Below are 144,179 nucleotides of genomic sequence, written 5' to 3'. Positions count from 1 at the left end.
TGCTGTTTGTGGGACCTTGCTGTGGGCAAATTGGCTGCCACATTTCCTGCATTACAGCAGTAACTACACTTCAAAAGTACTTCATTGGCTGTAAAGCACTTTGATGCATCCTGAGGTCATGAAAGGCGCTATATAAATGCGAGTTTTTTCTTTACCCCTACTTCTGGACCCTGGCTCACTGTGCCCACACATCAGTTGACAGCGGACTTCATGGCACCAATGAGATCTGTGGAATCTTTGGTGATGCTTTTCTCCACCTGATCTGCCAGTATCTGGAAACCACAGGAGAAGCACGTTTAATAGTGCCCTTGGGACCACAGCTGCAGATGTCTCTGGAGTTGCCACATGCTTCACAGTGGATTGCAGTGGCTGAATGCTTCCTTCATCGCTCTACATGTGTGGCTTGCAGATTCTTCTGCAGTGGCCTTCATCTGTTACCTCTTTGACCAAATACCTCACCTGACCTAATACCTCATGTGGCTCGGTGTCAAATTCTGTTTGATATCACACCTTGGGACGTTTTACTACATTGAAGGTGCTATATAAATGCACGTTATAGTTGTTGTTACAGGTTAATGGGAACAGTGTCCACTGACTGTACCGTGCTCTGTTCTCAGAAAGCATCCTCCTTTTAAAAGGAGGCCCTGTGAGGTTTGCATCCATTGGGCTGCTCAGCTGGGGGAGGATGGAAGCTGGACCTTTGGTCAGCATGTTCCTGCTCGTCCTCCTACCTCCATTACCACCACCTCCTGCTCACCTGTGCTTTAAGTCATCCAGTGCACCCCCACCATTATCACTAAAGAGATCCTCCCGGGTGGACGTATCCGAGACCATGTTTGGGCGGTTAGGACTGAGTAACATTTCCTGCTGTGAGGTGCTTGGGCAATCCGAGGCAGTGGTCTGGTGAAATTGCTCCTGTTCTACACCTTGAGAAAGGAAAGATGATGCCCCGGAATTTCCTGGAAACTTGCGCCAAAGCAATGGCTTAAGTACAGCAAAAGATCAAGAAAATTTGGACTTAAGTGACTTGCACCGGTTTTTCACTACACACAAGTTTCATCAAACTTTTGGCACCAATTCTGCAAAGTGTCAATCGAAACCCTCTGCCACTCATAAACACAGCGCTGCCCTCTCCGCCAGGCTGGATTGGTGCCTAGAGGCAGGGCTGGCATGGCATTTTCTATTGAGGTGAAGGTGACCACTGCTCTGAGATTTCCTTGCCTCTTCCTTATAATCTTGGCCCTGGATCTCTGAGGTGTGTTCCTTGAATGTATTCAGATCAACTGTAGCGTCAGGACCCACTCCAGTCGCACTTCTCTCTTTTCTTTTGCAGCCTTTTCATGCAAGACAAGAGGACAATCCAGTCAAGGTTAGAATGTGCTTCGACTCTCTGTTCCCATATGTGACTGTGCAGTCTGTAGGGATAGTGAAGGCAGAAAGGTACGGTATGCAGGTGGAGGTCAGAGATACATTGTGTTCAGGTTGTCTCGGTCTCCTTGTGCAGAAGGATGTAAGAGTGGGCAAGGGAGGTGTTGGCAAGTGAGTGGTGCAGCTTCATGTGAAGTAATGCATTGGTCCAGAGATAGGCAGGAATAGACTAGTGAGATGATGTTCGTTCCAATTGGTGTATAGCAGGAAAATATAGAAGTTACAATATGGAAACAGACCAGCTGGTGTTGACATTCACCTTTCACATGAGAAAATAGTCCTAACATCATTTACCCACCCTGTTCCCATATTCTTTCATCCACCTATCCAATCTAATCTTGATGTTGACAGTTTCTGTCTAACCACTTAACCTGGAAGTGAATTCCGCAGCCTCACAACTCTCTTTGTAAAGAAGTTTCTCTTTCACTCTTCTCTTATACTTAATCTTATATCTATGGCCCGTCATTCTTCATCGCTCAACTACGGAAACAGTCTGCTTCCATGTACCCTGTCCCATCCTTTCACAGACCCAGGCAGCATCTTAGTTAATCTATGATGTACCTTCTCTAAAGCCTTAATATCCTTCCTATCGTGTGGAGCCGAACATAGCACTCTAATTGAGGTCTTATTAAGGTTTTATGCAGGCCCATCATCACCTCTTGGCTTTTATATTCTATAGAGGGAAATTATAACTGCTGGGCGGTAGGCTGGTGGAACTCATGGGCTGACGGCCAAGGACGTGCAGCAGGAGGCCCGGTCCATTTTGATAGCCAGGCCTCATTTAAATGAATCTGGCAGGCTGCCTGCCCCAAACGGGCATCCAGAGGTCGCTCACCCAGTTTTGGCTGGTGCAATATTGGGCAGCCAGAGGCCGCCCAGCTAGCAGCAAGGTAAGTCGTTGGGGGGTTGGGGTTCGGGAATGCGGAAGAGAGGCAGCCTGGAGCGCCAGTGGCCCAAACAATTTTTGTCAGGTTCAGAGGCACACTCCTGCTTCCAGCATTGCTGCCAACTATTGTAGAGCTTGACAAATTCCCACCAAACCTCCTACAGCTGCACCTAGAATTCCTCTCCCTCAGTGGGTGTGCACCCAACCATTCTACAATTTTTTCCCACCAAGATTTTACTGTGCAGAGTGAATGCGTAGTCAACTTTTGCTTCATATCTTTTTTCAGAACTACAGGTGCTCAATATTCACATTTCTACAGGTATAATGGGCCAGTCTTTTTGTCATCTTACTTAGTAAAAACATTAACATAAATAATTTATATGTGCAGATATATGAACTTCAAAGTAATGGATGTGTGTATTGCAAATAAGTCAAGAAATAGATGTAATTTACATTTTTGAAATTATGATGTACTTTTTTGAATTTTTTTCAAAAGTCTCACCACCCGAGAAGGTTTCTAAGGCAGATCCTAAATTTGTATATTTGTATATTTTGAATATTTGTAATAAGGTTATTTTTGAATTTTTTTTATTTAAAAAGAACTATTTTAAATGTGTGAAATTTCTACAAAGGATGGGCAATTTTATTACATGTAAAGATATATATATAAAAAAATTCACATTTAAAATGTGTTAGCAAATTTTTCACAGTTTAAAAACTAAGGATCACGAAATCAGCAAAAAAACAGTGAAACACACAAGGAAACGGTGGAGACCAGGCTTCCAGGAGTTTCCGCATTGACTTACATAAGGCAGAATTTTAATATGCCCCCTACAAGGCAAATGGTAGAGTCAGGGCGGGGCCAGGGTTGAGGACTCTCTCAACCGGAGGTTCGTACGCCTGGCCTGGAAGGGTACCTGGTGCTGTGAAGTGTACCAGCCTCCACTAGGGTACATGTGAGCCCCTATGAATGAGATCCAGGCTAAGCAAACATTATTGAACTCTGAAGAACCTGAATTTTTTTTTAAAACTTCCTGGATTTCCCCCTCCCCACTGGGAGCAGTGCCAGGGTCGGTGGAGGCCTGGACAATACCTCCCCAGGGTAGAACAAAGCCAGAGCTTCTCGCAACATGAGGCAGGCTGGCACCAGAGCTGCATCCAAAGTGGTGCTTGTGCCCGGCCGCCCCACGCTAATGAAGTGACACACGACAACGCAAAATCGTCGAGCAGAAATTGATAGCCAAGTTCCGCACCCATGAGGACGGCCTCAACCGGGATCTTGGGTTCATGTCACGCTACACGTTACCCCACCAGCGAACAAATGTTATCTGTTTTTAATATAACGGGTCAGTTGCTGTCTTTTCTATGTTTCTACCTCTCTATCTCTGTTTTTTTGTTTGTTGTTTTTTTTTGGTGATTTGTATATTCTGTGAGACCTGGCAGGTAACACCTGTCTGTCTGCACACTGATTGCCTTGGCAACGGGCAGTTGAAAAAACTGTCTGTACTCACCAAACATTGTTCTGTGAATTATAAATGCGATTTCATTTCGAGGATTTCATTTTCACATCGTTCACCTGACGAAGGAGGAAGCCTCCGAATGCTTGTGAATTTAAAATAAAATTGCTGGACTATAACTTGGTGTTGTAAAATTGTTTACAATTGCCAACAAACTCTGGCAGGGCAGTGCTGGCAAGTGCTGTCTGGTGCAATTCCGGCATAACTGCTGGGATTGTGACCCGAGAAAGTTTGGGGCCTCAATCGCCTGTTTCTTTCAAAGTTTTTTTTTAAAAACAGAAGTTCTCAAATCCTTACACAATCAGGGGACACACTCTTCTATCCTTCAATTTCTTTGATGCACAGCTGGCAGTACGGAAAATTCTGCAAACTGCACATGCTCAGGATGCATAGATAGATAGATCAAAAGCTCTCTGTTAACTAGTGTGGTAAAAATATTCAATCGAATCTTCCACTTTTGAGACAGGCTGAGGCCTTTAAATTAAAACTTTAATGAAGATATCAAAAGATAATTGAATGGATTAGTTGAATCACGGTATTGTGAAATGTGCTTTTTATTTCGCTTAAACCTTGCACTCCACCTTCTCTTTCAGCCATCTCTCCCGTCTCTCTATATGAGCCTAATACATTTTCTGAAGTTTGTAGAACACAAAACAAACTCTACATAGGTGTGTAATTAGTACACTGTCATGCAGACATACATTAACATAGCCTCTTTTAAAAACTTTCAATATAAATTTTACTTCAATTAAGCTTTTTATATTTGTTCTCTTGCTTTTCAAAATTATTTGTAGAAAAGCTACTGCACCAAAAGCTGAAGGAAAATATTGCATTAGTACAGCTGACTGAACACTTCTGATGCATCCTGAGACATTGCATAAGCTCAGATTGCACAATCCAAATTTAGCTCAGAGTCACATCTTTGGGCAAAAATATCAACTCAACTTTTGGGAGAGGCTGAAGCTTTCAAGTGAAAACATTAACGAAGGCATAAAAAGAGAATTCAATGGATAAATGTAATCATGTTATTAAAAAATATGTAAGATTTGAAATTTTTATTGTTTAAACCCTTATTTTGGACATTAGAAATATTCAGTTACTGAGGGAAAAAACATTGGGTGAAAAAAAAATTCAAAGCATTTCAAGAGAATTATGGGAACCCAGTGGGCACAGTGCACAATCACTCGGTGATATATTCTCATTATAAAATAGCTACTACGATTGTGTGTCACAGTGTGACACGTTTAACCTGTCACAGAACTATCTACAGGGGTAACAGGTATTGCAGGTACTTAGTGACTTTTCAATGAAATATATGCCTCATGTACTGAATTTAATATATCTAAATCGATAGATTTGCCTTATACACATTAATTACATCATGAGGAGGCCTATCTGGTTGGGATGCTGAGCCCATCATTTTTACAGACCTAAATTAACACCAATGAGTACAGTCTTAAATCCAGGGCATCTTAATGATCTTGTTGATGTAACTCATACTAGCCTTAATAACTCATCCCAAGCTGTTCTCCCAATTATGCCATCAGTAATCACTGTTCAAACAAAACCACTGAACATAAATCAAAGCAAATTAAAATCAAAGACATTTTTAAATGAATCCTAATTCTCTGTGATGGTGAATTTATCTTTAAATACTGTCTTATTAAAATTGATGACCAATTATTTTATGGAGCAAAATAATTCAGCTGGGCTGTGGTAACTTAAATATAGGCTGGTTTTCTCTCACAATAGGTGTCAGCCTTGACTCTGTGGTAGCACTCTTGCCTTTGCATCAGTAAGTGATGGGTTCAGGCCCCACTCCAGAAACTTGAGCACATGATCTCAGCTGACACTCCAGTGCAGTATTGTTGGAGGTGCTGTCTTTTGGATGAGATGTTAAACTGAGGTGCTGCGTGCTCTCTCAAGGTGGATGTAAAAGATCCCATCAAAGAAGAGAAGGGGAGTCATCCTGGTGGCTTGGCCAATATTTATTGCTCAACCAACAACATTAAAACACTTTAATTGGTCATTTATCTAGTTGCTGTTTATAGGACTTAGCTGTGCACAAATTGGCTTCTGTGTTTCCCTACATTACAGCAGTGGCTACACTTCAAAAGTAATTATTTAGCTGTGAAGGGCTTTGGGATATCCTGAGTTTATGAAAAGCGCTATATAAATGCAAGTTCTGGAAGGTGGGGGGGGGGCATTAAACAGGCCTACCTTGAAGTCTTTGATCTGTTCGCAGACCCTCCAGTAGGCAGGGGTTCAGGGGCAGGCCACAGCACTTTTCTGGGCGCACCTATGCTGGGGCGACCAGCAGGCATTGGAAAATGAGGTGGAAAAGTGAGAGCGCCCCCACACTTCATTCACATGGCTCCAACGGGTCTACGCCAACTACAGTTCCAACTCTCTCCCTCTTTCTCCGGCCCCGCAGTAAAGCCCAAGAAATCTGAGAGCAACATAAAAGGGGCAAGGCCTTTCAAACCAGCGAGCTGCCTCTTTTTCCTGACATTTGTGCTTGAGTAAATGGCTGTTTCTTGGGATGTTTTCAGAAAGCTTGCATTCAATGTTTCTTATGAAATTCTCATTACATTTTTTCACTTGCTTTTGTTGTCTTTATAACTTACCCTACCTCCCAGCCTGCTAGATTCCTTGTATATTTTGAATGCCAGCTGCTTATCCCTAATGCTATTCTTTACATCCTTACTTAACTACATTGGCCTCTGTTGCCGCCTCCTTCTGTTTTGATTTGGCCAGAATAAATTTTGATTGTATCATCACCAGGATTTCATCAAATACTTTGCACTTTCCCACTGCTGGGCCAGGATTTTAACCCGGAGCTGGGAAGGGGGCGGGGAGGTTGAATCATGAACAGGAAACCCAGAAGTATGGGTTTCCCGGACGTCCTTAATATTTTGACGTAAAGACGTCTTTTATTTTTTTGTCGGTTTCCCGTCTGACAGGCCGGCTTGATTGACAGGCTGGTCTCAGTCGGACGGGAGCAGAGCAAGGAAGAGGATATCTTCAGGTAAGTGTTCAGGTAAGTCTTAGATTGTATGGATTGGGGGGGCACGAGGGCATGGTGGGCACAGGGGCATGGAAGCATCAGTGGGCATGGGGTCACCGGGGGAGGGTCAGTCATCGGTGGGAGGGAGGTGGGGAGTCAGCATGGGTGTCCGCCATCATTGTTAGGGGGGGGGGGGTCGTGATCATTGAGGGGGGCATCAGTGATCATTGGGGAGTTGCTGCAGGTAGGCTTGTTGGGCTGAGGGAAGTACTCCTGCTCCTCCAGGCCCACAAGCTGTGCTATAAAGGCACCTATCTGCAGTTTCAGGCCTTATCGCCTCCTCTCATATGTCATGAAGGAGAAGGCCTGGGAATCCTGGCCCCCAGAGGTGGAAATCGCAAAGTCTGTATAAAAAGTGGAGGCCTGCAGCCTCCTTGAAAGGTTTTAGTGATGGGTTGGTTACCCTTCCCTCGTCCCGCCCCGCTGAAAACCAGAAATGGGCGGGTTGGGAGTGGGCCTGAAATTGTTGCAATTTTCAATGCCCCCCTGCCCCCAACCCACCTATTTTTCCCTTTTAAAATCCTGCCCTAGATCTCCAACCATTACCATGTTGTAGTTAACCCTTTTAATTCATTTTGTATTCCCTCGAAGTCTGTTCTTTTTAAATGTTCAATTTCTTCCACAAGCACACTGACTTCAGTTCTAATGTGATGATTGCTTATTGTAGGCACTCCACAAGTTTGAATTTATGTGCCATACATGAATCATTACTTACTATTCGATGAAGAATAGCCTGACCACAGTGACTGTTTGTTTGATAAACCTCTAGAAAATACACTCCTCTTTAGATTTTCCTCACCTGTTTTTTCAGTTAATATCCCAGCAATTGAAATCATTCACAACAGATGTGTGGTCTATTTACAGACTTCCCTGGTCTAATTTTTTTTTTAAAACAGGGGTTTGATGTTTTACTTATGCCGTAATGACCTGAACTGAATGCAGATGCAAGGTACAGCCTGACAAGAGCACAATGCACCTTCAGCATGCTGGCCTCAGACTTGAACTCTTATTGATTTTGCAATATAGCTCAGCGTTCTGCTTGCTTTGTTAATTGCTGCTCTGTAATGACTGGACATGTTCGGTTGTGAGTCTTTTATCATTCCTTTCATCTTCTCCCTAGCTAATTTAATAGTATTTGTTAAGTAAATATGTCCCCTATTTTTTTCTGCCAGGATTTAAAACCTTGAACTTATCTGCATTGAAATTCTGCCCGCGTCAAATATTGTCCAAATCCTTCCATAATTCCTTGACTGTCATCAGATTTCACTGCCTCTCTTAGTTTATTAACATCTGCAAATTTGACCAGCTTGCATTGTGTTTCTGAATCCAAACCATTTATATAGATCGGAGATAGAAGGGTCCCAATCACCAATCCTGGGTCATTCCTCTTAGTGTATCTAAGAATGTATTGCAATGTGCAGAGTGTGGGGAATAAACCGAGGGAACACTAAGCAATTATTTTACAAGAAGATCTACACTTAATAGCATTAACAGAAACACGGCTACAAACTTGACAAGAATGGAAAATAAACATAATCAGGATATAATATATTTAGAAGGAATAGAAAAGATAAGAAAGGAGGCAGAGTATTGTTAATAGAGGGAATACATGGTGTAGACAAGGATGGGGTATAGACAGAGTCAATATGGCTGGAAAAAGATTTTTAAAAAGGGCTTGTTACATTAGTAGGAGTGTATTACTGACCTCCAAATTGTGAGAAGTAAATGGGGAAGAGGAAATCTGTAGTCAGATTAGTGAAATGAGTAGGATTAACACATTTATTGTTCTGTGAGATTTTAATTATCCACTTATTGATTGGGACAGAGAGAAGTAAATGGAAAAAAGGGAATGGAATTCCTTCCTCAAGTTGTAAGGCTGTGGATTCACTTCCACAGTTAATGGTTGGGATCAGGAGCTATGTCAACATCCAAGATTAGATTGGATAAGTGATGAAGGAAAAGGGGATGAAGTGATATGGGAACAGGGTGGGTAAATGTGATTAGGACTATTTGCTCACGTGGAGGGTAAATGCCTACACAGACTGGTTGGGCCAAATGGCCTGTTTCTACATTGTAACTTATGTATTTTTATGTATATCCCCAAACTTACAACAATAACAACTTGCATTTATATAGCGCCTTTAATGTAGGAAAACGTCCCAAGGTGCTGTCAGAATGGACAGGTCAAGGAAGATTCAAGCAAGAGCCCATGAAGATATGGTGTACGTAGAATTTTAATTACGCTGCCTGGCAATGAAACAGTTAAAACTAAAATGCTGAAATAACCTGTGCTTAGGCTAGCTACAGTAGCTCTAGGTAATGTCTTTAAAAGAACTTAGTAAGAATGCTTTGTTGAGATAAGCTGTTCATGGTCGACCAGCCTTACCTTAGTAACTGTAGCTCTGGACAATGTCCTGTCTCTTAAAGAATTTAGCCTGTTGAGATAAGCCGCTCATGGATGATGTTTGTCTTCCTCCAGTCTAAACTCATCAAGCTGACAATAACCAATCAAACTTATCTTCCCTGACTTGTTATGTTGGAAAAAAAACTTCACATTTCTACCGATTACAAGACCAGTATAAGTACTGGTGATCGTAAGAGGTCAGTAGTTGAGGTAAAGCTACAGAGGAGAAGAGAATACTGGTCGGGTTACGACTCTACTCAAGAAGAGTAATGAGGTAATATCATTCTGTTCTTATAACTATCGCTCAAGCATTGTAATTGTCTTAATTTGTGCTTGTTTTGATCACCACAATAAAGAACCTCATCACCATCCAAAAGGTGTCAGGGTCAGATTTATTAGAGCGCTTCACATGAGTGTAATCAGACAAAAGATAAAACTGAGCCAAAGAAGGTGATATTAGGATGGGTGACTGAAAGTTTGGTTTTAAGGGTGGTCTTCAAGGAGGAGAGAGAGGTGGAGAAGCAGAGGTTTAGGGAGGGAATTCCAGAGTTTAGGGTCTTTACTGCTGAAGGCACGACACCAATGGTGGGACGAAGGGAGTGGGGAATGCACAAGAGGCCGGAGTTGGAGGAATGCGGAGTTCTTGACGGGTTGTAGATCTGGAGGAGGTTAGAGATAGAGAGGGGAGAGGCCATGGAGGGATTTGAACACGAGGATGAGAATTTTAAAATCAAGGCGTTGGTGGACCGGGAGCCAATGTAGGTGAGTGAGAATAACTCCCCTAAGCAGTATCTGCTGCTTCCTTTCCTTCAGCCAATTCCTATCCATCTCCAAGTTTTACTTGGGTTGCTCACTGCCTTAAGCTTGTATCACAGCCTATCTCGATGTACTATATCATAGGGCTTTCCAACATCACTTGGGAGTTACTTCCTCCTGTGTGAATGTTGAGTCTTGACCATCTGCAACCTGTCACTGGACTCTCCAATATACTGTCAATTAGTGGAAGCGTCATATCCTCTGTGCTAGTAAGTGCTCATATATTGGTGCTTCACTAACATCTCTGTATTGGTATTGATGTCTGGTATAGTTGCAGTGGATGTATATGTAGGTTATAATGTAGTGCAATGGCCTTCTGTCCTCTCAATGGTCTAGGTTATTGTTCAAATATAGGAACAAAGGAATGTACAGGACTTGAAAGACCACTGTTTTCCCCTCTGGCCCGTCCCAGTGTCAAAGAAATATCATATTCCAAATGAACTGTCAAACTCCTCTATTAATTTTTTCTCTCTCCCAGCTACTTAACCCACTCAATTCTTGAATTTGCTGATACAATCAGCCCCCTTTCTGGTCCATTCCATACATTTGCCAACCTCTGTACAAGGTAGTTAAATCTATTGTTTCATCCACCCTCTTCTATGTTTACAGCTATATCCTCATATTGTAGAATCTGTGACTACATTCAACATATTAATGGTTACTTTATCTATATCCTTTAATATCTTGAATGGTTCTATAAGATCATCCTTGAGCCTGCTCTGCTTCAGATTACACATCCCCGCTTCTGCAGACTCTCATCATAACTCAAATGCTTAATCCCAACTATCAATTTAGTTGGGATTAAGCGGCATCTCCACATCATCAATTTAGTTGTCCTTCACTGCACCCTCTCCAATGCCTGAATGTTTTTCTCATAACATGGTGACCATAATTGTATACAATGATCCAGGTGGGGCTGGACAAACACTCTATACCAACTCAAAATCACTTGCTGAGATTTGTGCTCTATTCCTCTGTTTATATAGTAAGAGATTTGATTTGCTGTCTGCTACCACATACTGTGCTAATCAGCATCTATCCACTAGTACACTCATTCCTTTCCTGTGTCTTGCCCTGTAGAATAATACCATTTACTTTATATCGGCATTGTTTATTATGCTTCCCAACTTCATAACTTTACATTTGCCCATATTAAATGTCTTCTGCTAATCATCAGCACAGCTCTCCAAACTATCCAGGTCCATCTGTATTTGATCAGCCTAATCCCTGTTGTTTGTAATCCTTCCCAGTTTGGTATCATATGCAAACTTGGGAGAGTTTTATTTCTGCCCCCATTTCCAAGTCAGTTATGTACATTATAAACATCAACTGCCCCAACGCTGACCCCTGAGGCACCCTACTATTTACCACCTTCCATGCTGATCCAGCTCTATGAAGAACCACCCTTTGCTTCCACTGTTTAGGTAGTGAAAGGGAGATAATTGTGTGGAAAGTCCTCTGCGTCACAATTAGCCCATGGGCATATCATTTTGGGTATATGCCCATGGGATAAATGTAATACGTGGAGCAATTTCTAGCCAGATATTGTTGTTTGTGAGGTAAGCAATCCTAGATAATAGCGTGTTTTCAATTAGCATTGTATAATAGCATGGAAATTATTGTCAATGGTATTACTGTATCAGAACTTAATGTATGTTTATCAAATTCCCCTCAATGCTATTTTAATGGGGCATTAATTAATTTATTTTAAGCAGGTTAATGTCTCTGTTTAAATAAATTTAGATATTATAGCATTCTAGTATTAAAATGCTGAAATATAAGGGGTAATTTCTTGACTGCGCTCCCAGTGAGGAGCCTCTCCCACCAGGAACACATGGTGGAAATTCAGCACATGCATTGCATGTTTTTCTGTGTACCTAAATTCTCAACGTGTGCTTTCAGTGGGCGAGGCTTCTCGTCAAAAGCACAACATTTTCAGATTAGCCTTATATATAGTTAGCATTTTTGTACACCTCCACAAATTTCTAATCTCTATAGTGACTATTGAAAATAAGGGCAACTTGTCTCTCATGAATGATTAAAATCATGACATCATATCAGGAAGAGAGTCAGATCACTGATCAGTAAACCAGGGAAATACTTTTGTGGCTAAGGCATGAGAACACTGGCTGTAATAAAGTCCACCTGTTTAAAGCGCTGCTTAACTTAAGTTTCAACCACAACAGTGATATGACGTTAATACCAGGAATGGCAGAGCAGGGCTATTAAAGAGACCTGTTTTCAGCAGCTCAGCAGCATTTAAGCTTCTATTACTAAATTAACTTGTGAAAGGCTACAACCACTGCTTCACTCCTCGTCTTCTAAATAAAGTGATATTTAGATTTAAACTTGTATTAATTTACAATCTGTCAAGATTACCAGTCTAAACTTCAGACATTATGGGCCCGATTTTAGCACCCGGTCCCGGGTGCGTTCTCGGCGGGGGGGCCTCTAAAATCCTGATTTCGAGGAGCGGGACCGGATCGCGCCTCGTTCCCGCCCACTTCCGGGTTCCGCGCTGACGTGCGGGGGTGCGTGCATAGCCCCCGCTGGTGGGAATCCCGCAGGCAATTAAAGCCAGCGGGGTTCCACTTGAGTGTATTTATCTAGGTATTTCAGGTCATTAAATGACCTGATTGAGCTGTTTATTTAACAGGTGTGGGATTTTACAGTGAAATGAGACTGTTTCCCATACTGGGGGAAACACTCACACACTCAACGGACGTGTTGCAGCCAGCAGCCTGTGGCAGCTGCCAAGGTGCATTCCACAGGTGGGGGGGGGGGGAGAGCCTGCACCAACGCAGGAGGACACTCCGTAACATTGGGCAACGCCTGCCCTCCACCACCCTCCTCCAAGCAAGAAGATTCACCGGCGTGGAAGTGCAACCCCTGTGCGAGGACACACTTTTCTAGCGTGCACAACCCCGCAAACCTACACCTGCCAGATGGGTGCTGCGTTGACATCCTCGGAGGACAAACAGCATGACCAGCCTCAGCAGCCTCGCAGTCCACGCCGTCCGCCTCAGAGACGTGCATCCCCACAACACGGTGCTGTGGCACATCCACCTGCACAGCAGGAGGGAGGGCATCCGCAGAGAGAGATGCGTCGCAGGAGGCACTACCCTCCGCACAGGGTCTACAGACCGAGGCTCAGCTTCATGGACCTCTCTGAGCAGCAGTGCATACGTAGGCTCAGAGTCACTCGCCAGGTAGTCGCCGACATCTGCAGCCTCCTCAATGACGAGCTGCTCCCGGATGGACCAAGCAGCATCTTCTTACCCGTCGCCGTCAAAGTCACCACTACCCTCAACTTCTTCGCCTCCGGATCCTTCCAGGGTGCCACGGGGGACATCACCCGGGTCTGTCAGTCGTCTGCACACAAGTGCATAAGGCAGGTCACCGATGGGTTGTTCCGCAGGGCCTCGACCTACATCAACTTTGCCATGGATGAGCGCAGCCAGACGGAGAGGGCGGTTGGATTCCATGCTGTGGCTGGCTTCCCACGGGTGCAGGGTGTAATCGATTGCACCCACATAGCAATACGGGCACCTCCACATGAGCCAGGGCTGTTCATCAATAGGAAAGGGTATCACTCCATGAACGCCCAGCTCATTTGTGACCACCGCCAGAGATTCCTACACGTGTGCGCCAGATACCCTGGCAGCTGCCACGATGCCTTCGGCCTCAGGGAGTCCACCGTCCCGCCCCTCTTCCACGCACCCAACACCGGCAACGGCTGGCTCCTCGGCGACAAGGGATATCCCCTGCACACGTGGCTTATGACACCTCTGAGGAACCCCATTACTGAGCCGCAGCGTCGATATAATGACAGCCACATTGCTACCAGGTCTACAATTGAGCAGGCTATAGGGCTGCTCAAGATGCACTTCAGGTGCCTTGATCGTTCCGGGGGAGCACTTCAATACACGCCATTCAGAGTGGGACGAATTATAGTTGTCTGCTGTGCCCTGCATAACATGGCACTACAGAGAGGGGTGCCGCTGGAGGAGGCCCCATGCACACCCGCCACCCACATTGAGGACGACAATGAGGAGGAGGAGGAGGAAGAGCGAGAGGAGGAGGAACGACCCATGGCCCGAACACCAGCTCACCTGCGTGCTCGTCAGGCCAGGGAGGCACTCATATGCCAACGGTTCTCCTAACATCACACTGTGTGTCGCGTTCACATGTCATAACGTGCACAGACGAGGGTCCATACAGGCTCCCGCCACAGAAGAGTGGTGCCTGTACACCTGCACCCACTGTATTATGCCCAATGGGTGGGACGGGGTGGTCGTCGTCATGATGAGGCGCACGGAAGGGACATATTGCACAAGCCGCAGAATTATGGACAAGAGGTGGCTGCATTGGTGAGAAAAAGTGAGTTTATTTTGTGGTGACATTCAAAGAGTGGAAATTAAAAAAAAAACAAATAGACAAACACCCTGGTGCAATCCCTGTGTGCTCACGGAACTTTAGGCTTTCGTTTTCGGGACCCCCTACGTGGTGCTACCCCTGTGGCTCCAGCAGAGGTGGTGGCAGGTTGCTCCTGTTTGTGCCCTGACCGGGTAGATGCTTTGGGCCGACGCCCCCTGGGTTTCGGTGCCCGTGAGGGCACCTCCACAGACTGCTCCTCCTGCACCTGTGCAGGGGCAGACTCGGCCACCTGGAGAGGATGGACTATTGCAGACACTGGTTGAGGGGGGCAACGGGTGAGACGTGGGGGCGCCTTGAGTAGCGTCCACACTTCCATTTCCCCGTTCACCATCTTCCCTCTCATGGCCAAGGCCCACATCACCCCTTCCACCCTGCTGGACGGCAGTTTGGATGACGTGGGTGAGACCTTGCAAGGCCACCTCCAATGTATCTGTCAACCTGTTGATGGCGTCAGAATGTTGCTCACCCTGAATCCGAACAGCCGTTGTGAGGGCCTGGATGGACTCATTGGTGAGCTGTGCGTGACGCTCGAGGGAGGCTAGCCTGTCCTCCACTGCAGACGTTCCCACACCTACCCGTGACACTATCTCAGAGATGCCTTCACGTCCCTGCGACACTATCTCGGCGATACCCTCCTGCACCTGTGCCACCATTCCCCTCATGCAGGAGTTGGACTCCTCCATCCTCCGTGCGATTGTGGAGAGTGCGCGTGGCACCTCTCCCAGTACCTCAGCAATGTTCTGGTGCCCCTCGACGACTCTCCTTTTGACAGGTGGCCCCCTGGGTTCAGCATCTGGGTCCGGCTGAGCAAAGCCTGGAGAAGAGTGCTCCCACCGACACGGACCCTCCGCGGCTGACCCTGCCACCAGGGTCTGCTCATGCTCATGTGTGCGCGGTGACTCACCATGTGCAATCCCAACTAACTGAGGGGGGGGACCCACCGAGGTGTGTGTATCTGCGCTGGTGGATGCAAGGCTCATGTGTGACGATGCACCCTCAGAGACGGGCATGTCCTCTGAGGAATCGCCCTCAACCGAAACGTCGATCGCAGACGGTCCTGCAAGAGAACAGAGGGAAATATCAAGCATGTGACCAAATGTGGCGGTGCGGCATATGCCATGTGATGCTAAGATCATTCGCGCTCATGAGTCATGAGTGCCAGCTTTCCCTTACCGGCCGTTTCACCAGAAACAGACTCTCCATCCGCCACCGACAGGCAATGCAGCGTGCGGCTGATCTCCAGTGCCTCGACCTCGGCGTCTGTCAAGGCCACCTCGTGTGGCGGGCCCCCTCCGGTGCGTGCCCTATCGCGTGCGTTCCTGGCCCTCTTCTCCTGTGAGGGCAAAACACAAAAACGTTATTGAGTGATGATTACAATGTGAGACGCTTCAAGCATTGGTGTGAGTGGGTTGAGCGTGTGCCAGATGGATGGGAGCATGCGTGTGCCACATGGCCATCCCATTGTATGGGCATTGGGGTGTGTGGTAGTGGTCGAGTGGGGACAGGGACGGTGGGTACGTGCAAGCACCGTGAGGATGATAGTTGGGTGGCTGTGAGGATTGGTGCGGGAGCGCTGTGCTGTCAGTGGAGATGGGGTTGTGAGGTGTTTGAGGTGATGTGGAAGACGGAGTGACGCAGAGTGCGTTAGTGTACTCACTTTCCCGGACCTGGTGAGGTCATTGAATCTCTTGCGGCACTGAATCCAAGTGCGGGTGGTGTTTCCCCTGCTTGTGACCTCAGCGGCCACCTCCTCCCATGCCCTCTTGGTGGCGCTGGCAGGGCACCTCCTTCCATCTGTGGGGAATAGCGTCTCCCTCCTCATGCGGACCCCGTCCAGCAGCACCTGGAGGGCGTGGTCCGTGAAACGGGGAGCAGCCTTACCCCTGTGCTCCTCCATCCTTCATGGAGTATAGTTTGTGGCTGGAGGGGCTTTGGTGGACTGCCCCTTTAAATAGAGCGCCACCATCGCTCAGACGTCAATGCGCATGCGCAGGCCGCCGGCACGCAGCTGAGAAGCGCGGAATCCGTAACTGCCGGCTAATTACATCAATCATCCCGCGATCGCGCGCGCAACGCACTCAATTTGGACGGCACATTTTCCTCGAGCCCGACTGACCACCCGCTGCCAACCCGCACCCCTGGTAAAATCGGGCCCCATGTATTTCACTGCAATAGATAGTTATAGAAGTTTTAAAAAGCCTATCCCACAAGTGTGCAAGGATTTCTACCACAATGAAGACCAGTAACTAATTACAAAAGGGCGTACTAATTTTTATTTAATGAAATTAGCTTTTGATTTCATGACTTTGCCATTCTATGGACTAGCTTGAATTAACTATCATTTAAGGGATAACTGAAGTTAAGTAATTTGATCTGGAAATGTTAAAACACATAAAACGTTTTTACTCCAAACGGTGTCTGAGTTATTTTGGCCCCTAGTAGAAAGTAATCTGTCTCTTAAAATGACTAAATATTGACAACTGTTTGCAGTTTATGTATGCTTAATATCGAAAAACTATCAAATGGGAGTGCAGCATGTCACTGTTCCACCTTATGATGGATAAACTGAATATAGGCTCTACAGATGATCATTTCAATAGTTTATATTTGACGACAATACCTTTAAGCTTGAGCAGATTCCTAACTTGGTGATTAGTACATAAATCTACTTAAAGTGATGCTTAGTCTTTCTGTATCAGCTGTTACAAATACAAATAGGCAATTAAATACACTACACAAAATGGGTTATGTGATTGTTATAACATAGTGCACAAGGGTCAGTCAAATTGTATGAGACAAATAATGACACCGTTAACCAGACGGGTAGATTTTCCAGTCAACTGATTTGCTTTTACCATCGTAGAATGGTGTGTGAGGGCCAGGATAATCAGGTGGGTAACCCTTTCACCAGATCCTTGCTCGATTCATACTTTAGGCTAGTCCAAGTGCCCGCTGACAAAAGTACAGGGCTTTCATTATAGCTTCAATTCTTATGCAAATGAAGAGAATTTACCTTTAAAATCATCTAGTCGGGAATGTGCTATAGAAATTATGGATGGATATCTTTTGTTGGATAGGATGAAAGATATTTTCTAACTATCTAAGGTTACATTTATCAGACTTTAGATTTAGACGTTGAGATTATGATAATTACACTACTACTGGGGGAGAAAAACAGAATATAACGAGGAAGCAGATTATAATGACCAACCATGTCTGTGCTAATATGTGTAACAACATTTTTTATTTTTATATTTCTTGTTTAAGTCAATAGAGTTATTCAGCTATCCTGGTAATACATTTTCACATATTGCAATTGATTTGAAGACATTGATGAGAATTTCTGATTGACAGAAGTGCCGCTGTAAATAACATCATAAGCCACAAAAATCCACAATGTGCAAACCTGAACCAGTTAGATCTAGAATTGTGCTCTTCAACACCAACCCCGCCAGACTTTGCGAGATCAGAGGGAGGGCACCTCATTTGCATGGGGTTAGATGGGTGCTCACACTTCTGCTGATGTATCTCCAGTGCCTGCCAGCCCCATGCAACTGGAAAATATGGGGCCTGCCCAAAATTGCGGGTGGGAGTGGATTGCTGAGCATCCCCGCCCCCCCACCTCCCAGACCCCAGCCATGTTCATTCTAACCCCCATCTGCAGGCCGGTATGCCTCATTTCACATGGTGTGTCAGCCTCCTGTACTATGCCAGGTGAATGAGTCTGGGAAGTGGGAACGCCCAGAATAGGGATTCCCCACTCCCATTGACAGTCACCTTGTAATGAGGAGGGTGGAAATTTTGTTCCTTACAAGCCCGGCTGGAAAATCCTGGAAACTGGAAAAACCTAGACCTAGCACAGCCAGGTTTTCCAGTGGGTACTGCGAGTCTCCTGCCGGAGTAATGTGGGAGTCTGGCAGAACACATAAGGAGATTCAGGACTACAGAATTTTATTGCACAGAGGTAGGACATTTGGCCCATCGTGCCTATGCCAGCTCTCTGAATGAGTTACCCACTTAGTCCCTTTCCCTTACTCTTTTCCCATAACCTTTTAATATATTTATCTAGTTCCCTTTTAAGAACTTGTAAGTACTAATTAACATATTAATAGCTCAATCCAGCCTACAAGTAAGGTGCCAAAAGAGCATGTTTAAACAGTTCCTAGTATTGAACAGCAAAACTGAAGTAAATTAAATCCAAGTGAAAATGTCAGTACCCATGCCTCACTCACTCCTGCTGAGGCTCAACTCTACACTCTTTTGGCGTTTTCCAATCCACTGGACCCTTTTGGCTCAAAACTAATCTTTCTCCACCTATTTAGGATTGGCAATAGTTATCTCGACCCATTTCTCAGGGAAGATTTTCCAGTTACTAATGGCGCAAAATTGGTGGTTATGTTGGAAGAGCAGAAAATCTGCCTTTTCTTGTTTTATTCTGGCAGCTTCTGTAAAGTGTGCCTTCTTCTGTTGCATCTGTTCCCAGGTCCTGCAGGAACTGTACATAGCTGTTACTTTCTGCCAAGCATGCTACACTGCTGTCATCTGAGGGGTCGGGCGGGGGGGGGTGCCTTGGAGTGATCCTCAAACCCACCTCCTATAATAGCACCTTCACATCACCAGCTTTCAAACAGTGGGTTCAGCTGTTGCACCACTCCATCAGTTGCCTGCAGACTCCTTTTCCTGCCTCCATATTTATTTTGCTAGCCACTGGTTTTTGCCAGCTGCTTTTTTGTAAAGGCTGAAATATACTTTAAAAGGGGTTGATTTTGACCCTAGCTGCACAGCTAGGCAGTTAAACTTGCAGGTTACTCACCCACTCGTGTAACTCAAACTTTTCTCGTGGTCTCCAATATTAACCTGCAGTTAATGTAGGTTCTGCAAGTAGATGAAACAGCCACCTAAAGCAGTCAGGAGCCTTAGACGTTTTGCTACGTTAAAGGTGCTATATTAATGCAAGTTGCTGTTATGAACTTATGCAAATTGGGGTCCTGTTACATCACTAGGACCCTGATGGCATTTTAACCAGGCCCTGGGCGGGAAGTCGCCGCAGCGTTCAGTCGGGCTGAAACAGGTAGGCAGCTGGTAGGAAGGATGAAAAAGCCCCCAGCTAAGTCCAGAAAATCGCTGTGGCCTCCTGCTGCCTCTGGCAAGCGAGTAATTAGCTCGCTGGAAACCAGCTCCAAGTTAAGATTCACCCCTTTTAAAATATTTACTGTAACAATCTTTTCCCTCATCTGTGGCCACTTGGCCATGTATGTCTTTACATTTTAGAAGCAACCCTTTAAGAAGAAATATACCGTCACATACCCTTTACCTTCTCTCAAGTCTTGCTTCTTCTTTGTTTAGCCACCTTGGTAGTGATTTCACTAATTCCTTTCTTTTGAGGGAGAGTAGGAGAGGATGTCTTAAGCACCTGAGTGCTTAAACCTTCTCCTCCATTGGACCAGAAGTAAATTAACATATTAAAATTAGATTCATTTTATGTTACATTGCAGGCTATTACATAGATTTTGTTAAAAAGATCATGCACAAAGTTTTTAATACTATGTAGAATGTTTTGATGACCAACTGGAGGCTCATCCAAGGTTCGGCATCACCATTAGACTTTAGGTTAATCTATGAATTAATTTAAATTTCTTGACACTAAGGCGGCTTGAAAAAATACATTATGTAACTCCTTTGGGGTAGAAATTCCAATTCTGCACTCACCAATCCGTGATTTTCTGCCCATTCAGTATATTAGGCAAGCTGGAATGTTCAATTTTTGCCGCCTAAAGAAGAGGTTAAATATACATTGGGTTTTTGCAGGATAATCTGTATCCAGAACCCTTTAAACAAGCTCAAAAACTAGGAAACAATGAGACGTCTGTTTATGCTTTTTATTCATACTACATAACCCACTACATACAGCGGCCAAGAGATTACTGGCGGCACAACAACAACAACAACAACAACAACAACAACATGCATTTATATAGCACCTTTAACATAGTAAAACGTGCCAAGACGCTTCACAGGAGCCTCTTAAGGAGATATTAGGACAGGTGACCAAAAGCTTGGTCAAAGAGGTAGGTTTTGAGGAGCATCTTAAAGGAGAAGAGAGAGATGGAGAGGTTTAGGGAGGGAATTCCAGAGCTTAGGGCCCAGGCAACTGAAGGTACGGCTGCCAATTAAAATTGGGAATGCACAAGAGGCAAGAATTGGAGGAGCTCAGAGATCTGAGGGTTGTAGGGCTGGAGGAGGTTACAGAGATCGGGAGGGTGAGGTCATGGAGGGATTTGAAAACAAGGATGAAAATTTTAAAATTGAGGCGTTCCCGGACCAGGAGCCAATTTGGGTCAGCGAACACAGGGGTGATGGGTGAACGGGACTTGGTGCGAATTAGGATATGAGCAGCAGAGTTTTGGATGAGCTCAAGTTTATGGAAGGTGGAAGATGGGAGGCCGGCCAGGAGAACATTTGAATAATCAAGTCCAGAGGTAACAAAGGCATGGATGAGGGTTTCAGCAGCAGATGAGCTGAGGCAGGGGCGAAGATGGCTGATGTTATGGAGGTGGAAATAGGCTCTTGGTGATGGGAATTCCAGAGCTTACGGTCTAGGCAGCTGAAGACACGGCTGCCAATGGTGGAGCGATTAAAATCGAGGATGCACAAGAGGCAAGAATTGGAGGAGGGCAGAGATCTCAGAGAGTTGTAGGGCTGGAGGAGATTACAGATATAGGGAGGGGCGAGGCCATCAAAAGATTTGAAAACAAGGATGAGAAATGTGATAGACAATTACTCACATGAGGACTCATCAGGAAATGTTGTAAGCGTGTAGTTCTAATCTGTTTACACTGGTTGAAGCTAGAAGTTCAATTCCCACTGAACTTTTTTGTGTTGTACCTTTTTATAGTTTTAATAACATCTTGGTAACATGATGACATGTCAACATGTTCTGGTTATTTTTAATGAATACATAACACGTTAACCCATTAAGTCATCTTGTTAATTATGCAATTCTCTTTGGTGAGTCTGTGCGACACTGTCAGTTGTTTTTCTCACAGTTTGTACCTTGCTGCCTCATCTTATCTGATACTCTTAAAAATGTTCTTTGTATTGAGTTCATCTCCTGACCGTGTGGCTCAGTGCCTAGAACATATCATGTCTGTCCTTGCATATTATTAGTCCATTAATGTTTGTTCACAGGTTCCAATCTTGTCCTGAATATGACTTCTTAGAACCAGCTTATATAAGTGTTGTTAATATTGAGAAATGTTTAATAAAGTTATCAGAATTGGCAAGCTGGAATTTATATTCCTTTTTTATATTCGCATTTTATGATCAATATAAAATTTTACCAGTATAAATGTTGATTTAATTTCTTAGCAGAAAGCATAAATCTTTTATAATCATAAAGAAACTAGGAAGAAATTACTACCTTCGTTTAGTTTCAGCATCTCTCCTGTACAATAGTACTGATTCTAATGATTTTTCTTTTTTGTCTTTTTCAGACATTCTGAACGACGCTGTCTTTGATGAGGACCACGATGAAGTAGTTATTGTGAAAGATATCGATATGTTTTCACTTTGTGAGCATCATTTAGTTCCATTTTTTGGCAAGGTTAGTATATTTTATAAAACATCTATGTATAAAGTAGTACCTAGAATCATACTGTTTAACAGCACAGAAGGAAGCCATTCGACCCATTGCACCAGTGTTGGCTCTCTGAAAGTGATATCCATTTAGACTCATTTCCCGCCTTGCCCCGCACCCTTTTAAATTTTCTTTTTCAAATATTTTTGCACTTTCCTAACAAAACCTATTATAGATTCTGATTCCACCACTGTTTCTGGTAGGGTATTCAATGTCCAAATAATTTTCCGCATATTAAAATAATTCTTCTAACATTTCCTAATTTTACGTCCGCTAGTTATTGACTCACTGATCAGCCAGTGGAAATAGTTTTTCCTTATTTCCCTTATCAAAGCCCTTCATAATTTTGAACATGTCTGTCAATCTCCTCTTAACCTTCTCTGTCCTAATGAAAAGAGTTACAATTTTTATAGTGTCTCCTCATAACCAAAGCTTCTCACCCTTGGTACATTCTAGTGAACCTGTACTGTACCTCATCTATGGGCTTGACTTCCTTCCTGAAGTAGGGTGACCACAACTAGCAACAATATTCTAATTGCAGCCTGGTGCATAGCAATAGATTACAAAATATAAACTACTGCATGATGTTGGAGGACAGAATCTGTAAACATTACAAGCATAAGTGATTATATGACCTGGTATTTCAAGTGTTTTCATTTTCATAATTGAGGATTGTTCTATTCAACAGTTCATTATACATTGTACATTCACCATTTGATCTGAATGTTTTAAAAAATATGTTCCAGAGGTACCCATAAACTATCAACTTGTGTTTTTTTTCCATGTTACATAAAAACCTAGGAAAATGCATTGTGGCAAAGAATATCATTGGTGCAAAGGAGAAAGTTCAGCAAGTCACCTGTGGTCTAAAATACTCCTATGCAATAAAGGCCCATATCCATTGAATAGTGGATGGCGGCCTTTATTATATTCTCAGCTGTATACATGGTAGGTTCTGATAAAAGGTCATCGACCTGAAATGTTAACCCTACCTTCCTCTCTCAACAGATGCTGCCTGACCTGCTGAGCATTTTCTGTTTTTATTTCAGATTTCCAACATCTGGAAATATACATTTTGTATATGTGTGTATAAAAATTACAATAATTGCACAAATATATATGGAGCTCATTAGGTCCAGAGGTGCAAAATATGAAGGGCAAAAGTGAGCAGAAAATAAGACGAGCATTTTTGGGAGCATCTGACAATCAAAGATTGTAGCTCCTGACTTACGGCACACGGTGATTGCTATAGCAACATGAGTACCTGCACTTCAAAAGCAACTCTTCACCAGCTATACCAGCACTGTTGTATTTTGCATTCAATAGTAGTTTCTTCATTTCATGTCACCCCACAAACCCAACGTAAAAGCTTTTCCGGGCATAATTCTATCACTAGCACATCAGAAATGTGTTTTAGGTCACATGGACTAAGTGGCTAAGTAACATGGAGCTGTTTATTAATTGTTACCATATTTATTTCTCACTTGCAGGTACACATAGGTTACTTGCCAAATAAAAGGGTAGTTGGACTAAGCAAACTAGCAAGGTAGGTGGAGTGTAAAACAGATTTTTCACATTTGATAAGAAGTTTAGGCTTTTTATAACATGTATTCCTCTGTATTAAGTTAGTTAAGTTATGGTTATCAATGTGCATAAATAAATAAATGTAAGCTGACGCAAATTGCAACAGGAAGTGTGAAATATTTATACTGTGAAGGATCCTATTTTAATTTAAAATGGAAGACCAAGTTACACACTGAAGAACAGCAACATCATAATTGTAATCGGCAGGAGCTGAGTGGGACAACGCCAGTGGATTTCACCCAATCACAACTACATGATAAAACATGATGAAGGATGTCCAGCATGAAAGGTGGCAAGAAAAAAGAATTTGGCGTAATTTCTTGGCAAACTAAAGGGGTTATTAAAAAAGCTAATGAAATACTTTAGGGGCCCAATTTTAATTCTGCTGGGTGGGTTAGAAACCCACCCACTGCAACAGGAAATAGGCCCGGGATATTTTAATGCCTAGGCCTCATTAACAAGTCGCCGGTCCAACACCTGCCCTGAATGTGGGCGGAAAGCAGCTACTGGCCTCCAGAAAATCAAGCAGTCATTGCCCACCCACTGACAGTAAGGTAGCTAAGTGTGGGGAAGGGAGTTTCAGGAGAGTCTCACAGGAAGGAAGCGGGGGAGAACAGAGCAGAGGAAGCCGCGATTTTTGTGACTGGCTTGAGGGTCACTCTTCAACCCACCATAATGCTACTCCATGGACTTATTTTCAAAATATCTTGGATAATATATATTTTTGAAGAGGTGCAACAAAAATTCAAACAAATAAAATCATCATTTAGTCCATTCAAGTATTCTTTAGGTTGTTAATTTTAGAGAACGAACTCTCACACAGCTAAGTGGACATAAATATACAAATGACCTTTCTGGCTGCTTTTGTGAGAAATAAATGGGTAGAGTCTTTGATAAAGTAAATTGTACATGGTCTGTGAGGAGGTTTGAAGGATAAAATGGTTTTATAGATCCATGTTTTCTTACATTCTTTTCTGATTATTTAAAAACAAAAGCCTAGAAATTCAGAAGTGCAGTGGAATGGAACATCCACTTACTACTTTGTCGGAAGCTGCTGTGTGACTGAGGAAGTGATAGAAACCAATACACTCACTACTTATACAAAACCAAACATACTTAAAATAATTCTTCCAATGGTACTCCCAGCTGCAATACGTACCTGACTCTGTAGCTGTGCTGCAGGATGGAACTGTCCACCTCACACTGCAAGTAGGTATTCTTGGACTCTTGATAGTTTTTGCCTGATCAGGAATTTTCACCTGTGGTATATGCACAGGTCCATTCCTGGAGCAAAGCAGCAGTGTTGGGGCTGTGACTAGCAGTCAGAAGAGGAGCGAGAAAGCGAGAGCGAGAGAGACTGACTCTCCATGAATTATTGGGGTGGGGGGGTAGCTAGAGAGGGAAAACTACCTCTGTGAATTGGAGGGGCATGCTTCTAAGAAGAAGGGAGAATAACTGTTCTTGCAGGTTTTGGGGTAGTGATGAATTGGTTGATCCATTGAATGTGAACGAACCCTTATGTCACTTTTATATTAACTTTTTTAGATTGAAAATCCATTAAGTTAAGTGTTTAAGAATGGTGCATTCTGACAGATTCCATAATGTAAAAATTCAAAATTTTCCAAGAAAAGAGTCCACTTGAAATGTAGACTGCCTCTATGAAGGAGCAGATGACTTTTGTGAAGGAAGAAGAGGGTCTCTGGGGAGAGGAGTACTTCTAAGAAGAGGGAGAGAATGACTGTTCATATCGTTTTTGACAAGGTGATTCCTTCCACATCCCCATAGAAATGTGCATGCCAGTGAGTGTAGGGGAGGGGGCAGCTTTGAAAATGTATGATTCAAAATTTGTTACCTACACCCATGCTTGGCACAAGTGCTGTTGCTCTTTTCTGTACCCTTCCTGATGAGAGTATATACTGTTTTGCATTGTGGTGGAACCTGCAAACCCAATCTGCAGCACATATTTTGTGAAGAAAATTACTAGATTTATGCAAACTTACTTTGTAGGCTTTGGTCTCTGCAGAGGCCTACTGTCCTGCAGATCTTCAGGGTGCTTCTGCCCTTTAAACTGCTCTGTTTGCATGCTGCAGCGATGGTCCCACTGCATCACTCCCAGGATCTTGCAACAGGCACTGGCGACTCCCTCTTGGTGGCAGGAATCCTGCTGGGAGCCCATCTTGTATATCAGATGACCCATGACCCAGGAAACCGCAGGTAGAATTTCCACAGAGTTCCCCCAACCTCCCACAAGAACTTCAGCAGAAAGCCTACAGAAACGGTATAAATGGCCATTTACACCGTTTCTTCAGGGTTTTCTGGTGATCTCCCGGCAGTGTTACAGCGGGCGCTTGGGAGAGCCCCAGCAGAAATTTCATGCTGTGAAGATGAAAAATTACCCCATAATCTTATTGGGGCAGAAATCGCTCGCAAAATAATGGTGAGCAATCAGAGAAATCATTGTAAAAGTGCAAACTTGCTTATCTTTCCAGCTGGAAAGTAACTAATTACACCACAAAACAGGTACGCTTAAAAATACCAGGTCTAAACTAAGTTTTAAATTCGCGGTAAGTCTTAATGACTGTCAAGCAACTAAAAATTAATTTTTAAAAATGTGGAGCCTCATTACTCCTTATTTTAACAATTTTTGGCCATTTAAAAAAAAAACATTTACTTTTCCCTTCTGTCTGTTTTATCTAATTCAATTATTTCTTACCCTCTTTTTTCGATGTCTATAACTGTTTTACATTGACTTTAATGTTGTATCTTTCACTTCCTGGTTTAACGTTCCAAGCCTGCAGAGATAGTTAACGCAGCTTGTCAATAATGCTGCGATCTGATTGGTCGAGGGGAGAGTGTGATCTTCTCTCCTCGCAGCGTCTTAGCTTCGCTTCGACTGATGCTGGGCTTTTCTTCGCTTCCTATTCAAGGAAGTGCCCCAAGAAAAGACCACAATACGTTAGTGGGTTAGTATAAATCTATGGAGCAGTGTTGGTTCGCCACTCCGAACAATTTCTACCCCATTAGGTTTCTCGAGGGTCTTGTTACCCTGTAATTTTTGTTGCCTTGTTTTTCTTTCTGCTCATGCACCTTCCTGAATATTAAAAGAGTGGCCAAGGTGCCTGAACCCAACTCTTCAGTGATGCCAGTCCAATTTCTAGGAGGCACATGAGAACGGTCAGGTGTTAATTCTCCTTCTGGACTTTCCTTTCATCCCAGTGGGGAGGCCTTGGCCTCTGCTTACTATCTGCCCACAGTGAAATAGCTGGGATCAGCAACTGAGCAGAGGGATCACACCTCCCTCCTATCACACTAGCACAACCAATTGGTGGTCCAACAAGCTGTATTTTTTTTTATTCATTCATGGGATGTGGGCATCACTGGCAAGGCCAGCATTTATTGTCCATCCCTAATTGCCCTTGAGAAGGTGGTGGTGAGCCGCCATCTTAAACTGCTGCAGTCCATGTGGTGAAGGTTCTCCCACAGTGCTGTTAGGTAGGGAGTTCCAGGATTTTGACCCAGCGACAATAAAGGAATGACGATATATTTCCAAGTTGGGATAGTGTGTGACTTGGAGGGGAACATGCAGGTGGTGGAGTTCCCATGTGCCTGCTGCCCTTGTCCTTTTAAGTGGTAGAGGCCACGGGTTTGGGAGGTGCTGTCGAAGAAGCCTTGGTAAGTTGCTGCAGTGCATCTTGTAGATGGTACACAGTGCAGCCACGGTGTGCCAGTAATGGAGGAAGTGAATGTTTAAGATGGTAGATGGGGTGCTAATCAAGCGGGCTGCTTTGTCCTGGATGGTGTCGAGCTTCTTGAGTGTTGTTGGAGTTGCACTCTTCCAGGCAAGTGGAGAATACTCCATCACACTCCTGACTTGTGCCGTGTAGATGGTGGAACGGTTTTGGGGAGTCAGGGGTTGAGTCACTCGCCGCAGAATACCCAGCCTCTGACCTGCTCTTGTAGCCTCAGTATTTATGTGGCTGGTCCAGTTAAGTTTCTGGTCAATGGTGACCCCCCCCCCCACCCCCCCCCGCCCCCCAGGATGTTAATGGTGGAGGATTTGGCGATGGTAATGCTGTTGAATGTCAAGGGGAGGTGGTTAGACTCTCTCTTGTTGGAGTTGGTCATTGCCTGGCACTTGTCTGGCGTGAATGTTACTTGCCACTTATCAGCCCAAGCCTGGATGTTGTCCAGATCTTGCTGCATGCGGCCACGGACTGCTTCATTATCTGAGGGGTTGCGAACGGAACTGAGCACTGTGCAATCATCAGCAAACATCCCCATTTCTGACCTTATAGAATCATAGAATCATAGAAGTTACAACATGGAAACAGGCCCTTCGGCCCAACATGTCCATGTCGCCCAGTTTATACCACTAAGCTAGTCCCAATTTCCTGCACTTGGCCCATATCCCTCTATACCCATCTTACCCATGTAACTGTCCAAATGCTTTTTAAAAGACAAAATTGTACCCGCCTCTACTACTGCCTCTGGCAGCTCGTTCCAGACACTCACCACCCTTTGAGTGAAAAAAATTGCCCATCTGGACCCTTTTGTATCTCTCCCCTCTCACCTTAAATCTATGATGGAGGGAAGGTCATTGATGAAGCAGCTGAAGATGGTTAGACCTAAGACACTGCCCTGAGGAACTCCTGCAGCAATGTCCTGGGGCTGAGATGATTGGCCTCCAACAACCACTACCATCTTCCTTTGTGCTAGGTATGACTCCAGCCGCTAGAGAGTTTTCCCCCTGATTCCCATGGGCTTCAGTTTTACTAGGGCTCCTTCATGCCACACTCGGTCAAATGCTGCCTTGATGTCAAGGGCAGTTGCTCTCACTTCACCTCTGGAATTTAGCTCTTTTGTCCATGTTTGGACCAAGGCTGTAATGAAGTCTGGAGCCGAGTGGTCCTGGCGGAACCCAAACTGAGCATCGGTGAGCAGGTTATTGATGAGTAAGTGCCGCTTGATAGCACTGTCGTCGACACCTTCCATCACTTTGCTGATGATTGTGAGTAGACTGATGGGGCAGGAATTGACCGGATTGGATTTGTTCTGCTTTTTGTGGACAGAACATACCTGAGCAATTTTCCACTTTGTCGGGTAGATGCCAGTGTTGTAGCTGTATTGGAACACCTTGGCTAGAGGCATGGCTACTTCTGGAGCACAGTTCTTCAGTGCTACAGCCGGGATGTTGTCGGAGCCCATAGCCTTTGCTGTATCCAGTACGCTCAGCCGTTTCTTAATATCATGTGGAGTGAATCGAATTGGCTGAAGACTGGCTTCTGTTATGATGGGATCTCGGGAGGAGGCCGAGATGGATCATCCACTCGGCACTTCTGGCTGTAGATGGTTGCAAATGCTTTAACCTTGTCTTTTGCACTCACGTGCTGGACTCTGCCATCATTGAGGATAGGGATGTTCATGGAGCCTCCTCCTCCCATTAGTTGTTTAATTGTCCACCACCATTCACAACTGGGTGTGGCAGGACTGCAGAGCTTTGATTTGATCCGTTGATTGTGGGATCGGTTAGCTCTGTCTATACCATATTGCTTCCACTGTTTAGCATGCATGTAGTCCTGTGTTGTAGCTTCACCAGGTTGGCACCTCATTATTATCAAGCCATAAAATAAAATAATACTAATTGGTGTATGATAATACTTCTATTTTCTAAACTGTTGCAAAGCAAGCTACAGATCTAGTTGGTGCATGTTACACAATGCAGCAAAAAACCACAAGCCAAACAGATTTTTGCCCAGTCAACAAACATGTTAAGGTCATTAAACTTCAGAAATGTAAAAAATCAGGGTCAGTTAGTACATAGTTTAACTGTAAACTTTACGAGTTGATATTCCAGTCCTGCCGCTGAACTGCTTACTGAAGTCAACCTGCTGGATTTTGTACGGCCGGCTTTATTAAGCATGCCTAGTGACCACCTGGTCCAGATTGGGTCGGTAAGAATTTATTGTCAGTGGTGGGTGGGAAATAGCTGAAGCTGCTATTTGAAGCAATTCTTTAATTCTTACTGTACACCAATCTCAAATGACTGGTTAAGAATGCGGAGCAACACCATTTTCAGATGTTGCTTTGGAAGTGCTTGTGCAAGATGTGCAACATAGGAGGGTTGCCCTGTCTGGGAGTCAGGACACCCTTCCCACGGGAGCTCCATCCACTCTCCTTGGCATGAGGTGGCAGGCAGACAGAGCCTATGATGTGTCCACAAACTGAAGAATGTGAGAATAGATGTGGAAAAGGGTTAACAGCCTGTTAAAATCTGCCACGATAAGATAAGCCAGTATTTTACAATACCAAGGAGTTGGGTATATTATGCATACCACAAAGAGTTTGCTCTCACCCTCTTAAACATGACTGAGCCCTCACAAAACAGCTCTTTCCATGCTTCACTCACATTCACATATTGCAGCAGGACACACTTTATTGCTGCCAATTAAAACTGGAATTGATATAATGTTACCATTTTGAAAGGTGAGCACACAAAGCAACCTTACAACACAACCTAACTGCATGATGCATGTTCATTCACTCACACACAACCAACTTGCTGGGTAGATGCTTGGGTTTCACTCTTAATGTGCTCTTCAAACTTCCAATGTCTCAACATTACTTCTCTGTTTGCAGGACAAGGTGGTGCATAAAAGGGAACGATCCTAAATAAAGGAGAGTCCTATCACCTTACACCTTTGAATCTATTTGAACAAGCTGCACTTGAGAACCTGGGACATTAGAATGTAGTGGGAGAGGGTCATGATGAAGTTGGAGGCCTCCCTGACACTAAGGACTAGAACTATCTTTTTTGCTGTTAATATTCATCATCTTACTTAAACATATTCAAGGCTAAATTGGGCCACATAGCGCCCATTGTGTAGGCGCTACACAGACTCCTAAGGACCCAAAATGGTGTACGCGATGTGCGCCATCGTGGTAAAGGCGTTTGCACATGCGCACTTAACGAACGCCGGCAGCATGTAAAGTAGGGAGATTAGGCGGTAGATCAGTGTGCAACGCTGATTTAAAGGGACAGATGCAATTTTGTAACGCCATGCTCCAGCCAACACAGTGCCTTAACCTCGCACAGCTGAACAGGTCTTAAACCGCATGGAGGACTCCCACCAGCATTATATAATGGAATCATGCAGGAGTTACAAGTTGCTGGATTATTGCTTCTGGCTGCTGATGCATTTGTACCTGTTTTTGGAGGTCTCCTACACTTGAATACTAGGACGAGAGGATATAGCTTAAAAATTAGAGCCAGGACTTTCAGGAGTGAAGTTAGGAAACACTTCTACACGCAAAGGGTGGTAGAAGTTTGGAACTCTCTTCCGCAAATGGCAGTTGATGCTAGCACAATTGTTAATTTTAAATCTAAGATCGATAGATTTTTGTTAACCAAAAGTACTAAGGGAAATGGGGCTAAGGAGGGTATATGCAGTTAGGTCATGGATCAGCCATGATCTCATTGAATGGTAGAGCAGGCTCCAGGGGCTAAATGGCCTACTCCTGTTCCTATGTTCCTATAATTAAGTTTCAATACTGTACAGGGAATGGGCTAGCTAGCTGACAGGCAACAGTAAGGGCACTAGCAGAATGGCAGGAGTGGGACAGGAATGCTGTCATCCTGAGAGAGGACAGCAGGTTCGTGTTCCATGGAGCCACTGCCACTTGCTGCCTCCTGTTGTGCGCCACCTTCGCCTGCTAGAAAGTAGCAAGTGTGTTGCTGAGTGTCCTGCAAGATGTTTGGGTGATGTGGCTGTCGTGGTTGAATAGCTGCCGGTGAGTGTGACCTGTGAGTTGTGGGTGTGCGGCTTGCAACAGTGGTAATGTGTGAAGGTGAGAGGAAGCATCTGATTGGAAGAGCTGCGTACTGATTGAAAGAGTTTGTTGGTAGATGGATGATGGGGAGTATAGTACTGAGCAACCTTTATTCAATGTTTTAAAGCAACTCGACAGTTTGTAAACATAAGGATGGGTCCTGCATCTGTGTGCGGTTTCTGATCTCCGTTCAGACTCCATTCAGACCCATATCTTATATTTTGAAAATATCAGAGTCCCACAAACTTTGAGCAGCCAAGATGTTGCTCATTAAAAATTCCAGAGGTCCCATCATCACAATGCTTCACTATATTGCAGCATGGATTCGCTTCACAATTGACTTCCACCATTTCCTGCAGCCACAGTGCACCTTCCCTTTAAGAGGTGCAGGCTGCCTTTAAGTGGTGCTAGCCACTCACAATATCTGGGCCCCCTGCTGGTGAGCAACCACTCAACAGCGCAGTCATGTAAAACAGAAGGCAGCACGAATGTTAGGTGCTGCCTGCATCTCAATGACTGGGCGCGGGTTAATTGTGCACTGTGATCCTCGCGCCTGTTTTGGGGGTTAACCAATTTAACCCCTGTACTTTCCAGCAGCCACCATGACGTGTAATTTTAGCTATATAAGTTTTTTTTGAAGGGATGCCTTGCAGCTAGCATTTTAACATACTTTTGTGTCTACGGAAAAATCCCAAGAATCACCAACTCTTCCACCGATCCAATCACCAACTATACTCCCAAGCTGATCACCCCCCTCCCCCCCACCCCGGTCTTTTCCGCGCAACCCCCCCCCACCCCCCGGTCTGTCAATCAGGCTGGCGGCTGAGTGTGAAACCCGGAAGTAAAGTTTTAACCTTCAATTAAGTTGCAATCGCAGATTCCGACCCGCCAACTTTACTTCTGCGTTTCGAGTCCGATTACCTTCCCCCCCCCCCATCATTCTCTTCCTGGCTCCATGTAAAAGTCATGCCATGGTTTCTTGTTAACTTCAGAAAAAGGATTAAACAAACGATTATTTAAAATGTTCAGGGCTATACCAAAGTCGAAAAAAGAGTACATTATGTAAGGTCAGATTTTAAGTAAGTATTTAGGGACTTTTATATAATAGCAACTCTGAGAAACATGAGGATGAATTCAACTATCCTGCACTCGAAGGGAGCGTGGGTTGGTAAATGTTTCCCGATGTCTGACCCGCCCTCCCTTTGAACATGGCAATGTGAATTTATTCTACAAACCCAAACCAAATGCCAAATGCTATAATATTAAGCTTTCATTGCTACGATTTCAACTGGACAGGATATAAATTCATCATCAACCGATTTCGGGCGCGAAGGCCACAAAGCACTCCCGAACCATGAGGCTCAGGCCAGCCTGAAATTAGGCTTTGGGCCTCCGGCCTCATCAATATTAATTGGGTGAGCTGCTGGTGTCTGTTGCACCTCCACAGGCAGCTTGCCCATTTGAAGAAATCAATATCGGCCCGCTTGCCTTGCTAGCAGCAGCCCAAAGACAAGTGCTTTATCTGGGTGAGGGTGGGGAGGGGGCGGTAGGGTTGGAACAGCAATGGAGGGGGTGCGATCGGCATAGTGTGGAGTCGGCCAAACATTTCTGCTCCTCCTAGATCCACAGCAACAATTTTAAAAAGATATTTACAAACTTTCCTTTTGGTGCAGGTCCTGCTCTGCTCTGTGATATCCAATTTAGCAAATGGGGGCCTCATTTACATATGTAAGGGCAATGTGACTTACACCCAACCTCAGATTCAAAAGATGAGGCTATAAATACTGACATTGTTTTTAATAACTGTAGTGTTCATACTTTATTCAGAAATGCATTATTCGGATTAGTGACGTCATCGGTACAGCATAATCTTGCCACTGATTCACAGTAGAAAGATTATGAAAATAATTTCACCTGGGGGTTAGAAATGACACTGTAAATCATGGGAGGGGATGAGTTGGACAGGCAAGAGGAGATTAGTTTCCCGACGAGTTAAGCAGGTAGTGGGCCTGCTGTGCTCAGTTTCACCTGGCATGGCTGCAACTTAGGACCCAGCACGCCAACGAAAAGGTGAGTGTTAGTAATTTTTTTAAACCCATGTAGAGCTGGGAGGAGCAGGAGTGGTCCTCCCAGCTCACAGCACTCCTTACGGCCACTGCTGGACGCAATCGTCCCACTCCTGCTGTCCTCTCCCGCCCCTACCCCCCCATACTTACCCAAGACCCCTGACGGTGAGCTGGATGGCCCGAAATTCGTTTGTGCGGAAGGGCGAGCTGCCTGTGGAGGCATGACAGGCACCAGCAGCTCACCGAGATCATTTAAATGAGGCCCAATTTCAGGCTGTCCCTCGGGCCTCCTGGTTCAGGCGCTCGTGCCCCCCTTGTGCCCGAAACCAGTCGTCGATGAATTTCTACACTTAGCAGTTTAGATTAGGAAGATTTCTATGATATAAGTGACCAACTGAGGGCAGTGACTCACAAAATGTTCTGATATGTGGATGAGCTATCCCTGTGTTTACTGGACCTCTCCTCATAAGCTCCTGCTCTCCTATTGGGTATTGATTGATTTGGAATGCATCCTAATTCTGAAGATCAATGGGTTAAGTCTTGGAAACAGATCACAGAATAAAGTATCACCCAGTTCTCTTCTCTGTTGGCAGATACCGGTGAGGTAGGGATGAGGTGAAATAATTTTTTGTTACATTTGATACCAAAATTAATGTACCTTAATGTGAACCTTCACTCAATCAAATGGAGATGGATTCACAGTGATGGTAGTTTCCTGTCTCTCTCTGTCATTAGGACTACATAGTAATTTGTAAAATTAACATGCTTCCTGAATTGAATTACTTGCACACAATGCTGATCTTGAAGGTAGAGGTCCCATCTTTAAGCTGAAACAGGTGGCAAAAAGCCTTCTGTGGGCAGGCTTGGAACTCTCCTGCATATATGCAAGATGATCATTTTCTTGGACTACCCAATATAAGACTATTATTGTGCAGCCCATTTGCTGGTGGCTGATCTCAGGTCAGCTTGGAGCCCCTCCCTGCCCGAAGGGAGTTGCATTTGGTATTCATCTGCGGTTTAGTTTCTCTTCTTTGCATCTAAAATTCAAAGTGGCCAGAGGCTATCCAGCCTCTGCAGGCCTTAGTCTGTTTATTACCTTCTGGACCTCCCATTGGTCCCTTAAACTTGATTAAGAATTCAGGAAGCTGTTCTTTTCAGATCAATGGGTGTCTGTTGGATTGGGGGAGCTGGCAGCCTACAGGTTTGCAAATAATTAGTAATTTTCCTGCAAGAACAAATTAGCACCATTTAAATGTATGAAAAAGAACTCAATCTTGTTTCAGCCTTTTTTTCACCTTTGCAGCTCAGATCTATATTGTGGCATGTCTGAGTTATCAACTAAAATAAATTTTACCCTTGAATTCTAGAGGCTCAATTAAGGATGCCAAGTTTGCATTCAAATGTTACAAAGGATCTAACTGAAATGGCTTCCCAGGGCAACAGTACTGTTTGGGAATTGGCTTAGGCCTGTGATTTTCACATTCAAGATGGCAAAGTATTTGTAAATTGCCCAAATGGATTTCAGTATAAAATGTTTTAACTGGTGATTGAATGATCAATAAGTTAGTATCTTGCACATTAAGGGATGTTATAATGAAAAAGTAAATTAAATTATTAAACGTGTGGGTGTTTACATCAATAGCAAAAAAGTGTTTTTAATGATGGAGGTGAAAAGTATCAACTTTGCATTGTGTTTGGGTCATTTTGAGCTTGACATACTAACAGCTGATGTTATTCAGTTACAATGATGAATGAAGAAGAATCCCCAATACATACTTTAATACCACAAAATTCCCATTAATTAATTTGTTCCAACTTATTTTTCCACTTCTGGCAATAACTTAATAAAATTATTGCCTCTTAACCTTTTGAAATCCTTATGAGAACACATGTTTAATGTTTTGACACACTTTGAGGGTCATGTGATATTCAAGCATTGGAAAGGGTCACATTTTTACATTTTAATTTTAAAATTATTAATATTTTACTGAAAGTTAAACTTACAATGCCAGACTGCAACAAGAAGGTGATTTTAATTTTTTCTTTTCTTACAGGATTGTTGAAATCTACAGTAGAAGACTTCAAGGTACTGTTAATTCAAAAATAATTTATATTTCTATTTCCTCATAAAATGTGCTATAGGCAATTCCTATAGATAACTGCCCATTGATTGTCTTTTTCTCAAAACTATAATCTAATTTATCAATATATTGGCCTAAATTTAAGCTTGTCTAATCCAAACCTTCTTTGCGACACATAGGGGATCACTTTCACTTCCGGCACAGGCAGAAAACTTATGGTTGCGGATCGGATGCCCGTTATACACAGGCTCAATTTTCCTTTCCATTGACTTCATGGTTAGCACCTTGTAAGACCATTGTATTTTTTTCATGTGACCCCCTTCATAGAAGGCATCAAAACCCTGTTTCTGGGGGATAAGGATGGGGGGACCCAACGTTGCCCTCAGCCAGTCCACCTCCGCCAAACTTTCCAGCTTGGATACAATGGCATGTGTCCTAGATGCATACCTAGTTGCATGGGTGCCCGCCAATGTCAGGCAAATGAAGGATCCTCTCGCTAAACCAGCAAACTATTTCAGATTCAGTAGCAGAGATCCAGGCAGACACATCTCAGCACTTACATAGAGATGCACCTCCCCTGTGGATTTCAGGGCCAGTATATTTGAATTTGCTCTCTTTCTATCTGGCAAATTCTGTTTTCCTTATTTATTGCCAAGAAACACCAGAGGGACATTTCCAAAGTTTTATTATCAAATTTTGTTCTTACTCGAGAACCTGTTCTTACAGTGGTTCACCCAGTTGCTGAACTGTCTCCTGAAAACAGCTTTTTTAGTAGTCTTAGTTTCTGCAACGAGAGGTAGAAAACTCCAGGTAGCAGTTGTCAAATAGTCTCATTTGATTTTGCATAAGGATAGGGCAGTTAACAGGGCTCGCTATTCTGCTTGAAGTGGCATGAGAGTTTCAGCTCCAAACAAGAAGTTATCATTCCATCCTTCTGTCTGCTGTTTCGTAACTTAGAACTTGAACATTGCTTTCTTTACGTCAATGCAAAGACAACTTATTTATTATGTCAGGAGAACAAAGATATTCATAAAGGACATCAACTGTTTGTTTTCTATAGACATTCCTTAACTTGTTATAAGATATTAAGGAGAAGAGATAGGGTGGATAGAGAGAAACTATTTCCGCTGGTTGGGGATTCTAGGAGTAGGGGCACAGTCTAAAAATTAGAGCCAGACCTTTCAGGAGCGAGATTAGAAAACATTTCTACACACAAAGGGTGGTAGAAGTTTGGAACTCTCTTCCGCAAACGGCAATTGATACTAGCTCAATTGCTAAATTTAAATCTGAGATAGATAGCTTTTTGGCAACCAAAGGTATTAAGGGATATGGGCCAAAGGCAGGTATATGGAGCTAGATCACAAATCAGCCATGATCTTATCAAATGGCGGAGCGGGCACGAGGGGCTGAATGGCCTACTCCTGTTCCTATGTTCCTATATTGGCCATATCAAATCAGAGACTTACAAAGTAGTTGGTAAAATGCATTGTAACTATATAGCAGGTAAGAAACCTTGTAATAAAATTAGGGGCCTTTTCATCAGGTCAACTGCAACGTCCTGGGCCAGTCTTTGAAAAGTCGATTGTTGATAGGATTTGTATGGTGGCCAATCCTCACACATTTGTCAAAGAGCACATCCAAGATGATTTGGGCTTTAGTAGATCAAGTTTTTGTGCTGGAGTATTTTCTGGACCAAGAGGCACACCCTCTTCCTCCTCATTATAAGCACCACTGGACCAGTCTCCCGCACTATAAAGGGTGCTGTAAAGAAAGAAGAAAGCTAGTTTACCTACCTTGTAGGGTCATGTGAATTCTTCAAATGAAAGTATTTTCTACATGCGCACATAACGCCAACCAACTGCAGCATCCCTCTCTACATTTATCTATCCCGTTTTCCCTCTATATATCTGTTTATCCCTTCTTATATGTTCAGGTTTCATCTCATTTTGGAAACAAATTAAAACATCTCCTTAAGGGAGACAGCTTCTATACAGTATGGGATAAGATGATTATAAGGAAGGCACCCACATAGTCAAAACATTTTAAAGGGCAACATTCCAATGAGTTTCCCCATTAGTGACCTGGGCTTATTCCTACAGTTTGTGGAGGATGCTTCTGTTTGAAGAATGAAGAAGACCCCTGGTTCTACAAATCGAAGCATCCTCCACATAGTGTAGGTGTAAGCACATGGGGAATCTAACTTTATGGTGTCATAGATAGCTAATTGATCCCATTCCTGTGAGGTTCCTCTAATCCTGAAGTACCAGCAACAAATATGCATGGACTTAAACTAAGCTCAGTACTTGTCCATGTGGCAGCAATAGTAGTTTTCCACCTTGAATTATGGAATAGTACCTTGGAGAACTTCCTGGTTCATAACTCAGCAGATCTCAGATTCAGAAAATTATTCAAAGCAGGTAATCATTGGTCCCAGCGTGGGTCTTAAACCTGCATTTTTGTAAAATCACATCCGCACCATTTAAGTCATTGTATATGTGCAACCTAAAGTCCTAACTTGGAAAAGAACCTCATGGCTCTAGTCAACACAAGGTTCAGCAAACTCCAAGGCCTCACTGCAGATATTAGTGAAGCCATGACCTAAACGCCTGCTCAAAATAGTGGCAAGTTCCATCCCTACTTGTCATTCATTCTTTTTGAAACCATCTTTGAAAAACAGCCATATCTTTACATGCCTCATTTGCAAGGAAAATTTACATATTACATAAAATCTACAGCACAGAAATAGGCCACATGACTCTTCTCCCACTCTAATTACCTCTTCCTATGCTACCCCTTTATCTCCCTATTCTCCACTCCCTCATGTATGCATCAAGCCTCCCCTTAAATACAGCTTTTACAATTTTGCAATAAAAGATCTTCCTGTTGTGGTTAGCATATCATTAACACAAAGTGACCAGAGGAAATCATCCCCTTGGTCTCTAACCCTCTACATAGTTCAAACATAATCTGAAGGGTTCTTGTATTTTTCTTCATGTGTATTACAATTTATTTTTCTGACACCTTCTTTGGTCTCTTACTTCTGATGTAATTCTCATTTGTCTTTTATATTCAACCGTAATATCTTCTTTGCTTAATCCTTTGTACTGTTTAAAACTCCTTGGCTTACCCCTTAGCTACTGGACATGTATTAACATATTTGTAAATAGCAACAAATTTCAATCGTCATTTGTTGGAGGTGGGTACTAAAATTTTTCCTACGTTTATCCACTATAGTTCAAGAACGGCTGACCAAGCAAATTGCAGTGGCCATTACAGAGGCTATGAAACCAGCTGGAGTAGCAGTTGTCATAGAAGCAACGTAAGCATATTCTTATTTCATTTAAGCGTACATGTTTTTGTTCTATTTATCAGTACTAGTCATCTTGTAATTTGGGGGCAAGGTTTTACACCATATAAAAAATTTAACCTAAATAATTTTTATGTTGGTATATTTTTAAAATACAGTGGATGAAGAATAGTTGTAAATATTTAACCATTAAAAGGCAAGTGCACTCTACTGAATGGTTACATAATTGAAAATGTTATAAATACTTATCGGGGTCTCTCAGTTATAACTCTTACTATGTTTTGGGCTTCAACATTGCTGGTTAAGGGCAGCGATTACATGGAAATGGGACAATGGGTAGTACTTTAGTCAGTACTGTACTTTCAATTCATTATGGCATGTAAATTAAACTACCAATATTTCTGTCCCATATGCAGCCATTTACCTTTAAGTTACCATATCCCTTTAATTTTACTCATCACCCCTTATAAACAGTTCTTTAAGATGACCTGCTGACCTGCAAGGACTCTTGAGTGCTATCCCCGTTCCGGCTTGTTCTCTTGCATTGTGTCATCATGCTGTAAGTTGAAGGTGTACATGGAATGACCTCAGAAGAGCACCCTTTACTGCACCAGTGTGGCATTTTTTTCCATTTCCCATGCCAACCATCCTGTGGCCTCTCTAAGTGAGATTGCCAATAAAGAAGCATGCTAGAAACTTTCTTTATCACTCGAGGCTGGGTTGTGCCCCCTGCCCCTGAAAATGACAGAGACCTGGTTGTGCTGAGCTGCTGCCATTTCTGGGAGTTTCTTGCTTGTCTTACAAGGGGTGGAACCTCTGTAACGTTACATGCCAAAGTACGATCTGCTGCCCGATAAATTGGCATATCAGTTTTTGCACAGTTTTTCCATACTCACATCATTGGGTGGCTCCGTAACAATTACTGTAAACTCTAACCAGAAAGGGTGAGTGTGTATGTTTTCTAAGAGAATTGTCGTCTTAAAATAGTTATTGTTAGCTGTTTATGCGGCTGCACTCCGCTACATAAAGTGGAAAAATTCTGTAATGGTAGATTTTTGAGAGTGCCTCTAGTACTGTGCCCGAGCCAGCTCAACCCTGATCTTTTCATGTAGCAAGTAATGGAGGATGGTTCTAGCTTTCTTTTCCATTATCCATCCAGTGACTGCACATAAAACCCAGCACTAATCTGCATTCTTTTAAACCCTCGCCCGCTTATCATCTTTCCCCTCACCCCACTGTGTCTGATTCCCACTGCCTCCCTGAGTATGTTTCCCAACACCCTACCACCACCCCCACCCCTGCTGCAGAGCAAATTTTCCACCACCACTGAGCATGTTTCCCAACTGTCCCCGCTAAGCAGATGTCCTTTCCCTCACCCCTCCTCCCCTACGCATGATTCCTTTCAACCCCTCCTCTGTTCCTCTCTCTGCTCCATCCACCTTCCCAATCCACATCCCCTATCCCTGATCCCCTCTCCTGCTCTCCTGCCGCATCCCTGTTCCCCTTCTCCATGCCCCTCCTCTGTCCCCTTCCCTTCTCTCTTCCAATTCTCTTTCCCTCCTCCCCCTGCTCCTTCCCCTTCTGTGCCCTCCCACATGCCTCCTCATCCTTCTTTCCCTGGCTTGTTGATCATTAAGAAAGAGATACTGACATATTACCTGTAGATTTAAAGTGATTTGATTATTGCTTTGTAATAATCTGAGGATTCCTATTCTCCACAAATGGGCATTGGTGAAAACTTGGAAAATAGATGATTTTTCTTGTTAGGGGCCTTGTTAAGGTCACTCATTTACCCTCTCAGGTGGATATATAAGATCCCGTGGCACAATTTTAAAAAGAGCAGGGAAGTTCTCCCAGTGTCCAAGCCAACATTTATCCCTCAGCCAACACCATTAAAAACAGGTTAAATTGTCATTTCTCTCATTACTGTATGTGGAACCTTACTGTGCGCAAATTGCATAGACTAGGCTTGTATTCCCTTGAGTATAGAAGATTAAGGGATGATCTAATTGATTTGTTTAAGATGATTAATGGAGTCGATAGCGTAGATAGAGAAACTATTTCCTCAGGTGGGGGAGTCCAGAACAAGGCGGCATAACCATAGAATTACATATTACATAGAATGTGCAACACAGAAACGGGCCTTTCGGCCCAACAGGTCAATGCCAGTGCTTATGCTCCAAATAAACCTCCTCCCTCCCTACTTCATCTAACCCTATCGACATGTCCTTCTATTCCTTTCTCCTTAAATGCATCTATGCTAATCGCCTCAACTACTCCTTGTGTTAGCGAGTCCACATTCTAACCACTCTCTGGATAAAGAAGTTTCTCCTGAATTCCCTATTGGATTGTTAGTGACTATCTTATATTTACGGCCTCTAGTTCTGGTCTCCCCAACAAGTGGAAACATCTTCTCTGCGTCCACCCTATCAAACGCTTTCATAATATTAAAGACCTCTATCAGGTCACCCCTCACTCTGCTCTTTTCTAGAGAAAAGAGCCCCAGCCTGCTCAATCTTTCCTTGAAAGGTATAACCTCTCAGTTCTGGTATCATCCTAATAAATCTTTTTTGCACCTTCTCCAGTGCCTCTATATCCTTTTTATAATATGGAGACCAGAACTGTTCACAGTACTCCAAGTATGGTCTAACCAAGGTTCTACACAAGTTTAACGTAGCTTCTCTGCCTTTCAATTCTGTCCCTCTAGAAATGAACCCCAGTGCTTGGTTTGCTTTTTTTATGGCCTTATTAACCTGCGTCGCTACGTTTAGTGATTTGTGTAAATGTACCCCAGATTGCTCCTCTACCCCATTTAGACTCTTATTATCCAAGCAGTATGTGACCCCCTTATTCTTCCTACCAAAATGTAATACCTCACACTTAACGAAATTGAAATTCATTTGCCAATTACACGCCCATTCTGCAAATTTATTAATATCTTCCTGTATTTTGTCACAGTCCTTCTCGGTATTAACTGTACCCCCCCCCCCCCCCCAATTTGGTGTCATCCACAAATTTTTTAATTGTACTTCTGATTCCTGAGTCTAAATCGTTTATGTGAATGGTGAACAATAGTGGACCCAGCACCGATCCTTGTGGAACTCCACTTCCCACCTTTTGCCAGTCTAAGGAACTACCTTTGACCCCTGCTCTCTGTTTTCTGTTTTGTAGCCAGCTTGCTATCCATTCTGCTACTTGTCGCCTGACTCCACATGCTCGGACCTTAGTCATGAGTCTACTATGCGGTACTTTATCAAAGGCCTTTTGAAAATCCAAATATATTACATCTACTACATTACCCTTGTCTACCCTTTCTGTTACTTCTTCAAAGAATTAGAGCTAGGCCGTTCAGGGGTGAAAATGGTATGCACTTTTGCACACAAAGGGTAGTGGAAATCTGGAACTCTCCCAAAAAACTGTTGCGGCTAGGTCAATTGAAAATTTCAAAACTGAGATTGATAAATTTTTGTTAGGTAAGGATATTAAGGGTTATGGAACCAAGGTGGGTAGATGGAGTTAAGGTACAGATCAATCATGATCTAATTGAATAGCGGAACAGGCTCAAGGGGCTGAATGGCCTACTCCTGTTCCTATGTTCTTTAAATTGATTACCTCATTGGCTGTTAAGCGCTTTGGGATGTCCTGAGATGTAAAAGGCACAAAATAAATGCAAGTTCATATTATTTTTAATGTAACGTCTACTGAAAATAAAATACTTATCACAATATTACGTACAACAGGTATCACCCACCCAGTGATCTTAATATAATAATAAATTTGTGTTTACACTGCAAGTAATGATGGCATTATTGGAGAAAGTGGCTTGGAGCCCTAGAATTAACATCAGTAAAGATATTGGGAGGATTATTTTAGCTACAGATCTTACCACTTGCCAAAATAATCTTTGCCTCAACTTTTTTCTGGTCTGGGTGAAGTGTTCAATTTAAATATGAAAATTTATCACTGGACCTTTCAGATTTAGCTCACACATGAAGAATGACCACTTGCTCACAGTACCCAAAATCTGCCATCTCCTATAAATTAGTACCCTAGCAGGAGTCAGCTCCTTCAGGAATGGAGGGGAGAAAAGAGGAGAAAGCTAAAGTGGGGAGGGAAAATATGATATTAAATTCAATGACAACTTTTTCTAACTTTGATTTTTGAAAAAGAGTCCTGATGGTGAAAGTGGGTCTTTAAAATCACAGTTGTTGATCGGAACTGGATAGTACGGGCCTTTCACCTCTGGGACCCAAGTTCAATTCCAGCCCTGACTGATGAGATGAAAGTCTCCTCTGTCTGCTGAAATGAAAGGAGTTTGGAAAGTCTTAATGCAGTTCCAAGCAAGAATAGGCCAACAGCACAAAACTGTCCCTAATTTGACATTAATTACCAATCTCACTTAGAGAAGCAACAGGAAGTGGAAAGATATATCGCAGTAGAGGGTGCTGCTCTGAGATTGGGAGGCATGTTGTTGGGTGTAATATCTCTGGCTTGGGATTGGTTGATCTGAAAATGGGTGAATGAAATGGGAAGTGTTCCATTCCCAAGCAATAACGCTCCTCACCTTTAACTTTTTTATTCATTCGTGGGATGTGGGCGTCACTGACAAGGCCGGCATTTATTGCCCATCCCTAGTTGCCCTTGGGAAGGTGGTGATGGGTCTTCTTCTTGAACCGCTGCAGTCAGCGTGGTGAAGGTATACCCACAGTTCTGTTAGGTAATGAGTTTCAGGATTTTAACCCAGCGACGATGATATATGTCCAAGTCAGGATGGCGTGTGACTCGGAGGGGAACTTGGAGGGACGATATTCCTATACACCTGCTGCCCTTGTCCATCTAAGTGGTGGAGGTCGTGGGGGTTTGTGAGGTGCTGCCGAACGGCACAAAAGTCACAGTACGAGGATGAGGTGGAAGATTTGACATCAAGTGTACATATAACCAATTTACTTCTATGCATTTATTTTATATTCTGACACATTAACTGAAAGATGTGTGTTGCTTCTTACCTATAAAATCTTTCTAACATTGCAATTATATTATTCTTCATGTGTCAATCTGGACAGTGAGTATTGATAGGCTATTTGATTGTGGAAGTCACCACAACCAAGTTCAATTCTGTCCTCATTAACTTTCCAGCTGGGGTCAACCAGAAGCAGAAAACCTGGCTGACCTTTCCCCTCCCTGGCTTAGGATTACTGAGGACAGTTGTAGAACAACTACAAGCACCCAGCGGAAATCAGATGACTCAGCACAGAATAGCAAACAAACTTGGGGCCTTGGGGTCGGATGACTTAGTAACTCACCACACAGAGTTACCAGCTAAGCAGTAAATGTGTTAATCTGAAAAAGCCACTGCACAACTGTGAAATGAAGCAGAAATCAAAAAGAGACAGTAAATCTTTTCAAATATAATTGGAAAAGATATTTTAACAGTTACACACAGTTAACTAGTCTGTTTATATAGTTAAATACTCTAAATGTGATTATTATATAATGTGGCCTTAACCCATAGGTGAACTATAAAACCATTTCATAATAAAGACAGGGGTCAACATGTGAACCAGATAAATGGTGGCAAGGTAAGAGAAAAGGGCAACGTCACAGCAACTTGTATCTTGTTAACATAAAAAAGATAACTGCTTTAATTGTTTTCATGTATCTTTAGAACTGATTAGTAACTAACTTAAAATGTTGTTTACAGGCACATGTGCATGGTGATGCGAGGTGTTCAGAAAATGAATAGCAAGACAGTGACTAGCACTATGCTCGGAGTTTTCCGTGAGGACCAAAAGACACGGGAAGAATTCCTCACGCTGACAAAGGAGTAGGAGAATCATTCTCAGTCTATCTCTTGTTGAATTTTAGGAAAATTTGCTGACCTGCCATGAAAAGAGGATTACGTTGAAGCAATAACTTCTGTTTGTCTGAAGATTAAAAGACAATGTTGACTCCTGTACTGATTAAATGCTGAATATTCCAAACAACCCATTTAATTCAAGCAGTGGACCAATATATCGCCAGGATACTATAGAGAAACAATGTTTTGGTGTTGCTATGCTATATTTGAGTAGGATAATATGCATCATTTTTAGTGTGAAATGGTAGTTTTCTAAGTACAGTGGAACCTGTAAATTAGGGACAACTAAAGGACTTGCATCAGTTGTCCTTTATTTGCAGGTGTCCTTATTTTCAAAATGTCATTGTATGTACAGTAAACTGGACGAGCCAAATATCTCGGGATTGACTGTATCTCCTGCAGCGTTCCTTTCTTTCGCCCTCACCTGGGATCATGCCTAATTCTGGAGCCCTGCCAGCAGGATGTGATTTCTGTTCATTTTCTGTTTGTTGGGTTTCCCAGTTCATTGCCATCCCAGGGTCCTTTTCCATTGATGGGGGGATGTCCTGATCCTTCAATCTGCAAAATTGGCAGGCTGCACAGGGCGAGGTGGCTGCTGTAGGGCCAGAGTACCTTGGAGATCCCAGACAAATTGGGGGGGATTGATGTACTGCAGACCCCTATCCAGGACCCCCTCCCTCCATGTGCTGCAGCTGCTAATGTTTGAAGAGCTTGGGGGTGGGCAGGGGGCTGTTAGTAGCTCATCAGTACTTGATGTACTGGTGGAGGGAGATGTGATGTTGCCTGATGCAGTTCCCGGCTTTTGTGGAATGGGGAGTTCTTTACCCAGCATCCGTAGCGGCAGAGAAATCGCTCTATCCCTGGACAGAGCCGTGCAAGCATTCAATCCCAGAGATACAGCAGTTTCTCAGCCGCTATGGATGCTGGGTAAAGAGCTCACCATTCCACAAAAGCTGTTCCTTCCACCCGCTGCCGACTCGCGCTTAGCTGCGTGTCCGGTGTTTTAAGTTGCAAATGGACTTGGTGCATTGAAGGCTGTCCGTAATTCGTAATTTGCGAGTGTCCGTGGTTTCAAGGTGCAGCTTGTATCTATTACAATGTAGGTTATTTGGGACTTTTTTTTATTCGTTCATGGGATGTGGGGGTCGCTGGTGAGGCCAGTATTTATTGCCCGTCCCTAATTGCCCTTGAGAAGGTGGTGGTGAGCCGCCTTCTTGAACTGCTGCAGTCCATGTGGTGAAGGTTCTCCCACAGTGCTGTTAGGAAGGGAGTTCCATGATTTTGACCAAGCGACGATGAAGGAACGGCGATATATTTCCAAGACGGGATGGTGTGTGACTTGGAGGGGAACGTGCAGGTGGTGGTATTCCCATGTGCCTGCTGCTCTTCTCCTTCCAGGTGGTAGAGGCCGCGGGTTTGGGAGGTGCTCCAGAAGAAGCCTTGGCAAGTTGTTGCAGTGCATCCTGTGGATGGTACACACTGCAGCCACAGTGCGCCGGTGGTGAAGGAAGTGAATGTTTAGGGTGGTGGATGGGGTGCCAATCAAGCGGGCTGCTTTGTCCTGGATCGTGTCGAGCTTCTTGAGTGTTGATGGAGCTGCACTCATCCAGACAAGTGGAGAGTATTCCATCGCACTCCTGACTTGTGCCTTGTAGATGGTGGAAAGGCTTTGGGGAGTCAGGAGGTGAGTCACTCGCCGCAGAATACCCAGCCTCTGACCTGCTCTTGTAGCCACAGTATTTATATGGCTGGTCCAGTTAAGTTTCTGGTCAATGGTGTCCCCCAGGATGTTGATGGTGGGGGATTCGGCAATGGTAATGCTGTTGAATGTCAAGGGGAGATGGTTAGAATCTCTCTTGTTGGAGATGGTCATTGCCTGGCACTTGTCTGGCGTGAATGTTACTTGCCACTTATCAGCCCAAGCCTGGAGGTTGACCAGGTCTTGCCGCATGCGGGTATGGACTGCTTCATTATCTGAGGGCTTGTGAATGCAACTGAACACTATGCAATCATCAGCGAACATCCCCATTTCTGACCTTATGACCTTATGATGGAGGGAAGGTCATTGATGAAGCAGCTGAAGATGGTTGGGTCTAGGACACTGCCCTGAGGAACTCCTGTAGCAATGTCCTGGGGCTGAGATGATTGGCCTCCACAACCACTACCATCTTCCTGTATGCTAGGTATGACTCCAGCCACTGGAGAGTTTTCCCCCTGATTCCCATTGACTTCAATGTTACTAGGGCTCCTTGGTGCCACATTTGGTCAAATGCTGCATTGATGTCAAGGGCAGTCACTCTCACCTCACCTCTGGAATTCAGCTCTTTTGTCCACGTTTGGTCCAAGGCTGTAATGAGGTCTGGAACCGAGTGGTCCTGGCAGAACCCAAACTGAGCATCAGTAAGCAGGTTATTGGTGAGTAAGTGCTGCTTGATAGCACTGTCGACAACACCTTCCATCACTTTGCTGATGATTGAGAGTAGGCTGATGGGGTGGTAATTGGCCTGATTGGATCTGTCCTGCTTTTTTTGGACAGGACATACCTGGGCAATTTTCCACATTGTCGGGTAGATGCCAGTGTTGTAACTGTACTGGAACAGTTTGGCTAGGGGCACGGCTAGTTCTGGAGCACAAGTCTTCAGCACTACAGCTGGGATGCATGTCGGGGCCCATAGCCTTTGCTGTATCCAGTACACTCAGCCGTTTCTTAATATCACGTGGAGTGAATCGCATTGGCTGAAGACTGGGTTCTGTGATGGTGGGGATATTGGGAGGAGGCCAAGATGGATCATCCACTCAGCATTTCTGGCTGAAGATGGTTTCAAACACTTCAGCCTTGTCTTTTGCACTCACATGCTGGACTCCACTATCATTGAGGATGGGGATGTTTACAGAGCCTCCTCCTCCCGTTGGTTGTTTAATTATCCACACCATTCATGACAGAGCTTTGATCTGATCCGTTGGTATTTGAATCGCTTAGCTCTGTCTATAGCACGTTGCTTCTGCTGTTTAGCATGCATGTAGTCCTGAGTTGTAGCTTCACCAGATTGGCACCTCATTTTTTGGTACGCCTGGTATGCTCTTCTGCACCCCTCATTGAGCCAGGGTTGATCCCCTGGCATGTTGGTAATGGTAGAGTGAGGAATATGCCAGGCCATGAGGTTACAGATTGTGCTGGAATACAATTCTGCTGCTGCCCCACAGCACCTCATGGATGCCTAGTTTTGAGCTGCAAGTTCTGTTCTGAATCTATCCCATTTAGCACAGCGATAGCGCCACTCAACAGGTTGGATGGTGTCCTCGGTGCGAAGATGGGACTTCGTCTCCACGAGGACTGTGCGGTGGTCACTCCTACCAATACTGTCATGGACAGATGCATCTGCGACAGGTAGATTGGTGAGGACGGATTAGGAAGGTTTTTTCCCTCACCACCTATGTCCTTCAGGAATCAGCCAGCAGTGGTGTTACTGAGCCACTCTTGGTGATGGACATTGAAGTCCCCCACCCAGAGTACATTCTGTGCCCTTGCTAGCCTCAGTGCTTCTCAACATGGAGGAGGATTGATATCATCAGCTGAGGGAGGACGGTAGTTGGTAATCAGCAGGCGGTTTCCTTGCCCATGTTAGACCTGATGCCATGAGATCCAGAGTCAATGTTGAGGACTCCCAGGGCCACTCCCTCCTGACTGTATATCACTGTACCACCACCTCTGGTCGGTCTGTCCTGCCAGTGGAGACAGGACATACCCAGGGATGGTGATGGAAGAGTCTGGAACGTTGGCTGAAAGGTATGATTCTGTCAGGCTGTTGCTTGACCAGTCTGTGAGTGACAGCTCTCCCAATTTTGGCACTAAGTCCCCAGATGCTTGTGAGGAGAACGTTGCAGGGTCAACTGGGCTTAGTTTGCTTTATGTCATGTCCAGTGCCTAGTGGCTAGTGGTCCATCCGGTTTTATTTTTATTATGACTTTTTTTAAGCAAGATTTTACAACTGAGTGGCTTACTAGGCCATTAAGACCAGTAGGTTTCCTCCCCTAAAGGGCATTAGTGAACCAGATGTGTTTTTACAACAATCCAGTAGTATCATGGCAGCCACCATTACTGTGTTTTTTTAATTCCAGATTTTTATTTAATTAATTACATTTAAAGTCCCCCAGCTGCTGTGGTGGGATTTGAACTCATGACTCCAGATTATTAGTCTAGGCCTCCGGATTACTAGGCTAGTAACATAACCACTATGCTACCATACCCTTACTATGTCAATAAGTGTCTGTTTTTTGCAGGTGTTCGTTTGTACAGGTTTCACTTTAACTGCCTACATACTTAAAGCGACTAAATGTATAATTCTACAATTTCATTTAACATTCAAAAAAAAATTCAGACTTCCTGAAGGCTAATTTTTAATAATACAAAAATGCTTAAACCAATATAGTGGCAGGTCTAACGTTGACTGGCAGCTGATTTGATTAATTATCGGGCAGGGAAAAGTGATTGACAGCAAGTTTAGACAATTATAAAATGGGAAATGTACAACCAACTCAACAAGGCATTATACAACAATCTAATCATATTTTTCAAAAACCAAAACTAGGTTGGGCATTGGCCATTCACTTCTGGAACCTCGGTTCAAAATTCAGCCCAGATTGATGAGTCGGACAACTCCTCTGTCTGCTGAGTTTAAGGATCTTAATGTGAACTGAGCCATTAATTTTGCACTAGCTGACAACCTCCGGCCACAGGATATTGTTGGGCCAGAGTAGAGGGAGCTTCTAGCTGACTGGAAGTGCTTGACTCTGGGCACATAAAATGGACAGTTTTCCAAACCCCGGCGTTAACATCCCGTATTTTGTAAATAAAACCAAAATTACTCAATGGCTATCTCTTTTGCAAGCTTTTTTTAAAATTATGTTTGAAAAGTTTTACTGACCCTTTTTTGTTTTCTGCTTCATTTTGAAGTTGTGATGTGGCTTTTTCAGATTAATAAATGATTTACCAGCTACCTAATACTATGTGTGATGAGTTACTAAGCCCATCAGAACCCAAGACCCCAAGTTTGATTGCCAGTCTGTGCTGAGATAGCTGATCTCTGCCAGGCAGTAATTGGGTCACCACAACTGTCCTCAGCAATCCTGAGCTAGAGAAGGGAGAAGTCAGCCATTTTTTCTGCTTCTATCGCTATCCATTGATCCCAGCTGAAGACAGTGAGGACAGAATTAGCCTTGTTTGTGGTGCCCTCCACAGTTGAATAGCCTACCAATACTCTCTGTCTAGTTTAGCACATAAAGAATGGCTGCTTGAACGAGGTATTGGAGGATAGCTGTTACCTCTGGGACTGTAGCTCAGCAAGAATTAGTGCCTTCAGGAGAGGAAAGGAGAGAAAAGTGGAAAGGGAAAAAAACTTTTGTTTCAGATGCTCATATAGTCAACACTACATCTAGTTACATTTGTAATTTGTCTGCAATGGAACACATTTTAAAGCATCCATGTGGTAGAAATTACAGCTGGTGATGTTATCGTACGAGCACTTAATGGGGGAGGAATTTGCCTTGGGCGGTAATGCAAAACAGACAATAGTGAATCAGCAGCCTGTTTTACACCCTGCCAATATTTTCATATTAAAGTCAAAGGAAAAGAAAATCGGGCGGTGTAAAACGGGCTGTCGGGCGGTGTAAAACGGGCTGTCGGGCGGTGTAAAACGAGCTGTCGGGTGGTGTAAAACGGGCTGTCGGGTGCTATTACCTGTTTTGTGCTATTGTCCAAAATGAATTTCACCCCCATTGTGTTCTTAACTAGTCCACTATTTTAACGGAGATGTTAATCTGCTTATTTAAAATACGTTAATACCGCCATTAAAATAGCAGATAGAAGACTTTGATATGAGCATGCTAATTATTTGTAAAAACACATTATCAACAGTAATTTCTACCGTTGTATTCTTTGCCTCTCTGGTCTTAACGTTACATAATACAACACTAAAAAAATGAGATCAAAAAAATATAATGATCAACTTCTTTAATTGTATAAGTCCTGTACTAACACAACATCTATCATTTTGAGTTAATCCATGCCCTGCTGAGTGAATGGAAACTCCATAACTAACACAACAAATACTGAGACCATTTATAGAAAGAAAGAACTTGCATTTATACAGCGCCTTTCACGACCTCAGGACATCCCAAAGCATTTTACAGCCAATGAAGTACTTTTGAATTGTAGTCACTGTTGTAATGTAGGAAACAAGACAGCCAATTTGTGCACAGCAAGGGCCGACAAACAGAAAATAGATAAATGACCAGATAATCTATTTTAGGTATTGGTTGAGGGATGAATATTGGCCAAGACACCAGGAGAACTCCCCTGCTCTTTTAGTGCCCTGGATTCTTCACATTGTACTGAGGGGGATCTGAAAGACGGCACCTCCGACAGTGCAGCACTCCTTCAGTATTAGCCTAGATTATATGCTCAAGTCTCCAAAGTGGGGCCTGAACCCATAACCTTCTGACTCAGAAGTGAGAGTGCTACCACTGGGCCAAGGGTGACACCTACTGTAAAAAATAAAACATTTTTAAAGGATATTGCCAAATTGGTGCTTTGCAATCCTATGTCGTACTTCAGAATAACACTATACTATGTGGCCTTAATGAGTATTACTTGTTTTATGTAAGATGACTTTTGAAATATAGAGATAAAATAGACATTTTAATGTTCTGTCAGGTACAATCAATTAAATGTTCTGTATTTCTTTTCATTGTCCTATTCGTTGTGCTAAGAGACAAACATTTTATATTGTTGTTAAAGTATTTTTTAAAGGGTCTGCAGTGTTTCCGCTGCAAATGTGTGATTCTAAATGTCATTATGTGCTGCGGAACTACACCATTTGTATTGTAGTCCTGTCACCATAAAATTAAAAAGCATTAGATGTTTTAAAAACACAGTATTTGTATACTTGTGGAAATGCGTTGTGCCTTTTCATATTGTACAAATTAAAAAGGTTAGAAATTGGGGGTGCAGTGATTTATCAACATTTGTGAAAATGTTTAATACAGAACTCTTGATTTTTTTGCTCATTGTTTAACTGTAAACAATATTAAAGTATAAATACCAATTGTATAAATGTATCAAAATATATGTTGCACCTATTTACAAAAAGTTTTTTTCTTTGATTAATACAATTAGGGTAACACTGTTTATGTCCTTCTCAGTTATATAGGTTCATTACAACTCACTGATAAGTTTTGCTTTATATTTCATAATGGGTGAAGCCTTGAAATTATAATATGAGACATTATCATAAGGACACTAGAGGATATTTGATCAAATTCCTCTGCTATTTTAACCAGAGGCATTAACCCATTTAAACAACTCTGTGAAAAAGTGAGCAGAGGAATTTATTACAAATGTGTTAAGTGTTTATACAATAATATCGCACAGCCTACTTTCCAGGATTGTGTAATTTTGACCGTGATTGAAACTACAAAACTCAAGTGCAGCAAAATAGTCTCTATAGCAGAGGCTATATTCCTAGAATCAATTAAGAACCATTGGGTACTCTGATTTGGGGACTATGTGGATGGACAAGCTAGGATGGGCCGAATTACTTCTCATCCATATCTATCTTGTGATCCAGTTGCTGGTAGGTGCACAAGAGTGCTCTGTAGTGACCTAACCAGCTCTATCTGTGTAAGTGTAGTCTGAATCCAGAGCCGGGGCCTAATCTGCGACTGGAGTGGAATGAAGCGACATGCTCTGGAGGAGGGAGTTTCACTCCGCTTCACTTCATAATCAGTTTGAGACTTAACACCCAATTCACATTACACAGGTTCAGCATCCCTGCAAAACCGAAACTGCTACACACTGGCACTAAACTTGTAGTACCTTAAGAAGCTCTTTTAGTAAATATTTTAAACCAACTGTCCATGGACATGCATCAGTGACTTGCACCCATGCAGTTGTCTTGAAAACATGCAGGTTCCCATAATTTTTCAGATACCAGTGAAATTCTGCACTGGTGAATGATGCTGAACCTACTGCACCAGTGAGAATGTAGTGGCCATGTACTTTGCCTCCACTTGCATTTAATACACAGGGAGAAGTGACACTGCCTTCAGATGCATAAGTGAAAACCACTAACTTAATTAGTGCTCGCTGCCACTGAATCCAGATACAACAGTGAACATCTGTTGCAAACTTAAGCTAGGCTGTCAAAAATAAAACATCTTCCTGTGAGATCTCACGCAACAATCCTGTAAGATTTCATGTGACATTATATTGAATGAAATAACGGAAATTATTGCATCCCATCAAATTGGCATAAGAAACCTTAAGCCATCTTATTTGGCTTCTGCCAAAATCTCTATACCTTTTTCTCTGACTCTCTCCCCTTCTCTGCTGCATGCTCAAGCTAAGTCTAATGGTTCACAACCTCAGTATCCTGTTCGGCCCTGAGCTAAACATCAAACCCCATGTTCTATCCATCACCAGCATTGCCTGGCTCCACCTCAAATTTTCCAACAAACTCCTCACCAACCTTCTGAGCTGCATCCTACACAAAGTCCAACTCATCCAAAACTCTGCTGCCCACATCCTGTCCGGTACCAAGCCTCGCCCTTGTTGTTGAGTACAATAGAAATAAATGATTGTCAGCAAAACAATCACAGCAAGGAAATTTTAAGAGTTTTCTAATTATGTTAGTTAGGAAGAGATTAGTCAAAAGGATTTTGGGTCAGCTGAACAACAAAACACATTCAACATTAAAATTGGAAACCAATGTAAACTGAAGATAAATACATATTACATAGAATTTTACAGCACAGAAACAGGCCATTTGGCCCAACAGGTCTATGCTGGTGTTTATGTTCCACACGAGCCTTCTCCCACCTTACTTCATCTCACCCTATCAACATATTATTCTATTCCTTTCTCCCTCATGTACTTATCTAGCTTAAATGCATCTATGCTATTCACCTCAACCACTCCATGTGGTAGTGAATTCCACATTTTCACCACTCTCCGATTAAAGAAGATTCTCCTGAATTCCTTGCTGGATTTATTAGTGACTATCTTATATTCATGGCCCTAGTTTTGGACTCCCCTACAAGTGGAAACATGTCTATGTCTACCTTATTGAACCCCTTCATAATTTTAAAGATCTCTATCAGGTCACCTCTCAGTCTTCTCTTTTCTAGAGAAAAGAGCCCCAACCCACTGCATCACCTTGTCCCCCATAATGGCTGTAGTTTCTAAAGCAGTGCGATACAGGGCCTGAAAATCCATGGGGCCACTTACATCAGCATTTCTGCCAAATGATCCTCTCCAGTGCTGACCCTGCTTTGGATTATGGGGTCGATTCATTTGCATGCCCCCTTGCATTTGCAGAGCGCAACTTTTTTTTTTATTCGTTCATGGGATGTGGGCATTGCTGACAAGGCCATCATTTATTGCCCATCCCTAATTGCCCTTGAGAAAGTGGTGGTGAGCCGCCTCCTTGAACCGCTGCAGTCCATGCGGTGAAGGTACTCCTACAGTGCCTTTAGGTAGGGAGTTCCAGGATTTTGACCCAGCGACAATGAAGGAATGGCGATATATTCGCACCCCAATATGCCAACATTTTCATGCACAAGTTCGAGCAGGACTTCTTCACTGCACAGGACCTCCAACCAACGCTATACACCAGATACATCGATGACATTTCCTTCCTATGGACCCACGGCGAAGAATCACTGAAGAGACTGCACGATAACATCAACAAGTTCCATCCCACCATCAAACTCACCATGGACTACTCCTCAGAATCGGTTTCTTTCTTAGACACACAAATCTCCATCAAAGACGGGCACCTCAGCACCTCACTCTACCGCAAGCCCACGGACAACCTCACAATGCTCCACTTTTCCAGCTTCCACCCTAACCACGTCAAAGAGGCCATCCCCTATGGACAGGCCCTGCGAATACACAGGATCTGCTCAGACGAGGAGGAACGCGATGGACACCTACAGACGCTGAAAGACGCCCTCGTAAGAACGGGATATGACGCTCGACTTGTCGATCGACAGTTCCGACGGGCCACAGCGAAGAATCGCATAGACCTCCTCAGAAGACAAACACGGGACGCAACCAACAGAGTACCCTTCGTCGTCCAGTACTTCCCCGGAGTGGAGAAACTATGCCATGTTCTCCGCAGCCTTCAACATGTCATCGATGACGACGAACACCTCGCTAAGGTCATCCCCACGCTTCCACTACTCGCCTTTAAACAGCCACCCAACCTCAGACCATCGTTTGCAGCAAATTACCCAGCTTTCAGGAGAACAGCGTCCACGACACCACACAACCCTGCCACAGCAACCTCTGCAAGACATGCCAGATCATCGACACAGATACCACCATCACACGAGAGGACACCACCCACCAGGTACATGGTTCATACTCCTGTGACTCGGCCAACGTTGTCTACCTCATACGTTGCAGGAAAGGATGCCCCGGAGCATGGTACATTGGCGAGACCATGCAGACACTGCGACAACGGATGAACGGACACCGCGCAACAATTGCCAGACAGGAGGGTTCCCTCCCAGTCGGGGAACACTTTAGCAGTCAAGGACATTCAGCCACCGATCTTCGAGTAAGCGTTCTCCAAGGCGGCCTTCGAGACACATGACAACGCAAAATCGTCGAGCAGAAATTGATAGCCAAGTTCCGCACCCATGAGGACGGCCTCAACCGGGATCTTGGGTTCATGTCACGCTACACATAACCCCACCAGCAGGAAAAAAAGTTATCTGTTTTTAATACAACTGGACATTCTCTCTCTCTGCCTTTCGGGTCTCTTTCTCTCTCTGGCTTTGTAATCTGACCCATTGTGTATTCAATATACTGGGATGTACTGTTTTCCGTGGCTAACCTGTCTGAACACCGACACATTTGATTGGTGTGATCGTGTCCCAGCCTAATATAAGATATGCGATTTGAGAACCTTTCACTCACTCACCTGACAAAGGAGATAATCTCCGAAAGCTTGTGACTTTCAAATAAAACTGTTGGACTATAACCTGGTGTTGTAAGGTTCCTTACATTTGTCCACCCCAGTCCATCACCGGCATCTCCACATCACAGATATATTTCCAAGTCGGGATGGTGTGTGACTTGGAGGGGAACGTGCACGTGGTGTTGTTCCCATGTGCCTGCTGCCCTTGTCCTTCTAGGTGGTAGAGGTCGCGGGTTTGGGAGGTGCTGTCGAAGAAGCCTGGGCGAGTTGCTGCAGTGCATCCTGTGGATGGTACACACTACAGCCTTGGTGTGCCGGTGGTGAAGGGAGTACTGCTCTGGAAGGAATGGGAATTGCAGGTATATACTTTTAAAATGCCTGGACTGGCTTATAATTGCAATAGCAGGCTTTAGGAGCAGTAAGTAAGCAGTGAACATTTTGCAAGACTGAGGTAACTGTCAGCAATGTGCAATTTATGGATCATGTGACACTTTGTGGCACTTTTAAAACACGTCTTCAGGTGGAGGACCCAGGAGAGGCACCTAAGAAGGAAGCAGGGCATTGGAATGAGACAGAAAGGAAGAGCACAAAATTTTAATGAGACTGACCTGCAGACTCTCCTGGATGAAATGCAGCAAAGGAGAGAAAGAGACTGTCGGGTATCCATGGGTGGAAGCTGCATCAAAGTGCCTTACATGCCATGTGGAGGAAGGTGGCAGTAGCAGACCAGTGCTGGAAAAAGTTTGATGACCTGACAAGATAGGCAAGGTCTTTTCTTCCTTAGGCACCATAGACACCAACAACTGTTCACCCTATAAAATTAATAGCTGCAGAAGTAATCCTTCACATGTACTGTGGTTAAAGGAGTCACCAACTCGGGATCTTACATTCTGTGCTTTCATCTCCCCTAACAACTACTTGCATGCAGAACTTTAAAAATTGTTCAGCAAAAAGCAAAATACTGCTGATGCTGCAAATCTGGCAACAGGTACGCCTGATTTATATTCTTCTAACTTACCCCGGTCCATTATGAGAATTACTTCTGGGATTTTGAAGCATCAATGGCAGGCCACTTTATTTATATATATATTTAACGTGGCTGCCTGAAGAATTGGCAGGTAGATCCAAGGAGGCCATATTTAATGGCCATGTATACCTTCTGTACCACTATTACTACTCTCTAAAGTTAGAATCCTTCCATGCTGGTGCATTTTAACTACAGTGTGACTAACTGGAGTTTCTGGCATTACCATACATTTATGAAAAATGTATGTGGTTTACTAGATTATCAGTGACTGATAAATCAAGGCAGTATGTTCACTAGCACCAAGCCACATAATCAAGAAAACTGCAGCACCAAAATCTGGACTTTGTTCTGGTTGCAGTAAAAAGGAAAAAAAAACAATTGAAATGTTATCCTCAATTAAACTTTGTTTTTTATTATAACACTTATGAGATCCTACATTACAAATCCAATATCAATAAATTCCTACCTCACTATCAATTTAACCAACTGTGGTCAATCTAATGACATATGCACATAAAAAACTTTGGAACAAGAAAGGGCCATTTGATTTGTGACAAAGGACAACCAGTAGTACATGACTTTTAACCTATTTACATGATTCTTTCATCTCAGGATCATTAGTTTGAATGTAACACGTTTTAAAGGCTGCATTTATTGCCCATCCCTAGTTGCCTTGGAAAGGTGGTGATGGGCTGTTTCTTGAACCACAGCAGTCTTTGTGATGATAGTGCTCCCACAATGGTGTTAGGTAAGGAATTCCAGAATATCGACCCAGCAATGGTGAAGAAACAGCAATATATGTCCAAGCCAGGATGGTGTGAATTGGAACTGGGAATGACAACATTGCTTCTCTTGTCCTTCCTGGTGATAAAGGTTGCAGGGAAAGGAGGTGCTGTCGAAGCAACTTTGGTTGTTGCAGTGCATCCTGTACATACTGCAGCCACGGTACTCCAGTGATGAAGGGGGTTGATATTGATCCTGGTGACAGGGATGCCAAACAATGGAACTGTTCTGACCTGGATGATGTTGAGTTTCTCGTATGTTGTTGTATGTACACCCATCCAGACAAGTGGTGGATCAGGAGGTGAGCCACCTATTGCAGGTTATTGGTTAATATTAGGTGTTGCTTTAAGGCACTATTGATGACTCTTTCCATCAATTTACTAAGGATTGGGAGGAGGCTAATAGGGTGGTAATTGACCAAGTTAGTTTGTCCTGTTTTTTTGTGGAAAGGGCATACCTGGGCAATCTTCCATATTGTTGGGCAGGTGCCAGTGTCATAGCTGTACTGGAACAGCTTGGCTATGGAGCAGCTAGCTCTGATTCACAGGTCTTCAGCACCACAGCCATGTTGTTGTCAGAGCTCATTGGCTTTTTTGTGTCCAGTGCACTCAGCTGTTTCTTAGTCTTACACAAAGTGATTTGAATTGAACGGACACTGACATCTATGATGGTGGGGACCTCAGGAGGAGGCCAAGTAGGATCATCAACTCGACACTTTTGGCTGAAGACACTTGCAAACACTTCAGCCTGGTCTTTTGCTGGGATTCACCATGGTTGAGGATGAGGATGTTCATAAACCTTCCTCCGTCTGTTGGTTACTTGATTATCCACCACCATTCTCGACTGGATGTGGCAAGGCTACAGAACTTTGCTCTTATCCATTGGTTGTAGGACTGCTTTTGGTGGTTTGCGAGAAGGTAGCTCTGTGTGGTAGCTTCACTAGGTAGATACCTCATTCTAAGGTATTCCTGGTGCTGCTCCTGACATGCCCGTCCACAATCCACATTAAACTAGGGTTGGCCTCATGGCTTGATTGTGATCAAAGGGTGAGAGATATGCCAGGCCACGAGTTTACATACAGTGGTGGTATACAATTCTGCTGATGATGATCACCCACAGTGCCTCATGGATGCCCAGTTTTTGGGCTACTAGATATATCTCAAGTAGCACGATGATAATGCCACACTATATGATGGAGGATGTCATCACAGTGGAAATGAGACTTTGTCTTCACAAGGACTATAAGGTGGTCACTTTGACCATGTCTGCAGCAGGTGGGTTTCTGAAGACAAGGTCAATTAGGTTTCTTCCTTGTGTTGGCTTCCTCGCCATATGAGGCAGGCCCAGTCTGGCAGCTTGGACAGTGATGGTACTAACAAGCCACTCTTGGTGATGGACATTGAAGTCTCCCACCCAAAATATATCCTGTGCCCCTACTTCCCTCAGAGCTTCCTCCAAATGATGCTGAATACCAATTTGCCAGTTGAGGGGTGGGCAGTGATCAAGCGGTTTGACCAGAAGCCATGAGATTTAAGGACTCCAAGGGCCAGTACCATTGGGTCTATCCTGCCAGTGGGACAAAACATACCCAGAGATAGTAATGAAGGTCTCTGGAAGTTAGTTGATAGATATATAATGTCAGGCCATTGCTTGACTAGTCTGTGAAATAGCTCTCCTAACTTAGATACCATCCGGATATTAGTGAGGAGGACTTTGCAGGGCTGAGATTGCCTTAGCTCTGCAACGTCCCTGCCCCTTCTTATGCCCATCTGACTTTCTGCTGGCAACTTTCATTCCATCCACCTTTATATGGGTGGACATATTGAAATCAGAGTCAAATGATGGAAACACACCATCTCATGGAGTTTCTGTCATTTTCACCATAGCAATGCTACACACGAGGAATGCATGTTGGTCCCTGTTCCAGTGCTATGGGTGGTGCAGGGACCATTTACAATTTAAATGGCCCTATGCTAAGCAATCAATTGCATAAGCTTAGGTGCCAAACTCCCACAAAAATGTTTAAAATTTCAACTTACACTGCCACTACTGAGACTGCCAACAACACTATTATGACAGGCCTTCTGGATCTCCTGCAAACAATCTCCACCCCACTTCCAGTGGACTCCCCCATGGAGATCACCAACATTATGCAAATGACTCTGAGGACAAAGAAATCAGCCTGGGTTAAGAAGGTATTTTTGTGGTCAGCAGAAATTTCACCGCACTGAAGATGCATCCCAATTCTGCTAAAGTGAAAAATCTACGTTTGTGTCTTCTTCCTATCCTGATAGAATTGATTCTACAATACCATGCAGCAGTAGAGCACAAACTGCATGTAGCATGAACTATGTGCTAAGATGAATACATTAAGTCATTATTCAAATGGACAGATTGCCATCTTGTGGTCATTTTGAATATTATTCTCTACAAATTCAGCAGCTACAGGAAACAATGTTGCCAGGAAGTTTACCTGGTGTCCAGTTAGTTAACTTAGGTGATGAGTGTGCAAAAAGTGGCCTCAGTACCCTATCTAGGAAAGGGGGGGGGGGGGGGGGGGAGGGGAGAAAGTGAGCCAGAATGCTTCCTTACGATCACTATCCAGTGAACACTATTGGAAAGTGTACATGTGCAAAATGTTTGTGAAGGACAGGATCTGGCTTAGTTGTGATGATCTTCATGGTTGAGATGATCTTCATGGTTGAGATGATCTTCATGGTTGAATAGGCTGATGACACTCATTAACCTAGGCTTACTCACAAACAATGAACAATTGGGTGAAGTACTACATGACAGTTCCATGGAAATATACCTGTGCCCTCAGGAGAGGGGGCAGAAATATGTTCTTAATGCTCCCTAAATAAAATAGAGCAACAGCAAACTGTAATGAGTAGATACATTTTTCACTTTACAGAGATACTTATTGTATAAAACCAATTCATTGTATAATCTTGAAAATTAAAATAGCAAACCTACAACTATTTGTTTTGCTACTTAGCCTGACAATCTAAAAGCACAAATGGCCAGATCAATTGATGATCAGATTATTATAGGCCAAACTTTTAGCATTTCACTTTGTAAAATTGCAACAATTTCCTTATTTCTGATCGTGGCATTACTGTAATTATTGATTTAAACAAATAAAAAAAGCTTATAGACATCACACTAGTGCTCTCTTAAATGGGACTGAAGATTCTGATAATTTTCTCCAGTCCCATAATATGTTTCAGGACAGTTAGTGATTTCACCATTTTCAGTTTCACATGGCCTTTGTTGTCAATAGGCTAGCCATTTGAGAACATTGACAGTACCTCATGATTTAACACTCAATATTTGATTAATTTTAACTTTTTAAATTGAGAAACAAAGGTGAAGGGCTATAGTTCAGGGCACCACCAAAATCGAAGAGAAAAAATGAAGTCTATCAGGCTGTAGTAATTAAGTGATACCGAGCTTGGATTTTAAAAGCCTGAAAATGGTTGCAGGAAAACAGCCTGAAAATTGTAGAAGACTGAGTGAAGTGTTGAGGTACTGGGAAAGAATGAGTTAAAATAGATTATGCAATGAAATATGATTGCAGTTTTATTTACATGAGGGTCCTGAAAGCACATGGCCCCATTTATGGATAGTACCCTTGAGGTGCTGCTGCATGCAGTAAGGGGAATGGGTTTCCCTGATTGGCACTCAAAGGTACCCTTCCCAGAAAAGTCATCTGAAACTCCTGGCAGGAGATAGCTGACAGGGTGATTGCTCTCAGCAACACCCAGAGGACCTGGCAGCAAATATGGAAGATGGCAAACTTGAGGAAAGATGCCAAGGTAATGCTCCCCAGCAGCTACTTATAATTAGTATCTGCCCCAAATATTCATAGCACAAAATATGTCCTCAAAACCCTTATGTTGCTTATCCCACCAAAGCTGCCAGTCAACCTTAACATCAAGTTCCAGATTGCAATTAATATGGATTATGCATCTTCAAAGATGCCCTCATGCATTTTGTGCGACAACAAAGCTGAAAACAGGATGGTATGTGTTATAAGCAGGAGCCCAACCAGATCGATAAGTCCCAATTTTCTGTCCCTACTCGCCCATTTGTCAGAACAGTTCCCACCAATTGGAAATTTTACTTCTGTATCTTTGAATAATTGAAACAGACAAAATTCACGTGCTCATTGAAGGACATGAAGGAGATCTGCAAGAGGACTTGAGTCTGTGAACAGAGAAAAAAAGCGATCTGAAGGAAGTTTGGTGAATTTTGAATAGAATCATCACAACTAGTTAATGGAGCAATGCATTGACATGGAGGAAAAACAGGAGAGGACAGAAACCTGGAGAATCCCTGAGTTCACAGAAAAAAAAGCTAAAAGAAAGTGTCACAAACTAGATGACAAAGGAATGAGAGGAAAGATAGCAATGAACATAACTTTGCCAGAAGCCATATGATGGTAACTTATTTAGAAGCATATAGTGCCAGACACTATTGTCAAAGGTTCAAAACAATGGCAGATGATTAGTCAAAGTTTTTCTTTGACTAATAAAGAACACATAACATGACCATCAGTGCAACAGCTACGCTTTAAACCATCCTGGTGATCTTGGATCACGCCAGAATTTTTAAAGGTGATAATTTGAATTATCAACAGTTGATACAGGAGGTCACCTTCAATGAAAGAACAACAATAATAACAATCAGAGCAAGTCTGAGTGACAATCTCTCATTCAAAATAAAAATTTGGATCCACTAATCCAAACAGGTTATAACCAAAAAAGTCTGTTACATAACATTTTAATAAAAATTAAACAGATTACAAAATCACTCAGCAATTCTTTAATTGAACTCAATATTAATGTCAAGTTTTCGGTAGTTAAAAAAGCACAAATTACAGAACCCTTGTTGAATATTCTCACTTCCCAATCTAGAACAGAGTGAAGTCAAGATAGTAAACCAGCAATACAGGATTCTACGATGCAGTTTCCAAATTTAGTTTGTCATTGCTATTACACTGTAACTAGTTTGAAAATAAAAAAATTTCCGCCACTTGTGCCTGTATAAATCTCCAATTATTTTCTGTAGCACCTCCAGTTTCAGAGCGTTCGCTGCCACAGGAACATTTTCATCTACTGCACACAGGCAATGGAAGGAACTTGTGTGTCATCATCCACTCCAGGCTTCGCTGCTGGCACATCTTGCCAGTACAAAGCTCAGGTAATTATGTCTCCACAACTTCATCATATGTTACCACCCATCATGTCATACATAGCGACAACATTGTATTTTTTAATATATATATCTATTTCAAAATTAAAAATGTACACATTGATAGACCCTAAGCAAATACATTTAGTTCAGATGTTTTGCTTACTTGACATTTTTCTGCTTTAGAAATATGCATGTATTTCATCTCATTCAGGTACATGAGAGTTAGTTATTAAGGTGTTCACGGCACACATTGGTCAGAAGTTTCATTGACAGCTAATACACCATATCTTTAAAATTAAATTATACAGATGTCTGCTTGTAGTTTTTAGTATCCAAGATTTTTTTGCCACACATTGCACAGATACCTGTAACAAAAACAAATGTTTAATGTTCAATCATTTGATAATTCAGTTCACCAAGATAATAAAATTGATCAAAAAGCAAAATACTGCAGATGTTGGAAATATGAAAAAATGTGTTGTTAGAACAGACAAGTTGACATTTTGGGATGGACCCTTCATCAGAACTGGAAGACTGTACAGATAAACAGCATTTAAATGAACAGAATAACCACATGCACAAGAAATAGAATAGGAGCATTGAAACAGGAGTAGGCTATGCAGCCCCTCGAGCCTGTTCCACCATTCAATTAGATCAGGGCTGATCTGTACCTCAACCCTTAACTGATGCTGCTCCATATCCCTTAATACCCTAACCTAACAAAAATCTATCAATCTGTTATGAATTTTTTTAATTGATATAGCCTCAACAGCTTTTTGAGGGAAGAGTTCCAGATTTCCACTATCCTTTGAATGAAGAAGTGCTTCCTGATATCACCCCTGAACAGCCTTGCTCTAATTTTAAGAGGAAATAGTTTCTCTCTCTATCTACCCTATCAAATCCTTTAATCATCTTAAACACCTCAATTAGATTGCCCCTTAATCTTCAATACTCAAGAGAATACAAGCGTAGTCAATGTAACCTGTCCTCATAATTTAACCCTTTTAGCCCCAGTAATATTCTGGTGAATCTACACTGCACCCAGTACAAGGTCAATATATCCTTCTTGGGGGTACCTAGAACTGAACGCAGTACTCTAGTGCAGTCTAACCAGAGCTTTATACAACTGTAGCATAACTTCTACCCTTTTGTATTCCAGTCCCTTGAGGTAAGGACTAACATTCCATTAGCCTTTTAAATTATTTTTTATACCTGTCTACTTTGTGATTTCTGCACATGGACCCTAAATCTCTGCTCCTCCACAGTTCCTAGCTTCAAACCATTTTAGAAAATACTCTGATCTATCATTCTTAGGTCCAAAGTGAATGACCTCAAACTTCCCACATTGAACTCCATCTGCTGCAGTTTTGCCGACTCAATCAATGTCTCTTTGCAACTTTCTGCTCCCACCTACGCTACTTGCTGTGCCACCTAACTTAGTAGCAGAATGATCCGTAAAATGCTCAAGTAGAGAACAGGAGATGGCTAAACGGTAGAAGTGACATTAGCATGAGACAATAGGCATAATTAAAAGAAATAAAAGACATGTATGAGACAGTGTGTGAATAGCTAAAGGGGCAGAGGACAGGCAGGTAGAAAGGGAAGCATGAAAAACTAGTAAACCTACCTATCGATCATTACATATGCCATTTTGTTTGATGCTTTTTGACAGTAATTCAACTGACTGGTTTAAATGACAAAACATTTATGTACATGATTTTTGAAGTTTGCCTTTTTAAGTAGGAATGAACATGAATGAATTAACTGGGAAACATTGCTTACAGGAGGCAAAGTGAGAGAGAAATGTTTCACTAAAAACAGCAGCAAACTAGAAATTGTCTACCACATACTTATGGAAGCAAAGAATTCTGACTAAACACAAACTATTCTAAAATTACTGCAAATATCATTTTCAGCTACACTGACAGTATTCCAAACATTTTCAACACAATCTTATGACAAAATTAACAGTCACTTGGACAAGTGCAGATTAATTAAGGAAAGCCAGCACAAATTTGTTAAAGGCAAATCGTGTTTAACCAACTTGATTGAGTTTTTGATGAGGGCAATGCAGTTGGTGTGGTGTATATGGACTTCCAAAAGGCATTTAAAAAAGTGCCAAATAGGCTTGTCAGCAAAGTTGAAGCCCGTGGAATAAAAGGGACAGTGACAGCATGAATACGAAATTGGCTAAGAGACAGGAAACAAAGTAGTGGTGAACTGTTGTTTTTCAGACTGGAGGAAGGTATATTGAAGTGTTCCCCAGGGGTCGGTACTAGGGCCACTGCTTTTCTTGCTATATATTAATGACTTGGACTTGGGTGTACAGGGCACAATTTCAAAATTTGCAGATGACAAAACTTGAAAGTGTAGTGAACAGTGAAGAGGATAGTGGTAGATTTCAAGAGGACATAGACAGGCTGGTGGAATGGGCAGACACGTAGCAGATGAAATTTAATGCAAAGAAGTGCGAAGTGATACATTTTGGTAGGGTGAACAAGAAGAGGCAATATAAATTAAAGGGTACAATTCTAAAGGGGGTGCAGGAACAGAGAGACCTAGGGGTATATATGCACTGGTCATTGAAAGTGGCAGGGCAGTTTGAGAAAGCGGTTAAAAAAACACAGGATCCTGGGCTTTATAAATACAGGCAGAGTCCAAAAGCAAGGAGGTTATGATGAACCTTTATAAAACACTGGTTCAGCCACAACTGGAGTATTGTGTCCAATTCTGGGCACCAAACTTTAGGAAGGATGTAAAGGCCTTGGAGAGGATGCAGAAAAGATTTACTAGAATGGTGCCAGGGATGAGGGACTTCAGTTACGTGGATAGACTGGAGAAGCGGGGGTTCTTCTCCTTAGAGCAGAGAAGGTTGAGAGGAGATTTGATAGGGGTGTACAAAATCATGAGGGGTCTAGACAGAGTAGGTAGAGAGAAACTCTTCCCATTGAGGGAAGGGTCGAGAACTAGAGGACACAGATTTAAAGTGATTGGCAAAAGAACCAAAGGCGACATGAGGAAAAACTTTTTTATTCAGTGAGTGGCTATGATCTGGAATGCGCTGCCTGAAAGGGTGGTGGAGGCAGATTCAATTATGCTTTCAAATGAGAATTGGATAAGTACTTGAAGGGAAAAAATTTACAGGGCCACGGGGAAAGGCGGGGAATTGAGACTAACTGGGTTGCTCTTGCAGAGAGCTGGCACAGATTCGACGGCCGAATAACCGCCTCCTGTTCTGTAATCTTCTATGAATGATAAATACCAGTTTAAATTTTTTCTAGTAGATGAGTATAGTGTTATCCCAAAATGATTAAAACAAAATCAAAATGACCAACACATACCTTTTTTGTATGCACAGCCTTGACAATAATTAGAACCAGCCTGATGAACTGCACTTTTACAGATACGACATATTGAAAATCTGCTCTTTCCATAAGGATCAAACCTAAAGGAAAATGAAAAAAAAAAGTTTTCATTTAACTATTTCTGAATACAAGATTTTAGAAAGACAAATTTTGAGGGAACAAGAAGTGAGTTCAGGAAACTGGACAGGACAGTACTATTAGAGGGAAAAGACAAGGAAGAAAAGTGGCTTAGAAGTTTACTAATACTATACACAGAGTACAGAACAGACACATACCACTAGGGGAGAAGAGTAACAGAGGGAAAGAACTTATGTGGGGAACAGTGGAAGCTATATGGGGTACAAGAGCAAAAGGAGATTGTTCCTAAAGGATAAAGTTATGGTGAAGCAAAACAAATATAAACAGGTAAAGAAATTAAGAAGCTAGACAGAAAAGCTAAAAATCAAGTGAGGTTAGGAAAGCAGGCAACATTAAATATTAAGAAATGTCAAACATTTCTTTATTCACAGCAAATAGGGGGGCAGTGAGAGATCAAAAGGTTGCATATCAAAGCACAGCAAACACACTTTCTTTTGTGACTTCACTGAAGTTAAGTTTCCAGAGGGAACAAAGAATGTACTGAAGAAAATAGAAATTTCAAATAAGGCAGACAGGCCTTATGATAGGTCAGTAAGTTAAAGGAAGGCAAGACACCAGGCCTGGATGGACTTCATACAAGGGAACTTAAAGAATTGGCCAGTGAAATTAGTCACATCTTTCCCATTATCTTTAGGGAATTATTAGAAATGAGAGTCATGTCCAATAATTGAAAAATAGATTAAAAGACCAATCTTTAAAGAAAGGGGTATAGGGTCAAAGTGGGAAACTACAGGCCAGTGAGCCTAATATCCGTTATGTGTGCAGTATTAGAAAGATGGGATCATGAAACAGCGATAGGTACCGCGTGGCAAGAGGGAGTCAGCATTTATTTGTGGGAGGAAGGTCTTGCCTAATAATTTTGCTACAGTTCTTCGAGGAAATTACGATTTTGTTGATGCAAATTTCTATGGATGCGATATATTTTGACTGCAGTGAAGCTTTTAATACTGTATTTAATCATTAAGGTAGATTTTGGACCCTGCCAAAATAACTGCAGTCTTTTCTGGTCCTGTACTTTCCTATGTAAGACACCGTTTTTGGGAAATTGACCTTTTTAAAAAGAAAAAAGTGGCATACTAGTTTAAAAATATAGCTGGCTTATATTATGTGCTCAAGATTGAAACAAAAATCTGTATTTATATAGCACCTTTAACGTAAAAATAAGTCCCAAGGTGTTTTACAGAAATGCAATTAGATAAAAATTGACATCGAACCAAAGGAGATTATTAGGAGGGGAGGCTAAATGCTTGGTCAAAATGGTTTTGAGGGTCTTAAAAGGAGGTAGGGTGATGAGAGATTTAGGAAGGGAATTCCACTGCATAGGGCCTAGATGGCTGATAGCACCACTGTTAATGGCAGGAATAGGGGATACGCGAGGCCAGGAGTTGGAAGAATGCAGAGTTCTCAGATGTTTGTAGAGTTGAAGGAAATTATAGAGATAGGGAGGAACGAAGCCTTGAGGGGATTTCAACACAAGGATGAGAATTTTAAATGAGAGGCGTTTGGGGACTGGGAGCCGACGTAGGTCAGCGAACACAGGGGTGACGGGCAAGCGGGATTTGTGCAGGTTAGGATACGGAAAATTTTTTGAATGAGCTCAGATTCATGGAGAGTGGAGGATGAGAGGCCGGTCAGATGATAATTGCAATAGTTGAGATTGGAGGCGACAAAAGCATGGATGAGAATTTCAGCAGCAGATGGGCTGCGGCAGGGGTGGAAACAGGCGATGTTAGAGGTGGAAGTAGGGTAGGCAGTCTTTGTGATGGAGAGGATATGCTGTCAGACCCTCAGCTCTGTCATATAGGATGCCGAGGTTGCATTCAGTCTGAGGCAGTGACTGGGGAGGGGGATGGAATCGATGATGAGGGAACAGAGTTTGTCGAGGTTGGGGGTGGCATAGACAATGGCTTTACTCCTCAATGTTTAACTGAAGGAAATTGCAGCTCATCTAGGATATCAGATAAGCAGGTTGACAACACGGAGACAGTGCAAGGGGCAAGAGGGGTGGTGGTGACGTAGAGATGGGTGTCGTCAGCATACATGTGGAACTTGACGCCATGTCTTTGGATAATGTCGCCAAGGGACAGCATGTGGACGATGAATAAGAGATGCATTAAAAATCACAAGAGTGAAACGCAAACAATTTAGTAATGTGAATCCCTCAAGTCTGCTGCTTTTCTTAGGGAACTTATTATTCACTGCTACATACAAATTACGTAAATCAAAACTAGATTAAAGTTAAAAAGCCTTTCAGCAGTGTCACAAGGCACAACTTTCTATGAATTATACAACTAGGATATAATGTGCAAAATATTTCTCAAAAACATAATAAAACAAACAAATGAATCCTATTTAAACATAGTACAAAGCATATAGATCAAAAGGTCCCAGGTACAATTCCCGGTCTGGGCTGTTAGCTGATCTCAGTCAGAGGAGCAGTTGGAGCACTACTGTTAATCCCCAATGCCCCTAGGTTGGGGGAAAGAGGATGACAAAAATCAGCTAGGGTTCCCACTCTCGATATTTACCCAGCAAATCCTGCTGAAAAATTACATCTATACAATGAGGACTGCTTGGCTGTGATGCTTTCCACAACTGAATAGTCAGAAACATGCATTGTCCAAACTCATACATTAAGAACGACCACTTGAGCAGAGTACTGGAGGGTTGTAGGGCTGGAAGTGGTTACATTCGGATACAAGTTTATCTTTGAAAATGTAGCTTTATACCAACCTTGCTTTTTTGGAAGTCAAAGCCTTGTTTTCATTGATCTTGCGGCCACCACTTTCTGTATAAAATTACAACTTAAGTTAAAAAGACATATTCTCTCAGAATATATTAAAAGTATTTAAATTCATATACAGCCATGCAGCAATTGAATTTAGTTTGTACCCATTGTGTTCCTTGATCCATCTTTCCAAGTATCTGGAGTAATAACTCTTCCCAGCTTCTTTTCACCTATGAGAATATAGCAATGCATAAAACAATAAAACAAATAGGATCGGCAATAAAGGGGAAACATTGGGAATTTTATTTATATTCATTGACTGAGACACACTTTGGGAATCTCGAGCACATGAATGGCGCTATTTAAATACAAGTTCTTTCTTATGATTAAAAGATATGAGATGACACAGACATCACCTACCCCCAACCTCCCCCCCACCCCATTCCCATTCAAATGCATGGAACTGAGGTACATCAAAACAGGCCACCGTTAAACCAAATGAGGCAGACCAGACGGTGAGCAACCAGAGTTCTTTTAGGCAAGAGAGAAGTCAACAATAACAACTTGCATTTATATAGCACCTTTAACGTAGTAAAACGTCCGAAGGCATTTCACAAGAGCGTAGTCGGGCAAAAAAAAGACATTAGGACAGGTGACCAAAAGCTTGGTCAAAGAGGTACGTTTTAAGGAGCATCTTAAAAGGAGGAGGTAGAGAGATTTAGAGAAGGAATTCCAGAGCTTAGGGCCTAGACAGCTGATGGCATGGCCGTCAAAAGTTGGGCGCAGGAAGTCGGGGATACACAAGAGGCTGCAATTGGAGGAAAGCTGAGTTCTTGGAGGGTTGTAGGGCTGGAAGTGGTTACAGAGATAGGGAGGGGTGAGGCCATGGAGGAATTTGAACATGAGGATTAGAATTTTAAAATTAAGGCATTCGGCAACCAAGAACCAACGAAGGTCAGCGAGCACAGGGGTGGTGGGTGAACGGAACTTGGTGCGAGTTAGTTTACGTGCAGCAGAGTTTTGGATGAGCTCAAATTTATGGAGTGTGGATGACGGGAGGGAGGCCGGCCAGCAGAGCATTGGAATTGTCAAGTCTGAAGGTAACAAAAGCAGAGATGATGGTTTCAGCAGCAGATGAGCTGAGGGGGGTGGGGGGAAAGACAGGTAATATTACGGCAGTGGAAGTAGGCAGTCTTAGTGATGGAGAGGATATGGGGTCGGAAGCTCACCTCAATAGGCTGCTAACAGTCTGGTTCAGCCTGAGACAGTGACCAGGGAGGATGATGGAATCAGTGGCAAGGGAACAGAGTTTGTGGTGGGGACCGAAGACAATGGCTTCCCAATGTTTAATTGGAGGAGATTTCCGCTCATCCAGTACTGAATGTCAGGCAAGCAGCTGACAACACAGAGGTAATGGAGGGGTCGAGAAAGATGGTGGTGCGATTGAGCTGGGTGTCGTCAGTGTATGTGTGGAACCAAATGTGTTTTCTGACGATTTCACCGAGGGGCAGTATATAAATGAGAAAAAGGAGGGAAAAAGGATAGATCCTTGAGGTAACAGTGCTGGAGTGGGAAGATAACCCATTGCAGGAGATTCTCTGGCTATGAATAGAAAAGAGGGGAACCAGGTGAGGGCAGTCCCACTCAGCTGGACAATGGAGAAGGGGAATTGGAGGAGGATGGTGTGGTCAAACGTGTCAAAGACTGCAGACAGGTCGAGAAGGATACCAAGAGATGGTGCACCACGGTCACAGTAGATGTCATTTGATAAGGGCCGTTCAAGTGCTGTGGCAGGAGCAGAAACCAGATTGGAGGGGTTCAAAACATGGAGTTGCAGGAAAGACAAGCACAGATTTGAGAGGCGACAACACATTCACGGACTTTGGAGACAAAAGGGAAGTTGGAGATGGGGCGGTAGTTTGCAAGGATAGGGGGTCAAGGGTGGGTTTTTTGAAAGGGAGGGGGGACAATACCAGAGGAGAGGGAACCATTAATATCAGCTAACACAGGGATCAGGAAGGGAAGTTGGGTGGTCAGCAGTTCAGTGGGAATGAGGTCGAGGGAGCAGGAGGTGGGTCTCATGGACAAGATGAGCTCGCACAGAGCATCTGGGGAGATAGGAGAGAAACTGGAGAAAGATGTGGGTTCAGGGCTGGGGGCAGGGGCGAAACTTTGGCTTGGTGGGCTAGGAGAAGGGAGGACTGCGGCAGAGACAACTGCCCCCAAATCGACACTTGTACACTGTAGGCTAATGTGAGTAGCAGCTACGGACCAATTACACTGCAGAGCGCACAGGCAGAGAACTGGAGCCGCCAGCCGATGGACCTAAAAATCACAGGGCTCAAGCCGCCTGTTAAAAAAGGGACAGACACAAGCGGCAATCGCTGCGGCAGCGTCTCAACGCACAGACAGCGAGTCAGTTAGAGACAAAACACCGGCGCCCCCATCCTCAATTCCCGGGACAGGAGCGGGTTAAAGCCCCACTAGGCACCCCCTCGATTCCTCGGGCCCGGAGCCCAGCTCCCTTCGATTCCCCGGAGCCCGGTCCGGTCCAATCCGGTCCGGCTCGGCCCCCTCCCCCCCCCTCGATTCGCTGGGCCCGGAGCCCAGCCCTGCCCCTCCTCGATTCCTCGGGCCCGAAGCCCGCCCCCAGCCCTCGATTCCCCGGAGCCCGGCCTGGCCCACTCTCCCCTCCTCGATTCCCCGGAGTCCGGCCTGGCCCGCTCTCCCCTCCTCGGGCCCGAAGCCCGCCCCCAGCCCTCTATTCCCCGGAGCCCGGCCCAGCCCGGCCCTCCCCCTCGATTCCCCGGAGCCCGGCCCGCTCTCCCCTCCTCGATTCCTCGGGCCCGAAGCCCGCCCCCAGCCCTCGATTCCTCGGGCCCGAAGCCTGGCCACCCAAGGCCGCACTCACATTTCTCACAAACCATTATGGCCGCCTCTCCGATCGCTCATTTCCGGCAACAAACCCTCGTAGTTCCGCTTGGGAAGCGGCCTCCTCATTGGCTTAAAAAACCACAAAGGGAAGTTGCCCCCTGGGTCTTAGTGCGAGTCGCCGCGGACCTTTTGTTGTTATTAATGGTTTAATTAATCAGCAGCTTGTTCGGCACCTGCTTCCATTCATATATACGTGTTGCTGAAAATTAATATAAAACATTCAAAATTATTAGTCTTGCAGACTTTTTTTTAAAACAGACCTGTCAAGTGTCACTGCTAGGAGTAACATGCTATCCGGATATACGACCTACATGTTAATGTTTCACAAGAGGAAATATGTTTTTCTCACTGGGATTAGCGGTTGTCCATGTAAACCAAACAGTCAGAAGGCACTGACTGTCAGAACCGATCAGATTGGTTGGAAGGAGAACTGAAGTTTGACAGATTATTTTTGCCCAGATGTTGGTTGCATATAAACATGAATCAAGGGTTTTAAGACGAGCTAATGGTTTCTGAGAACCACAGTTACAGGTGTGTTTACTTAGTGCTTGTCCTCAAAGAAGTTGGATGTAATTGTGCTCTTACTTTCTTCTAGGCTAGTTGCAGCTGTTTTTTTGAGATAGGGAACATGTTCTTTGATGTGAATGTGTTACATCGAAACTACAGCACAGAAACAGGCCATTCAGCCCAACTGGTCTATGCCGGCGTTTATGCTCCACACGAGCCTCCTCCCTCCCTACTTCAACTATCAACAAAACCTTCTATTCCTTTCTCCCTCATGTGCTTATCTAGCTTCTCCTTAAATGCGTCTATGCTATTTGACTCAACTATCCCTTGTGTTAACTGGTGTTATTGAGCATTCTTGTCACTACATTGGGAAATTGTCACAGTTTGGAAGTGAAGACACCAGGGGTGCAGACCACGCAGTGCTTCTGGGAATGATGGAGATTGTGGGGTGGCTCATGGGCTGGGGATGCCCAATTGGTACATTGCCACACTGACACTGGATAATGCCTGAATTTATGCAGAAGAGAACTGCCAATTTACATTACTTTCAATGTGTTACACCTCCTTTGCTATAGTCACATCCATAACTGTAGGTGCCATTTACAGGTAAAGTGATTTTTTTTTCTCCTGTACTAGTTTCAATTTAAAATTCTTTGCCTTTTTCAATTTTAAATTACCCTAATAGTTTAACTTATTCACCCTCACTAGTCTGAATGCTGGGTGCTGACAATCCTAACATAGTTTTTAAATGACAGTGCTGCCACCAACACCCCTTCCCCAGGTACACCTGCCCAGAGCCTGAAAACGCTGTTCGGGACGTGAAGTTACATTCCAAACGTTCGACGCCTATCCACAGGTCCAGGTTGAGACGTGGCCCGTGGGGGGCGGTCGCTCCGACTGTCTGCTTCTCTTCCGCAGAATTCTCCGCGCCCGGGTGGCCCTGGAGAGGGAGCACGCGGTGTCTGCAGGTACGCTTGAGGCTTTCCGCGACTGGTGGGCACTGCAGGGACTGGAGTCCATCCTGGACCGAGATAATAAAATTTTAATTTGACACTTATTTTGGTTTTTTTTGGTTTTTCTGCACATAAACACACCATAAACCCCCCTTCTTATAAAAGGGGGGCCTAAAATCACAAAAAAAAAGGTGCTGGTTGGTGGGTAAAGTGATAGTTGAGTTGTTTGGTATCATTAAAAAAAAGAAAAGAAAAATAATAAAAAAGATTTTTAAAAAAGAACAAAAAAAAAGAAAAAAAAAGAAAAAGAAAAAGAAAAAAACAACAAAAAAAACACACCCTAAACCCCCCTTCTTATAAAAGGGGAGCCAAAAAACACAAAAAAACAAGACATTATTTTTTAAATTTGACACTTATTTTGGGTTTATTGGTTCTCTGCACAAAAATAAACGTTCGACGCCAGAGATCCCGCCCTCTCTCGAAACGATTGGCCCAGAAGCGCCCAATGACCGGGCAGCAGGTGGCGGATCCCACGGCTCTGATTGGACGATCCTTTTGCCAATCACCAAGGGCTGAGCCGGGCGCTTCCGCTAGATCGAGGCAGGTGGTGCTTGGAGCTTGATGGTGGAAGTGGGAGGGATGTCGGAGACTGGCCTGTAACCCTGAGGAAGAGAAACGAAGAATCCCGATGGACCAACGCCACACAATAACATTTCATTAAAAAGCTAGCGGCAGAAGCGGGTTTTGTTGGTCGTTGGCGGTAAATTTACTGCTGTAACATTTTGCACAGACGCGTTGGTGACCGATCAAAGGGGGACAAATATGAAGGATGTCGAGTTGAGAGGCATGTTCTCTGCGCACATTATTCTCATCCTCTCTGTCGTGTTCGCTACGTTTGTTCCCCCTTTATTTTTGGATGACTTTTCTGTAATTGGAACCCACCTGCAGTGGTTGTGTGTTTGCTCTGCCACTGTTGCTGCTGTTACCATTATTTTGTATTCATTGCTGGAAACGAACACTACCTCTAGCAAAAAGAATTCCTTCAGTAATAAGGTGAGTTTGTGATGTATGTTTCACACATTTTGGATGCTGTGCATTTTGTTTTAAAACGTTAAATGATCTGTATTTACTCTATGTCTTTTCTTCAGGTCACTAAGATCTTCAGGTCCTGTTTGTTATTCTTTGCTTCCTGCTTAATGTTTCATGGAGTTATAGTTTTATATGGAGCACCACTACTAGTGTAAGTATACAGTGAACTGGAATTCTATCAAGATTTTGATTCAGGAAGGAAACTATAGCTTGAAACTGTGAAGAAAATGTTAGATAGCTGATGTGTTTCACCCCCCCCCCCTCCTTTTTCAGGGAAATAAAAGGAAGGAAATTTATTTTTTAGGTGTGACCTGCACTTAAGAATTGTAGGTATAGGAGAAACCTGATTGATATAGGATATTGTAATACACTTATACAGCTCTAAATTGCATTTGCTGTTTTGAAATTTCTGTTGTGGACAAGGGCTACATTTTTATTACATTATATTTTTTTTCCTATGTTTTATCTGGTTCCCCTGACATTTCAGGTTGTGTCATGGCTCAGTCAATTACAATCCTGGCATATTCTTTCCCACCCCCCCTCCCCCCACCTGAATTTATCTTCATTATTGCAAAGGATGCCTTTGACACTGAATGTACAAAAAAACGATAAGAACAGACTGAAACTCAGCAAGTGTGTGAACCTGTTTTGTATGTGCAAATGATCATTTCTAGACATCCTAAGATTCAGTTTCACTCCTGCTGCAGTATGTGCTGATAGTTTTACGATGTTTTCCAGTAAATCTCGTGGGTCCCCCTCCTATGTTTCCTGTAGACTGTTCCCATTAATTTTGTATTCTTTATCATTTTTGTTTCCCTTCCACATCTACATGACTTTGAATTTCTATTCATTAAACAACATCTCCCACTTTTATATCTAAGCTCCCAACCAATTCCAATCCTTCTGCAAATGGTCCACTTGTTTATTATTATATTCAACCCTTTCCAATTAATTTTCATCAGAAAAATTGGACGCCTTAGTCACTTTCTTTTCCATTAAATGATTATTATACATCGAAAATAACAATGGCCCAGAGCCATGTGGGACCATGCTAGTCCTTCTATGTTAATGTACCCTTAATAACTACCCTTTGCACCTCTGACTCAACTAATAAGTTATCTACTTCTGTCCTTTTTTGTGCCATGCTATCTTGTAAAATAATCTCCAGTGCAGTGCTGTGCTAAAGGCTTGGCTGAAATTTTATTATATTAAATCACCTGAGTTTTCCTTGTGAACTACAAAGAATGTGCAGCACAGAAATAGGCCATTCGGTCCAACAGCTCCATACTGGTGTTTATGCTCCAGGTGAGCCTCCTCCCATCCTCCTTCTTCTAACCCTATCAACATATCCTTCTATGCCCTTCTTTCTCATGTTTATCTAGTTTTCCCTTAAATGCATCTATGCTAGTCGCCTCAACTATCCCTTGTGGTAGCGAGTTCCACATTCTTACCAATGAGTGAAGAATTTTCTCCTGAATTCCTTAATGGATTTGTTAGTGACTATCTTATATTGATGGCCCCTGGTTCTGGACTCCCCCACAAGTGGAAACATCTTCTCTACATCTACCCTATCAAACCCTTTCATAATTTTAAAGACCTCTATCAGGTGAGCCCTCAGTCTCTGTTTTTCTAGATATAAAAGCCCCAACCTATTCAATCTTTCCAGATAGGTATAATCTCTCATTTCTGGTCTCAACCTAGTAAACCTTTTTTGGACCTTCTCCGGTGCCTCTATATCCTTTTTATAATATGGAGACCAGAATTTTTCACTTTACTCCCAAGTGTGGTCTAACCAAGGTTCTGTACAAGTTTAGCATAACTTCTCTGAATTCCAATTCAACCCCTTTAGAAATGAACCCCAGTGCTTGATTTGCTTTTTTAAATGGCCTTATTAACCTGCGTTACTACTTCTAGTGACTTGTGTATCTGTACCCCTAAATCCCTTTGCTCCTCTACCCAGTTTAGACTCTTATTTTCCAAGGAATATGTGGCCTCCTTATTCGTACCAAAATGTACCACTTCACACTTATCTATATTAAAATTCATTTGCCAATTACATGCCCATTCTGCAAGTTTATTAATGTCTTCCTGTATTTTGTTGCAGTCCTCCTCAGTATTAACTATACCCCCCAATTTGGTGTAGTCTGCAAATTTTGAAATTGTACTTCCGATTCCCGAGTCCAAATTGTTTACGTATGTGGTGAACAACAGTGGTCCCAGCACTGATTAGCTCCATTATAACCCTGAAGAACTCCAGTACAGTTGTTGAGTAAGGTCTTCCATCATACTTTGTTGCTTCTGATACCTCACTGTTCTGTCAAGGTGCTTTCTATTTTATTCATGACCAATGTCCAGCTGACAGGTCTATAGTTCCTTGGGTTATTCTTCAGTCCCTTTTTCTTAACAAATTGGCACTAGATTAATTTCTTTCCAGTCACCTTGGCACAATTCCTGTATTCAGTGATCCCCTTAAAATGTTCATCAGGATATAATCAGTTCCATTGGCAACATCCTTTAATACTCTGTTGTGAAGTTTGTGCTCTCTTAGTGCCTTTGTTGGAAATTTCCATATTTATCAATCAGGGAAGGTCATATTTTTATGATTCTCTCGGTGGCGTGCTACTGACTTCAATTGGGGGGCGGGGAGGTTCTGAGCAGAACCAGTTGTTCCCTTCCAGAGAATCAAATCAGATTGCTACGCCCTAGCCTCCCCATGTGCACCTCCAAATAATTGGTTACAGAGTTGCATTCAGAGGCTTGCATGCACTTTCAACTGGGGCCTGTTATGGTATGGAGAAATATATTGAGGGAAGGGAAGAAAAACTTAAGTATTGCTTGAGAATATTTAGTTCCTTTTGCTTTATTCGTAAGATAATCTAAATTGTTAAGTTAACTTTGGACCCTTTCTGTCTGTCAATTCCCTTTGATAACCAAGCTGACTATCCACAGATTCAGGGAAACCTGTTACAGCTTGGGCTGTCTTCAAATAGATTTTATTGTGCCCAGCATGAAAAGGCTGCTTCCATTAGCAAGCCCCGACTCAGTGTGTGGCCTTATGAACAAAGCATCTGATAATGGGACACTCCACATGCCTGCATAATAGGTACAACAGTTTTTCCCAGTTGCAGTGAGTGGAATCAGGTAACAATCAGCCATGAATCTCAAAACTCAGATGGTCTTAGGAAGACTTTGCTGGCTCTTATTTTGTGTATGCAGTTAATAATGTATAGTAAACACTAACTATTTTATGAAGCTACCAATTGTAAACTAGCTTTGCATTTTACAGGTCCTTCATGGAGACCTTTTTGTTCGCAGTTCTATTATCTACCTTTACAACACTTCGTTGTCTATGTATGCTGGGACCTAATGTACAAGCATGGTTACGCGTCTTCAGTAAAAACGGGTGAGCAATGAAGAATGTGTAGACTTTGTGTTGGTTCAGTATTGCACTTTTGCAGGCAAACCAAACAATGAAAATTTGAATTCCACTAGTAACCCAATAAATCCAATTGTCTGATTATTCTTTGCTTTCTAACCCTATGCAATCTAGTCAAATTCATGTAAAATCATAGTGTTGCAGCCTGGTGTGTGATTTATGCAGTAATTATGAACAGTTTTACTACTCAGTCTAGTACTTCAATTATGAGATCTATTTAATTTTTCCTCACCAAATGGAGGCATGTATTATTTTTTACGAGCCTTGCCAGTGAGTGTTAGCAGACTATTTGACCACAGGGGCCGTCACAGTTGAGCTAAATCTTGTTCTCAATTGATGTACATTTCCAATGTACACTTATCGGCAGTGATTGCAGATAGTGACCTGGAGAGGGGGCAGTGAGTGGCTAGCACCCCCCCCCTTAAATCAGGGGAAGCGGAGGTCAATTTTTCTGCCCTGACTGCAGTCCTGGCTGAGGTCAGCTAAGCACGGACTAAGAATAGAATCTGGAATCTTGCTGGTCTGTATGGCTCAGATATTTGATGGATAAATTGTTTGAGCTGTCAGGGGAACATCCAGCATTTAACTTTTTTTTTAAACAGTGTTGTCACTTTATCTATCTTTTTAGATGAAATCAATATAACCACAGAAATGTACGGCCTATAACAGAAAGATATCTTTCATTTATGTACTGAATGTGCAGTTCTCGCAGCCAATTAAATTCATTAACTGAAAAATAACTTTCCTGAAAAATACAGCTGCTCCTCAGGAAACTTGTAGAGTTTCTCCCTATTGCTATTGGGCAGGTAACTTGAGTAGTACTTGACCATACAGTTGTCCCTATGCACCTTTAAAACATTACTGTTTAAAATCTTCAATTACAGGGCTTTTCGATGTTAGTTGTCCAACTCAAAATACAGAAAAATCTATTTCTGTTCCAAATATAGAATACTGGCTGGTCATGAGATATGCAACTGTAATTGAATCTCTGGGTTCTGATGGCATCACAAGCCACAACAACAAAGTTCAAATGGGTTTCAATGTCAGAATCTAGGGACTAAATTGTGCTTTTGTTTCTCCTGTCTTTATACTAAGTAGTATTTAAATTTTCTTACTTAAGTATCTATAAGTAATTCAAACTAGCTTATGGAACCTTGATTAGTCCACGCATAGAGTACTGTGGACAGTTCAGATCTCCATATTATAAAAATATATAGACACACTGGAGATGGTGGAAAAAAGATTCACAAGGATGCTACCAGAATTGAGAATATACTTATCAGGAAAGGCTGAACAGACTGGGACTCTTTTCTCTAGAAAATAGAAGGCTGAGGGGTGACCTAATAGAGCTGTTTAAAATTATGATGGGGTTTGATAAGGTAGATGTAGAGAAGATATTTCCACTTGTGGGGAGACCAAAACTAGGGGCCATAAATATAAGATAGTCACCAATAAATCTGATTGGGTAAAGAAGTTTCTCCTGAATTCCCTAAGAGTAGGAAGAATGTGGAATTTGTTACCACAAGGAGTAGTTCAGACAAATAGCATAGATGCATTTAAGAGAAAGCTAGATAAGCACGAGGGAGAAATTAATAGAAGGATATACTGATTGGGTTAGATGAATGGGAGGGAGAAGGCTCGTGGGGAGCATAAATGCCGGCATAGACCAGTTGGGCTGAATGGCCTGTTTCTGTGCTGTAGACTCTGTAATATAGTATTGGCTGCCATTTTGTTAGCAGGTGGCAGACAGCATTGTGGAGAGAGATGGGGTAAGAGGCACTGAGCTTTTGTTTATCTACTTGTTACTTAGTTAGTCACAGAAGAGCTTTGTTTTCATTAACCTATATAATTCAGCTGGAGATGGAAGGTGAAAGGAGTGCAATGGTATTCATGTGTTGTGAAATGCAGTTGTTTAGTTTGTGGGGGACGGGGAGACTTTTTCTTGTGAACATGTTTTTAATTCTGAAGGGACAGATAGTAAAATTGGGGAGAAAGTTCGAAGTGGTCAGGAAAATTATTAAATGGGAGCAATTCAGTAATCCTCCTGAGCGCTTATGTTAAACTCAACAGGTGAGAACGTCAGGTATAGCAGAGGAGGAGTTAGACTGGGATTTGTTAATGGTATGGGGAGACTGTGAGTCGAGGGAGAATTACTTAAGAAATGAGAGGAATAGAAGTGTCATATAGGTTTTTAGTGCTGGCTAACACTGAAGGTGTTTGAGGAAGAATCCCTTAGAAGGGTGGAAGATTTGGTGTAAGAATGGAATAGGAAATCAGTAGTAGTAGGAGATTCTGTGGTGTATATTGGCTAGCTCTCCCATAAAGACAGCATTAATGGATTGTTAAATTTTGGCCCAGGCAAATAAATCAACGGTATTATGGAGTCATTCTAGGCTACCTGGATAAGAGGAGAAAGTGATCTAGAAAATGATTCTGCAGACTGGGAAGCCTATAAATAGCCAGAATGTTGATCGTTGAGGGGGAAGGGCTTCAATTATTGGCTGACAAAGCAGGGATATTAAAACTAAGGAAGGCTGCACGCTCCTAGAGTTTGAATAGTAAAGGTCAGAGGTTATCTGGATCCAATAATGCGAAACAAGCTGGGTATTTTAAATGAAGTTGGAGAGCATTTGTCATCCAATGGTCAAATCAGATTTGAAGTGCTCATTAGGGTCTGAGGGAAGGGCAGTACCAATAATGTTGGAGCTTAGTGTAGACATTGAGGAAATATGAAATGTGTTAGTTGACTGGAATCCCAAAAAATGGGAAATCAGCAGTAGAAAGTGCCATACTCAAAAAAAAAAAAAACATGCTGTTGGAGGCTACAGTCAACATTTTATCAGTAAAGTTAAGAGGACTGGGGACTGGTGATTCAGCATGGACATAAAGAGCAGTATAAGAAACAAAGTGTTCAAAGTGCCTCAGTAAGGAGGAAGCTCAGTTTTTTAAAAAAGAAAGCAGATTTGAAAAATGAGCAAAATGACAAATTGCAGAAAATGTTTCAAGTTTAAAAAAATTAATAATTAGTATGACTGTACTTCCAAAATAGGATGCAAAGCACTTTGGGACAACCTGATACAGTGCACTTTATAGAAGACTCTTTCTTTCTGGATAAAAGTATACAAGTCCTCTTAGTGGGGGACTGAAATTTGGGAAAAGGAAATAATAGTTATTAAACAATTACTTTGTTCTCCATTTACAGGGGAAGTGGCCAAAAAGGAAATTATAGACCAGCCAGTTTAAATGGGGCTGTTCCTGAGATTCCTGTTGTATTTATTTGCTTACACATGGACAGTTCCCAACACTTTTTTATGTAAACAGCTTGAAGACAGTTTTCATAAGCTGAGTAAGTCTCTTGAGCGCTAAGACCTACATCTTTATTGGTAGCCATGTTTGGATTAGCATAGCTCAGGCCTACCAATCAACCCTGATCCCAGTAAATTGCTTACTGGAAAATAAGTAGGATGCCAACTTTATCTCCTCTCATATTGAACAGCTAGAATGCTCTGTTTAGTCTAAACTACTGTTCCAGATTTACATACAAATAGAATGATACACAGAAGCAAAAAGACATAGGCAAGACTCTACACAGTACAATATCTGATTAGAATTGGAAACAGTCTGTAAGGGCTTACTGCTTTTTAGAAAGCTGCCTCTTCGTCTGTTGGCATGTAATAGCCCCTTTGGAAAAACAGTCTTGCTTTTCTTTCCTTGTTCATAGTCATTTGATCAGATGTTACAAAATAATAGATGAGTCATGGAACCTGGGTGTCTTTGCTAGGCATAAAGACCCCTTAAAAGTTCCCCCTTTTATACTGGTTAGTCCCTTTGAAGACAATACTGTTAACTGCTTATAATCAAAGGTACAATACATTAAAATAGTTCAACAACATAAAACAATTATCTTAAAAATAATTTATATGATAATTGGCAAAAGAACCAGAGAGGAGATGGGAAAAATTATTTTTACACAGCGAGTTGTTGTGATCTGGAATGCACTACCTGAAAGGGTGGTGGAAGCAGATTCAATTGTAATTTTCCAAAGGGAATTGGATATATACTTGAAAAGGAAACATTTGCAGGGCTATGGGGAAAGAGCAGTGGAGTGGGACTAATTGAATAGCTCTTTCAAAGAACCCCCACATACACGATGGACCAAATGGCCGCCTTCTGTGCTGTGTGATTCTATGATTTGGATAAGGGTACCAAAAGCAAGATTTCCAAGTTTGTTACGGAAGTGGAGAGGAAAAATTGAATTGGATTCAGGACAGTTTGGATCTTTTTGGAAACTTAGGCAAGGAATAGCAGCTCAATGTATACAGATGTAAAATAATTGGTTTGGGAGCAAGGAATCAAATTGGAGAGTATCTGCAGTACTCTGATCAGAAAAGTGATCTGGGGGCTTATCGTGGAAAAAGGTTGAAATCAGCTAAATGTACAGCTGCAGTGAAGAAGCCAAACAAGGTACTGCATCGTACTAGCATAGGAATAGATGGAAGAAAAGATGATACTGTGAAAAACACTGGGTAGAATCTGTCTGGTGTGCTCCATAGTACTGGTCGCCATTGTATTGCCCTTAAGGTGCAATATTGGGGAGCCAAGGTTAAACCAGGTTTCTGGAATTTGAGTTAGGAGGAAAAAATAAAGAAGGTAGTCTGTTTTCTTTGGAAAAGAGCTTCAAGTGACCTTTTGGAAACTTACAAAATTATGAAAGGCTTTGATAAATTTGTTACACAGATCATTGACACTGACAAGTGGTCAGAAACTAGGGAATTAAATAAATAAGAAATTTAGGTAGAATTGTTTTGTGGGAAAAGTAATAGATTAAAGAATTACTTACCAGTAAAGTAATAGATTAAAGAATTACTTACCATGCAGTTCAATGAAACAAATGGTGTTAAGTAGGTTCATTTCTTGCATGAGGGCTTACAAGGTTATGCGGTGGGAGAAGATTTGAGATAGATCAAGGGATGAGCTTGCTGGGCCTAATTACCATTTCCTGTTACTATCGAAAGGTGTGAATTTACAGTATCTTTAGAGATGTAGCAGATTTCTTCATATAGATGGTTGTGATTGAATTTTCCATCTGAAATCATAATTCTTATGCAGATAATGTCAGTATAAACATACAGTTTCCTGAAGACTCCTTTTTCTGTTGTTCCACGGTTTCTTGCAGTATTTCAACCACTAGGGGGTGTGTAGCCACACGTACATAATTGAATATATTGGGCTGGATTTTGCTGTGAAAATAATGGTGAAGCTAACAGCGCTCACTGTTATTTATGTGCAAATTGAACAGCAATTGCCATGGGTGAGCGCTCATGCACAGTTAAAAGCGAAAATCCAAAAGTTGCTGTCAGAGTTGCACTGCCCCTCCGTAAGCTGCGTGAGAACAGCATCTCACCGCCTGGCTCCCGATTCAAATGTATTGAACGGCGTGAAGTTCCTGTAACTGATGTCGTAGATATGGACTAAATACTCCAAAAAAAAGTTAGGGCTTGTCCATTCTAGTCTAAATACCTTTTTAACAGTGTGATAAGTCTTAATTACTGCCAAACAACCTCTCTGGCACTGAAAATTAACTTTTACAAGTGTGGAGTCTCATTCCTTCAGCTTTTAATTATTATTGGAGATTTAAAAAAAAATTTAAGTAACTTTTTTTACTTTTTCTTTGTCTCTTTTTCTCACTCTCTTAATCCAATCTTTCTTTCCCTCTCTTTATTTCACTTTCTGTACCTGATTTGACATTGAATTCACTATTCTAAAAAACACTTTCTGGTTCACACTTAACGATTCTTCAGTCTGAATCAGAGCTGAATTTCAGAGGTGAGGTGAGAGTGACTGCCCTTGACATCAAGGCAGCATTTGACCCAGTGTAACATCAAGGAGCCCTAGTAAAATTGAAGTCAATGGGAATCAGGGGGAAAACTGTCTAGTGGCTGGAGTCATACCTAGCACAAAGGAAGATGGTAGTGGTTGTTGGAGGCCAATCATCACAGCCCAAGGACATTGCTGCAGGAGTTCCTCAGGGCAGTGTCCTAGGCCCAACCATCTTCAGCTGCTTCATCAATGACCTTCCCTCCATCATAAGGTCAGAAATGGGGATGTTCGCTGATGATTGCACAGTGTTCAGTTCCATTTGCAACCCCCAGATAATGAAGCAGTCCGTGCCCGCATGCAGCAAGACTTGGACAACATCCAGGCTTGGGCTGATAAGTGGCAAGTAACATTCATGCCAGACAAGTGCCAGGCAATGACCATCTCAAACAAGAGAGTGTCTAACCACCTCCCCTTGACATTCAACGGCATTACCATCGCCGAATCCCCCACCATCAACATCCTGGAGGTCACCATTGACCAGAAACTTAACTGGACCAGCCATATAAATACTGTGGCTACAAGAGCAGGTCAGAGGCTGGGTATTCTGTGGCAAGTGACTCACCTCCTGACTCCCTAAAGCCTTTCCACCATTTACAAGGCACAAGTCAGGAGTGTGATGGAATACTCTCCACTCGCCTGGATGAGTGCAGCTCCAACAACACTCAAGATGCTCGACACCATCCAGGACAAAGCAGCCCGCTTCATTGGCACCCCATCCACTACCCTAAACATTCACTCCCTTCACCACCGGTGCACTGTGGCTGCAGTGTGTACCATCCACAGGATGCACTGCAGCAACTCGCCAAGGCTTCTTCGGCACCTCCCAAACCCGCGACCTCTACCACCTAGAAGGAGAACGGCAGCAAGCACATGGGAACAACACCACCTGCATGTTCCCCTCCAAGTCACTCACCATCCTGACTTGGAAATATATCGCCGTTCCTTCATCGTCGCTGGGTCAAAATCCTGGAACTCCCTTCCTAACAGCACTGTGTGAGAACCTTTACCACACGGACTGCAGCAGTTCAAGAAGGCGGCTCACCACCACCTTCTCGAGGGCAATGAGAGATGGGCAATAAATGCTGGCTTCGCCAGCGACACCCTCATCCCATGAACGAATAAAAAAAAAATCTGATTGGTTAAGGAGATACACAACTGCTTGCCTTGTTCACACAAGTCAGGGCACCTTGCTTTTTGGATGTCTAACTTACAGTAACTTGCCGTGCAAAACCCCATAGAAATCTTATGGGCAATTGCAAGTCTTAACGAACAGCTGGCGCGGTTCGTTTGCCACTCACAGCAAAATCCGTCCCATAGTTTCCAAGGGGATATAATGCCTGAATCGGGACTTCTGTAGATTACACTTTAAACATTGGTCTCAGATAATTTAATAATCCAAGGCAAGTGCTATTAACCATTGTTTAAAAATTGACTTTTAATTTGTTTTTCAACAATAATGAATTTCTGATACTCTGGAAATAAATATGTTGGAAACACTTGCTCCTTGGATTACGATTACTATACACTTATGTGTTTATGTTTGGCTAGCTCTTGGGCTCTGTAAGAGTAGGGGTGATTGGAAAGGGACTTGATGTATTGGAATTCTTTGTCTGAACACCGCTCCACTCTGGGATCAGCAATCGTCCACTTTGTGAACATTAAAGTTGGCCTTTAAATCTCTATTGTAGTTGTACCTCTTGCTCTTAGTTTTATTAAATAAACTCTTGCACGAATCAAGCGAGTTAAAACTTTCCTTGCATTTCAGAATCTACTAAGCAAACAAAGTGCTTGGCTGGAGTATAAAGGAATTGGAATTCTGATTGCATGTGTGATCCTTCATCCCAGTTTTTTTTTCTTGCTTCCTTTGCTCAAGGCAATAACTGTCTAGTACTCCAAAGTAACTGAAGCTTTCCTTGGGAGTAAAGCCAAGATGAGCAATTGAACTGCCCCATTTACACTGCAGCCGCACTGTAGGACAGCTGCTCGTTGTTAATAATGGCATGCATATGTACAGAAAAAAACCTCCAACTTCCTGACTGATTGGCAGGAACTAGCAGTGCAAAGGGGAGGTCAGTACCATTTGTTAACAAAATATAGATCTTTACTACAGAAAATTATGTAACCTGGTTGCATTTGAAATGTGAATTTTGGTGAGGGGTATATGCAATTGGAAATTTGAATTTACTAACTTGGCTGTGGCACTTCAAATCTTTTTAAAATCACATATAAGTTTATATCCCTTTGTACTTTCACAGATTTTTATCTAGGAGCGGGGAGAAATGTTAACTCTGAGCAGGTTTTTCAGTGCTGACCTTTCTCAATGTTTAATGAGATGCAAGACTAGCTTCAGAGTATTGTTAACAAACTGTAAAGTGAGTCTTTTTATATACTGATAACACAAGAAGAAATAGGTAGGCAAGGTGAAGCATTACTTTTTCAAATTGAGACACCAAGATGGAAAGTTTAGGCCCATAGTTCGAAAGGGCAAGAGAAGTTGAGGCAAACAGGCGGTAGTGATTAGATGGTGCCAAGCTCATTTTTAAAAAGACTGAAGATTGTAGAAGGAAAGACTGACTGACTGAAGTTAGGCTTTCCATAACTTAGAGGTCTTAGGAGAAAATGAGTTGGAATAGGAGAAAATGCAGAGAATGTTGATTTTTGACACATGAGGCTATAGGGATGAGAAAGAGTGTATAGGTTGGTCTACTTGGAGCTCACACAGAGCAAAAGAGGACAGTTGAGAAGAGTAGTAACTATAGTAGTATCAGTAAAATAGGGAGAGGTGGGAGGGTTTTGGAAGGAAAGAAAGATAGAAATTGCATTTATATAGCACCTTTCATATCCTCTGAACATCATAAATTCTTCACGGCCAATGAATTGCTTTTGAAGTATAGGCCCTGTTGCTTTTTGTAGGCAAACAGGGTAGCTAATTTGTGCGGACCAAAGTCCCACAAACAGCAATGAGATAAATGACCAGTTCATATTTTTTTTTGGAGGTGTTGATTGAAGAGGCCAGAGCGAGTGGATCTCTTAAGATGACAGGCTTTTTCATGTATCCTGTCCAGGAATGTGTGAGGTGTTAAAAAATCCTTCCCAGATTTGGGACCATATTCTAGCCCTGGGCAGACTTGGGCTTTGCTACAAGTTATTAAGAGGAAGTTTTCTTGTCAGTTTTCTCCTCTTCCCTCCCTAAGATTTGACACCTCATTGAAGTTGTCATTGTTGATCTCTGGAACTGTTATGCAAATCTGCATTATTTATTCTTTGAGAAACATTGGATAAAGGAATAAGGTACATAATGTTGGACACCACTGAGATTGAAAAGAGTGAGAGAAATTGAGGTAGTGATTAGGTGAGATTGGATTTTAAAATCTTGTAGATTGTGACTGGAAAGCTAGACTTGGGCAGACTTTTTGAAATCCTTCGTACTGTGAAATCCTTGGTAAGAATAAGTTAGAATGGGAAATGGTGCAGTGAAACTTGATTTTGACGTAGGATTCAAGAAGGAGGAAGGACATGAGTTAGCATATTTGGAACTTAGAAACAAGAGGGGAAATTTCAGAGGACAATAATAACCATAGTAATATCAATGAATATGGGGTTACAATTTAGAGATAATTATTTTACTTGATTTCTGTTTACTTCAAATGGTTCTACCTGCTTGATTCATGGGCTCCTGAAGATGTCTGCCTCATAGTTGCAGTGGGGCCCGTATTGCCCAACACCATTTACGTTAAATTTGGCACTTTTAAATATTCTACTTCTATTTTGATTTTTTTTAATCCAACATTATGTCCTTCAACATTTTCCATTTAAAAACAATTGCTGCCATTCTTTTGGATCTGTATGTCTTGATAAGTGCTGGTAATTCACATGGTGAGGTAATACAGTTTTAAGCTCATGTATAGGATGGTAAATGGCTGGTAGTGAGTTACAAGACGCTCATTTAATTGTGTTTCAGGGCATCAAGCAAAGCTGGACTGGTTGAAATCCCTGCCAAACATTGTTTAGATATATTTTAAAATGTTACTTTGACAATGCGCAGTGTGGTAGACATAACAGTATAAGCAAAAGAGTAATGAAGATCACAGACATCGAACCTGAAGATGTATGGTGCCATAAACCTTAAGAGTATTGTACAATCTAATATTACCAGTTCTTTATGGCAGTCGGTTAATGTAATGTAATTACAAATAATTGGAAATATTTCAAATGAGCTTTGTCGCACTGCACTGCATATTCGACATATATATATTCAGGATACTCCTGCACCTGAAATAAAATTCAACATCAGTTGGCTTCAAATTGTGTGGTTTGATTGTGAGCTTGCTGTCCCCCATGATACCTCTCAATGTACAAAAGAAACCTAATCAAAAATTGAATAAATCTGGCCTATTAACCCCAGCTACACACATTATACGGAGTAACACACACTTGAACATTTACCTGAGGAAGGAGGAAGCCTCCGAAAGCTTGTGAATTTAAAATAAAATTGCTGGACTATAACTTGGTGTTGTAAAATTGTTTACAATTGAATATTTTCAAGGACTTCAAAGATCTGAGTTCAAATGCTGTTAATAAGTCACTCCAGATTTATTTATAGGTTGTCATCTAAACATGTTGCTGCCTTTTGACATACTTGGGTATAGTCTACACTTGTCACTTTTTTCCTTAAAAATTTGAATTAATAGTAATTTGAATGAAACTGTTTAAATAAATTAGCACAAGCTGATTTTGCACTATTTCAATTTGAATTAACAAAAATTTAAAATAAGCAACTTTGAATTAATATTATCCTGTATATAATGTTTGAAAAGCTTGTACTTTAAATATCTTTCTTAAGGTATTCTTTCACATGAGATGGCCTGCTTTTATATCTTTTTTTAAATGCATATGGTCACATGACATAATAAATATGAACTATCTATTTGCTGGTTATGTTTGTTAACTTAGGGAGGGAACCAGTACTAATATGGTTTCACAGTGCTTAGTTTGCTTCCAAAAGCAAATTTGTTAGTAGACATCAAAAATTAAGACTCTAATTGTTAAAACTCCAGACATCACAACCTTTTGGAAAAATCCAGTATCTTGTCAAATTAATTTTATGGTTTTTATGTCTACATTAAAATAATTGTCAAAAGGAATGTTTTAACACTTAAGTAGTCATTAGCCATTTCACAAAGATCACAGCAGTCTTTTTGTTGGTTTATGATGTATAATGTTGATCAAATAAGTTGCCATGTGCGAAATTCAGGTTGAATAGTGTGAAGACCCAAGTACAGCACTGGATAATATGTCTTTAAGCTCTTTCAAACAAACTCAAGCCTCAGTGCTCTAATGGATACAGTATTGTTGTGGTTTTGTTACTAGACTAACAACCCAGTGGTCATGAGTTCAAAATTCCCCATGACAAGTTGTGAAATTGAATTCAATAAGGGAACTGACCACTCCAACCCAGCCTACACGTGATTCCAGTCCTACATTACGTGGTTGACTCTATTGCTGTTGACTCTAAAGTGGCTTAGCAAGTCACTCAGTCGAAAGAAGGTCCGCCACCATGGCAACCAGTGATGGGTAATAAATGCAGTCTTGCCACATCTCGAGGCTAAATATTAACCGTACCTGAGCTAGTCTTACAGGCACACAGAAGTCTGTAATAGATTTGAGATGCTAGACGTAGGGACATTTCAAGGAGTGTCAGTATGTCCGGCAAGGAACAGGCATATTTTGGCTGCATTGTATCCAACTTCACCATCCATACATGTCCATATTGCAATACAATTTTTCCCCAAGGGTAAGAACTAAATATAGCTAAGGAAGCTACTGACTAGAAAAACGCCAATGGCTCTCTTAAGAGTTTCCCCTAGAGAGGGAGCTAACTCAAAACTGTCAGACAGGGGTGGAACAACAACACGTAACATCCTCCCGCACTCACTCTTTTTCATTTTTTTTTTCTCTCTCTCTCTCTCTCTCTCTCTTCCTCCACTAGCTCATTTTGCCTTGCGCCCCTGAATACCATTACAGTAGGAGGTGACCTTTCAACTGACTTTTTTTTACTATACAGGGCTATGTCTATCTGGGATACGAGTCTTCAGATGACCACAATTTGCAGTTTGTTTGGAGCTTGGCTTGGAGCAATTCCTATTCCGCTGGACTGGGACAGGCCTTGGCAGGTATGCAACAGTTCATATGAATCCTGAAAAATATATGTTACACTTGAGAGGTCTACTGTTTCATGTGATAAATATATTGCTCTTTTAGCAATGTGTCATTATGAGAGAAGGAACAAGTTTGTTTGAAAAGAAACTGAAATTGACAAGCATCTGTGTTGGAAATGGAAGAAAAAAGCCATTAAGTGTTGGTATGTTTCAAATTCTGAAGTAAAGGGAACAACCATGGCTAATTGTTAAAATTCCACATGCTTTGAGCAAAAGTGTTGCGTTATGGTGTAAGGGCCTTTTGAGAATCATATCTGAAATTTCAAGTATTTATCTACAAGGCTGATGAATGTTCCAACATGTTTAATATATGGATAAATTACACTGAACTAACTAAAGCATAAGATGGAAAGCTCTCTGGCTCTCTAATATGTAGGTTTTCAAATTAGGGTCCCCAGACTCAAAGGAATTCCATCGAGTCATCAGATTTCTGTGTTTGTTGAATCAGGTCCTTGAGGGGCTGACAGTCTGTTACTTAACTGCTTACTAACTTGGAAATATTTAACCCAAACTTTGTAAGTTACTTTTGTAAGGTTCTAGGGCCATCTGTACATGAAGCTCTGATCTGACATTGCATTAGTTTTGTCAATAAATGAGTATTTTGTTCAAGATGAGGAATGTCTATCAGAAACACTTTCTCACTTGCTCCCAGTGTCAGTGTTGAGTACTGTTCAAGTGCAGCTTGGGTTTGATGCAGAGTAAAGCTCCTTTTACTGCTCCACAATGTACCTTAACTTTATATTCTGAAGAACATTCCCAAGTTCATTTTGCTTAAGATCCACTGTAGATCCAGTAGAGAAAAAACCTTCAGTCTGGCTGGATTGAAAACCCAAGTGCTATATTTTTTTAATTAAGTTGTCTACTTTAGTTCTTTTCCTCCCACCGCTGCTACATTCACATAGTCAATTCCAGACTTTACAACATGGCCTGGGTACAGACTTTGCCAGAGTATGTGTTAATGGTTCTGTCACAATTGAGTTGAGACTTCAACTAGTGATTGGGTTCTGCCGATTGTCGATGCACCTTCTCCTTTTTTCTCCTCCGCCTCACAGACATGAAATGCCAACATACCATGTAGCATTTCATTGAAGAGTTGACAAAGGAAGTCATCTTTTTGTAGCAGTGGTCCTGAGATTTTTGGCTCCATGGATGCATTGACTCAGATCATTGCTTTAGCAGCTACCAGAATTTTAGCAAACCTAAAAAGCGATTTCCTCTGATTATGAACGCTGGAGATTTTTCATCTGTATACAGGTGTAGAATTTTAGCCTCAATGATCAGAAGAGCTTTGATGCAGTGGGTTAGAACACTCCTTTCACCTGAGGACTCTAGATTTGAACCCAAAATGATGGGATGAAAGTCTTTCCTTCCTTCTGGCTGTAAGAGGCCTAAGTGTGATTTTGTTTGTGTACTAGCCCAGATTTGAGTACACAGCAATAAGCTGAGTGAGATACCAAAGGTCACAAGGATGGCTAATGGAAAATTTACACTGGTTCGATGAAGGGAGCTGTTCTGCGGTACATTGTTGGGACTATGCAGAGGAGAAATTGGAAAAGTGAACCCATCGTAGCTTTTGTCACTTTGAACACAAGGAAATCTTCTGATGCACTCATTCGTTGCTTTCGAAAATCAGCATACTGCAATTTTTTTTAAATTGTGGAATTTTGCTTTGTATGTAAGTATCTTTGGCATATCTAGCTCAACAGTTTTAAATAACTTGAATAAACTCCAAAACCATTTCTACCAACATAGAATTCTTTACAGATGAGAATTCTTGGTCAATTTTCCTTTGGAAAATGAGTACTCAAGAGACTTTCACTTCAATTTTTTTAAGCATTGAGCAGTACTGTCACTAATACAGTTATTCACAAAGTATGTAAGAGTTGGCACTGTCTGTCACCTGTTGTGGTTTTACTTTTAGCGGTTCATAGACTTTAAAATTAAACATTTTTTCTTTTTAAATTTCATCTGTTTTTCCTTTGTGCTAGTTTCTAAACTACAAGCCTTTTAGATTCCTTTTTAGATTATATTTGAATCAGGTTTAATTTTTTGTTTATAACTTGAGGGTATGCTACCTCTAATTGTTTTCCCCTAATTTGTCCCTCTTGGCCTAAGCACAACCTGCTGTGAACTGGCAGTCAGGAACAAACAAACTTGCATTTATGTAGTGCCTTTCACAACCTCAGGATGCCCCAAAACGCTTTACAGTCAATGCATTACTTTTAAAGTGCAGTCACTGCTTTAATGTAGGGAAAAGCGGCAGCCAATTTTCACAAAACAAAGTCCCACGAACAGCATTGAGGGAAATGACCAGATAATCCATTTTATTAATGTTGGTTAAGGGATAAATGTTGGCCAGGACACCAGGGAGAACTTCCTGCTCTTCGAATAGTGCCATGGGATCTCTTACGTCCACCTGAGGGGCCACCTGGTTTAACGCCTCATCCGAAAGACGGCACCTCCCGACAGTGCAGCACTCCTTCAGTACTGCATGGAAGTATTAGCCCGGATTATGTGCTTATATATCTATTCAATAATCTTTGTGCCAGCAGTGCCCATTTGTCCAAAGTGTTATGCACAAGATTTCTAATTTTGCTCATATTTATTTCCATTGAATATTCTCTAAAGCAGCCAAGATGGTTACCACCCCCCCACCCCCCCCCCCAATCTACCTATACACCTCTAAGTAAAATGTTATCACAATTTATAAAGTTAAACACTCTGGTCCTAGTATGTGGCAGAGCATGCTGATCGGCTCAAATTTCACATTCACGATAAAGAAACCAATCAAAAAATGCTTGTACTATTTTTCAAAAAACCCCTTCAGCAGCCAAATTTGGTTTCACACTATATTTCTCCCAAAATTAATTTTATAACAATACATGAAAAATTGAATTATTGTTTTTAAAAAAAATAAATCACAAAAAAGCCCATTCCATCTTCTAATACCTCAACAACTTTAACAGGCACAGGCTTCCCCTCTCAGGCCTCTTTTGCCTCCTGCTTCATTTCTAGAGCTCTAGTCCATCAACTGGACTGCATCTTTTCTGGACCTCCTGATGTTTGTGCAACCACCCGCACACACAACTCTTCCCATTTGCTCCATGTATGCATGACTCTGCCATCTCAGTATCAGCACTTCACCTCTGATCCTGGCTTGGCAGCAACAGCTGCATCAGATCCCATTGGCAGTTGTGATGTTCTGTGCATTTAACGCCACAATCTCTTTCTGTGCTTCACATGATCATGGCAGCTTGTGACTGCGACCTGACTACTAGACGTGTGTGCGCGTGTCTGCCTGCGCGTGTGCCCGTGTGTCTCTTTATCCCTCCTTTTGTCCTCTCTCTCCATCCATATATCCAAGTTTGCTTGTATTCCCTGGAATATAGAAGGTTAAGAGGTGATATGATTGAGGTTTTTAGGATTTTGAAAGTAACTGAGAGGGTAAATGGAGTGAAACTTTTTCTGCTATCGTGGGATGGGGGAAAGTCTAGGACAAGGGGCATAACCTTAAAATCAGAGCCAGGCCATTCAGGAGAGAAGTTAGGAAACACTTCTCCACGCAAAGGATGGTGGAAGTGTGGAACACTCCCTCAAGAAGCAGTAGATGCTAGCTCAATTAATAATTTTAAATCTGAGATTGATAGATTTTTGCTAGCCAAGGGGATTAAGGGATATGGAGCCAAGGCGGGTAAATGGAGTTAGGATATAGATCAACCATGATCTCGTTGAATGGCGGAACAGGCATGAGGCTGAAAGGCTACTCCTATTCCTATGTTCTTTCCTCTCTTCTCTCTCCTCTCTCTTCTCTTGCAGCCTTCATGCATATTTAAAGAAACTTGTCATTGGACAGGTTTTAGTAGTTCTTTGTCAGGCTGCTAGATGGAGCTCTGCCCAGTAGTGTAGTGATGAGAAAAGGACAGTATCAGCCCCATTCAGCAAAAATATGCTTCCTGTCTGCCAACCATTGAATGATGATGCCTGCAGGACGGTCTCAATATCCTAGCTGACGGAGGAATGCAATGATGTTTCAGTGTGAGAGATCTGTGGCATTAATTATTCTTCATAGAAGTTCGATTGGCATTTTATTTAGTACAGTTAGGTCCAAAGGTGACTACTATTCAGGCTTCCATTGTCATTTAGTGACTTAATTATAGAAAACTTCTAACATTAATGGCCAAAAAGCTAGTCTTGAGCAGTAAATCATTGAAGATTTAATTGGTCAAACAGGACGTGTGTGACTGTTCAAAATAATAGAAAAGGCCAACAGTATAACATTTCAGAGAAAATGATTAGGTAAACGTAAATGTTCCTTTTATGTATGAGTTTGTGTGCTAGAAGGATTAATTCAAAAGTGTTTCAGTACTTCAGTGTATGTAGTTTAACCACTTGAGGACATGCTTGGTTCCAATCAATTATCTGATCGTAGCCAAAGCATCTCTAGCAATGTTTACTCTTCCCACTCCCATATCATCACCTTGAGTCTCCCAAGGATCCATCTTTGGCCCCTTCCTCTTCCTCATCTACTTGCTGCCCCTTAACGACATCATCTGCAGACATGGGATTCACTTCCACAAGTGTGCCAATTACACCCAGCTCGACCTCGAGACCCCTCCGCTCCCTCTGTGCTGTCAGACTGCTTGTCCAACATCCAGTTTTGGATGAGCTATAACTATCTCCAGCCAAACAAAGTCAGGAGGTGAGCCACTTGCCACAGAATATTCGGCGTATGACCTGCCGTAGTAGCCACAGCATTTATGTGACTGGTCCAGTTCAGTTTCTGGTCAATAATGACCCCCAGATTGTTGGTGGGAGATGCAACGATGGTAATCATAGAATCACACAGCACACAAGGAGGCCATTCGGCCTATCATGCCTGTGCCGTTTCCCTGCTCTTTCCCCATAGCCCTACCAATTTTTCCTTTTGAAGCATTTATCCAATGCTCTTTTGAAAGCTACTATTGAATCTGCTTCCACCACCCTTTCATGTTCCCTCCCAGTCGGGGAACACTTTAGCAGTCAAGGACATTCAGCCACCGATCTTCAGGTCAGCATTCTCCAAGGCGGCCTTCGAGAGACACGACAACGCAAAATCGCCGAGCAGAAATTGATAGCCAAGTTCCGCACCCATGAGGACGGCCTCAACCGGGATCTTGGGTTCATGTCACACTACACGTAACCCCACCAGCGGGAAAAAAAAAGTTATCTGTTTTTAATACAACGGGACATTCTCTCTCTTCTTTCTTTTCTTTCTTTTCTTTTTTCTTTCTTTTCTCTTCTTTCTTTTCTTTCTTTCTTGCTTTCTCTCTGCCTTTCGGGTCTCTTTCTCTGTCTGTGTAATTTGACCCTTGTGTATTCAGTATACTGGAACATACTGTTTTCCGTGGCTAACCTGTCTGAACACCAACGACACCTTTGATTCCCAGCCTAATATAAGATATGCGATTTGAGAACCTCTCATTCACTCGCTCACCTGACGAAGGAGATAATCTCCGAAAGCTTGTGATTTTCAAATAAAACTGTTGGACTATAACCTGGTGTTGTAAGATTCCTTACATTTGACCACCCTTTCAGGCAGTGCATTCCAGAGCATAAAAACTTGCTGCGTTTAAAAAAAAATTCTCATCTGCCCTCTGGTTCTTTTGCCAATAGTAATGCCATTGAATTTCAAGGGGAGTGATTAGGCGCTCTCTTTTGCTGAAGAAAGTTATTGCCTGCCACTTAATGTAGCACGAATGTTCAACATTTTAGTTGGAATAGCTCACCAAAAAAGCAGCATTGCAGATTTTATGCCACAGTATTCTGTTTGGTAGTGCTTATTAAATGTTAGTGCATTTGTTTCCTAAGAATACTAGAAGACTTTTTTTCTCTAAAATACAAAGGATTGCGAAGCAACTCTGACAGTGCAGTTAAATTTTGAGTAAGAATTGCATCTGAGCAGTAAAGGTGGTTTACAGTATATACAGTGAAGCACATGAAATTTAGTCTTTCACCTTTTACTGCTTTATAGGATTCTTTTCTCCAATTTTATCCTCTTCCTAAAGACAATGACTAGTGTTTGGGTACACAATTACTGGCAGCCATCTGGTGCCTTACTCAAATAGCCAGTCGTCATGTGCGCACCTGGAAAGGCTGCTTGATCATGGGCAATTGTCTGAAGGCTATGTGTACACTTTACAGCAAGGATCATTGGATAGGGATCAGGAGGAGGAATCCTGTGAGCCTCTTAAAATCTTGACTGAAAATCAAGCAATCTCACTAAGAAGCAGAAGTGAGAAAATATGTGTGCACAAAAAGCTTAGCAGATGGCAAACGACCTTCGAGGTGCACCTGGAGTTGAACAGTTTAAAACCACAAGAAATACCACGATGTGCTGAACGAGCAGAAATACTCGGGCGATATACCGATAGACAAAAACCGCGGTAATATGCCCACACACCTTCACGCAGAAATGGACCGGCCTCTAAGAATGCATCAGTAATGAATAATTAAACAATCCCACCCCACCAACCCCCTCACTGAACAGAATTATGGGGAGGAACAACAAAGACTTCAAACTGCTGCTCATTTAAAGCAGAAGTCGGTTAGACAGCAAATATTACTCAATCTGCACTTGCATTCACCTCTTCCCTGCTGATCAGAAATTATAGAAAACAACTAAGGACCCAAATGCAACCTCCCCCTTTCACTGAGCAGAAACTCCACCAAAGAAAAGGAAACACAATCCCCCCCACCCCCACTGAGCATAACCATCTCAATAGGATCCAAGTGCCATTGGATTCCCCACCTATGTGATTACAATCTATCTCACCCAGCGCTGCAGCTTTCCACACACAGCAAACATATCACAAACATACTGTAACCCGACAGTGGACTCTTTCTCCCTCTCCCCTTGCCTCTGGTTCAACCGCAGAGGAAGATTGAATCAGTACATGTCCACATGCAGCAAGACCTGGACAACATCCAGACTTGGGCTGATAAGTGGCATGTAACATCCGTGCCTCATGAGTGCCAGGCAATGCCATCTCCAACAATAGAGAGCCTAGCCACCTCCCCGTGACATTCAATTGCATTACCATCACCAAATCCCCCACCATCAACAGCTTGGGGGACACCATTGACCAGAAATTGAACCGGAACCACCACATAAAATCATAAAAATTTATGGTGGAGAAGGGGCCATTCAGCCCATCATGTCCATGCTGGCTGAGAAGAAGCTATCCAGCCTAATCCCACTTTCCAGCTCTTGGTCTGTAGCCTTGTAGGTTATGGCACATCAAGTGCATATCCAAGTACTTTTTAAATAAGTTAAGGGTTTCTGCCTCTACCACACTTTCAGGCACGGAGTTCCAGATCCCCCACCACCCTCTGGGTGAAAAAAGTTCTCCTCAACTCCCCTCTAATCCTTCTACCAATTACTTTAAATCTATGCCCCCTGGTTATTGACCTCTCAGCAAAGGGAAATAGGTCCTTCCTATCCACTTTATCTAGGCCCCTTATAATTTTATATACCTCAATTAAATCTCTCCTCAGCCTCCTCTGTTGCAAAGAAAACAACCCCAGCCTATCCAATCTTTCCTCATAGCTAAAATTCTCCAGTCCTGGCAACATCCTTGTAAATCTCCTCTGTGCCCTCTCTAGTGCAATCACATCTTTACTGTAATGTGGTGACCAGAACTGTACGCAGTACTCTAGCTGTGGCCTAACTGGTGTTTTATACAGTTCTAGCATAACCTCCCTGCTCTTTTGGTCTATGCCTCGGCTAATAACCACCTTATCTACCTGTCCTGCTACCTTCAGGACATGCACTCCAAAATCCCTCTTCTTCTACACTTCTCAGTATCCTACCATTTATTGTGTATTCCCTTGCCTTGTTTGCCCTCCCCAAATGCATTACCTCACACTTCTCCAGACTGAATTCCATTTGCCACTTTTCTGCCCACCTGACCAGTCCATTGATATCTTCCTGCAGTTTACAGCTTTCTTCCTCACTATCAACCACACTGCCAATTTTTGTATCATCTGCAAACTTCTTAATCCTGCTCCCTACATTTAAGTCTAAATCATCGATATGTACCACAAAAAGCAAGGGACCTAGTACCGAGCCCTGCGAAACCCCAATGGAAACAGCCTTCCAGTCACAAAAACACCCATCAACCATTACCTTTTGCTTCCTGTCACTGAGCCAATTTTGGATCCAACTTGCCATTTTCCCTTGGATCCCATGGGCTTTTACTTTTCTGACCAGTCTGCCATGTGGGACCTTGTCAAAAGCCTTGCTAAAGTCCATGTAGACCACATCAAATGCGCTACCCTCATCGACCCTGTGGCTACTAGAGCAGGTCAGAGGCTGGGTCTTCTGCGGTGAGTGGCACACCTCTTGACTCCCCCAAAACCACTCCACCACCTACAAGGCCCCATCCACCAGCTTAAACATCCACTCCCTCCACCGCTAACTGGCGTGCTAATTTTTACCTCATCACAACCCTTCATAACTTTAAACATCGTTATCAAATCACCTCTTAAACTTCTCTTTTCTAATGAAGCGAGTCTGTTTGTCCAGTCTCTCCTCACAGAAATCACTAAAAGCTAGTGGACAGATACAAAAAATAATTTAAAAGGCTAATGGAATATTAGCATTTATCTCAAGGGGGCTGGAATGCAAAGGGGTGGAAGTTATATTGCAGTTATATAAAAGTCTGGTTAGACCTCATTTAAAGTACTGTGTTCAGTTCAGGAAGGATATATTGGTCTTGGAGGGGGTGCAGTGCAGATTCGCCAGAATAATACCTGGACTAACATGGTTAAATTATGAGGACAGGTTGCATAGACTAGGCTTGTATTCCCTTGAGTATAGAAGATTAAGGGGTGATCTAATTGAGGTGTTTAAGATAATTAAAGGAATTGATAGGGTAGATAGAGAGAAACTATATCCTCTGGTGGGGGAGTCCAGAACAAGGAGGCATAACCCATAAAATAGAGCTAGGCTGTTCAGCGGTGATGTCAGGAAGCACTTCTTCACACAAAGGGCAGTGGAAATCTGGAACATTCTTTCCCCCAAAAAGTTGTTGACGCTAGGTCAATTGAAAATTTCAAAACTAAGATTGATAGATTTTTGTTAGGCAAGGATATTAAGGTTTACGGAACCAAGGCAGTTAGATGAAGTTAAGATACAGATCAGCCATGATCTAATTGAATGACTGAACAGGTTCGAGGTGCTGAATGGCCTACTCCTGTTCCTATGTTCCTATACGAGTGAGTCCTGTCCAGTGCTGGGTCCGTCTTGGAATCTAGTTCTAGGAGATACCTGAGGGCACTCTGGATAAAGGGAATTGATCTGCCTTTTCAAGGCTTTCTGAAATTCTGAAGACTCTGATATTGTGTTGACCCGTCATCAAGGTCGTCCATTTGGTGAATGTTTCCTGATCTGCTTACGCAGATTGGTTATCTGAGCATTTAGCTCTGTTATGACTGTTTTGTTCTTGTCAACATGGATCTCGAATTCTTTTATGTAGTGTTCCATGCAGCGCTTTTCGACCTGTGGTTGTAAAATTCTCATTGAGCTTTTGAGATTTCATGAATAGGCTTTTTGTCATTTGAGGCTGTTCTCTGATTGGGGTCTAGTCTGTCCTAGCTTCTCATGTCTGTGTGGATTAAATGTAGATTGGCAGTACCAGGTGACTCAAAGCACTTGTGTACTATTTCTATATATTAGGATTAAAGATTCTGGAGCTCACCATTGTAGTGAAATATGTTGTTACTAACCTTTTATTGGGTCTCTTCTCTGTGGTGTCATTCTTTTTGGAGGTCATGCGTCCTGCTTCCTTCTGGGGACCATCGATACTCTGATGCCTTCTGGGATCTGCATGTGGGGAGCCTGAATGCCCTGAGATGGCAAATCCATGTGCCGAGCATACACAGCGAAGGTGATATAAGCAGCGCGGCCAGAAACAATGGGCAGCTATTATACTAAGTGGCCAAACAGCATGGAATCATGCTGAAAGTGCTGCCTCGTGGTGGAGGAATTGCAAGACTGGATGATCTTCAGAAGAGGGGGTGTAGTAGAGGCACTTATAATTTCAGAGCTTGACTCAAAAAGGAAAGTTGACCTAAGAACGGGCTCTGCAGCTCCTCTAATCTTTCCACTGGGGAAGAAGTGAGGAAGGCTGCAGGCTTCAAACCTGCCATGTGCAACCCCACTAGTCCTCTCTGTAAGTCCTCTGCGCCTTCTCCAACTGGCAGATCAGTTGTTTTCTTCAGTGCTGAATCTGGCAGCTGGACTTTCTAACGTTTGAGTCCTGTTTGTTTGCAGGACTCACTGTGAGTCTGGGCCAGTATTGGGAAGCAGTTCAGTGTTGAAATTTAGTGCCTGCTCTTCACTGATTGTCAGATCAGCTGTTTGCTTTAACACTGAGTCAGCCAGCAGAATTTTGAGCACCTTTTGTTTAAAGTGCTCAACAAGGAGACCAATGGACCAGGAGTGGGAGGCAGCATTCCTTCAGTAATTGGTGGGTTGGAGCAGGGAGCTGCTAGGGCCTGCAAGTTGTCCACAGGCATGATCCTTGCTGGTAGCAATGATACGTCACCATTGGGGCAAATACTGCCCTCTGTCTGGTGGAACTGGGTAGAGGGTTGGCTGAGGTGATCCATGTGATTGTTGAGATGCAGAGGCTGAGTGCCTAGCTAGGTCAGGTAGCAATGGGGGAAGGGTCCCTTTTTTAATTTTAGAGGTGAGGAAGTCCAATCCTTTTTGTACTCGCTTGGTCAGCATGATTAGATTAAACTGTGCCTTGCATCATGTTCTCTCTCCTGGCTCTGTGAGTGTTACTTCAAAAATAATCTGGTCCCAGAGCTGCTACTTCAGGCTGCCTGCTTGCTGGGCCATCCTGTCACATGATCTTTTAATTCTGTTTCAGGAAAATCTCAACTGGTCTTGATTGCTCTGAATTCAATTCTTCCTCATAAGTGGAATAAATTCTGCACCCATTTTTATTAATAACCTCTAGACTTTCCAGGCCATATTAATTTCACTTTCCTTTTTTAAAAAAAATGTTTAGAATTTTAGTCATGCATCTTCTCGGGACACCACCCCTGTCACAAGACCTTTTAGGTCAGGCCCTAAATGAAACATCTTTCGATTTGTATTTTTAAAGGAAAGAACTTGCATTTATATAGCACACTTCATGCCCTCGGGACATCCCAAAGCGCTTCACGGCTAATGAAATAGTTTTGATTGGTCACTGTTGTAACATAGGCAAACGCAACAACAAGCTCCTACAAATAGCTGAGATAATTGTCCAGATAATTTTTTTTTAATGATGGTGGCTGAGGGCTAAATGTTGGCCAGGACACTGGAAAAACTCCCCTGCTCCCCTTCAAATAAGGCCATAAAATCTTTTAGATCCACCTGGGAGGACAGATGAGGCCTCTGTTTAATGTCTCATCTGAAAGATGGCACCTCTGATAATGTAGCACTCACTCAGCCTAGAATATATGCTGAAACCTCGAGTGGGGCTTGAACCCACAACTTCCTAACCCTAACTTCCTGACTCAGAGATGAGAGTGCTACCATGAAGCTAAGGCTGACACTACAAGGCTATTAGCTTACAGAAGTTGCTTTATAATGCTAATACTTTTTGCATATTGTGTTTTTGAAATACTGTAGCTTACTGGTCATTTAGTATATTGTTGTATCTCAACCATCGACATTGATCTACCACCATTCTTCTACCAAACAGTGAGCCCAGCGTTATTATGTACTGTACTGTGAACTTGAATAACCTGCTATAATAGGGAGCTCTGAAATCAAAACTCCACCCTAAACTTGTTCCACAAGCTAACTCAAAGGATCAGTCAACCAAGCCCTGTCTTTTGCATCAGCATGTTCTCTGCCAGTGCTTGATCAGCTATTTTCTTCTTTCCTAGGCTTGATAAACATTGCTGTTCTCTCATTTAATGACGATATAGTCTTTATATGGAAGTCACAAGCAGTTTATAAGCCATAATTGAACCACTGTGCATATGACAGATCATGCTCCTTGACTGCAATACACAGTACTGCACTTGTCTGCCAAACCAAAACCACTCTTTTTGCATCTGGTCTTGCAAACAAACTAAAAGCATGTTACATTACAATAGCTTTTCCATTTTCTATACATTCAGCACTTGACTTAGCGCTTTCTGTACCTTGCTATTTAACGGGGAATTTTTAGGTTAAGTAACACCACTTTAGACATCTGCAATTTTAGTTTAACATTTAGTGAATGTTTTCAGTGTTTTTTTTCCCTCTCTAAAATGTGACTTAGCTGTGGCATATTTTCAAAGCTGCAATGAGAAATGAGAGGAACTGAGGAAAGCTGTGCATCTGTGTCTGAAATTGAACGATGTAGCAGATGGATGGTTTCAAAAAGAGGTGGAAACCTATATAGTGTCTTTTTATAGGGGGAAAAAACTGCTAACATTGCAATTTATATATTGGTATGTTTTTTTCATAGTGTTATGCAAAAAATGCAGAAGCCTAGCTTCTGGGGCTGAAAGCCACTAACAAAGCAGGAGGAAGTTTAAATCTGACTAATTTGAGTATTAAGTATTGCTTAAATATGCACATTACACCAGAGAGGAAGCGAGCAGCTATCCAACTTCAAGTAGATTTTAGACAATTAGGTAGCAGTCTTTAAATATTCTACAGCAGAAATGTAAAATTACCCATGAGACACTGGATATGGATGATAAGTTTCCCCAACCCGATCGATGTTAAAACCACTTTGTTCTCTTCCTGCTTGTGTTGCTTTGTCTTGCATTAGATTGATTTAAAAAAAAATACACCGACCAATGCTATTGATAAGATTTTCTTTTACAAACAGGAGTAAACTTCCTACTAAGAATCTGATTTATACTGTGTAGATGGCTTTATACTTGCAAGGTTGTGTTGGAGTGAAGCAGATGCTAATTTTATCTTGGCACTAGTTTCAGTTAAACTGATCACATGGCACTTTTCACACTTGCCCTGAGCATATAACTGAATCAAATATCAATTCTTAATACATAAACTACCTTATTTTTGGTTAAACTGTGCTTTAAAACCCTGCTGAGGTAAATACTAGTGACTATCTTTTTTATCAGATGAATACAGGTTTTCCTGATTGGTGTATAATAATTACCGTTTTGTCCTATCACCTGCTGAGCATATTTAGGGACCTGGGTGTTAAAAACATAACAGGCTCAAAACCAGGATAGCATTGTAACATATATAAAAGGTGTGTGTGTGTGTGTGAGAGAGAGAGAGAGATTGAGAGATTGATTAATACTTGGGTGAGAAAATATCCAACCTGATGTTACCAGTTCGTTTATGTTCCAAAACAATAGCTGAACAAAATTCACACATTACTCTTTTCCCCCCCCCCACCAAAGAGATAATAAAATCCAGCAAGTAGAAGCGGATACTCGTACACCCCATGACATATCGTGAACATTAAAATTCACTTGTGTTCTGTACACACTGAGAAATACCCTAGTCATGGTCAAATTGAATCCAAATTTTCTACCGCTATTTCCCATTCACGCTAACTTTGTAACCGTGATTACGTGGGGGGGGAAATGTCTTCATGATTGATGAGGGTGTGTGTGATGGGCAGTCACGTGTTCCATGAATTGCTAGTCACAAGTATTGTGGGGGAGGGCAGCATTTCCATTAATAAATTTCACTGCTGCTGAGCTATCTGGCCAGGTAACAAAAATATAGGAGATTGATATGAGAGAGACTGGCACAAATTAAGTGGCTAGCTAATTAGCAGTTGGAACATTATGTAAATGAATGTAAGATAATGCTTATATTTATGTACAATACATAGTAGGTGGGCAACGAAAGAAGATTTAGGTGTGATTAACCATTCAGAAAGTATCCAGTCGACATAAGGCTGTCGTCGACGAGGTTAATCAAGTAGTTGTATGTGACTCAGGGAAATTTAAGGCAACATAAACTGTTCTAACCATGTTTTTCATTGGTAAGATCTCATTTGAATATTATATGCATTGTTGGATACTGTATTATCAAAAAGACATTAATGTATTGGAGAAAATTCTATGAGCCTCTCATAATTTAGCTTTCGGAAGAGAAAAATTAAAAAGGGATATGATCTAGATCTTTAAAATGATGCATGAATGAGGTAGATATAAGCAAGTTATTTAATCTTGACAACTGACTGGGTGGTGTATACAAAGCTGGCAAACATAAAGGAAAAAAATTTAGAATTTAACTTTCCCCTCTCTCTCTCTTTCCCCCCGCCCCCTCACCCCACCCCCAAAAGAATAGTGAATAGGTAGACAGACTCTTGTCAAAAACAATTATGCTTAATTTTGAGTTGGATGAATATCTGATTAGGATTAGTACTGAAAATTCTAAAGTAAGTATAAACAGATTGACTATTTTTTGAACTCTGGTACATGTGCTGCTGACCCTGGTCAGGTTGAGTAATAGAGGTTGTAATATTAGATCAGTATCCTGGAATTCACACTGAATTGTCTTCAGGCCTGCATTTTAAAAAGCAGGCGTGGTTGTCTCATATGTTCCTTTATTGCATTCTTTTCATTCCAGACTAAAACTGTGGTTAACAAAATTAAATAGATTAAAAGAAAAACCAGTTGAGGGATTAAAGCGGGTTTCAAAATTCTTGTCACTTGCCAAAAGCCCACACAAATCTGGAGTGCATGCAAGGTATGTATATTCCTGAGGGGAGAGACTATTTTCATTGAGTTCTGTGTTGAATCAAGAGGGCAGATTTAGTAGATATTTTAATATCAACATTTGGACAAGATGGGACTTAGAAAGTGACCACAAAAATGAACAGGGTGTTTTATTATAAAAGTTGTATTTCTTTACTCATAAGAGCAGGAAAGTAAAGATAGATGCAGATTACAGCTCCCCATAATGTGCCTGAAACTATCTCCTAACACCTCTCAAGCCAGTATGATTTTTTTTCTCTATTTCCTAAACTAGCCATCCTTATGGCCTCTAAGTACCAATTTATAAGAAGCTTTTCTGCAGTGGCTGTGCACCTAGCACAAACTGCACAAATTAATTTTACATGGAATCCTCCTAGTTCAGTGGCAGCTAGGCTCAAACCATTATGGTTTTTCCCACATGCTGATTTTTCTCCTCTCCCTGCAGGTGCTGGCTTTTGTTGGATTGTGGGTCTGTGAATAGCAGCCTTCCAATACATTGCCCAAATGGCTATTCTTGTATGAGTTGCCCTGAGCTATTCAAGCATGGATTGTATCATAGCCTAACCTCGCCTAATCTTGTCACTTGATGTCCACACTTTCCAGCAGGTGTCATGAGATAGTGATCAGGAATGGGAACCATCACTGTTTCTCCTACTGAACTTCGGAGCGAGACACCAATTGTAGTACCTCTGAATTAGGGCAATACATGTGCCTTTATCCACTAGGCCAGCAAGGAAGCTGAATATAAAAAAGGTTATATGGAATATGAGAATCTAATCTAGACTTTATTTTAAAAAGTTAGAAAACTAAAATAGTAACTCATAAAAGAGTAAGGATGAAAAATGAATGAGCAGGAATGTTTTCTAAAACTTTATAAATTTTGGAATTTACAGTGTCTATTTTAGTGTCTCATTTGCAGTAAAACTTCTGCTATCTGAGTAGTATTACTGCAATAGGGGATTTTGCAGGGTTACTATGAATTAAGTTTTTTTTTAAAAAGTCAGCCAGGAACCACAGGATTCCCTGCAGCTGTAGTCTAAAGTTTAGGCTCAATTTTTTTTTAAATGATCTGATAAATGGACTGTGCCTTCATTCCCCTCTGATAATGAAACAGGGCAGGGTACAGCAGGACCTGCCTAACAGATAGGCTTGAGCTGACAAGTGGTGGATAATGTGAGTCACGTAAATGCTAGATACACCTAAGCCATCTCCCTATGCCATTCAGTGTACACTAATGTCACTCAGTCCCCCAACATCAACATGCTGGGGTCACCGTTGACCAGAAGCTTAACTGGACCAGCCATATTAACACTCTGGTTGGGGCAGCAGCTGAGTACTCTGCATAAGTGGCTCATCTTGTAGCCTTTTCACCATCTAATGGTGGTTTGTTTGATTGGTGCCCCTGCCTCGGGACTCTATCTGTCCCCTCCCACAACTGCGCTTCCAAGCTGCACACCAACCTTTATTGTTGCAGGGTCAAGCTCCTGCAATTTCCTACATATTATTGTGGGACACTTACCACAATTAGGGTGGCCTAAGGAGAAGGCTCACCATCACCTTGGGCAACTGGGGTGTGGCAACAAATATGGCCTTGTCACTTGCCCACGTCCCAAGATAAATTTTCCATTAGCTGCATTATAATTTTAGTGACATATATGGCTGGTCAATATAAATAAAAACTAATACTTTAAGATTGAGAAGTGTTTGTCAGCAAGGTGTAAATCTGAAGACCTCCACTATTTTGGGGAGAGGGTGGGCAAGGTAGTAGTGGTGGTGGAGTGAAGAGCTACTCAGTTGAAGTTTAAGATTAGGATGGGAATTGATAAAACTGAACTAAGTTGTTCAAATGCCTGGGATGTCACAAGTTTTAAAAATTAGGAAGTTGGGAGTAAGAACCTTTTCATTCAAAAGAAAACAGTTGTGGAATAAGTTAAAGGCCATTAAAGTAGACACTATAAATGGGATCATGATGCCATTAGATGCATTTCTGGAGAAGGGATTGAGAGTGCTAGTGCAGTTGGATAAGTGGCATTGATCTATGTTAAAAGACAACTTGTTGGTACTATTGGCCTTTTCATTATCCTCCTAATTATATTGAGTTGGAGCTTTTATGCACATGCTTACGTGAATGGAATTCTTTCGCCCAAGAACAATGAGTTTCAATCGGAATCTAAGATGCAAGTTTGATTCCTCCTCTCTTTTCCAATTTAACAGGATCACTGCAACATGCGACAAGCCGTACCTTTGTTTCAAATGCCATTAAAATACAGCGGTCTTGTTTTTAAAAAATTGTTTATTTGTACATTTTTTACTTTCCCTCATGCAGTTGGATAGGGATGTGTAACAGTCTTCTTTCCTGTGCTGGTCACTTACAAATGTACATTGCATACAGTATTACTGAAACACTTAAATCCCTTTTCCTTAACTGCTGTAAAAAATACAAAGATCAGAACTTCCATGATAAATGTAAAGTTGGAGCAGGACCCTTGGTGTCACCAGGATACCTACTGAAACACTGAGCCAAAACAGATTTTAGAAACTCAGACTTAAAAATCAGTCTTGCAAAATAAGCACCTGCATCACCCCTAAATGCATGGCCCTGGAACCAAACATTGTCTTCAGTGATTTAATTTTTTTAATTATGTTTAAGATTTGGAACAGTATGCGAACTTTAGCTTGCTGTTTATATGCAGGCTTGCTAAAGTTTGACACCTGTTTTACGCCATTTGTTAATGTTGTCCAATTCTACATTTTTTCCTATAACACCAGCAAAATACCATGAGCATTCTATCATTGGCATGAACAAGTTTTCAGACTGCAGCGTAAATGACTTTACCACTATACACTGAGATAATAAAATTTATTTTGGTATTAAACAACATTACAAAGGTGAATCCTCAGCATCCAGCTTATGGACACTCAAGGTGAGAGGAGGGGGGGGGGGGGGGGGGGAGAAATGAGTCAAACTTTATTTTAGATATAGCTTGCAACTCTTAAGAGTTTAGCTGTGTTTCACATTTCTATACAAGAGGATGTTTCCTATATATTTTTAAATTCAAGAAAGACCTTGATTAATACAGGTATGGTATATAAGTTAGTGTTTAACATTCTTTAAATAACACTTACCAAAGTAGGTGAAACCTACAGAAAATTGCCATGATCTTTAAGAAATGTTCTGTGCCTCTATAAATGGCTGCATTGCTGAAAATTAAACTACAAAAAATTGTTTAACTCAATCACTAGCACAAGTACAGTAATGGGACATCTGAACTGTATAGATTTAATTTTATATGTTTAATTAGAGGCAGGTTAGGCAAAAAATACTAATTTTGGTTACTTTAAAATCTGTGCTTCAGTTTCTTCATGTGCAACCCAACATTACGTATGTTACTTTTCACAGGTGTGGCCAATTTCCTGTACACTTGGAGCAACACTTGGATTCACTATCAGTCTTGTCATCGCGCCATTCTGGATACATTGGCACAAGAAACACCTCACGTACAAATGCAGATGATTTCAGCAGTTGCTGAGAATGCTTTAATATGTTTGGTTAAACCAACTCCATTCTGAACTGTGCAGAACCGCATTGGGCATCTCTCCAAGGCTATATTTTGTAGAATAAAAATGTTTTTTCCTTGAACACTAGTGTTTCAGAACAGAATAGTTTTTTTGTGGCATGCCTTGGATGATTTGCTTCCTAATTTTAAAAAAGGGGCAGTGGGGGGAAGAAATTACAGCTTTTGCAAGTGAAACAACCCCTGAGAATCTTAACATTGTACCTTCCAGGGAAATAAATTCCTCCATATGACATCAATTTGCTGTTTTTTTTCCAGACAGTACAAAATTTGTGCGGTTGATGATGAATCTAGATTACTTTCATCTTTAGCTGCAATGCACACATTATATGTAATACAAGCACTATTTTATAGTTGCTGGAGGGTTCTTCACAGTGGACTGGGTCAGCCTTTTCTGTATCCTCACTCTCATGTGATCATACAGCAGTTTATACATCTTGAGCCAAGTCTTTTTTTCAAAACATTTTTCTTTGGAGTTAGAATAGCTATTATGGCTTCATCAAAGACAGTCTTCAGTCCTTTTTGTGTTAAAGCTGAACACTCCACATAGCAATATGCTCCAATCTGTCAGATGGATACAAGGAATTGAGTTACATTTTGCAAAAAAAGTGTACAAATATATAAAGTCTAAAGTTACTTAAGTTTTATTTTCAAAGACCAGAAACAAATTCAGAATTTTTAAAAATGACCTGAAAGTAAACCCTGGTGCTGTATATCATAATCAAAACCACTGTACTGTCCATATTTTTGTTTTCTCCCTGTCTCTCCTGAAAGTACTGATTTATTCTCCAGTAACTTTTTCAAGTGGCTACTCTGTGTGAACTTACAGCAGTAGTCCTCAAACTGTGGGGTACAAGGTTTGGCCAGGATGGGCGCAGCCAAAACACACAACTACCTGTCCTCAAACCAGTAGTGAATGTACAAGCCAGTTCCAAGGCTATGCTTTCATAACAAATGTCCCAAAGGCTCTACAGCTGATCCTGGCTATCATCACGCGCTTTTTGTTAGAGGTGAATTGTACCAGCCAATATGCCACCAGTAAAAGGCTATCTCAGCCAGGTGAGTCAGAACCTATGCTGCTGCCAAAGCCCAAGGAGAGTAAACTGAATCTGGGAGAGGAAGAGGAAAAGCAAAAGTGTCAAGAGTTCTACATAGTCATTTAAGATCATCATTGCTTACAGCTAACAGGTCAAACAAGTACAAAATTAAGATTAAAATTACAAATGACTCTCTTGCATCACTCTGTACCCAAGGATAAACCTTGAATGTCCCAAGAAACCAAGTTTGACTTTGCTGCAATTGTACTTCCTCCTTCAGTTACTCATGCACCTGCCACCGAGTGGCCTGCAGTGAGACTGCTGATTTCATTGAGTAAATGACCTATTTGCATTAATAAGTAACAGTTTCATGATGTCAGATGTGGTAGTTTAAATGGCCACTGTATTGACCAACTGAGTAATGAGAGGAGCTCTTTTCCCTGCTCCCCACCCTCACTAAGTGTTCAACCATTCTACATGAATCAGTGTGCTACAACTGACAGCCTGGCCTTTGAACCTTAGTGTGGTTTTGATAAATTATATACTTTTTTAAAAATCACTTGCATGCCTAATATTTTCTCATGATACAATTGTGGCAAAGGCTCATCTAACATATCACACAAATAAAATTGCTCTACATGTAGGGATCAGCCAGGGCTCTAGACCATGTAACGTTTGATCTTTCAAACTCAGGAAGTTTAGATATACTCTAATGGTCAGCTTTTCCAGTCCAGAAAGTAACATGCAGTTTAATACCAGATATGATGTGGAGATGCCGGTGATGGACTGGGGTTGACAATTGTAAACAATTTTACAACACCAAGTTATAGTCCAGCAATTTTATTTTAAATTCACAAGCTTTCGGAGATTTTCTCCTTCCTCAGGCAAATGTTTCAAGATCTCCTTGAAGCCTACGCATTTATACATATTGAACAATAATACATGGTGTTTACAGACTGCCCCTGCAACTGCCCGTTGCCAAGGCAATCACCGTGTTCAGACAGAGAGGTGTTACCTGCAGAACCTCCGAATACACATTCAACAAAAAAACAAACAGGGAAAAAAAAGAGAAAAAAAAACACAGAGAGAGGCAGAAACATCCGGAAGGCAGAGAGAGCCAGCAAATGACCCATTATATTAAAAACAGATAACATTTGTTCGCTGGTGGGGTAACGTGTAGCGTGACATGAACCCAAGATCCCGGTTGAGGCCGTCCTCATGGGTGCGGAACTTGGCACCCATGAGGACGGCCTCAACCGGGATCTTGGGTTCATGTCACGCTACACGTTACCCCACCAGCGAACAAATGTTATCTGTTTTTAATATAATGGGTCATTTGCTGGCTCTCTCTGCCTTCCGGATGTTTCTGCCTCTCTGTGTTTTTTTTTCTCTGTTTTTTTTCCCTGTTTGTTTTTTTGTTGAATGTGTATTCGGAGGTTCTGCAGGTAACACCTCTCTGTCTGAACACGGTGATTGCCTTGGCAACGGGCAGTTGCAGGGGCAGTCTGTAAACACCATGTATTATTGTTCAATATGTATAAATGCGTAGGCTTCAAGGAGATCTTGAAACATTTGCCTGAGGAAGGAGAAAATCTCCGAAAGCTTGTGAATTTAAAATAAAATTGCTGGACTATAACTTGGTGTTGTAAAATTGTTTACTAATACCAGATACTAATCTTAAGTGAGACACTGTACCCCCTTTGCCAACTTCTCCCCTTGCTCTGTAGTCACAGGCTTTTCCTTCAAGGTATTTAGTCTAGTTAAAGTTCTTGGGTCATCACGAAGGTCAATCTGAAAAACAATCCATACAAAATGTGAATTTCAGACAAATTTTAAAGTTTGTTATTTTTTGCAGATATTCTCCAGATATTTCAAACTGAGCTTTTGTTCAAAAACAAGTTTCTGAACCTCCCTTTGAAGTGGGTTTGGTACAACGAATTTTAACGTCGTCCTCCATTTAGAGTACCTGGATGTGACTCCAGCACAGACTGAATCAAAATAGAATCGATTTGGGTAGTCAGAACCCAGATCTCTACAAGTACAGAATAATTTTGCACTAATTCTCACTGGGACTAACCCAATTAGAAGGGGCTGGCACTTGGCTTATCAAGATGTGAATTACTAGAGCTCAGAGTACCCATCATTCTGAATTCTTCTATAGTATGATAAGGGTTGGAAAAATGAATTTTTATTTTTCAAAATTGCAATTATTAGTATGCAGGGTGGTGGAAGTTATTATTCTGTCAAAGCAAAATATTCAGTTTTTGGAGTACCACAAAACTAATGGAACCAGGGAGTACATTTTTTTCAAAAATGCTATAATCCAATAAGTTGCAATACAGTTGCACAGTACACTGATGTCTCAAAATGCATTTCTCTACAGCATGGTCAGACACATTTCTATGAACAGTTCTTGATCATAGCAGTGCTTCTATAAGGACCCTCAGCAATGCAGAGCATGAGAGTTGCTCTTAATGTACAAGTATCTTATAACATTATCTGGACATTTTTTTTAAAGTCTACTCAATTCAAAAGTTGATCAATTCAACTACCTGCATTTAAATTTTCAATCTCAAATTTGCAGTGTTACATTGAATTATCTAATAATTAATTCAATTTTTAGTGCAAAAATACTTTGCTTATCAGTAGAGTGTAAGTAACATCTGTCAATCATTTGTTTTATTAAGTTCTTATTACATTAACAGGACAAAAAACCTTCTGATAAGGCAGTTGCATCATGCAGGTTTCATTTGTACACATGGAAGATGGTCATACTACAGGGATTCTGCAGACTAGACCTGCAAGAGAGTTTGAGAAAGCAAGGCTCATTTCAGTAAAGAAACTGCACAGGTTTACATCCAAAAACATTTTGAAAAAGCAAAACAATAAGTGCAATGAGATTTAATAGGAGACCTTTCCAAAAAGGACCTAAATATTTTCCCTATTTAGAATACAAATAGTTTCATGAAAAAAAAATCATCTGATCCTTAGGGAAGTTGTGATATGCCCCCAGAGACTGGAGTATGAAATCTGGTTCCCTGCTTTTGAATGAACATGCTGTACTTGCAATCATTTGACTCCCAAACAAACAGACCTCCACTTAGAACTGATGAAGCTCCTCTGAGTTATGCTGAAAGGGGAAAAAATGGAATACCATATGTAATCTATTAATGCAGTATTTGGCAAAACAAGTCAGTGCTAAGCATACCAAATTAAAAATTCACAAAATATGAACCAGACAAAACTTGCATGGTATTTCTCTATAAACCTGCAGTAATAATGTCAGTTGTTAATCCTCTTGTGTGAAGATGGTCAAGGACATGGACACACAGACACCTGGTTTCCAATACGAAGACAGACTTTGAATAAAAAAATACCCACATCAGACCGAAGGTAAAAACAAAGTGGTATATATTCTGAAGATGCTAACAAATGATTTCAAAGTTGTAATCTAATCTCAAGTTTCAGAGGCATTCTAAGCCATCCATGCAAATATCATGAACCCTACGGCCAGATGTTTGCCTTGTAATCACTTCCAACTGTCCATGATTCTACATTTTAATGTAGAGATTTGGAGATAATTTAAAAAGGCCAAGTGAGTCACTCAACACAAATCAGAAAAATCAAATGAATAGTTCTGAAATTTCTAAATATTGACAAAGTTCTCATTTTATTTTTGGAAACCATACACATGAACAGTTCCCAGAATGTCTAATTCCAAACAAGGCCCAGTATCTGATGAAAAGGCAGCATTTATGAAACCAGATTAAAATTTTAAGAGCTTTTCTAAAGTTATGGAGGTGTTCTCTTTACAGATCTAAGCAAAGCACACATAGGTCCAGAATACCACTTTAGAGAAAATAGATCTTTAAAAAAAAAAATTAAATTATTGTGAAAAGTTAATGTTCATTATTTGACACTGACTCAACAAATCTTGTTCCCATTTGGTTTGGAAAGAAACATTAAAAAAGGTAATAGGCGATGCAGTAATGCCTAAACATTCAGTGACATGGGATGAGGTGACCTCCAATTCACCCACATAGTCATCTCAGTCGAGTTCTCAGAGGTGATACTCAGTGACTCAAATCAGAATACTTCGATCAGCAAAGTAGATCATAGTGCAGTGAGCTCAACTGAAGTGTGTAACCAATTTGTGGCATTAAAAAAAAATAGGACTCATTTGAATTTTGAAATTGTATACAAGCAACAGAAAATTAGTCTTTGCCTGCATATGCACATACAATATTCAATTACAATCCAATCAAAATGTTGAGATTTTATTACATCTTTAAATACATTCCCAGCTTTTTAAATACTAGCATTTTTTTTAAACTGATACTTGAATTTTGCCAAATGGAATGACAGATTCCACTGTCAGGCTACACCAGTTGGACAATTTTCTTCCATTACCATGTCCAAAGTTCACGAGGGTTCCTATCACCATGTTTTGTCACATTGTTGTTCTGATCATGTTACTGGTGCCCAAATATTTCTTACGGGTTCAAATCACATGGCAAGATGGAGGCATTGGTACTATAAGCTGGTGAATGGGGTGCTGATGAAGCAGACTGCTTGTCCCGGATGGCGTGGAGCTTCATGTGTGGTTGCATCCATCCCACTCCTGACTTGTGCTTTGTAGATGGTGGAGATGCATTGGGAAGTCAGGAGGTGAGCCATTCACTGCTTAGTAACCAACCTCTGTCCTACTCTAGTAGTCACAGCATTTATGTGGCTGGTCCAGTTGAGTTTTTGGTCAATTGTGACCCCCAGGATGTGGATGGGGGATTCAGCAATAGTAATGCAATTGAATGTCAAGAGGACGTGGTCAGGCTCTCTCTTGTTGGAGATGGTCATTGCCTGGAACTTGTGTGGCACGAATGTTACTTGCCACTAATCAGCCCAAACCAAAGATTAGTTCCAACATTATAACTGTAACTAGCCCCATCTTGCCCTTCCCCCGAATAGAACATCTCCAACATCCTCCTTGTAAGAGGCACAAGTTGATTATTTCAGTGAGATCACCATACATAGGATTTTAAAAAACACCCATCTGTGTTGGACCTTATGAAGCCACAAAACTGACAGGGCTGCCCGTAGACATCAGCTGTGCAGCACCATAGCACGTCTGGAGACCTAAAGAGACATTTTTCTTTAGAACCGAGAAAATTACAAGTCACTCAAAAGATAGAAAGAGTTTTAAAATATACGTGGGTGTACTTCACATTGAAAATTTCCCTCCTAAACTTGCCTTCTGCTTTGACTTAAAAACATCCTTTGGCATTTAACATTTTATGCCAGTTTGCCCATCAAGAACGTATATCTTAAAATTATTTTGGATAGTGACGAAAACATGCATTAAACAAGAAACCTTTTGTACTAGCATCATTTTGTACTTGGGAACACAGGATGGTTGAATGCTCTTTGAAGAGTGGATTCCTGTGGGTGTATAGGCAAAATGCTTTGACTGTCAAATGTCCTCTACATCAAAATCTCCTCAAATATCTCAAATGTTTGTGTACAAACTGAATTAGAAGATAGCTAATTAAAATGCAGAGATCCAATTGGCTCAAGTGAGAATTCCCAGAGTATTATACTCTTAGAACCAGTTTAAAGATCAAAAAATTACTTTTGTAAAGTTTATTAATTCAAGTATTCAGCTCTTCCACCCCACCCCACCCTACCCCCTCCCCAATTTAGAAGTTATTTTCTAGCACCCCATTCCCACAGCAAGGGGTAAATCTCAAAAGTAAATGAGCCATGGGATGGACATGTGGAGGCAGGAGAGTTGGAATGATGCAATTTGCAATGACAATTGAATCAGGATTGTCTTCCCACCAGAAAAATAATATATTAGGCCCTTCTATAATGTGTGATGGATTTATTTGTAATAGTCATTAGTAATTACCTTATTACATTTCATTTATCACAGAAATTACCCAAACACAAATTTGGTCGATGAAACTCCCACAGACCTTGATTACTAAAAATGTGTTAATGTTTATACTTTTAATTTGCACAAATCAGAGACAATATTTTGATAAGAATATATTCACAAGCACCATTTAAAACTGAAAAAGATTCCTGTCATCAGGATAATTAGGCATCTGTGTTTCTAAACTTGCGATTGAATCTGGTATTGTGTGAAACTGATGCAACACAAAGCTCTTGGCATTCCTGCAAATACTTATCACTATCAAGACGTTGGTTAGCAGACTCTCCAGTTATGGAAGTACAAGTAACCGCACAAAATACTTTTTCAACTCAGTCAAAAAAAACATGATTAATGGAAGAGAGAGCATGAGAACAAGAAAGCAAGCAAGTGTTGCTTTTTGAAAAAAAAACGACGACAGGAAGAAATATCATTTCCAAAAAAAAATCTGCCCCTCCAACTTTGCCACTTAAAAGCCCAGCAAAAATTGTTTATTTTAGCAGATCCCAAATTAGAGAAATGGTGGTTGTAAAGATAGAAACTGTAATACAAATCAAAGCTCATGAACAAATTCATATTCCAAAACTTTGTGGCAAAACATTTTCACTGGTCCTGAATGATCCTTTATTACAGTAGCCCAACTCAAGCTAAATACATTCCTTCTTCCCATCCCGATCCAAAAGCAACTACTTTTGCTGTCACAAGTCTATGTCTGACAAAGGAACAAGTATTTACAACAGCTTCAATTTACTCTGAATACAAACATTATGGAAAAAAAGTTTTTAAAACAGAAGTCAAAAACTGGATAAACAGGGTGGAAATTCCTTTAAGCCCATTTTTGGGCCTGAAACGGGTGCTGTGCCCAAAACTGGACCTTTGGCCTCACTAAAATTATTTCGGCACTTGTCCTGCCTCCACAGGCAGCTCACTCATTTTATACGAAGGTGAGTGTTGGGCTGCTTGCCTCGCCGGCAGCAGCCTGAAGAGCTTGGAAAGGAGAAGGGAGGAGGGGCCAAATGCAGGCCAGTAACGGCCCTCGAGAGTGTGGTGGAGCTGGGGGGAGCGCTCCTACTCCTCCTGGATCCACATCAAACCAAAAAGAAAATGTAACTTTTTGGTGGTAGTTGCTTGCGAGAGCAGGCCCAACATCTGCTCCACTTAAGGCAGCCCAATTTCCAGGAGGGTCCTAAAACATGCGCTAGGCCCCTCAATAGCATACGGAAGGTGCCTAACTCTTGTTTTAGGCAGCCACCTCGGATTACTGAAAAATGGCCCATCCCAATATCAGGTTGGACATCTTTCAGGTGTTCTTGGGATGCAGGACATTAGTGCCCGAAATTGGCCCTCATTCTGCCTGTTTTATGTCTGTAAAATGGGCACATCGAGGTCCAATTTCTACCCAACATATTTAATTCAAAAAGTTTACAGGCCCTTTATCAAACCACAGCAATGCAGTTTTCAGGATCCAGAAGTGGTCTTCTTTTATGGAATCTTTCACATAAAATTAACAGGACTCAGTTTTAAAAACAGCGATTTCAGCTTCCACTGAGCGATGCACTAATGTTACATTTGTTGGTCATGGGAGTTATTTTACTAAATTTGTTTTATGCCATTTTCACAATAGAACAGACCCTTGAACAAAACAAATGTAGTGTGGCAACAAATGAAAATGGAATTGGTGCATGCTTCATTCTTCCAAATGTTGCATAGAACAAAACAGGATTTGGATCGAGAAAATTAAATCCCACTAAAGGTTAGATTAAAGCAAAAACAAGTTTTACCATTAAATTAGTTAAAATGTCAAGTAATTGTGATCTTGTTTCGTAGTCCTTTTCAGTTAAAGGGAGGGAAATATGTTTGGCAGTTTAAATATATATTCCCAAAGCGCCCAGTAGCTGAACTCTTTGTAGATTCAATTTAAAGCTAGAGTATTTAACCTTCTTTATATTCACCTCTCCCAGACACTCACTAGCCCTCTGCCAATACTACTCAAGATAGCCAACAGGAGATGTGCAACGGTGCCTTAGGGCAGCGTACACTCCAAGTTTCCTTCACTGTGGACAGACATGTAGCTAATACCAAGAACTCAACATACTGTAAGTGTATCCTTCCACTCCATCAAGGCACAGCTTGTTAAAGCACCAACACACCTCTTGATGGATGACTACTGACTACATTCTAAGCATTCCACAGAGTTGGTGTGTACAAATCATGGATCGTTTTAATCAGAATACTGAAGGTATTTTAATGGTTCCTTCAAACTTAACAGAATATACTAAGCCAATTTCACACCGCATGGGCTATATTCTATCCATTTGTTGTGTTCTTTCCTAGGTCAGGTCCTAACTCAACTCTCATGTGATTCACACCCAGTATTTACAGCTGTCTGCTCTCTGGAGCGGGGCCCGAACCCAACCTTTCTGACTCAAAGGCGAGAATATTAGCACTGAGTCAGTGGTCACTCCTTTCAGACGTGGGTATCCTGCCAGATGTCGCCCCAGTATTTAGAGACCGTATTCTAGTCACCACTCACCAAGCCTGTCTGGAGCTGGGCTCAAACCCTTCAGCCTCTGACTCAGAGGTAGAAATGCTATCACTAAACCAAAGGCTCCCTCCGTAGGCTATGTTACCAATCATTAAATTGTGCTTGATCTCCTGAACAATCATATGCTTGCTATCTAATATCCTGATGACTAATGAAACATTAAAATACAGATGACCATTAATTTACAGTAACCCAAATATAAAATCAAATTGTTTAGTAGATTGCTTACACAATGTATACAATATTATACATCTTGCCATATATTTTGTTCAACTAGGCTTGGAACATTTCCAAAATAAACTTTTTTTTTGTCAAGTGACCAGCTCAATACATCCTATAATTTTAAATCTTTTTCTCTCACCAGCATACCATTAGCAGAAAATTGAAGATTGAAATAGTAAAACCAAAAATTTGCCTCCATTGTCATTTAGCATTTTGTTTCCTTTTGCCCATATAATAGATTTGCCAAAGTCACCCAAGAATAAAACCTGATGAATTAACTCCAGCAAAGACACATTTGTACTGCTACAGTTGTGGCACTGTTGAAGATTTATTGTTCACCCATTAGTTTACAGATTTGCTGCATTAATCAGCAATAAGTGTCTGATTTGCATGATTTAAAGATACTCTGAAGCATTTATTAAGTGAACTAACAGTATTTTGTGGCACTCAATTCTGCACCAAATTCTTGTTATCGGAAAAAATTACAATGATATAAAGACCGAGTCAAGTTTAGGCTTTTTTCTTTTAAATTCAGTAATAATGCTTGAGAGCTCCACTGTAATACTTTAAGAGCACAAGCTGAGTTTTACCCATTTCTAATCCCCCTCCACCCCCCCCAAATCTCTTTCATCTGACAAAGTTGAACAGTCCAGGCTGTAGGCCAACTGTCACGAATGCTGCTTCATGTTTAACTAAAATATACTTGTATTAGGGCAACTCAGCATGGTAAGTAACGTGGGAAACATAGACTAAAGTAACTGCCCTGCCCACTACAACTAACAAACCTTATTCCTTGTGCCAAGTGAATTCAAGTTACCCCAGTCAGCAAACCAAAAACATCTGGTTGGAAATCAGAGCTGTTAAGAAAAGGCATTACAACATTTGACTATCAAACTCAGGGGAAGGGAACCCAAGGTCTAAGTTGTAAAGACAGGAAATAACCATTGATCTGTGCTTAACAAAGCTTGCTGTTGCTTACTATTTTAAACTGTAGACACATTGGACAAACTTTGCCAGGATAAGTTATTTAAGTTGCAAAATTGATGTACCTGTGTTCCAACTAATAAGAATGGAACATTTGGTGCATATTCTTTAAGTTCAGGCACCCACTCTTCCCTTACGTTCTGAAATGAGGCTGGATTCACAACCGAGAAGCAGATCAGGAAGACATCAGTCATAGGATAAGACAAAGGTCTCAGACGGTCATAATCTTCCTAAGAAAGCAAAGTAATTGTAATTGTTAAGAAAAAACTGCAAATGCTGGAAATCTGAAATAAAAACAGGAAATGCTAGAAATACAGAGCAACTCCATCTGTATCTTTAAAAGAAAAAGATAGGTTAATATTTCAGGTACTGCTCCTTCCTCAGAAGGGTCAATACTCAATAGCCTGTCTTTCCTTTTATGACACTGATTGGCCTGCTATGTACTTCTAACACTTTCTGCTTTCATTAAAGTTAAATATTTTTGCCTCAAAATAAGAGCATGTGGGACATTTTACAGGAAAAATAAAAAAGTTATAAACATTGCATTCATTCTTCTAGTCATATCCTTTCAGTCAAATCCATTTTCCATAATGAGAAATGCAGAAACACACACAGATATATACCAGTATGAATCAAGTGAGTTCGTACGAATTACATAATGAAAAATAATTGAAATTACTGTAGTACAGACTCACATGATCTGAAAAGCTAACATTTTGGCCTTATAGTATGTTAGCTGTTTCTCAGACAGGTGAGCAAGTAATGACTACATATATTGACTAAACAAAATTTTACTAGTATTGCCCAGTGAGCCATTTCATGCCATTAGGATTGTGGCTCTGTGGTGTGAGAGACTGGCACAGTAACCTACTCCTCTATACCAGCTTTTAGCTGGGCCTTTGGGTTGAGCTTCCCACCACTGGAAGAAAATGCCAAAGACAAGACTCCTATTAAAATCATTTCACACACTGACATTCTTAGAATCCAATCTGGTCAGCTGAACTGAAACAGAAAGACAATATAAGAGGCACAACTTGTACCATTTGGGGCAGCCGGCACAACCATCTTTCTTTAGTTTAATAATTCTGGAGCCAAGAACAGAACTATTTGGAGTTGTAGTACACACCCCCTTAAAAGAAAAAGGTCGGAGAATCGTATGGTAGTGACAGCAAAAACTAAAAAGGAACACTTTTAGCATATTATACCTATGAAAACAGACCATTTTTGTAAGGGATGAGAGCTGCTTTGATTTAAATTCACTTTTCACAAGTTGGTAACTGGATTATAAGAAGGAACAAACTGCTCTGATGACAGTGAAAATGCAATTTGGTTTTGTCTAGCCAAATCCATTCAAAAACTAAGGCCATAGTAGTGTTATTCTCCAGCCCTAAAATATAACCTTAAAAGGTTTATTCTTACCCTGCCCAAACAAAACAATTTGGATATAAAATTAAGTGATATTAAAAACACATACAATATGCCTTAAAACATTTAATTCTGTTTAACCATGAAGACAATACATTAATATGTTTTTTCAAAAAATCTTTGTACACAGTCCATTCATTTCATCAGACTTCAGATATAAATCTGCAGTAACTCACTTCTATCACTTTCAATTTTTATTTTAGGAATACTCAAGTTCTGCCACTCAAAACTAAAACCTGATATTGTTAAATTTACCCATTAATCAAGCTTTGTCCTGGCCAATCAAGACTTAACTCAATTATGTGGACTGGAGAAATGATTGAATAGAGAAAGAATTTATGTCAAGGAACAACCATGGATGTGATGTGACGTTTTCTGTTTTTGCATCAGACTAGTGTTGAAGGGGGAAGATGGGGGGGGGGGGGGGGGGGGGAGGGGTATGGAGGAGAGGGAGAAGGACAAATCAAATATGAATTTTCCTTAAAGGGCATCTGCTCAATTCATTTGCACTATACACTATGGTATCCATCAGCAGAAGTTGCTGAGCAAAGTGAATCTGAATTCATAACTTAAACAGTTTTGACAAGCAATTGAAGCCATTGCAACTGGAATGCACAAAAGTGTATTTAAATATGGAATTTAAATATCACATAATTCAAAACATTCAGAACTGCAGTGAGCTGTATTTGCACAAACAGGAATAAAACAGAATTGCTATAAAAGTTTCATGTGAAAGTAGGAAAAATAAAGCTACATTTAATTAGTTTAAAGGCTAAGCTCAAGATTAAAAGCTTGCTAAGCACAAGCTGTACAATTCAAAGATATTTAAAACCCCTCTCAGAGGCTTAACTTGGGAAAGTGGTGAAAAATAAAACCTTATATTTACAGGGATAAGCTGCTCTGAAAAAATAATGCACACATTTTGAACATATATAAACATAGTCTAATAATCTTTTTAACTTTAGGAAAAAACTGTGCCAGAATATATAAATTTAAAATTATTAGGTTTCCAATTGTAAAGTAATTGACCATCTGTTGCTTTCATGCTCGTACTCTTAATCATGGCAGTGTGAGTCAATCAAAACCATCTGCCTGACACAAAAATAGATGGGGAGCATGTGGTTGCATTCCTACAAATATCAAAATGTCAATTCATAGATGGCTAGGGAAAGAAAAACTCAAGTGAAGCAGGGTTTTTAAAAAGTATGTTACGAAAGATAAATGTGTATGGGAAGGTTTTTTGTTCTCAAACTCAAAAGAAGTATAATTTTCAAGCTTATTCAGTTATCATACCTTTGAAGTCAGTAGGTATATAAATATTCTACTATAGATAGTACTTTAAATACAGCTTCTTTGAGACAAAACACAGGAAAGTTCCCAAGAGTTTCATTTTTTCAGGTAATAACTCTAGGGTATGGATACTAGCATTTGCAAATAAAAAAAGCACTGTGACCCCTTCTACAACTTTATTAACCAGACCCATACTAGCTGAGACCATGCTTTCTGCAGATGTTAATGGATCAAAATCCAGTTTCAGCAGGAAAAGTTCTTTTGCAATGAATGCTTGCTGCAACAATTCCAATTTTCTCTGCTACAACTTAGAACAGTTTTATAAACATCCAAAGTTTTAACTTCAGTAGAAAATTGTGATTCGTTTTACTTCAAAAAAAAATCTTGCATCCAGATCAATCTCTTTTTGTTTGTTTGGTTATGGCATGAGTTTCTTGGGGTCCTCCTTTAACAACACTAAACACTTACTCCCCATCATGTAACATTAGCAATCTTCCCACTCTCAAGGACTTGCCCCTAAACAGCAGTTTTTGCTGAATTTGTCTATCTTAATTTTTGGCACAATTTATCCCTCAATGAAGACAACAAGCATTCAAATTAAAACAAAATATTACCTCAAAAAAAAGGTATATTAAAAACAGACAGAAACCATTCCAGCAGACAATTATTAAATAATATATGTCCTTGTATTACCAAGATAATCTCTTATATTTAACATCAAAGTCACAATTTGGGTTGGCTGATCAGACTCCAATTTTATTAAATTCTTCTGGTATTCCATTTCCAGCCCCTTAAAAATATATTATTTTTAAAAACAGGCTGTTCCCAAACCATTTAAATTTCAGCATGCAAGCAAAGCAATTACATTACCAGTACACCCAGCTTTGCTCAAGTAATGATGGCAAGGGAAAAGAAAGTTACAAACAGGAATCTAATACACAGCCTTTAGTTTCTAAGTATGTACAAAGACCATGGTCACTATTAAAACCAATGTAAATCCCACACGCCACAAATGAAGACCAAAACATAATGGGTTTAGTGCAGCATAACCAAGATCTCAAGCTCACATGTAAGTATCATACACTCAAATTGAATTTGTAACATTTATTTTTAAAACATTAGTCAGGTACTGCTGGTAACTCAAGGATGTACAGTACTTAAACAAACCTCCAACTAAGCACAACAGAAAGTGCCTGCAATGTTGCAAAATAGGCAGTTGGCCTTTTCAGCTAAATCCCAGCGTTTTAATTTGAAAAAGCCTTGTGTTTATTAGAATTGTCTAAAGTTGTACCTATTAAAGTTGACTGCAAACAAAAGTTTAACTAAAAAGATATAGCTGGCTACTACAGCAGTTTAACAACCTAACTTAGCATCACCCTCATTATTGAGATATTTGATTGGAATGTTACGATGGCCAATGACCAAATATCTGTTTTTGCAAGCCTACTACAAGGTTACGTTGTTGCAGAGTGTAGCACTACAGTCTACTCTTCTCAATTCAAAGTGGCTTAATTTGAATACATTTTAAACCACTAAATTCCCAATGTGTTATTTACATTAGTGATTGGATAATTTAAAAAATTAGTCCAAAAAAAAATCACTGAATTATCTGTATACGCGCACACATTTAATGTGATCATTCTACAGAAGACACTGGACATTATTACAAAACTTAAAATTGGGAAAAAATATCCAGCTACTATTAAATGAAAAACACAGCCAAAACATACATGTCACAAACTTGATAAAAAAATATTGTTTTATTATATAAAAAAGTGTTCACATATTCAAATGATTTAACTGAATATTTACATCACCAGCAATCTGTCAGCATGCTCTATTCACTTTTAACCCAAGTATGCAATTTTGTAGCTTTTAAAGTTAACAGTTTAAATTTTCACCACATAAACTACTTTTCTACCCAAAACATAACATCAATGGGGGGAAATGTTAACAATACATATCCATAGCACTGTGTGGCTCACAAAAAGTTAAATTAATCAAAGTTTCTTTGTTTCTATGAACAAGTAAAGACACACATAAACCGAACAAAGTATGTTTACCAAATCCCAATTTCTTCCCAACTGGTATCACCATTATCCACACATATCCAACTTTCTTGGTCCATCTCTGACAAACCACTACATAATACAACATTTGAAAAAAAATAGGTACCCTGATTGAGATATTAAATGCAGTTCAACCATTGACAAACATAATGGGCCAAAATTTGCTGGAACGGGCACCTCGCAGCGTGCCCCGTGAGTTGGATTTCTTTCCTCACCCTTCAGCTCCAAAATTTTTAGCGCCACAAATTGCTGGAAGTGCAAATTGCTAACAACGCAGTGAGATCAACAGGGCATCTAGGATCTTGGTGAATGACGGGACTAACAGTCTATTTCCTTAACCAATGAAATTTAAGGATAGAGAAACAGAGCAAATGAGGGAGAAGGAAATAGGATGAATTAAAGTCAAATTAAGATACGGAAAGAGAAATAAAAAAGGAGGGAAAGAAAGATTGGATTAAGAGAGGAAAAAAACCCAGAAAGGAATAGTATGAAAACAAATAAAAAATACAAAATTTAAAATCCTCTAGGAACGATTTACTACCTGCAGGAGTGAGACTCTACAGATTCAATTGTTCCCTTTCTGGGCCTCCAAGGTTGAGTGGCATTGCAGGAACATAAATCTCGTCATTAAAAGAGTCTTCACATCATGAAATAGCAGCTCTAACTTTCTGTGGTGAGTTTAATTAGTATTTATGGCACAAATCCAGCAATTTCTTGAAACTCATGGGGAGATTGACAGCGAGATCTCGTTTTAGCGAGGCTACTGGCGGAATGGCGCAAATCATTCAGCAATTTGTGGCGATTCGCAAAACAAGGTGTATCTCTTCCTCACCACAAATTGCTGGATTTCTCACGCACTAATAATGGCAAGTGCCATGAACTCCATTATTTTCCCTGCAAATTCTGGGCCACTGTTTATATCATCGACATGATTACAACTTACATAAATCCCCTCAAGGAATTCAGTCAAAAGAAAATAAAGACATTTCACTCAGACTAAGGAAACAAATCATGTGTCTAGTTCAGACATAAGACATGTTATTACAGAGACTGCTAAACTTCCCCACAATAAAATACGTACATCCTACAGCATGCACAAGAAAAAAAACAAACATATTCCCTTTTCTTGAAAGATGTAAAAAAATAAAAACTCAACTCACCTGTCCTGCAGTATCATAAAGTCCAAGGAGATATTGTTTACCTCCCACCGTGACAGTGACTGTCCAAACAGGAAAAGAATGTACATTTTACTAGTTACATGGAAATACTACAGAAACTTACAGAATAATGTAGCAAATGTTTTTAATTACTAGCGGATGGAACATGCATCAAAAAGGCAGACGTCTGGTTGAAAAAGACTATAACCAGACCTTGAAACTTTACTGAAACTTTCCAAAAGTTCGCGTGCAGCTTTATGAGCTGGAATGAATTTGAAAAAAATTAAAACATCTCTTCCCCCTCCCCCCAAAAAAATCAAATGACAATTATACATACATATTTCTATATAAAAAACTATTACCCGCATAATGGTCGAACACAGTCGGCACATATTCCTCTGGAAAAGCGTCGTTCGCGTAGCTCATCAGCAAACAAGTTTTCCCCACCGCCCCGTCTCCGATCACCACGCACTTTAACATACTCCTCGGACCCGTTCCATTGGCCATGGTGCGGGCAGCTCATTGCTTCAGAATCACCCTTCCACCAGGACATGCCAAAGGTGCCATTTTCCACATGTTCAACGCGTCCTGCGGTTCTCAAACAACTGCATTCCCCCAGTAACAAAAAACCTTGTTTTTTTTAAGAAGGAAAATTAGCAGCGACTTTCCCCTCGCCTCAATCCGACTGACAGGAAGATATAAAGGTGTCAGAGGACAAGCGGTCTGAAAACATACACAAATAGGAAGCTTCGCACTCAGTTATTCTAAATCAGGAGAGTTTGACACATCTGCATTTCCTTCCACATGCAGTAACGATTTGAATATCAATATTTAAAACTCCATGCTCCAGTACTTTATTTGTGTCCTCCTTTCCCCTCTCTCTCTCTCTCTCTCTTCCTTCCTTCTCCCACCGTCTACTCACTCCAGTCCGGCTATATTGTACAAGCAGCCGAACTTAGCCTGGGCAAGGAGTGAGGGAGAGGAGTGGGGGGAGAGACGTCAGGTGATTGACAGCCCACTCCACCGCTCACTAGCACGGATGGGCCGCGGTTCGCCAGTCAGGAGAGCACGAGGGCGAGTGCTTCCCATAGCACAAATAGAGATAGTCATTGTAGCACCGCCGCAGATATCATGTGACAATAAAGTGACCTCATCTAATCAGAGCAGCGCTGAGATTTAAAACGGAGTCGCAGCAACTCCGTAAAAAGCCACAATGCAATTTGCAAGATCCCCGTCTAAAACAAAATGCTCGTCAGAGATATAATTTCTTTCAGCATAATTACTTATTCCATTGTTACTAATTGAATATATTACTATTAATATAATGGTCAAAGCGATGGTAGATTCTTTTTTAGAGGGAGATGCCACCCTTTTTAAGCTGTTTTCCAGTATCCTTTTTTGTGTAGTACAGTCCTTCGTCATTTAGGTAGGAAACCTCATTTACCATCCTAATGTCACCCAAAACTGGAAACCATGAAGGCATGGGAGCAGTCTGGTGAATGATTCTCCCTCTAATTTCCCCATCTATTTGTGGGCCTCCACTTTATGATCATTCCTTCAGGTTTGAACCACATAGTCTGAATTTGGTGCTCACTGTCTCATCATTTACTTCATATGAACAAGGATCATGAAGGCATTCAACCTCTCCTAGGCCATCTGGAGAAAGCCTATAATCTAGCGATCACAACCATCTACCCATTTTTCTTAAATTATTTCAGAGTTTTTGCCTCTGCTACCATTTGTTGATCACAATTTGTGTAAAGAACTTCCTAGCATCACTCCAAAATTTCCATTTAACAGTTTGAATGTGTGCTGCCTTGTTTAATTGTATGTTATGTTCTGGAATAAAACTTCCTCCAGCTGAATATCAGTAAAACCAAAACAATTATATTCCAATCACACAAATAACTATGCATCTTTGTCTCAAATCCATCTGCCTTTCCAGCTGCCAATTCAGGCTAAGATCAGAGTTGCAGAGTTTTCGTACACTGCTTGACTACCAAGTTCAGTTTCCTTTCCCAAATCTGATCTACCCTCAAACTGCTTATTTTCACCTCTGCAACATTGCCCATCTCTGCCCCTACCTTTCCCACATCACAGCTGGAATTCCCCAATGTTCTCCTCACTGGCTTCCCCACTTCCACCATCCATAAATTACAAGTCAATCAGAATGCCGCAGGCCTTGTCCTACCTGCACTAAGGCTCATATCTTTATCACACATGTTCTTGCCACACTGCACTAGCTCCCCCTGTCCCAGAGAATCAACTTTAGTGAGTGCCATAAAGATTTAAGTTCAAGCTTAACCTGTCTTTCCTTGCTTGATTCAAAATTTGCCTGCAAAAATCTGCTTTCTGACAGCTCACTTAATAATAGCACTCTGCACATGCATCGATGAACCAGTCCACATGTGCAGAGAGCACAAATATTTGAAGTCCTTTACTCTATAGCATTGCAGCAGACTTGAAGACCCCAGAAGCTGCTGATGAGGATTGGGGGTGGTACTCAAGCTTTCTGTCAACAGAGATCTTCAAGTTAGTGGCCGTTGTCAATTTTTATCAGTGACTCTCACTATTTATATCAGTGGCTACACTGAGTGGGGAGACATAGAGTCAGGGAGAATGGGGTCAGAAACAGAAAAGTGAAAACTGTATAGTTCAAATCAGTAACACAATGTTTGGAAGGTCACCACTAGAATTGTAAGTCCATTTTATAGTTTAGAATTGGGATTGTTTTTTTAACAATGAAACATAAACATCTTTATAGTATGTGTTAGGGACTGGTTGCTCTGTGTTGTACAAGCAATTGCTATAGCTAGGGGAGATAGAAGAAGGCAGAATCATAAATAGCAGGCCAATGCCAGGCAAGAGGAAATTAAATTGGACCATAAAAATAAAATATCTGAGACTTATAAAAAGTGATTTTTTTTTTACGCTGTTTTGTTGGTGAGATGTGAATGATGCCAGCAAAGCCACATTTATTGCCCATCCTTAGTTGCCCTGCGATGGTGGTGGTGGGCTTCTCCTTGAATTGCTGCAGTTCTTGTGGTGATGGTGCACCCACAATAATGTTAGGTAGAGAATTCCAGGACTCCGACCCAATAATAATGAAGGAACGCTAGTATATACCCAAGTCAGGAAGGTGTGTGACTTGGAGGGGAACATAAGGTTATGGTGTTCCATGATGATACTGCTCTTATTCTTTTTGATGGCAGAGGTCACAGGGCCGGAAGGTGCTGTCAAAGTAAGCTTGGCGATTTCCTGTAGGCACCCTATAGATAGTACATACTGTAGTCATAGTGTTCTGGTGCTGGTGGTAGGGTTGGACATTTTTCTTTTATATTCATTCATGGGATGTGTGCATCGCTGGCAAGGACAGCATTTATTGCCCATCCCTGATTGTCCTTGAGAAGACGGCGGTGGTGAGCCGCCTTCTTGAACCGCTGCAGTCCATGTGGTGAAGGTACTCCCTCGGTGCTGTTAGGTAGGGAGTTCCATGATTTTGACCCGGCGACGATGAAGGAATGGTGATATCTTTCCAAGTCAGGATGGTGTGTGACTTGGAGGGGAACGTGCAGGTGGTGTTTTTCCCATGTGCCTGCTGCCCTTTTCCTTCTATGATGTGGAGATGCCGGTGATGGACTGGGGTGGACAAATGTAAGGAATCTTACAACACCAGGTTATAGTCCAACAAATTTATTGGACTATAACCTGGTGTTGTAAGATTCCTTACACTTTTCCTTCTAGGTGGTAGAGGTCGCGGGTTTGAGAGGTGCTGGCGAAGAAACCTTGGCGAGTTGCTGCAGAGCATCTTGTAGATGGTACACACTGCAGCCATGGTGCACTGATAGTGGAAGGAATGAATGTTTAAGGTGGTGGATGGGTTGCCAATCAAGCAGGCTGCTTTGTCCTGGATGGTGTTGAGCTTCTTGAGTGTTGTTGGAGTTGCGCTCATCCAAGCAAGCAACATACTCCTGACTTGTGCCTTGTAGATGGTGGGAAGGCTTTGGAGAGTCAGGAGGTGAGTCACTAGCCGCAGAATATCCAGCTTCTGTCCTGCTCTTGTAGCCACAGTATTTACATGGCTGGTCCAGTTAAGTTTCTGGTCAATGGTGATCCCCCCAGGATGTTGATGGTGAGGGATTCGGTGATGGTAATGCCGTTGAATGTCAAGGGGAGGTGCTTAGACTCACTCTTGTTGGAGATGGTCATTGCCTGGCACTTGACTGGTGGGAATATTACTTGCCACTTATCAGCCCAAGCCTGGATGTTGTCCGTGCATGCGAGCATCTGAGGGTTTGTGAATGGAATTGAAAACTGTGCAGTCATCAGCGAACAGCCCCACTTCTGACCTTATGATGTAGGGAAGGTCATTGATGAAGCAGCTACATTGAGTTCAGTGGCAGGGGTGTTGATCAAGTGGACTGCTTTGCCTTGTACGGTTTTGAGTTTCTTGAGTGTTGTTGCAACTGCATCCACCCAGAAGAGTGGTGAGTTTTCCATCACATTCCTGATTTGAGCCCTGTAGATGGAGGAGAGGCTTTGAGAGGTCAGAGATGACCACTCATCGCTGATTATCCAGCTACTGCCTTGCTGTTGTAGCTGCTGGGTTGATATGGCTGGTCCAGTTAAACTTTAGGTCAATGGTGACCCCCTAAGATGTTGATCATGGGGGAACTAGCAATGGTAGTTTCTTGAAAGTCAGGAGGAAGTGGTTGGGTCAGCTGTGGTTCAGTGGTAGCACTCTTGCCTTTGAGTTAAAAGGTTGTGGTTTCAAATCCCACTCTAGAGACTTGAGCACATAATCTAGGCTGACATTCAGTGCAGTACTGAGGGAGTGCTTTACTGTCTTTTGGATGACATTAAACCTGTCTGTCCTCTCAGTTAGATGTAAAAGATCCCACAGCACTATTCTAAGAAGAGCAGGGGAGTTCTCCCAGTGTCTTGGCCAACTTGTATTCCTGAACCAACACCTAAAACAGATGATCTGGTCATTTATTTCATTGTTGTTTGTGGAAGCTTGCTGTGCGTAAATTAGCTGCCACATTTCCTACATTACAACAGTAACTACACTTCAAAAGTACTTCATTTGCTGTGAAGTGCCTGTGGGCATGAAAGGTGCTATATAAATTCAAATCTTTTTTTTTCTTGTTGGAGAATGTCATTACCTGGCACTTATGAGAAGAATCAGCCCAAGGCTGGATGTTTGTCCAGATGCTGCTGTAGGCTGGCATAGGCTGTTCATTATTTAATAGAAAAGAGCAATGCAGCTCCATGCCTAAACTCTGCCACCTAAAAAAGTTCTCCCCTTGTGTAACTTTGTATTGGACAAGAGTTGGCCACACCCATACCTCCTTGTAGTATATAGCTAAGTGCAACAACTAAATATGTGGAACATCACAGATACACACCTCTGCCCTACTATTCCATTGCTCGATGTGCTAGAATTTCAACACACAGTGCTATCACATCACAATAGAAACATAGAAACATAGAAAATAGGAGCAAGAGTAAGCCATTCAGCCCTTCGGGCCTGCTCCGCCATTCAAAATGATCATGACTGATTGTTTAACTCAGTACCCTGTTCCCGCTTTTTCCCCATATCCCTTGATCCCTTTAGCATTAAGAAATATATCTATCTCCTTCTTGAATACATCTAATGACTTGGCCTCCACTACCTTTGGTGATAGAGAATTCCACAGGTTCACCACCCTCTGAGTGAAGAAATTTCTCCTCATCTCGGTTCTAAATGGCATACCCCGTATTCTGAGACTGTGACCCCTGGTTCTGGACTCCCCAACCATCGGGAACATCCTCCCTGCATCTAGTCTGTCTAGTCCTGTTAGAATTTTATATGTTTCGAATCACAATGCTATTTCTATTTTTAAGGGGACAAGAGATTGCTACTGAAGTGAAGTGGTTTAAAAGATTTATTTAAAAGTTTTTGGATGGGATTACGGCTGTGCAGATTGGAATAAACAGGTAGGGATTAATTACTTCTCAGCCTTGTGCCTTTAAGTGGCAAAAGTTGCAAAAAAAAGTGTAACAACTTTTTTCAATTTATAAAAGAATCTTTTACTTAATAAAATCCCTCATCCAGAGGAGCATAGCTTTCCTGTTGCTTTGGAAAAAATATAGCCAAAAAGAGGGAGATGAATTGGGTTTGACACTAACCTATTGCCTCTCAAACCTGAGTTCAAATCTAGCCTGGGCCAATTTGTATGAAAGTCTCCTCCTCAAAGTGTTACTGCACCTAACCGGGCAACCTTACTTAGAAAGGCTACAAAGTGATTACAATAGAAAATAGAAAAATGTTACTTTGTTGTAGTAGGGGTAAAAGTATCAAGCAATTAACAAAATTAATCGCAATTAATCTCAGCACTAACATCCTTCACCTTTATGAGCACAAAAAAAACAAGGAAAAAGAATATTGCAGTAAATGTGTACATTAGTTTTTGATTTTCTCTCTTTGAAGCTCTGCTTCAAGATAATAATATGTCTACCTAAAACCTGGAGAAACTATGGATTTTATGGAATTGCAATGGTATGCAGAATCTCTGTTGCGATAACAGCAGGCTGATACAGACAGTAACTAGAACACATCTGAAATGACGTTATTTTACTACAGCCATCAAATGGTAAAAGATGCCTGATCCATGAACAAGTGAGAAAAGACAGGCCCACACTAGAATAAAGCTGAATACATAGTCATTGAATGCACACTGCAAATGTCAGCAGTTCTTCAATGGAAAGAATGAAACATTTCTTAGTTTTATATTTGCAGTACATTAATTCAGATAATACATTTTCAGGAAGATACACAACATACAAGTCCCAGAAGGAAACTCTTCAGCTCCCCTCTGATTTCCCCAGTTTGGTCAGGGAAAGGTTTCATAGACTTTGGCTTCCTAGTTGACCAGATCTTCCCAGTCTGTTCCTTGAGATACTCTACTCACAACAGCTTTGGCAATTTACCTTTTGGATCAATTCTGTAGTTTTAAGGGGCATAAATTCAGCTGTTTTATCACATTCTTAGTGAGCAACTCCTTCTGATGGACTGCTGTTCCCATGGTCTGCAGATCCTCCGGTGAGCATACTATTCTAATCTTATATTACTGGAAGGTTGCTTGCTTCCTTTGCTTGGTTTTTTTACTCCAACTTCTTCAGCACTTAATTCAGTTCTCCCCTGCTTCACCAGCAAAACAATTCAATTCAGACCTGACTTTTTTTAAACAAAGATTTCCTAACCCTTCCCCTAGTCATATGAGGATGGGGAAGCAGAAGACAGTTGTCACAGTGAATGTAATAAAGTCTGCAATATCTCACTAGGGACCTTCCAAGTCATAGATGTTTGTTTTTACTCCGAACTCCAGTTAACTGCTTCCTGTCTAGACAGAAGTAAAGTGATGAAAGTTAAAATATGCAGAGAAAGTCTGAAGAGAAAATTATTCAATATTGACAAATTTACCTAAACATCTTAATTTACTACATAGATTAACAAATACATAGAGGATATTGCATTGGTAGGGATACATTATTAGGTTTATTTTGTCAGTGTGAAAGATCCATAATTCACAAGCACTGATGCACAAGTGAATTATGAGGTCTTTCTCCCAAGTGAAATAAACCCTGATGAACTAACTGCAAGATAACAAAACCTACAGCACTTCTGATGGTGGGTTTCTTCGGGGTTTCTCTCTCTCTGCCAACGTAACTTTGGCAGAAATCCCATTTATGTGTATAAATGGGGTTTCTGCTGAACTTGCTTTGAAGTTTGGAGTTGGAGCCTGAGATTCGCTGGGAAGGAAATTCCCAGTGATACTTTTATTGTAAAGCTCCAGTTTTATAGGCAGAACTGATTTGAATTGTGAACATTGTTCCATACAAACAATGTTATTGTACTACCTAATTTGCACTGAGTTTACATCAGTATTAGCATAAATCCTAAATTGGTGGCATCAGACCAGGTTGTACCAATGCATACATCCCTGTTGCTTCCTGTCAGACCCTCCAAAAAAAGGGCCTGAGTGTGCATTCGTACTGTACTAGCTCCAATTTAATAGCTGGAATCAACATAATGTGAATGTAGTTACAAAGATGTCTGACCCTAGGGCCCATAGACATTCACCGGTAACTATGCTAAAGATGCGACTGGGGGAAGCAAGCCACTGAGAACTATGCTTTCCTCTGAAACACAGCACTCTCAGTTTCTTTTCTCTTTCATACATATATTTTGTGAAATCACAGTACAGTTTTGTTACATGGTTCATACAGGAGAATACATTGGTTGTTAGTATGGCTGTGCATATTTTGTATAAGGTACAGAATATTTTTTAGGGATTGGGGTTGTTTGACAAGTCCCTAGGTTTGGCTAAGGTTTGGTTTATGAGGATTTCAAGGGTCCTGTCTACCTATATTGGGGTAACAGCCTTTTGTAGAGCACTGGGAGGGAGTTATTAGCTTGTGGTTCCATTCTGACCTTGGGATGTGGTCTGAGTCATGTGGGCTGCCAGGAGAGGGCTCCAGACTGCCTGGTACCTCTTGAGTTCCAGGCAGAGTTCATACATTACCCATACATACACTGGCATATGTCCCACAGATGTTTCACCCACACGTTTCTTGTGGGAAGTGCTGTGCTTTGCCACACTGGAGGGATGCATCTTCCTGCTGTTAGCAGTGACAGTTGTGCTAACTTGCACATTGCAAGAGGGGTTCACTTTCCAATAGGAAGGTCCAGCAGGCATGGTCCTGGATATGCAGAAACTGTGATCCTATTATGCTTTCTGTGGCTTCATGGACTGTTTCCAGAATGATTGAATATGAGATTATGATCAGAATGTGTGTAGTAATGTACCCTTCTGGTCACAGTCCTTCCATCAGTTACCCCCCAGTGAGGAATGAAATCTGTGGAGCATCTGTGGGTTGTGATATACGCGATGTATTATCTTGCACTGGCTCTCATGTCTTCTGCTGCATTCCTTCTCTGTTAACTGGTGCCCTAGGTCCCATTTTAAGCTTGCTATGTTGACCTTTGACTGGAAGGCAAATATGATGCAGAGGGTGGAAGTTTTAACAGAAACCAGGTGCTGGCCAATATAGCGCAACAGGTGTGAATGCACAGTGTGTTTGTACTTCTCAATGTTAACAGCAGCATAAACGATTACAGTGTTAGGTTACACTTATTTGTGAAATAATACTGGTAAAGATTGAAAAAATCCTAACTCAACATAAACATGTTGTTCAATCTTGTCAATTAAAACTGCTCTTCATCACCAAGTTGTCTCCCCTGTGTTTATAATTAACTTTATTAATGTTACTTCACAGATTATACCTGTGGTTTAACCACTGTTAGAAAGGTCTTGGCAGAAAACCTTAAAGGATTACAAGATTTGATTTTATTGAAATAGGATTCCAGAAATGAATGTCATGCAAAGATATCCAATAGCTTATCTTTCCTAATAAGTAGCTAAAAGATAGACTCTTTACAGTAAACCAGAATTTTTTTTCTTTTTCTGAACTATCCCTTCTTTCTGGCCAATTTTCTCCCTCACTCCTCTCCTGAAGGCACTGTCTCAGGCTGGATTAAAGTTACATAGGTGCCAGGTATGTCACCATTCTTCACACATGAACCTAGACTGTAAGTGTTGGTAATAGGCTATTCAGTCATAATAAATATGATAGCTGAGCCTCATTCTGCCACATCACGAGGGTTGGATTTTCCTTCGATTTACCTCCCATTTTGGGGCAGACTTGGGGTAAAAACTGACTAAAATCCGGCCGGTAAATTCACCACTAAAAAATTACCTGCATTGTCCTCTGAAAAACACACTGTAACGCTTTAAGTAGGCATGGCTGGCCCCCAACTCCATTTTCCCCAGCCCCTGCTCTAAACCAGCCCCAAATTATTACTGCCGCTATATAAATTTCGGTATGAACTGAGGAGTGGGATTCCTGAGGTGGGAACCGCAGTGACGTGCTTATTTTGATTCCAACATCTGAAGGTTGGTTCTACTTTGCCCACACATCAGTTTTAGTTGTTTGGTGCTCTTAAGAGTCTGTCAGGACTTTTACTGCCCTGTTCTGTCACCTCTGCTGAAAGTACAGTTTGCACTGGGAACATGAATTTCCCAATGAGCATTCCTTCTTTCCAATCTTATGAAGAGAAAGAGGTGAATGAGACTAGATTGAAGGTTTTTAAAGTGGGGCATCACAGAAGGCATCTCTTCTCTACATGGACACATCCACACACCAAGGTTTACAGATAAAGATCTTACTTAGACTTTCTTCTGTCAGTTCCTCAGAAGACTGTCCTTCACTCCACAAGAGATGGGTGAGATCCTGAATGAATATTTCACATCGGTATTTACGGTTGAGAAAGGCATGGATGTTAGGGAACTTGGGGAAATAAATAGTGATGTCTTGAGGAGTGTACATATTACAGAGAGGGAGGTGCTGGACGTCTTAACGCGCATCAAGGTAGATAAATCTCCGGGACCTGATGAAATGTATCCCAGGACGTTATGGGAGGTTAGGGAGGAAATTGCGGGTCCCCTAGCAAAGATTTTTGAATCATCGACAGCTACAGGTGAGGTGCCTGAAGATTGGAGGGTAGCAAATGTTGTGCCTTTGTTTAAGAAGGGCGGCAGGGAAAAGCCTGGGAACTACAGACCGGTGAGCCTGACATCTGTAGTGGGTAAGTTGTTAGAGGGTATTCTGAGAGACAGGATCTACAGGCATTTGGAGAGGCAGGGACTGATTAGGAACAGTCAGCATGGTTTTGTGAGAGGAAAATCATGTCTCAGGAATTTGATTGATTTTTCGAAGGGGTAACCAAGAAGATAGATGAGGGCTGTGCAGTAGACGTGGTCTACATGGACTTTAGCAAAGCGTTTGACAAGGTACCACATGGCAGGTTGTTACATAAGGTTAAATCTCACGGGATCCAAGGTGAGGTAGCCAATTGGATACAAAATTGGCTTGACGACAGAAGACAGAGGGTGGTTGTAGAGGGTTGTTTTTCAAACTGGAGGCCTGTGACCAGCGGTGTGCCTCAGGGATCGGTGCTGGGTCCGCTGTTGTTTGTTATTTATATTAATGATTTGGATGAGAATTTAAGAGGCATGGTTAGTAAGTTTGCAGATGACACCAAGATTGGTGGCATTGTGGACAGTGAAGAAGGTTATCTAGGATTGCAACAGGATCTTGATAAATTGGGCCAGTGGGCCGATGAATGGCAGATGGAGTTTAATTTAGATAAATGTGAGGTGATGCATTTTGGTAGATCGAATCGGGCCAGGACCTACTCCGTTAATGGTAGGGCGTTGGGGAGAGTTATAGAACAAAGAGATCTAGGAGTACAGGTTCATAGCTCCTTGAAAGTGGAGTCACAGGTGGATAGGGTGGTGAAGAAGGCATTCGGCATGCTTGGTTTCATTGGTCAGAACATTGAATACAGGAGTTGGGATGTTTTGTTGAAGTTGTACAGGACATTAGTAAGGCCACACTTGGAATACTGTGTACAGTTCTGGTCACCCTATTATAGAAAGGATATTATTAAACTAGAAAGAGTGCAGAAAAGATTTACTAGGATGCTACCGGGACTTGATGGTTTGACTTATAGGGAGAGGTTGGATAGACTGGGACTTTTTTCCCTGGAGAGTAGGAGGTTAAGGGGTGATCTTATAGAAGTCTATAAAATAATGAGGGGCATAGATAAGGTAGATAGTCAAAATTTTTTCCCAAAGGTAGGGGAGTCTATAACGAGGGGACATAGATTTAAGGTGAGAGGGGAGAGATACAAAAAGGTCCAGAGGGGCAATTTTTTCACTCAAAGGGTGGTGAGTGTCTGGAACGAGCTGCCAGAGGCAGTAGTAGAGACGGGTACAATTTTGTCTTTTAAAACGCATTTGGATAGTTACATGGGTAAGATGGATATAGAGGGATATGGGCCAAGTGCAGGCAATTGGGACTAGCTTAGTGGTATAAACTGGGCGACATGGACATGTTGGGCCGAAGGGCCTGTTTCCATGTTGTAAACTTCTATGACTCTATGCTGGCTAAAGACCTGCAGCCCACTTTCACAGGGAGAACAGTATTGTCTGTACCAGTCAAAGTCACCACTGCCATGAATTTCTCTGCAATTGGCACCCTTCCAGGCAGCATTTGGTGATCTTTGCCACATCAGTCAGGCAGCAGGTCACCATCGCATAAAGAAGATAACTGATGCTCTATTCAGGATGGCTGCCCAATCATATCCTTCTCAATGGAACCAGAGAAAGAAAGAAAGAGAGCTATTCGGCTCTACAGTGTACGGTTCCCATAAGTTCAAGGAGCAATTGACCCTCACACCCACGCCCCCCCCACCCCCACCCCACCCCGATGTGGCACTCATAGCCCCGTATGACAACTTTCTCAAAAGGAAAGGTTTTCATTCAATTAATGTCCAGCTAGTGTACAATGACAAGCAACTTATCCTTCAGGTGATGCCCAGTACCCAGGAAACTGACACAATGCTTCTATCATACAATAATCTACCATACCAGCCCTCATGACTTGGAGCCATATATCAGGATGATTGATTGGTGATCAGGGCTATACCTACAGTCATGGCTTATGATGCCAGAAAGAATTCTCCAGACTGAGGAGAACAACAGATAAAATGACACCCATGCCAGTACAAGAAGTGTCATACAGCAAACATTAGGCATTCTGAAATCTTGTTTTAGATGGCAAGATAACTTTGATGGAGCCTTGGCATACATCCTGGCGAGAGTCTCCAGAATCATTATAGTTTGCTGCGTTCTACATAACATCACATTGAAGAAAAGCTTGCTGCATCTGGAAGGTGAAGGAGATGATGATGATAATGATGATGAAGATGATAAGACGGTGAAATCATCTCCCTCCACACGGCATGAGGAGGATGCACAGGAAGGAGAGGATATGGAACAGGACAGCCAGAGGAAGGAGGACACAACTTATAGGCCAGTGCTCTCAATGAATAAAAGATGATATTCCAAATAAAATCATTTAACACCTGCCTGTTTCGCCCACCAACACCCTCACAAAGTCCCTAACTTTCAAAGACTTCTGACTATTTCCTTCATAAGAGTCTACATTTCCTCTGCTATCATCCAAATTCTAAAAGTTATGAGCCTACACAGAAATGATCTGAAAGCTCTATGTGGTCAAGCCATGTTTACTTTACAAAACAACTTCCACCAAAAGATGCCCAAATATCCATTTACCTTTCCTATAATTACTTCTTAACACCCTTTAGTTGCAAAAACTCTTAATCTGCTCCTTCTCCGAGGTGCTCCCTGAGTGAGATGAGGTGGAGGGGTGGGTGGCTGGAATGTAGGTTTCCCAATCATCCTGGAATGACTGGGAATTACCCGGAATCAGGGGTTCCTCTCCAGAGTGCTGCCTCCAGCAGCCCGGGAAATCAACGATTTAAGTTTCCTGATGCAGTGCACTTCCCCCCGCTCCATGACATCACCAGCTGTTGTTGGAGAAGCCTCCGGCTCGGAGACATCCACCAGCAGAGAGCCGCAGAGTGCAGTCAGGGGTGGGCTGGAGAATCGGGAATTGGGGGGGGGGGGGGGGAACACTCGGGAATCAGGGTTGTCGGCATTATGGGAGTCTCTGCATTCAGGGAGTCTTAGGGGGGTCTCTGAAATTAAGGGCCTCTGAAATGGGGGGGGGGGTCCTTGGTTTCCCCTCTTCCCCATCCTCGGTTTCCCCTTTTCCCCACTCTCAGTTTCCCTTTCTCCACTGCTACAGGTGGCTTCCTGGTTCTTGGAACTTGTCATACAACAGCAGCTGGCGAAACCATGAGCAAAAATACTCAACCACTGGGAACCCAACTTTTATACCGTAAATGCAATAACATTTGTAGAAGTCATATGATCAGATGTCATGTGAGATGTCATGGTTGGAATGTCACTTGATCAAACCTCCAAGAATGTCTCTGACCAGAGTTGGCAACCCTACTCGGATGGTTCCTCTGGAGCCAAAGAGGCCTGAAGTGACTCTTGTCTCAGGGAAGTAGCTGTCCCAGAGGGATCAGCTTCCAGCAGCCTTTCTCTTGCAGAGGGCTGCCAAATTCTCAGAGGGGTCCCAAAACAGGTGTCAGTGCTCTTGATAGGATATGCAAGAGACCATGGAATCATTTATAGTTGAATGTTGTGATAAGGAGACTTGATTTTTTCTGAATGCATCAACTAGCATGAGTCAAATAGCCTTTCTCATCCAAAATGTGGAAGATAATAAACGGCTGATTACCATCAAATAACACAGTCAGTATGAATTATGTATAGCATAGAGGCAAGCAACATTTGTTAAAGATCAAAATAGTATGTTATGACCCAGTGAACAGTTCTCAGTGTCTTTATCTATGGTGGTGACATTGAAAGTTGTGGAAACACTGTTAAACTTCACTATTGAGGGGCAGCAGGTAATAGTCATCTTATCTTTCTCTCTCAAGAATGGTGATAACTGACCTCAGTGAGACAATAATTGAGCAGAGCTTCAAGAACGTCATGAATTACCAAAAAGAGGAACCAAGATGTGCAGTAAACTTCCACGTAGGTAGTGGAAGTAAAAATCCCGGAATTAGTTGCAGCAGTCTATTATTCCCCACTGCACTTTCAGCAATCTCCTTCCCTCTTTGAGAACTGCAGTAGCACTTGTGAACGGTGCCAAAAATAATACAAGATCAGGTTTCTGAATATTCTATAAACATTAGAAATTGATGGCATATTGAAATCTGACCATAACGTGTAACACCCACAGTAAACTTAAAGATGATGTCATCCGTTTAAAACATATAAAGTGTTAGATTACTAAAAATAGTAAAATAAAACTTCTGAGGCGGGAAGCCCTTATGATATGGATAGCTCTACAATATGTTTTGCTGCTTTACAAAGTTGGTTTAGTGACAGGGTAGAAATGTACATTTTGTTGCCACTTGCTTCACAGCAGATCTCACATGGATTAACAAGTTGTTGAAAACTAATGCATGGCTATTTTGTCTTTTTCTATTCTGGGTTATGCCAAGGAAGTTCCTCTGTATCACTTCATCTTTTGGGGACAGCAAAAGATAAAACGCCAGTAATTTCCACAGCGGTTCTCCTGAACTCCTGCCATAACTTCAAAGGAAGATCAGTGGAAACCCCGAATAAATGACGACAATGGCCATTTATGCAGTTTCAGCAGGATTTCCACTGATCTCTTGCTGAAGTTGTTGGGAGATCGAGGAACCCTTGCAGAAATTCTACCTCCAAGGTATGTTTTAGTTTCTTTTTTGTCACCATTTTCTGCAAGTTCTCTCCCTCCCTTCTTCCTCTCATGAAACAGTGACTCCTTAGTGGAGTACAGTTCCATGGGTTCAGAACTGCTGAGGCCAAATGTAGCACCCTAACACAGCCCGAACTGAGATCAGGTAGCCTGGGTTGGGGGTTCTTCCCATATATGCAGCGAGCTCCTAATGGGATTCCCACCGCCAAGAGGGAGCCAGTGCAAGGGTGGAAAATCCCAGCCGTACTGCAGTGGGGATACCGCTGCAGCACCAGAATAGGCAGCGAGGGGCCATGAAGGGCAGAAGTTGGCATCAATGATCCCAGTGAAAGCCTTGGCCGAGGCTAAGGCCTTCAACAGGTAAGTGCCAACTTGAAGGGAGAGAAGCCCTAGTAAAATTGAAGTCAATGGGAATCAGGGAGAAAACTCTCCAGTGGCTGGAGTCATACCTAGCACAAAGGAAGATGGTAGTGGTTGTTGGAGGCCAATCATCTCAACCCCAGGACATTGCTGCTGGAGTTCCTCAGGGCAGTGTCCTAGGCCCAACCATCTTCAGCTTCTTCACCAATGACCTTCATTCCATCATAAGGTCGGAAATGGGGGTGTTCGCTGATGATTGCACTTGTGTTCAGTTCCATTTGCAACCCTACAGATAATGAAGCAGTCCGTGCCCGCATGCAGCAAGACCTGGACAACATCCAGGCTTGGACTGATTAGTGGCAAGTAACATTCGTGCCAGATAAGTGCCAGGCAATGACCATCTCCAACACGAGAAAGTCTAAACACCTCCCCTTGACATTCAACGGCATTACCATCGTCAAATCCCCCACTATCAACATCCTGGGGGTCACCATTGACCAGAAACTTAACTGGACCAGCCACATAAATACTTGGCTACAACAGCAAGTCAGAGGCTGGGTGTTCTGCAGGGAGTGACTCATCTCCTGACTACCCAAAGCCTTTCCACCATCTACAAGGCACAAGTCAGGAGTGTGATGGAATACTCGCCACTTGCCTGGATGAGTGCAGCTCCAACAACACTCAAGAAGCTCAACACCATCCAGGTCAAAGCAGCCCACTTGATTGGCACCCCATCCACCACCCTAAACATTCACTCCCTTCACCACCAGTGCACCATGGCTGCAGTGTGTACCATCCTCAGGATGCACTGCAGCAACTCGCCAAGGCTTCTTCGACAGCACCCCACCAACCCACAACCTCTACCACCTAGAAGGACAAGAGCAGCAGGCACATGGGAACAACACCACCTACACATTCCCCTCCAAGTCACACACCATCCTGACTTGGAAATATATCGTCGTTCCTTCATCGTCGCTGGGTCAAAATCCTGGAACTCCCTACCTAACAGCACTGTGGGAGAACCTTCACCACATGGACTTCAGCGGTTCAAGAAGGCGGCTCACCACCACCTTCTCAAGGGTAATGAGGGATGCCAACAAATGCTGGCCTTGCCAGCGACGCCCACATCCCATGAACAAATTTAAAAAATGAATCCTCTACAAGGATCTCTCGCTCCACGTGGGACCTCAGGGTCTTTAACACTGTTTCCCAGTGAGCTACCGCTGCCATTCCCAAGGTGCCCCAGGAAGCACTGGTAAGTGTGGCAGTGCCAAGGGAAATCCTTTGGGGGCCTGGACCCTGTGGCCTACCGCCATTTGCATGAAGCTGGTCGGAAAGGAGTGGTCAGCAGTGGTACTGGTGTATTGCTGTGAGGGAAATCCCAGTTGGGGCAGTGAGACGGGGGTTGGCCTCATCGTTTGAGTCTTCCCACATTCTCCGCCACAATTCTGGCATGGAGGAGAATTTTTCCATACTTTCTAGTTTTGAGTACGGAACTCTGTCACTTCTGTATTCATGTGTGATTATTAATATGTTTTAAAAATGATGACCCCGATTCTGCAAGACTCCATGCTGTCAATGGAGCTTCAGTGGGAGAGAGTGTAGGTTGGGAATTTTGGCCTTTATGTCTGCGCACCGGATGCGCAGTGCGCTGCAATTCACAGCAAAGAAAAATGGCAGGCAAGACATGGCTGTGCTGGTGGCCATCGTCTGCCTCTTGTAATACGTGAACTTATTCATGAACTCCTGTGTCAAATTTCATTTGGTACTCACCTTGCCCATATAAAGTGGGCAGGCGAATATTTTAGCTGCCCTCACCTTAAAGTTAGGTTTCCACACCAAAAATTTATACTGAAGCTATAGGATTTTTTTCCAACAAGCATTAATGTTTAGTTGCATTTTCCTCTCTGTTTAGTTTCTATTCTTGTGGAGGGCACCATTTGTACACTAAAACATTTTCCCCCTGAAGACAACAAACAATATTGTTGGTTGCTAAGATGGGAATTCTTTTGGGGTTTTCCCTAGCATTGCACAATTTAGATGATGAAGACAAGTCCACGAGGAGACACCAAATGCAGGTGCACCAACACCTGAGTCATTGGCCCAAATTTTAGAATGGAGGCAGGATCGAACCGGGGTGAATGGGTGCGTGAATAACCCGACTTATAAAATATGTCCGTTTCGCACGCAATCACAAGTGCCACTTAACGTGGTTTCCGGGTTTGCCGTCTGAAAGCTGCGCAGTGGGCGGATTGCGCACCTGCATCACAGGCCGTCAGCTGGAGGAGCTGTATTTAAAGGGCCGTTGCTCCAAAGGCTTTTGCTGGAGCAAAGACCCAGAAACCACAATGGAGCAGCACAGGGGTAAGGCTGCTCCAAGGTTCAGCGATGCCTCACTGCAGCAGCTACTGGGGGGGTGAGAAGGAGGAGGGAAGTCTTTTACCCCGCGGAAGGGAGGAAGTGCCCTGCCTCTGCCACCAAAAAGGCCTGACTCGAGGTGGCAGATGAGGTCAACAGCAGCAGCAACATCTCCTGCACCTGGATCCAGTGCAGGAAGCGTTTCAATGACCTAACTAGGTCAGCAAAAGTGCATAAACTTATTGATTCTCCTACATTCCGTGTTCCACATCACCCCCCCACCCCACCCCAACTCATTCTGCACTGCCAAGACTACTCTATCACATCACTCTTCACACCCACTTAAGGCTCATCCTCAACTTACCTGCACTTCCTCAGCACTTCCTCACCTCCCCATTAATCACCCCACCACTACCACACACTCGAATCCTCATCCAATGTGATGGCACTGTCTCACATTCACCCTCTGATGCATCTCTTTCATGGTCAGCCTCACCCAAACCAATGCATTCATCGGTTGGCCACTTCACCATCGCTCACTTACATGTCTGTTCTTTCTCTCCTTCTAGAAGAGAGTGCACAATGCATGCGAGAGGGCAAGGACTGGAGGGGGGTCACAACAAGTAGTGGCCCTCACAGACGCAGAGCAGGAGGCGCTGGAGATCAGCTGCACCCTCGAGGGCCTGTCCGTCAGGGACAGCGAGACTGGCACCCCACAAACATCTGGTGACACAACTTTAACATTCATCACACACAATATGAATTGATGTTAACAATGCTTGCTATCCTCAACACCTCAGTATGCTCATCCCAACATGACACATCTGTGATGATGCTTAATATAGCCTTCTGTTCTCTTACAGGCTCTTCAACGACTGCAGTGACGGCAGAGGGCGATTCCTCAGAAGACCTGCCGGCCTCTGAGGGTGCACCGTCACATCATAGTGAGCCATCCACCAGCGCAAATACTCACACCAAGGTGGTCCTAGTACTCAGTTAGTTAGGTTGGCACCTGGTGACTCACCACACACAAGTGAGCACGAGCAGACAATGGTGGCAGG

General features: G+C 41.9%; 4 protein-coding genes across 5 annotated transcripts in view; 2 read left to right on the top strand and 2 right to left on the bottom strand.

Moving 5' to 3' along the window:
* Positions 1-45,048, top strand: part of gch2 (GTP cyclohydrolase 2) — a 46,272-nt gene extending 1,224 nt beyond the window's left edge. Inside the window, exons 2-6 of the mRNA XM_067988304.1 lie at positions 22,049-22,158; positions 23,682-23,737; positions 35,723-35,754; positions 38,984-39,068; positions 44,758-45,048. Of these exons, the coding sequence (XP_067844405.1) occupies positions 22,049-22,158; positions 23,682-23,737; positions 35,723-35,754; positions 38,984-39,068; positions 44,758-44,884 (410 nt within the window). The 3' untranslated portion in view covers positions 44,885-45,048. The remainder of the gene's footprint in view (positions 1-22,048; positions 22,159-23,681; positions 23,738-35,722; positions 35,755-38,983; positions 39,069-44,757) is intronic.
* A 17,426-nt stretch (positions 45,049-62,474) lies between these two features.
* Positions 62,475-72,149, bottom strand: cript (cysteine-rich PDZ-binding protein). Its single transcript, XM_067988794.1, has 5 exons — positions 72,047-72,149; positions 69,300-69,365; positions 69,141-69,195; positions 66,246-66,349; positions 62,475-63,269 (listed from the first exon to the last, which is right to left on the bottom strand). The coding sequence occupies exons 1-5, from the start codon at positions 72,060-72,062 to the stop codon at positions 63,205-63,207; spliced, it is 306 nt and encodes a 101-aa protein (XP_067844895.1). The 5' UTR covers positions 72,063-72,149; the 3' UTR covers positions 62,475-63,204.
* Positions 72,150-74,097: 1,948 nt separating this feature from the next.
* Positions 74,098-108,513, top strand: pigf (phosphatidylinositol glycan anchor biosynthesis, class F). Of its 2 annotated transcripts, XM_067988791.1 has the most exons (5): positions 74,102-74,582; positions 74,678-74,769; positions 77,905-78,021; positions 89,999-90,107; positions 108,274-108,513. In XM_067988791.1, the coding sequence occupies exons 1-5, from the start codon at positions 74,352-74,354 to the stop codon at positions 108,385-108,387; spliced, it is 663 nt and encodes a 220-aa protein (XP_067844892.1). In that variant the 5' UTR covers positions 74,102-74,351; the 3' UTR covers positions 108,388-108,513. The 2 variants fall into 2 exon arrangements, with proteins under 2 accessions (XP_067844893.1, XP_067844892.1); XM_067988792.1 differs by lacking the exon at positions 77,905-78,021 and having other exon boundaries at positions 74,098-74,582.
* rhoq (ras homolog family member Q) lies at positions 107,149-126,103 on the bottom strand. The gene is made up of 5 exons (XM_067988793.1): positions 125,469-126,103; positions 125,110-125,168; positions 119,231-119,395; positions 111,181-111,276; positions 107,149-109,012 (listed from the first exon to the last, which is right to left on the bottom strand). The coding sequence occupies exons 1-5, from the start codon at positions 125,611-125,613 to the stop codon at positions 108,857-108,859; spliced, it is 621 nt and encodes a 206-aa protein (XP_067844894.1). The 5' UTR covers positions 125,614-126,103; the 3' UTR covers positions 107,149-108,856.
* Positions 126,104-144,179: the final 18,076 nt, after the last annotated feature.

This window comes from Heptranchias perlo, chromosome 8 (genome assembly GCF_035084215.1).
Source record: "Heptranchias perlo isolate sHepPer1 chromosome 8, sHepPer1.hap1, whole genome shotgun sequence".
Classification (NCBI taxonomy): Eukaryota; Metazoa; Chordata; class Chondrichthyes; order Hexanchiformes; family Hexanchidae; genus Heptranchias; species Heptranchias perlo.
This window is presented reverse-complemented; position numbering and strand designations above follow the sequence as displayed.

What these genes read in the sequence shown, in the direction of transcription:
- cript (XM_067988794.1), bottom strand. An exon ending in TGGATCAAGGAACACAATGG is followed by an intron (nt 69,196 to 69,299) that starts GTACAAACTAAA and finishes AATTTTATACAG; the next exon opens with AAAGTGGTGGCCGCAAGATC. An exon ending in AGGCTGTGCATACAAAAAAG is followed by an intron (nt 63,270 to 66,245) that starts GTATGTGTTGGT and finishes TTTTTGTTACAG; the next exon opens with GTATCTGTGCAATGTGTGGC.
- pigf (XM_067988791.1), top strand. Translation starts at nt 74,352, where the DNA reads ATGAAGGATGTCGAGTTGAGAGGCATGTTCTCTGCGCACATTATTCTC. An exon ending in TATGGAGCACCACTACTAGT is followed by an intron (nt 74,770 to 77,904) that starts GTAAGTATACAG and finishes TGCATTTTACAG; the next exon opens with GTCCTTCATGGAGACCTTTT. An exon ending in ACTGGGACAGGCCTTGGCAG is followed by an intron (nt 90,108 to 108,273) that starts GTATGCAACAGT and finishes TACTTTTCACAG; the next exon opens with GTGTGGCCAATTTCCTGTAC.
- rhoq (XM_067988793.1), bottom strand. Translation starts at nt 125,613, where the DNA reads ATGGCCAATGGAACGGGTCCGAGGAGTATGTTAAAGTGCGTGGTGATC. An exon ending in TTTATGATACTGCAGGACAG is followed by an intron (nt 119,396 to 125,109) that starts GTGAGTTGAGTT and finishes TTGCTTTCTTAG; the next exon opens with GAAGATTATGACCGTCTGAG. An exon ending in TCTTATTAGTTGGAACACAG is followed by an intron (nt 111,277 to 119,230) that starts GTACATCAATTT and finishes ATTGTTTTTCAG; the next exon opens with ATTGACCTTCGTGATGACCC.